At 37.5% G+C, this 144,179-nt stretch overlaps 1 protein-coding gene across 1 annotated transcript; it reads right to left on the bottom strand.

Annotated features, from left to right (window-relative positions):
* Positions 1-28,794: 28,794 nt before the first annotated feature.
* IRAK3 (interleukin 1 receptor associated kinase 3) lies at positions 28,795-136,852 on the bottom strand. The gene is made up of 12 exons (XM_056798412.1): positions 135,256-136,852; positions 114,988-115,170; positions 97,309-97,376; positions 95,264-95,318; positions 92,043-92,194; positions 86,548-86,612; positions 79,077-79,191; positions 70,072-70,190; positions 41,735-41,933; positions 41,210-41,272; positions 40,950-41,114; positions 28,795-39,392 (listed from the first exon to the last, which is right to left on the bottom strand). Exons 1-12 carry the CDS (start codon positions 135,407-135,409, stop codon positions 38,892-38,894), a joined length of 1,839 nt encoding a protein of 612 aa, XP_056654390.1. The 5' UTR covers positions 135,410-136,852; the 3' UTR covers positions 28,795-38,891.
* Between the last annotated feature and the right edge of the window lie 7,327 nt (positions 136,853-144,179).

The following is a 144,179-nucleotide window of genomic DNA, read 5'->3' as shown; positions in this document are numbered from 1 at the left end:
GCAGAAGTAGGAGCAATGGGTACAAGTTACCAAATAGAAGATTAGGCTCAAATTCATGGTGAACTTCCTAACAATTAGAGCTGTCCAAGAGTATAGTAGGCTGCCTTGGGAGGTGTTGGGTTCCTGCTCTTTTGAGGTCCTTGCTTAGAGGCTGGAACACCACTAATCTGGTATGTTCATTGTGAGGCTTCCTTTCATGGACTAGGTAATCACTAGATGACCCTTTCAACCCCTCAGGTTCTCTAATACTATTTGTAGGTAGGAAAAATTAAGATTGAAGGGACTAAACTGAATTCTAGGCTCTTACCACTAAACCTTATTTCCTGACATAATCAGCCTTTTGAATTCTGCTACTAGGGACACTGACTTGGAGGACATGAGGAAAAGGAATCTTGGGCCAGCAGGTAGATTCACTCCCTCGTAAGACTAAGTTCTGAACAATCTGTATTCCTAGAGAAAGTTTCCTCACCAGAAGTTCCTTATGTTAATGAAATCATAGACCTAGGCAAAAAAAAAAATTAATTAAAAACAGACATTTTTGGCATCCCAAAAGTCTTAGTGTAGTTTTTAGCTTTAATAATTTGAGAAAGTTTATAGTAGAGTGTAGGGCATGGAGTCAGGAAGACTCCTCTTAATGTGTTCAAATACAGCTTTGGACACTACTAGCTGTTTGATCTTGGACAAGTCTCTTAACTCTGACTCAGTTTCCTCATCTGTAAAATGAGCTGGAGAATGCAAGGGCAAACCACTTCAAAATCTTTGCTAAGAAAACCCCAAATCGAATCACAAAGAGTCAGACACAATTGAAATGACTCAATAACAAGAAGTTTGAGAAGTAAAAATGCTACAAACTTTAAAAAGACATCACTTGAAAGCTTATTTAAGCTTGTCTTATAGTAATTTCATTCTGTGATTTTTGAATTAAAAAATTTTAATTTTAACAAGATAGGGCACTATTCATTATAAATGCAACATTTTCTGAATCAATACTTTCTCAGACAAGTAGATTGTTGGAGATGAGAGCTTTTGGCCACCATGGTCACCTGATCTATCTCCATTAGATTTTTTTCCTTGTGGTGTCATATCAAAATTGACATGAATTTATCAAAATATCATTCTTTGGATAATCTTAAGGCTGGGATAAAAATACAATTCCTTCAGTCATTGAGCAGGAACTGGCAAATGTTTTTCTAAAATGTAAAAATCAACTTGAAAAGCACATAGCAAAAACAGTGGTTATATTGAATTTAAATAAGAAACCTACCAGAATTTTAGATTTTTAAGTCATTAACTTTTTGAATGTTGCTTTTCATAAGTTTGTAGCACCTATACTCCTAAAGTTATTAAAGCCTAAAACAGCTCTAAGACTTTTGGGATAGTATTGCACATATGTGTTCAATATATTTATGCATATGTATGTACACATGTATATGTATGTATTTCACACATGTTCTCTTTACTGATGAATCTTCATAGCAAATATATATTTATTTGAGTCATTTTGTTTAATAAAGTCTATGGCCTGACATTAGAATCATATCACTGGCAACCTTGATACAAGCAAACCAGCACTAGGTTTTCTTCATGACTCATGTACTTAGTAGTAAAAATTAGTACAAGAGAATCATATCTGGGGGGTAGTGGGAAAAGGAGATCAAGGAGGGGTGCTTTCTAAAGTCAGTATGACTGGCAAAAATTGTGTGCAGTCAAAATCACTCTGAAAATTCCTTTAAATCTCTTATGAAATGTGGAACAATAGAAAGAGAATAAGGTATTAAAATGTCTCTCAAGAAAGCAGCTGGAATTGAGATGGTTGCTACAGAAATAACTGAATGTAAATTTTATTTTTCACAATGTCAGAGTAATCTATTGATCAGGAAAGAGGCTAATACCTAGAATTATATTAAACAGATGAAAACAAAAATAGGTAAAGACTTAAAGACTTAGCTGGCAAAATCTGATGATTAAGGGGGAAATACTCTTAAAATTACTTCAAACCTAATTGTGATTACTCTGTGTTAGAGAGTGCTCATCAGTCAATCAATAATCACATATTAAGTGTCTACTTCTCTGGTATATATATATATAGGAGTATATATATATACTCCTTCATACTGTGCTAGGGCTAAAGTCATAAATACAAAAAAATTTAAAAGTCTCTGCTACATTCCATTCTTTTCTTCCTATAACCGTTTCTATAGATTCTAGAGTAGAAAAGTGCTTCCTAACTACCTAGTCCAACCTCTTCATTTTACCCAATAAGGAAACTGAGATTGAAAGATGTGAAGTGGTTTGCCTCATGACAGAAGATAATAAGCATCAAATGGGGGAGGAGGAGAAGGAAATCTATGCTCAGCTCTTCTGGAGCACACTAAAGAAGAAGGAAAGAGGGAAGAACATTTTTGGGAGAGAAATCAGAAAAGGAAAAGCATAGCAGTAACACTAAAACACCTGGGAGACACCAGACCCACCTTACTTTCAAATGCGTCAAAGTTCACCAATGGAAGTGTTCATGACATGTCCTTCTCTGTCATATTAAGAAATTGAATATCAATAGAGCTTATCAGATTGAATCCAGGCTTAAAGTCTAGACCCATGTTGGTGAATCTATGGCATGCAGGCCAGAAGGGACTGCTCCCTTCCCCCTTTCCACCATACCTGAAGACATTTTTTCCACATCGCCTGCTCTTCTGCTCAGCAGTCCAAAGGGAGCACTTCCTTCTCCCCTGTCTGGAGAAAGGTGTTGGCTCATATGCAGCATGAGGGTTTCAATTTGGGCACTTGGTCCCTAAAAGGTTTGTCATCACTGGTCTAGACTATTTCAGCCTGACCTCAGAAGGTCAATGAGCTTGGGGAAAATGAATGATTTCCCATACAAATATGATTAATAAACAATATAATTCAATATTAATTTTCTTCAATGTCATCATTGATACATAGATTTTTCTCAGCTACAGTGTTTCTAGATCTCAACACTTCTATTTCTGTTTCACTGAACAAGTTGATACATTGAAAGAAAGGAAGCTAGAGATGAAAGTAATAACTTTTAAAACATTCTAATATGTCTACATTTTCACTTTTATCCCCTTTTACTTTTGAAATATGTGCTCTTCTTTCATCTTCCATGGCAAAGATCATGAGAATTTCATGGATAGTGGAGAGCATAAGTAATGTAGTGAAGAAGTGTCCTTAAAAGGATCCTAGCAACCAACAGAGAAATTAGTGATATGGCATGAAAACCTCATGGTGGTTTTTATACATTACTTTATATAAAAAAAAGTAAAGAAAGGAAAAAGGGGAAATATATTGCTTAAGACTAAAAGGTAAGAGGATATCGTGGATCATAACATCATCATATTTTGTCTTTGATGGACCATCCAGTCCAATAACTTTGTTTTGCAGATGAGGGAGTAACCTGAATTCACAAACTATATACACAACTAGAGAATGCATCATTTTTTAAAAAGGAAAGTGCCCAGGAACTATATATATATACTTATTATAGTATCTAGAGCATCTATTCTCACCAATAGGCTCTCAGACAAGTGAAGTCAGGTTTGAAGCACTCTCACGTACCCACCAATTCATTTACCTCTACCAGTCATCCAAAGACCACATTAGATCAGAATAAAATACAATAATATTTGTTATTTGATTAAGTGTAAGAAAAGTTCTTTCTGAGGAAGTGATTTTTCAGTTTGGGAAGAAGGGAGGAAAAGATGTACATGTGTGGGGAAAACATGTGTTAAAGGAACATATATGAAGAGATATATAACAGATCCCATGTGTCCTAAGAGCACAGAAGGCAAACATAGAAGCAAGAGGTATAGGCAGGGTTTATATGGGAAAGGAAGGGAAAAGGAAAAATCATTTATATAGCACCTACTATGGGCCAGGCACTGTGCTAAGTGCTTTTAAATATTCTCTTATTTCATTTTTACAACAACCCTTCAAGGTAAGGGCTATATCCATTTTACAACTGAGGAAACTGGGGCAAATAGAGGCTAAGTGAATTGCCCAAGGTTGCACAGCTAGTAAATGTCTGTGGCTGTATTGAACTTAGGTCTTCCTGATTCCAGATCCATCAGCCTCTCCACTTAGTTTCCTTTAGTCAAGGTAACTTACAATTCCTACACGGTGATGTTAACACATTCTTTCCTCTAGTCATCATCTATTGGCTCTTTGTTGGATGTGAAAGCTTTGCTTTCTTATCATTTTCTTTTGCATATTTCCATTGTGTCAAGTCCCTTCTCTTTCCTCTTCTGGGTATCTTTGGTGGCTGAGCTGCTCTTACACACTATCTACAAAGCTTAAGATCTTCAGGGTCATCTAGTAGCTCTCTACTCCCATTTAGGCATGGTCAATAGAAGTCCTTTCCCTGAAAATTAGCATGCTGACAATTACTGAGTTGATGGCCAAGGCTTTAGGCTATCATACCTTGCTGAATGAAGCCACACAAAAACTTGCTTCAGGCTAAGATATAGTCTATTCATGTGAGGATCTATGTCCAATGTTGATTGGTCCAATATCTCAGACAACAATCGGAGTCAGGGTTAGAAACTCCTTATACCTTCTATTTAACTCCAAATGTTGATCCTGTGTTTTCATGATCTACCTGGGGTTGGGGTCCACCTAAAAAATTATAAAGGAACTATGGAGAGTCTAATATAAGGGAGTCAGATTTCCCTCCCAAATCTTCTTTGACAAACAAGTGAAGCTGAACAAGAACAAAGATTAAGAAGGAAAAAATATCATTGCTCTCCACTCTCCTGGCTTTCCTAGTTTCTGCCTTTATTATATATATGTCAATAACAGAAAAAAAAATCACTCCTGACTTTCTGACCATTGCAAAACCTCACCCAGTTCAAAACCTTTATGAATAATGGACATTCTTAAATGGAGGTAAGAAGGAAGAAGATTGAATCACAAATCACTGGTTTTTTCCCTCTCCAAAACCACCCCTTCAGCATCATTTTCTGTGCAAATGCAGATGCATTTCTGTGCAGATGCCAGCTGAAATAGTGCTTTGATTAAGTTTCTAAATTATTATGTTCCTGCCGGTGGAATTAATCCACCTCTCTTTAGAAAAAGAACATCTAGTTTGCCCCAAATGGAAGTTGTAATTCACATTAGAACTATTTAAAAAACAGTGACCCAGGTGAATTATTAAGTTCCCTGAATTTCCAGCATTGTGGGGCTTCCTTTATATCCTATTTTTGACAGGAAGTCCTCTTTGACCCCTCATAATTCTGGTGCCTTTCGGCTGTTAATTATTTCCCATTTGTCCTATATATAGCTTGTTTGTATATATTGGTTTGCTTGTTGTCTCCCATATTGGACTATAAGCATCTTGAGGATAGGAAGTGTCTTTTACCACTTTTGTTTCCCCAGTGTTTATTCCAGTGCCCAGTACACAGTAGGTACTTAATGTTTATTGATCAAAATATTGAACCTGAGAATGAGAGTCTAAGGAAACATGCTAGATGGCCAGTGAACAGTGTAAGGGAGTGGGTGGGAAGCACATAGACCCCCTTTCCCACTCTCTTACATTTGGCAGAATACTCGTGCTCTGTGTCTGGAATTCGAGACAGGAATCATACGACAGATGTATGTACAGCATAATACCTTGAATGCTGTTATGTGCTAGTGGAGATCTCATGAACACTTTACTAATATCAATTAAAAACAAAACTTTTCAGGAGGAATGTCCTCTACTTCCTTCTGTTAAGCCACACTATTTCAGAGTTTTTGCTAATTCCACAGAATACAGGATATTCTTAAAAGCTACTGAAGGGGAAAATTGCTTCCTTGTGCTGTTTTTGATAACATAGTTTATAGCTTTAGGGCGTCTTTTCACCATGCCAGCCCCATGTGACATAGCATTGCTTTCCTAAAAGCTGCTATGGGAGGTCATAGAATAATTGAAAAAGTAGAGATGTATTTGCTGCTAGCCAGAAAGAAGGAAAAAAACATAGTGAATCCACCATGAATGGCAAAATGGTATAATGGATAGGGACTTGCCTTGGAATCAGCAAGACCTGAGTTCAAGTCCTATCATTGATCTGTAGATGATAGATCTGTGATGAACAGTGTGGAAGGAGTTTGTGAGCTATCTAGAAAGGGCTGCCCCACCCTTCTTAAGCCAAGTCAGGATTTCTATCCAACTTCACTTCATCTCTAATTCCCTACTACCTTAGGTATTCTGCAGTTGGTGTCTCTAAAGAGAAGCTATAGCCAGGGACAAAATACTGATTTAGAGCTAGATGATGACATAAAGATCATTATACCCAACCTGCTCATTTCTTGGTTAAGGAAAGACTCCGAGAAATTAAGTGATTTTTCCAAAGTCAAAGAAAGGGATTAAGTGATGGAGGCTAGATTTCAACCTAAAACTCTAACTCCAAATCCAGCACCATTTCAAGTATAACACAAAAATATTCTGCTCTAATTAGACCCCTATTCCATAAGGTTTTAGTCCTTTAAAAAGTATAGGAGAAAACTGAAGAGTTCTTGGTCAGTTTGATTATATACTAATCATTTCAGATCTGCAACTCTGAAAGCCCTTCTTTATGTAAGTCGGGCTTCTTCTAGTCAAGGCTGGAGCTTTTTGCGTGAGATTCCTAATTGGTGGAAAGAGTACTGATATGTGCCTACATGAGGAATGGAGATGGTGTGGGAGCTTTGGCAAGGAGAGAGATTCTTCTTGATGTCTTTAAAAAGACACATTCTTTGGGACAGACTCCAGGGAAAAAGAGAAAGATTTTCTTACAGACATGTAAAGGGTAATTGGCTCTTCACACATCCCTGATTTCCATCTTATCTCCCTGAAGATTTTTTTAGAATTTTGCCAGATCCCAAGGCTCAGGCTCCCATGTGACCCTTGGTCACATGCTACTGTCAATCATCTTCTAAGGTTTGCATCTCTCAGTTTTTGCAAAAGTTTTTGCAAATTGCAAACCTTTTCACCCTTTATCACATTCCCCCCTTTTGCATGAACCAAAAATCGTGTTGGAAACACTATTTTTGAATTTGTGCACAATCTAAAATACTTACCAGTTACCTAAACTAAGAAATATACCCCAAATAACAAACAACCTACACTCAACTATCTTACTCTAACTAACATTAGCCTATTCTAGGGAATTGTAACAAGGAAAAAGGAAAAGGAAAATGAATTAAATAACAAACAAGTACAAAAGTCAAAGAGAAGCAAAATAAAAAACGCAAATAACATCAAACAAAAGATGAACATAACTTCCATGCAAACATCAAACTTAAAATATTCTTATCAGCTAATAGAGAACATCAGAACATTGTACTACTATTGCAGTACATTAACATTAAACTTAGAGAAAAAATTTTGAAAATTACAATAAACACAACATTGTATAAGTTTTACAATGAAAATCAAATCAAACATTAAACTCACTTATGCAAATACATGCAACAAAATTAGTACATCATTTACATATATAAACATATAGCACACACATATAATACATACATGTATGCTATACATATGCACATATATACACTTATGTACACTTTATATTTACACAGAATTTACATATATACATATAAATTACATATAAACATAAACTATAATACAATTAATTTACAATCCTATTATATACCCCATTTGCATATATTTACATATTTATTTACAATTTTGTTTGATATGTGATGTCATATGTTGTTTGTGTTGTATAATGTATGATGTAATACAAGTCAGTATCTAATTTGCTCATCTTACTTAGTTTTACCTAACTAATCTCTATCTTCAAAATACTTCTCCTAACTAAATTTCTATACCTAAACTAAATCTAAGTATGTATTTACATTTTGTTAGTAAATAACATATTTATAGCTAATCATAACACTTAGTATCCTAACTATACATTGTTTCACACATTTAAGTGATGATTCAATGTAACCTAACCATGTTTATATTTTATTTTGTTGCTACTTTTGCTACATCATGTTGTTTTGCTATTTAAATGTCAGTGTTACTGTTATGTAAGAGTTATGTTACTGTTGTATGCAACATACTTACCCCTACTTCGGATCTTTTTTACTCTTCTCACTTCTTCTTGAATATTTTTCTGCAATTCCATAGTAGTAAATATATTTGTGTTTGTATGTGAATAAACGCCATGTTATTATTTACATTACCCAAAGATTAAATACATTAGTCCATTTATCCTGTAATCCTCTTCATTGCAAATTTCATAAAGTCTTTTAAATTTATAAATCTTTTATCAATATCCATTAATTTCTGAATTCTCTTCATCGGCATTGTCCTCTTCTATCCTCTTCCTCAGGAATGGTCCTCTCCTTACTGATCTTTTTGACTGAAGACTCAATTTGACTGATGATTCCATCTTTCTGCAATCTCTTCTTTATTGTCTTCTTCAATGATTTGTACATTGTCATTATTTATACCATGTGCTAATTTTATATGTGAACAATGATACCAAGAATCTCTACCCCAAACTTTTACTGAAGATGGAGAAACCAAGGCAATAGTGTAAGGAACTAACCAACTTTTCTGTGTTGCTGATGTTTTAGCAAAATTTTTTACATATACCATATCTCCTGGTTCATTATTATGAAGAGAACAATCCAAAGGACCAGTTTGAATTAATATTGCCATTTCATGTAATTCTTTTAGTTTTTGTTGTAAAGCACTTAAGTAAGAAGCAAGTTGACAATCTCCTCCTAAGAGAGATGTATAGACTGTCTTAAAAGTTTTTTCTTGTAGTGGAGCATGTCCAAAGAGCATTTCATAGGATGATATATGCAAATCTGCTCTTGGCCTCATACTTAAGTAAAAAGTATGTAAAGTACAAAGTAAAAAGTAAAAAAAGCTATGGGAAGAATCTCTGGCCATTTGAAATGAGTTTAAGCACAGAGCTTCCCCACCATAGTCTTTATTTCCTTATTCACATGCTCCACTTGCCCTGAACTTTGTGTATGATACGGCACATGATATTTTGGTGTTAATCCTAGTTTTTCATAGACTCTTTTCAGGATGTCTTGAGTGAAATGTGATCCTTTATCAGAGGCTATTGTTAGTGGTTCTACAAATCTAGTTGTAAATTCCTTAATCAACACTTTCACCACAAAGTTAGCTGTATTTGTATTTGATGGAAAAGCTTCAGGGCATTTGGTTAATCTATCAACACTTACCAAGCAAAACTTATATCTTCCAGCTTTTGGCATGCTGATATAATGGCTGCAGACTCTCAAATGGACAATATGCTAAAGCTCTACCACCTAAACCTTTCTGTCTGAATGGTCCTTGATTGAATTTTTGGCAAACAGAGCAGCTTGAGCAGATTTTATTTGCTACAGTACTTATTCCAGGAGCAACCCATTGCCTCTTTATGGTGTTAATTACAGCTTGAGTACCAAAATGACCTTTTGTGTGACACAAATAGATATACAGGTCTTTTGATAACAGCAGCTTTCCTGTATCTGTTAACCATATACCATGTTCTTTTCTGGCTCCAAACTTCTCTTTCCATTTTTTTTTAATTTCTGAGTCTACATAAGCTTTTTCTAGATCATCAGATCCTATAGTTGATAAGTTCATAATATACACTGGGGCATTTCTGGCCGCAAATTTTGCAGTTATATAAGCTCTATGATTTCCTTTAGAAACTGAATCTCTTCTATTAGTATGACTCCTACAATGGATTACCGCTAGCTGTTTAGGCTTCTCGATAGCATCCAACTACTCAGTTATTATTTCTGCATGAGCAATTGGTTTTCCCAATGCAGTATTAAAACCTTGTTGTTTCCAGATCTTTTCTGTAGCATGACAAACAGAAAAAGCATAATGAGAGTCTGTGCAAATGTTTGCACTTTTACCAGCAGCCATGTAAGGGGTAAATTTAGGGATTTTTGACTGAATATATTATACTAATGGTTGCCAGGGATTCAATTAAATCCCAATAAAAATGCACAAGTCAGTTTTGGAATGTTATGGTGGTTTAATTAATATAGAAGGAAGGAATTAAGAAGAGAGAGGGAAAGGGGTATAAGAGATTTCTCTGGCCTAACCTAAGTCAAGTGAAGTTCAGAGAATTCATCCATGATGCCTCCTCAGAAGATTAGGGACTTCCTAAGAGGATAGTGTACTGGAAAGGTAAAGGAAAAAAATAAGAATCAACCTAAACTCACTTACCTAGTATGCTCACAACAAACTGCCAAGATGCCAAGATGCCAAATGCCAAAACGCCGCCCAGCACAAAGAGCCAGAGCCATGTCTCTGCCAAAAAAAGCCAGAGCTTAACGCCTCCACCACCAAAAAGAGCGGCAAGAGGAAGTGATGCAAATACATAGACTTTTTTTTTAACATCATTTCCTGCATTTCACATGTGCCAATGGTAGCTTAAGCTTGACTTAGGACAGCCCAGGGGGTCTGTCAGTTATTTCTTATTTGTCACTTGCTAGCACATGTCTGTCATAGGCCATCCTCCTCAACACTTAATCTTTAAGCAAGGGTTTTTACATTCCTGTTTGTTAGGATTTTTAAAACTAATCAGGGCATAGAAAATCTAAAATTCACAGCCAGAAGAAATGCTTACTTTAAAGCGATCAGCTCTGTACTTTGAGCACTAAGGTTACTAGGTAATGATCCATACCACAGTGTCTCAAGTTCTGTGACAACTGCAGCACCTGTACATCTAATTCCATTACAGAAATATGAAGATCCATCTGTGAATAAAACCAAATCTGGATTTTTGAATGGAGTGTCTTTTAAATCCATCCTTGGCATATCCACTAGATCTACTACTTCGAAACATTCATGTAATGGTTCACCGTTCTTTGGCAAATCAGGAAGAAGTGTAGCTGGATTTATTATACTACACCCCTTTAACTGGATGTTCTCACTAAAGTATAATTTAATACTTAGATATTTGTTGGCCTGAATATACTTGAGTATGAAATTTCCTCATTAGTGCTTGTATTTGATATGAACAAAATATTGTCAATGGACATCTCAAAACTAAGTCTGATGACTTTTTAACTAACACAGCTGCAGCAGCTACACCCCTTAAACAAGAAACTGTACCTGCAGCAACTGGATCTAGCTGAAAACTATAGTATCCAATTGGACAATAACTTTGTCCTAAAGTCTGTGTCAGTACACCAGATGGAATACCTTTGGTCTCATTCACAAATAATTGAAAAGGTTTAATATAGTCTGGGATTCCAAGAGCTAGTGCAGATAAAATTGCTTCCTTAAGCTTACTTGAGGCTTGTAGATGTTCAGGTTTGAGTTTCAGAGGCTCTATATTCCAAGTATCCATTGTCTACAAAAACCAGTTGTTCCAAGAACAGCTCTGTGTTGTTTATTGGTCTTAGGTGCACTCAGTTTCTGGATATCAGCTATTCTTTTCTTAGTGATACTTCTGGAACCCAATGACAACACAAAACCAAGATATTCAACATGAGGCAAAACCCACTGAAGTTTTGCTTTAGAGATTTTGTGTCCAAATTTATGTAATTCAATCAAAAGAATCTTGCTATATCTTAAACACTTTAGCAGATGGAGATGCTAGGAGGATATCATCTACAAAATGTACTATTTTACTTTCCTTGAATGTTATTGTTTTAAGGTCTCTGTTCAAAATTTGAGAGAATTGGCTTGGGCTATCACAGTAACCCTGTGGAAGATAAGTGAAAGTCCACTGGGCACTGTCCTATGTGAAAGCAAAGATCTTTTGAGAATCCTCGTGAATTGGTATCAAGAAAAACATTGAACATAAATCTATCATGGTGAAATATCTTGCTTGACTTGGAATGGATGAGATTATATATAGCAGCTGGACTTGGTACTATAGGATGAGTCTTTATTACATGATCATTTACAGCTCTCAAATCCAGTATGAATCTATAGACAATTCTGCCATCTTGATAGAGCTTTTGTTTCTTTATTGGCAGCATGGGAGTATTGTAATCCAAGAAACACAGTATTCTGATCCCTTATTGAATTAGGGACTCAATAATAGGTCTTATTCCATGTATGGCTTCTTTACTCAAAGGGTATTGAGGAACACAAGGAACTGGTCCTTCCTTGGTTCTCTCTATTACTGAATCAGCTGATTTCAATAGGCCTACATCTGTGGAAGACTTTGCCCATAAATCTTCTGGTATATTCTCAGGAATAGGATAGATGGAATTCAACTCATTCTCTGCACTGACTGAATCTAAGAACAGCAATGGAAAAGCTTTCAGAGATTTTTCTGGGAATTGTAATGATATTTCCCCAGTGTCAGTACATTGAATCATTGCTCGCAATTTACAAAGCAAGTCCCTCCTGAGAAGGGTCATTGGACATTCTGGCATACAAAGAAATACAGAATTGGAGGTCCTGAGTTCAAATCTGCCCTCAGATATTTCCTAGCTCTGTGACCCTATTTATCTAGCGCCTCCCCTTCTGTGTTAGAGTTGTTACTAAGACAGAAAGTATAGTTTAAAAAAAGAGAGAGATAGTGACCAAGAATGTTAATGGCTTTTTGTTCTGAATCAACCATGCCTCTAGAACAGCAATATTTGGGGAAGTAGATAACATAATTATAATCCAATGGTTCTTCTCTTAAAGGAAAAGAGAGTGGCCAGCTTGAGAGTACTTTCTCCTGTTCCATGCAGGGCAGGAATTGCAGACTCCCTTGGAAGTGAGTGAAGAAGATACCAGAAATATCTATCAAAACCTTCTCTCAAGCCACTTACTGTAGCAGTCCACCCCTAGCTATGGGCAAGGGGAACAGTTGGTATGTGCAGATTGCCTTAAAAGAGAGCATGCTCAGTCTTGAGCATGCTCAGTATTGCACATGGCTGGGAAGGCCTCTGACCCTTAACCTCAGCTTCCCCCAGGTTAGGCAGGAAAACAGGCTTCTTTGTTCTCACCTGGTTAAGAGAAACCACACCTATGCCTTGTCATTAACTAATGAGGATCATCCCTATGTACTGTGTATCAAAGGGTATAAGTAGCCCAGCAAGCTCAGCCTCTCTCTCTCTCTCTTTCAGGCTAGATGGCTGTCCTGGCAGGAGCTTGGCCTCTGGCCAAGCTCCATCTTTAAATCTTCTCTATCTCTCTTTCACCTCTCTGACCTGTGTGGTATTAAATATGGATCTCTGGACTGGTAAAAGCCTTCAGAAGGGTCCTTTGATCTTAACTTAGCTGTGGCTCATGGAAAATTAATAAAGACTCATTCTGGCCACCTCATATCTCTAATTTGACTCTGTCATCCCCCTCGTGGAATCTAAAACTTCTATCCTGTCTCTATCTTCCTACCTTAAAGCTTCTCTCCCCTCTGAGAGAGCTTCACTTACCTATGTATTCATATAACTTGTATGGATAAGCTCATCCTAAATGGGCAGCACATATATGCACTTATTTCCACTAAAAAGCAATATCATAATATCAATAGATAATAAGTTTATTTACTTGCTTCCACATAGCTTCCTAGTCAGGCAGGAGGGAGGCAGGTTTCTGGTTTTCTTCCCTCCTTTTCATGGCAATTAAACTTAAGAGAGGTTCTCTTAGATTTTCACTAGATTCAATTAATTCACACAGTGTGTGAATAGATTCACACAGATTCAATTAATCAACAAAGATTTATTCAGCATGTACTGTGTGAGAGGTACTATGCAGATGATGAGGATACACAGACATAAATGAAACACTCTACCCTCTAACTCTATATTTGAGCAGGGGAGAAAACGTGTGTGGACATATATCTAAAAGTCACAGTGTATGCAGAGCGAGAGGAGCAGAACCAGGAGAACATTGTACACAGAGACAAACACACTGTGGTATAATCGAATATAATGGACTTCTCCATTAGTGGTGGTGTAATGTCCCTGCACAATCTGCAGGGATCAAGGAGAAAAAAACACTATCCAAAAGCAGAGGACAAACTGAGGGAATAGAAACACCAAGGAAAAGCAACTGCCTGACTACAATGGCTGAGGGGACATGACAGAGGAAAGACTCTGAGCGAACACTCTGATGCAAATACTAACAACATGGCAATGGGTTCAAGTCAAGAACACATATGATACCAGTGGAATCACGCGTCGGCCACGGGGGGTGGGAGGGAGGAAAAGAAAATGATCTTTGTCTTTAATGAAAAATGCATGGAAATGAACAAATAAAATACTATAAAATTAAAAAAAAATAAAATCACAGTGTAGTTTTAAGCTATTAAAACCACAAAAAATATATCATGTACATTTTGTCTATGTATACATATTACATACCTTTATGAATACTATATACTCAGAAGAAATACAAAAGCATTATAAGGTAATTTCTCATGGATATGTATATTTTATAAATTCAATTTTATTTTCATTTCCAAATTTTCTCTGGCCCTTTCTCCTTTCCCATTCATTGAGAAGTCAAGAAAAACAAGACCCATTGTACTATATATAGTTCTGGAAAACAAAATTCAACATTAGCCATGTACACAAAAATAAAAGGAAAGGAAAGGAAAGAGAGAGAAAGAGACAGAGAAAGAAAAAGACAGAGAGGGAGAGATTCAATTTGTACTTTGAATCCATCAAATTTTTCTGTTCCCTCTGCCTTCTCTCCATGGCTGCTAGTGTCCTGCCTCCCAAAACTACCTTGTTAGCAAAGAATCAGAAGTTGAGCAGATGGCCATCATTTGGAGAATGACTAATAATGTAATTGAATACTACTGTGTTATAAGAAATGATGAAAAGAATGGTTTCAGAAAAGCCTGGGAAGACGTATATGAACTGATACAAAGTGAAGTGAGTAGAATCAATGGAACAATTTTTTTTACCAGTTGTTTAGAATATTTTTCCATAGTTACATGATTCATGATTTTCCCCACACCTCTTCCCTTCTCCTCCCAGAGCTGACCAGCAATTAGTGGAACAATTTTAAATAGTAATAGCACTATTGTGAAGATAATCAACTTTGAAAGATTTAGGGGAATAAATACAATTCTAGTCCAATGGCCTCTTTCTAATTTCTCCTGCTCCACTCAGGGAAGAAACTGCAGTCTCCCTTAGGGGCAGGTAGACAAGATCCCAGAGATATCAACCAATGGCTTCCTCTAAACCCCATATCTACATAGAGAGTCCTTGTAGGCTGAATATTCACTTAGAAAAAAAAATATTACTATTATCTGTTTTATTACACTTTTATTTGTTTTATTAACTATTTCCCAATTACATTTTAATGTGGTTCAGGTGACTCAGGAATATTGTGGGCTGCATGTGACCCAGCTGATCAGTGCCAGGTGGAGAGATGAAATAGGTGGGTAGAATAATAAGCACAAAACAAATAAATATAACTCACTGTTTATTTAAGCTAAGGTAAGGGAATCGGGACGATCTGAACTTGACCCCAAAGTCAGAGTACTAACCCCATTAACCAATGTTTTCTCTACCTATAATGTGCTCTCTAAACTACACTAATTAATCCGTAATTACTATATTAAAATTAGGGAAGGATTTGTAGGAGAGGAACAAGGGCCAAAGGAAGTCTCACAAACTGATGTCCTCTTGGGTCAAGCAGAAAGCCCAGTAGAAATCACAGCAGCTCACAGGAATCAGGAAGGGGAAGGATGGTTTAACAAACATAGTCCACCTGTATAGTGTCAACCACTCTCTGACCATTTCCTGGAAGATGTAAACTTGCTTGAAGGAAAGTCCCAGTCTCCTGGCAGCTTAACCATTTCCTCCTTCAGAGAGCAACTCCACCAACTCCCCTAACTCCCCTGTCTCCTCCAGAAGCAACTGTCTGCCAGAAATTGCCTTCTTCAGAACTCCAGAGTGTTGGCCCTGCTTTTGTCCTGTAGGATCCCCTGCTCCTGGTTTGTAGCAAAAAGCTAACCCTTACAACAGAGGATATCTAATGGGGAGAGCATCTTTGTAGGATCAAGTGCACCTATGAAAGATAGTTGCCAAGAAATACCTATTTTTCTCTTCAGAGTTTCTCAGATTTGAGACTTTGTCTTCATTTCCAAAGGACCAACACCAGTTCCAGGTTGCAGGTTCCAGGTTCCAGGTTCCATTTGCCTCCTATCTAAGGGAACAAATATTAATTTTTTTCTTTCTAAGACCCTTAGTTTCTTAGTATCAATTAATATCAATTCTAACTCTTAAAGAATTCTGACTCTTAAGGAGCTTATATTCTATTGGGGAAAAGTCAAAATATAGACATACCACTTTAACCTCGTTGAGTTCTCCACCTGCCATCTCTCTCCAATATGTAGACAACACAATTCTCATTAAATGGGTTTCCATAGTTATTTCCTTATTCAAGAGCCTCGTTCATTGTAGTTGACTACATCAACTCTACATTTTTTCAACATAATTCCTGTTAAATTGTGCATATTTGTGGCCTTGAACACTATCATGTCTCCTTTAGCCAACCTTTTACTTACTTCAAACAGTCTCAGGTGCCTCTGTTTTAGGTCACACTCCCATCTTCCTCCCTTCTTCCCTTCTTTCTTCCTTCCTTCCTTCCTTCCTTCCTCCCTTCTTCCCTTTTTCCCTTCTTCCTTCCTTCCTTCCTTCCTTCCCTTCTTCCTCCCTCCCTTCCTTCCTTCCTTCCTTCCTTCCTTCCTTCCTTCCTTCCTTCCTTCCTTCCTTCCTTCCTTCCTTCCTTCCTTCCTTCCTTCCTTCCTTCCTTCCTTCCTTCCTTCCTTCCTTCCTTCCTTCTTTCCTTCCTTCCATCTTGGATTCAATACTGTGTATTGGCTCCAAGGCAGAAGAGTGGTAAGGGTTAGGCAAGGGGGTTAAGTGACTTGCCCAGGATCACACAGCTGGGAACTGTCTGAGGCCAGATTTGAACCTAGGACCTGCAGTCTCTAGGTTTAGCTATCAATCCACTGAGCCACCCAGCTGCCCCCACCATCATTATTTCTTAATTCCTTTCAGATTCTTCCTGGGTCCCCTTCCTATCTCCTGAACCTCAACTTTCTTCTCTCTCCTGGCCTCCTTTTTCCTCTGCCCACAGTGCCAAGTACTGTCATTCACTGCAGAGTCCAAACTCCAAAATCACCTCTCATTTACCCCTTTCCCTTAGTCCATATAAAATTTTCCTTCTCTTAGCACCTTGAGAGTGAAGGACTGTCAACCAGTCTAGATGTGTTTACTCATTAACCCAAATCAGCAGAATGGGAGCAGTTTCTAGGACAAATATTTGAGCAATGGGATTTACCTTACCCCAAAGTTACCCCTGGGATAAATAGAATAACAAAGGATAATTAGGGCACAGAGTTCTTAGGCACCTTAGAATTCATCATCTCTAATCCCTTCATTTTACAGACTAGGAAACTGAGATTTAAGCTAGTTAAATGACTTGTCCAAAGTCAACCAGATAGGAGTGTCAGGATTCAAACTCAGGTCTTTGATTCCATATCCATCCCTTCTTCCACTTTGCTATGCTGTCTCTCCAAGTAGTATAACACTCTTGTAAAAGGATTATTGCTAGGAAGAGGAAGGGGAAAGGAGAGTTTTTACAATCCCTACTTGCCTACTAAAGGGAGAAGCTGGTTGCTTCTTTTTTTCCCTTTTTTTCACATCTGGAGCCTGAGGTTCTTGGTCTTTCCAATTTGATATCTCATTCACAAGGAAAGGGTACAATTTCTTATTTAACAGGGCAGCAGATGACCCAGTCTTAGCCTCATATTTCTTAGGAATCTAATAGTATCTGTCTTTGGTCCCCAAATCTGGCAGAGAGCACAACTGTCAGTCAAGATCTCCAGTAACATCAGAGCCATGGTTGCAGCTTATTACCTTGATCTTCTTATGAGCCTAGAGATCTTTAAAAGTGGGAATGAACACAATGTATACAGAAACTAGTCTGGTTAGGAACAAAGAGCAGTGTTGGGGAGCAGAAAGAGGATAAAGGAGAGTAATTGGAATGGATGGGGAAGAAAAGAAGGAAGGAAGGAAGGAAGGAAGGAAGGAAGGAAGGAAGGAAGGAAGGAAGGAAGGAAGGAAGGAAGGAAGGAAGGAAGGAAGGAAGGAAGGAAGGAGGCAAGGAAGCAAGGAAGGAAGCAAGGAAGCAAGGAAGGAAGGAAGGAAGGAAGGAAGGAAGGAAGGAAGGAGGCAAGGAAGCAAGGAAGGAAGGAAGGAGGCAAGGAAGCAAGGAAGGAAGGAAGGAAGGAAGGAAGGAAGGAAGGAAGGAAGGAAGGAGGCAAGGAAGCAAGGAAGGAAGGAAGGAAGCAAGGAAGCAAGGAAGCAAGGAAGCAAGGAAGCAAGGAAGGAAGGAAGGAAGGAAGGAAGGAAGAAAGGAAGGAAGGAAGCAAGGAAGCAAGGAAGGAAGGAAGCAAGGAAGCAAGGAAGGAAGGAGGCAAGGAAGCAAGGAAGGAAGGAAGCAAGGAAGGAAGGAAGGAAGCAAGGAAGGAAGCAAGGAAGGAAGGAAGGAAGGAAGGAAGCAAGGAAGCAAGGAAGGAAGCAAGGAAGCAAGGAAGCAAGGAAGGAAGGAAGGAAGGAAGCAAGGAAGGAAGGAAGGAAGGAAGGAAGGAGGCAAGGAAGCAAGGAAGGAAGGAAGGAAGGAAGGAAGGAAGGAAGGAAGGAAGCAAGTAAGCAAGGAAGGAAGGAAGGAAGGAAGCAAGTAAGCAAGGAAGGAAGGAAGGAAGGAAGGAAGGAGGCAAGGAAGCAAGAAAGGAAGCAAGGAAGCAAGGAAGGAAGGAAGGAAGGAAGGAAGGAAGGAGGCAAGGAAGCAAGAAAGGAAGCAAGGAAGCAAGGAAGGAAGGAAGGAAGAAAGGAAGGAAGGAAGGAAGGAAGGAAGCAAGTAAGCAAGCAAGGAAGGAAGGAAGGAAGGAGGCAAGGAAGCAAGAAAGGAAGCAAGGAAGCAAGGAAGCAAGGAAGGAAGAAAGGAAGGAAGGAAGCAAGTAAGCAAGGAAGGAAGGAAGGAAGGAAGCAAGTAAGCAAGGAAGGAAGGAAGGAAGGAAGGAGGCAAGGAAGCAAGAAAGGAAGCAAGGAAGCAAGGAAGGAAGGAAGAAAGGAAGGAAGGAAGGAAGGAAGCAAGGAAGGAAGGAAGGAAGGAAGGAAGGAAGGAAGGAAGGAAGGAAGGAAGGAAGGAGGCAAGGAAGCAAGAAAGGAAGCAAGGAAGGAAGGAAGGAAGAAAGGAAGGAAGGAAGGAAGCAAGGAAGGAAGGAAGGAAGGAAGGAAGGAAGGAAGGAAGGAAGGAAGGAAGCAAGGAAGCAAGGAAGCAAGGAAGGAAGGAAGGAAGGAAGCAAGTAAGCAAGGAAGGAAGGAAGGAAGGAAGGAAAGAAGGAAGGAAGGAAGCAAGTAAGCAAGGAAGGAAGGAAGGAAGGAAGGAAGGAAGGAGGCAAGGAAGCAAGGAAGGAAGCAAGGAAGCAAGGAAGGAAGGAAGGAAGAAAGGAAGGAAGGAAGCAAGGAAGGAAGGAAGCAAGAAAGGAAGGAAGGAAGGAAGGAAGGAAGGAAGGAAGGAAGCAAGGAAGGAAGCAAGGAAGGAAGCAAGGAAGGAAGCAAGGAAGCAAGGAAAGAATCACTTCTGTCAGGAATTCTCTCATGGTGGGGCGCATGGTTAGGTGGTTCAGTGAGCCAAGCCCAGGGATGAGAGGTCCTGGATTCAAATTTGACCTCAGATATTTCCTAATTGTGTGACCCTGGGCAACTCATTTAATTCCTATTGCCTATCCCTTATCACTCTTCTGCCTTAGAACTAATACACAGTATTGATTTTAAGATAAAAGGTAAGGGTTAGGGAAAAAAAAGAATTCCCACATTCTCTGATGAGGTTAGAAGTTGTAACATTTAGCTTTTAAGCCCGGCTTTCACATTGACTATAACTGTGGATAAGTAATTTACTTTCACTTGGCTTCAGATTCCTCATCTGTAAAATGTACACATTTTGTCTATGGAAACACCCAACTTTAAAATTCTGATTCTGTGAATCTTTCATGATACTCTTGCCATCTTTTTTGCTGGCTATTTCAATAAAATCTCTCTGTGCCTCTGTTTCTGTTTCTATATCCATATCTATATCTATATTATACCATATTAGAATATATGTGTAGTCTAATACAGTGCAATAAAATCTCTTAATACAGATCTAATAATGTATACATATGTATTATCTATATTATCTATCTATATTATATCTCTAGCCAACCCACTGACTTCCATAAAGATCGTGTATTTCATCCTCCATTTTAAGGTCCTTCACCACATCCCCTTGGCTTAATTTAACTCAATTACTCATTTATTTCTCCTTTGGCCATAATCTTTTTTCATAACAAGCCCTGATTCTCTTCTTCAGACTCCTTGCTTCTTTCCCACTATGTTTCTTTTTCACTACACAAAAACTCCCCCTTCTCTCTCTATCTACTGATGCCAGTCTCTTTCCTTCCCCTTTTGAGGGAGCTTTTAAAACCCAACTTCCTGTGCATAACATTTTCTGATTAAGTGGATGCAACTATTCCCAATATGCAAAGTGAAAACTGAAACTTAGTCACTTGCTTTTATTCATCATGCTGAGACACCCTTATTTTCCTTACCATTATTATTATTAATAATATGTGAATTTCATGAATGATGTGTGATCTCTTCAGTTTGGAAAATGCCTTCCACAAAGCAAATTATTTCCACAAATGACTTAATTAATAAATACTAGGGAGTTGCCTGAGGCACAAATAGATGCCTTGGCTTACCCAGAGTTCCCCAGCCAGCAATGACTGGATGTGTATGATTTGAATTCATATCATCTTGATCCTAAGTCCAGTACTCTATCCACTATGGCACCCTGACACTTATCAATCATAGTTCATAATTCAAAATAGCTCTTTAATATTTACAGAGTACTTTCCTTAGAATAATCTTATTTGGTAGATGGTGAAGGTGTACAGAAAATTGGTATTACTCAGTCATGTCAGATTCTTCATGACCCCATTTGGTGTTTTCTTAGCAAAGATAATGGAATAGTTTGCCATTTCCTTCTCCAGCTCATTTTACAGATGAGGAACTGTAAGATAATAAGGCTGAAGTGACTTGACCAGTGTCACATAGCTAATAAATGTCTGAGGCTGGATTTGAATTTAGGAAGATGTCATCCTGATCCCAAGTGATGTGCTCTAGCCGTCATCCCACCACTACCACAGTATATATCTATATATGTATGTATGTTTGTATATACATACACTACAACTACTACCTGTCTGTCTCCTTTGCCCATAAACCTAGGATCTATTCTCCCACAAATATAGAGTCCAGAGAAAGAGTGGGCTCAAATTTAGAGTACAGGAGTAGTGAGGCACAGGTAGAGGGTTTAAACGATAACTCACAACCACTGGCATTACAGTAGTCTCTAGTTTCTTTCATAACAGTCCTCAGGTAATTCTATTTTGGATTGCTTAACTAGATTTCCAAGGATTATTCCCTTACTTAGCTTTCAACTCTAAACTGTGAGGGCTGGTTCTCTCTTTAATCCAGACAACTCTCTTTTCTGCTGCAAAGGAACTCATTCCTCAGAGCTGCCTCCTTCTATAAGTAACTTCTTAAACCCGTGTCCATCTGGAATGTGCATTTCTGATCCCTCAAATGGTCCTTGAATGTTCTTTAACCTACAGACTGAACGTGCTAGATAGGATGTTGTTCTCCAAGAAACTTGCTGCTAGACAACATGGTCAATGGGAATTGGGCAAGGAGAAGGAAACCCCTTCAATCTGCTTTCAAGAGTATTCTCAGGGGCAGCTGGGTAGCTCAGTGGATTGAGAGCCAGGCCTAGAGATGGGAGATCCTAGGTTCAAATCTGGCCTCAGACACTTCCTAGCTGTGTGACCCTGGGCAAGTCACTTGACCCCCATTGCCTAGCCCTTACCACTCTTCTGCCTTGGAGCCAATACACAGTATTGACTCCAAGACAGAAGGTAAGGGTTTAAAAAAAAAAAGAGTATTCTCCATTCATCCTCATATTCACAAGTTGATTGTCCTTTAAGGTTTGGGGGAGCATGTTTATCTTCTATCAGCAAATGAGATTGTGCCTTAAGATTCACTCAGTTGAAGTTTTTCAGGATCCATAAAGAAATCCTGGAATATATCTATCACAATTAGCTCAATACCTTATTGACCCTGAGATTGTATTCTAGGCTTTCTGGGCTGAGAGCTGGTCGGAAATTAACTTCTCTAAACTACTTTTATTTTTAAACATTTTTAAAAATCGATATCCCCTGTTCTTTGACCACCAAAAATTTCCCCTGGTATTCCTCCCAACACACATAGAGAACCATCTCAAATAATAATCTTTTTTAAAGAAAAAAAAGAAGAGAAAAATAAGTAAAACCAACCAAAACATCTAAAAAAGTTTGAAAACATAAGCAATATAGCAAATCCAGGTACCACTCTCATTTCTAGAAGGAATGAGATGGAGATGTCTTCTCATACCTCTTCTTTGAAGCCATGTCTCTTCTTTATAATTTTGCAACATTTACTTTTTTCTGGGTTATATATGTATTATCATACAAAATATATTGCCATATTGTTCATTTTGGTAAGAGATAATCACATAAAACCAAAACCATAAGATAAAAGCCCCAATAAACTTAAATGAAACATTGCATGCTTGGATCTGCCTTCAGACTCCCACAGTTCTCCTCTGGAGGTAGACACCATTTTTTGTCATAAGTTCTTCAGAACTAGATCATTGCTTTGCAGAGAGTAGCTAAGTCTTTCACAATAGTATTCCCCAATATTGATGTTACTGTGCACAGTGTTCTCCTGGTTCTGCTTATTTTACTCTGTATCAGTTCCTACAGACCTTTCCAGCTTTTTCTGACATTCTCCAGTCCATCACTCCTCACAGCACAATAGTATTCCATCACCATCATATACCACAATTTGTTCAGCCATTCCCCAATGGATGGACATCCCTTCAATTTCCAATTCTTTGCCACCACAAAGAGAGCAGGTATGAATAGTTTTGTACCAGGAGGTCCTTCCCCATTGCAAAATTTACTTTTGATTGTTTTGCAGTTCTTTCCACTTACATTGTTATAGTTATTTGTATATTGCTTTCTCCCTACTTCACTCTACAACAGATTATAGCTTTCCACATTTCTCTGTAGTCATCATATTTGCTTTTTTTACAGCACAGTAATACACTATTACAATTATGGACCAGCATCTATCTAGTCACTTCGCAGTTAGTGGGAATGTACTTTTGTCATCACAAAAAAGTGCTGCTATAAATAACCTGTTGTATATAGAGACTTGACTTATCAACAGCTTCCTTGGAATATAATCCAAGTAGTGGAATCTCTGGGTCAAATGGTATGGATATTGTAGTCACTTTATTTGCAGAATTCTAAATTGCTTTCCAAGACTGTTGTCCTGCTTCACACTTCTACCAACAACACACTAGTGTGTCCATTTCCCCACAACTCTTCCAGTACTCACTCTTGCCACTTTTTGATATCTTTGCCAATTTCCTGGATGAAAGGTCAAATCATTAAGTTATTTTGATTTGTATTTCTCCGATTATTAGTGATTTGGAGAATTCAATTATGTGGTTGTTTTGTTGTTATTGTTCAATCATTCAACCATGTCTATCTACATGACCCTATCGACTTTTGTCCATGTGGTTTTCTTGGCAAAGATACTGGAGTGATTTGCCTTTTCCTTCTCCAATATGTCCCCATTTTATAGATTAGGAGCTGAGGCAAATAGGGGCTAAATAACCTACCTACAGTCACATGGCTAGAGAGTGTCTAAGACTGGATTTGAGTTCAGATCTCTGACTCCAAGCCCAGTGCTTGGCTGCCCCACATATAGTTGTTAATACCTTACAATGTTTCTGTTGAGAACTGTTCATATCCTTTGATCTCTTACATATTGAAGAAAATATTTAGAATATTAATGAAATAATGGGGGAAAATAAAGATGAAGGGAGAAGAGCACTTCTAAACTATATATTATATTTAGAATTTTGTTTGGGTCTTTGTCTTTTTTGTTAGAGCTCCCAGAACCAAATATCATTTTTATTGAATTATGTTCTGTAAAGGATATGTTTACTACTTTCTCTTTTTTACATTTATTTGTAATACTCTGCATGCTGATACATGAACAATTTTGATAAAGTTCTCTGTGGTGCTAGGAAAGACATCCAGGCAAAATGCTTTGCAAATATTCAAGCATTATACAATTCTACAGGTAACTAGGTGGTACAAAAGAATAGAGCTTTAGATACAGAACGAGAAAGACCTGAGTTCAATTCTGACAGCCAATTACTAGCTGCACAATCCTGGGCAAGTCATTTAACCATTGTCTGCCTCAGTTTCCCCATCAATAAAATGCATTAATAAATATCACCTACTTTCCAGTTCTATAATGGGGATTAAATAAGATAATATTTGTAAAGCACTTTGCAAACCTTAGTGTACTATATAAATGCTAGCTATTATTATTGTTGTTGTTGCTATGTTTGATTTGTCCTAAAAAACTGAATAGGAGATATAAAAGTCTATTATTATTATTTTCAAAATCTTCTTGAAATTCAGTTAGTTTTTCCCTTAATTAAAATGATAATGGATTTAGTACATGTAAGTTTAATATTGGTTTATTATCTATGCTTCCTTTTATTATAAGGTAGTTTCCTTGTTTTATCTGTTGATATGTTGTAAATATTTGTTTTTGCTTTGTCTGACAGTATAATTGCAACTCTCCTTTTAAAAATTCTTTCGTTTTAGTTTTAGGTATATTTCTTGTAAACAAAAAATTGGGAGGTTTGATTTTTCTTTTTGGTCCAATTTGTCACTCTCTTTCATTTTATTGGCTTTTTAAAATCCATTCACATTTTAAATTATGGAAGTTAGATATATTTTTTCCTTTATTTATGGATATTTTTTCTGAGTTAAGAATTTGGGGGTGAGGGTTCCTTCCTCTGTAACAAAAGTACTTTTTCTCTTAGTTTTTTTTCTAAAGCAACCCTTTCCCCACATAAAATCTTTTCCTAACCCACAAACTGTCTTTTTTTTTACACCTTCTCCCAGTTCTGAGGTTTTACTTACTAATTACATTTTCTTTTTTCCTTTCATTGAATTCTTCATCTCTTTTTTCCTTTGTTAAGTAAAGCCCTCTTCATCCTTTTAAATTCTTTCCTTTCTTGTAAAAAATTCATTATCTGTGCCTTTTCCTTTAAAAAGATTTCTCTCATGTTCTTCACTAATTTACTTCCTTCTTCTAGATTTTTATTGTTTTGATTCATTGTCTTTATGCATGTTAATTGCTTCTTTAGTCTTGGTATTTCTCATGGAATTAATACTTCTAGTTCACCCATTTTGAATTCCCTCTTCTAAACAGTTTCTTTGCTGATTTTTGCTTTGAAGATCTTTCCCTATTCACTCTTTTTTTCTGTTACTCTTCTTTTTTTTTTTAAACCCTTACCTTCCGTCTTGGAGTCAATACCATTTTTGGCTCCAAGGCAGAAGAGTGGTAAGGGTAGGCAATTGGGGTCAAGTGACTTGCCCAGGGTCACACAGCTGGGAAGTGTCTGAGGCCAGATTTGAACCTAGGACCTCCCATCTCTAGGCCTGGCTCTCAATCCACTGAGCTACACAGCTGCCCCCTGTTACTCTTCTAAGAATCAATTCCTACAAGATATAGAGAGAACAGAAGCATTGTTTCACAGTAGAAATTTAGCTGTATCTGTGGCTGTGTTATTCATTACTACCTTCTGGCCTTCTCATGATAATTATTTTTCCCACATTGGCCATGATATCTCATTACTGGAAGAAAAAAAATATAAGAAATCCCCCCACCCACTTTTCTCAATATTAGTTGCCCCCTAGAAGTTCTAATAACCTTTCTTCATAGTCCATAGACGTAAAATGTGTGTATGGAGGAACTCTTAAGAGTTCGTGATCCAAACACCCTTGCCACTACTAAATTAAGACTTCCTCCTTTGCCCATTTCAATCTTTCTTTTTGCAACCCTACCCATTCTCCAACGGCTCTTATTTCTGAGAATACAAGATTGATTGAGATAACATATATATGGTATTCTATAAGCAAAGCACTTTATAAATGCAAGTTAGAGTAATAATATTATTAGTAATAGTAATTTCCCTTCATTTTTATTGACTTGATTGTCTTTTTCTTCCTTTCTTCCAGATTATCCTTCATTTGCATTCCCAATTGAATTTTCATTCTCAATCCACTTTCTCTCATTTCTTAGGGAAAAATTCACCACAGTGGATTCAAATTTTTCTTTTCTGTCAATTATTTTTGTTGTTCAAGCCATACATTCTGCTCTTATGATTTTTTTTTCTCATTTGAAACTATAGGCATCCAAGTATGAACTAATCTTGAAATTATTTTTAAGGTATTAAAAACTGACTATCATAACCGTGTACTAAGGTTATATTTCTTGTGGTTTTATTTCTCAATATTGATTACTTAAGCATTGTAACAAAGTGTAACTCTGAGCTAATGGTATGCTGACCATTCCCTAAGCCTGCATTCCAAAGATGGATTGGACCTCTGGTGAGGGCACTGAGTCCTTAATTATCTTAGTCTATTCCTCTTTGATCTGGTGGTTGTCTACTGAGCCAATGTTAAATTCTCTGCCATGTCACATGTTCATTAACTACCTCCTATCACCCATTCTTTGATTCTTCAATAAAAGATTGGGGACACGTGTAGTTCTTTCTCTTTTCCACCATCAGGAGCATGCACACTGGAGCCCTTGTTGTTGAAATCTTTTTCCCTGAGTCTTTCTTTCTTTATTGTGTTCCCTCTCTCTCTCTCTCAAACCTCTTCACCCATTTTTCTCTCCGTTTCTAACTTCCCTTCTCAAGTGTTCACCCATGAATATCAATTTGTGGCTGCAGACAGCTACAGGAACATTTGGAAACACCCTATGTTCCCTGCTCTCTTGGGAATTCTTAGGGCTCCCAGCCTCATCAGATTGATTCCTTTTTATTTTTCTTGCAATACTTACTTGGAGATATTTGTATTCATTTAAATGTCCTAGATGCAATCTTCCTGTTTGTTATTCATGTCTTTCCTGTTGATTTTTCCACTTGGCTCAGGGTTTTAAATTGTTTTTTATGATAATAATGGCTAGCATTTATATATTATGTTGCATTTGCAATGCTCTTTACAAATATTAATTCATTCTTCTCTTAAAAGCTTTGGTCATTTTAATGTTTCTTCCTTATATTTCCTTTCTGACCACTTTCTGATTCCTTTTCTTGAGATCTAGAACTCAAAGTTGTTTCTGTCCCCTCCCATGCTGGGGAATTCACTTATCCCAGCCTCTGTTGGTGCTCCAAGTGATTCCTAGGGGTACAGGATTGGCTGGAGCTGAATGTCGATTCCCTTTCTTTCAGGCTGGTTGGAGAGTATACACATATGCTATCTCTTTGCTCTGGTTCCCTCTGTTCCTTAGTTCTGCTGCAAAGTGGCACAAGCACTATTATCTCCAACCAAAGCAGTCTTCTGTTTTCCTGTACTTTTATCTCCTCTATTCAGAGCAGGAGGGGCAAAACTGAGTTCTGGTGCTTGTTACCATAAAAGCAGAGTGAGGACAAGGCAGGATGTTGTGCTGGCAAAGAGGATCCCAGGACACAAGTAAGTCCTATTGTTTTTTTCTTTGTTTGGTTTTTAACATTGAAACTAGTTGGTGGAGGCCTTTATTTTTTATTTTTTAACCCTAACCTTGCAGCGTCAATTATCTATATCTATCTATCCATCTATCCATCCATCCATCTATCCATCCCTCTATCTATCTATCTATCTATCTATCTATCTATCTATCTATCTATCTATCTATCCATCCATCCATCTATCCATCCATCCATCCCTCTATCTATCTATCTATCTATCTATCTATCTATCTATCTATCTATCTATCTATCTATCTATCTATCCATCTCTCCATCTATCCATCCATCCATCTATCTAATCTCCTTACCTTCCATCTTAGAATTAGTTGTAAGGCAGAAGAGTGCTAAGGGCTAGGCAATGGAGGTTAAGTGACTTCCCAGGAGTTCCATAGCTAGGAAGTGTCTTGAGATCAGATTTGACCTTAAATCCTATTATACTGCTCAAACAAGGTGTGGGGATGGGGGCGGGGGAGACAGCTTGGTGGCTCAGTGGATTGAGAGCCAATCTCATAGATGGGAGGTCCTGGGTTTAAATCTGGGTGGTAGATATAGTTATATAGCTCAGTACTCCTCTTGGAGAAGAAAGAAGAGGAATGCCTAGGCTTTGTGATCCTGGACCTTGCTTATCCCTCTCCCCAGCCAAACATTTTACATGGCCAAGACTTCACATTGTATCAATCCTTGTCACCTGTGAACCATATGTGCACATGACATATGTGGCATATGACCTCAGATCACATCTATCCATGCCACTTGCAAGCCATTTCTGTACAAGCAGACAGACCCTCAAGCAGCGTTAGGGTTGTTATAGCAGACAGGGTAGAGCTTTTATCAGCTGGGGAAGTCACTCCTATGTGACTGACTGCAAGTGATCTGGTAGCAATGGTGGACTCCCTCCAATCTCTCATCATTTATTTTATCCCACTGGCCATTCAAAAGACACCTGAAAGTCCTTTGCATCAGTTAAATGCAGCTAGCAAGCTGGCCATGCCAAAGTACAGTTCCCAAGGACGATGATAGTGCCACCAGTCTTCTGTGCCTTTCTCTATGAAGGAGCAAGAGCCTCTTTTGCTTTCTATCACCAGATGTGCAAGGAAACTGTCTAGGTCCTAGGTTATTTCTCTGTAAAATGAGGGGATGGGGCCAGGTTACTTCCAAATTCCCAGTTCTAAATTAATGATATTATGATCTTATATTTCCCTACAATGTCACAGAAAGAGGAAAGCTGTTTAAAAATCATTATCCTTTTAATTAAAAAACAAACAAACAACTTATACTTTCTTAGTAACAACTCTAAGACAGAAGGACAAGGGCTAACCAACTTGGTTAAGTGACTTGCCTGGGGACATATAGCTAGGAGATTTCTTAGGCCAGATTTGACCCTAATCCTGACTCCAGGTCAGGAGTGCTACCTAGCATGGCCCTTATTCCTTTCATTTTTAACCAGAGTGGTTTTTTTTTTCTCCCTTGAACCACTTCCAGTTTAAAGGAAAATAAGAGACTCCATTGAAGAACATGTAGGGATAGGGACAGGATTTCTGATTTCACTGGTTTAGGAAACTCCTCTGGTGAAGAGACTCCAATCGATACAGGTAGAAGAAAACATCTGTGGTCCTTCTCTTCTTTATTAAGTTGCACATCACTTTTAAATAAAATCAAAACATCAACGCTCCAGTGTATTCAGGAGGGGGAATTTATGATAAGAAAAGAAATCCTTGTGCTTTGGTTTAAATGGTAAACTTTTTGCAGCTTGTTATTAATTTGTAAGGTGCCTTTCCTTCAAATATTAGTCTTAGAGAACTACCTGGAGAATTACAAAGAAATTAAGTGAGTTGTCCAGTATGTGTCAGAGGTGGCACTTGAACCCAGGTCTTCCTGTCAACATGTAGGATAATAGAATTTGTATCAGACTAAGTGAATTGTATTAGAGTGATTCTTTTGTACAATATTATGGGAGCCAACTCCATCTCTCTGGCCCCATTATTAAATGATTAAAGTAAACAGTGGATAGTAGAATTACATCACTGACATATCTAGGCGATTGTTTCTTCAAAATAACTCTGTAATGTGCTTTACTTAATATAGACAGCTAGAAAAATCAATATCCCTTACGTACTACGAGCAGTATTAAATTTTTAAAGTATTTATTCATTTTTTATATTTCCTTACTGAATGTACTACATACACAACACACGGATTTCATATGAGTACTTTAAGTGAAATATTTATAAATGACCAGTAATGCAATATTAATTTTGTAACTTTGACATTTTCTTTACTTTATTAAGTTGCACATAACTTTTCAACAAAATCAAAACATCAATGCTCCAGTGTATTCAGGAGGGGAATTTCTGGTAAGAAAAGAAATCCTTGTGCTTTGGTTTAAATGGTAAACTTTTGCAGTTTGTTATTCATTTGTGAGCAAAGTGTTTTAAAAACTTAAAGAGCTATGCAAATGTGTTATTATTTTATCTAAATTTATTATGACTAATTATTATGATTATTATTTTAAAATGCTAACAACCATTGAGGGTAGGGGGTCCTAACCTTTTTTTGTGTTATGGACCCCTCTAGAAGTCTGTTGAAATTTATGAATAACTTCTCAGAATAATGTTTTGAAATGCATAAAATAAAATACATAAGATTACAAAGAAACTAGCTATATTTGAAAAAGTTATTAAAATATTTTTAAAAATACATTCGTGGCAATTCCAAAGGACTCGTGATGAAAAATACTATCCACTTCCAGAAAGAAAACTAATAGAGTATAAATAGCTCAAAGGATACTCTTTTTCATATTTTTTCTTGGTGGGTTTTTTGTGGGGCATATGTGTCTTCTTCCACAGGACCAATATAAAAATATTTTGCACAATATTATCCTATGTCAAATGTATATACTTCTGTCAAATAACCCAAATTAAATATATAATCTATATCAAATTGCTTACTGTCTCAGGGAAGGAGGAGGGGAGGGAAAGAATTTGGAACTCAAAATTTTAGAAAACAAATTTTTAAAATTGTCTTTATGAGTAATTGGCAAAAATAAAATATTCCACAAAAATAGTAAGTTCATGGACCCCTTGAAATCTACCCATGAACCCCAAGTTATACCACTCCGTAGTCCATGTTAAATAAAAACAAAACCCTTGCTTTATTGGGAGGTAGTACTGATGGTTCTATCAGTTATTATAGATATTTCTATCTACTTGTCTCATTTTTCCCTTTAGGGAGTGGGGTACAATCTGCTCAGCCAAGATCAAAGCTGTTAGAATCAGTTTTATTAGATGTAATAATCACATACATATACCTGAATAATTCATTCATCACATTTTAATTTATTTACTGAGCATTAACAATTGTATAACTAGATGCTCATGAAGGTACTTAAAAAGTAGAGTTCCCTCTGCCCTTTAGGAGCTTATAAACTAGTTACACATCACCAAAAAATGTCCTAGTAACACTCTGCTGTAGCTAAGTAGACACAGTGGGATCATGGTACTGTTGCTACTTTAGCCGATAGTCAAGAAAAGGGCATTTAGTCAGGGGAACCAAAATGCCTAATGAGAAAACTAGCTTTGCTGAGTATAATTGTACCAGTGGCTATTCATTTTGAAAAATACACACTGTTTATTTGCCTTTCAGTTTCCTTTATTTATGTCTAAGCTCTATTTTGTCATACATGAGAGGTAGAAAAGGGAAGCAGAAAGAAAACTGGCACTGGCATCAAAGGATCCATTTTCATCTCTTTCCTTTGATGTATTATATATATATATATATAAATCATTTAACCTCTCCTGGCCTCCATTTCCTCCACTGTAAAATGAAGGGGTTGGATTAGATGACCTTTAAAGTTCTTTGTAACTCTACATCTGTGTTCCTATGACCTTCTTAAGTAAATCAATGACTTTCAAATTATATTTCATATAATATGTATAACAATTATACTAATAATATAAAACGATGCATATATATCGATATAATGCTCTATATAAATATTGACTATGTCCTTTGAGGATCCTTCCAACTCTCAATCTATGCTCCCATGATCTCCTTAAATAATCAATGGCTATCAAATAATATTTTATGTACTATGTATAATATAAACATATATAACATAAAATGATGTATATATATAGTATTTTGTATAAATGTTAACTATGTCCTTTGAGGATCCTTCCAACTCTCAATCTATGCTCCCATGACCTCCTTAAATAAATCAATGACTATGAAATAATATTTTATATACTATGTATAATATAAACACATATATAACATAAAATGATGTATATATAGTATTTTATATAAATGTTAACTATGTCCTTTGAGGATCCTTCCAACTCTCAATCTATGCTCCCATGACCTCCTTAAATAAATCAATGACTATGAAATAATATTTTATATACTATGTATAATATAAACACATATATAACATAAAATGATGTACATATATAGTATTTTATATAAATGTTAACTATGTCCTTTGAGGATCCTTCCAACTCTCATTCTATGCTCCCATGACCTCCTTAAATAAATCAATGGCTATCAAATATTATTTTATATACTATGTATAATATAAACACATATATAACATAAAATGATGTATACATATAATACTTTATATAAATGTTAACTATGTCCTTTGAGGACCCTTCCAACTCTCAATTATGCTCCCATGACCTCCTTAAATAAATCAATGACTATAAGATAAAATAATATGAGTAAAGCACCATATAAAAGTTAGCTATAATTAAAATAATGTGGATAGAATGTGTACTAGTTGCTAATGAGAAGTAGGAAGTGAAGATTTAGAATCACATACTCTTGAGAGTCTCTAAATATATTTGAAATGTGCTAATTAAATATTAACCTTATCTAAGACTCTAAGCCATCTAAATATAGAGCAACCTTTCATGTGAGTTCAGTGAGCTAAATTCTTAATGTGCAGAATTAAATGCCATGTTCAATTTCATTTTTTTTCTCCTTTTATGCAAACATGAATATTGCCATTATTCATAAAGCCAGAAAGATCTGGCAACAGTACAGGGCTTCCAGGCTTGTAAGACAGGGAGGAATTTCAGTTTGCATTAAATAAACAGAAAAATGACTTTTAAAAATTAAACACAATGCTGAATATTTCATGGAGAATCAATTTACTAAATGAGTTTGAACCATCTCACACTAGGACATAGGAAAAGCGACTCCTAGTGGAATTCTTGTAAAGCATTTCTCTAGAGTCCTGATTAAAATTTAAACACCCCATTTTAATATAAATGATATTGTTCCTTCTGTAGAAAGATGATACTAACGAGGCACCATTATTAGTAGGATATACCCAATGAGTTCTATGTCTTGGAGCAGTGACAGATTCATGATGAATCTATCAGCATTCCTTCACTGGTCTTCCTTCTGATTCATGACAAATATTTTGAGATAGCAAACTGGAAATGAAAAAAAATGAACCCCCAACCTTAATAATGAGTCTCCTGCCCTTAATAGGGCTAGATTTTGTTGTTAAGTCATTTTTCAGTTTTGTACAACTCTTCATGACTCCTTCTTTCTTGGCAAAGATACTCAAATGGTTTGCCATTTCCTTCTCTAGCTTATTTTAAAGAGGAAAAAACTGAGGCAAACAAGGTTAAGTGACTTGCTCAGTGACACCTAGTTAGTGTCTAAACCACATTTGAACTCAAGAAAATGATCTTCCTGACTCCAGGCCTGACCATTTTATCTACTGTGCCATGTAGCTGCCCATCAAAATAATAGGATCGAAGACTTAGAGCTAGAAAGGATTTTGGACACCATCTAGTTAATTTTACAGATGAGAAAACTGAGGTTCAGAAGGGTTTCATTACGACCACATTCCAAACTAATGGACATAACTATGTGTATAATATAGAAAGAAGTAATGTAGCACAATGCAAAGTGAAGATAATACCACTTGGAGTTCTGTCCTAAAGAAGGAGAGGGGTTTAGAAAGCTGACCTTAGATTCGGAAAGACCTAAGCTCAAGCTCTGCTTCTAATACAAGTGGTACCCTGGCCAAATCATTTAACTGCTTTGTGCCCCAAGCAATGCTCTAAGACCAAGTTGTAGAGCAGGTGCTGATGTGGATCAGTAAAGAGAGTTTCTACAAAATTAGAGATCCAGAACCAAAAAAAGTGAAATTGTTTCAGATATGAATTCAAATGTGCTTTGTAAAATTTAAAGTCATAAGTGTCAGCTATTATCATAATATCCTTCCTTAGGAGATCACTTCCTTCAATCTATATGTTTCTTTCTCTCCAAGAAAAACAAAGAAGGAACCAATTTTTATTTATATGGGAAATCACAAGGAGAGCTAACAAAGTTATATAGACATTTTATTTTTTGTTGTTCAGTCATGTGAGTAGTGTCTAAATCTTCATGACCCTATTTGGGGTTTTCTTGGCAAATATACTGGAGTGGCTTGGCATTTCCTTCTCCTGTTCATTTTACAAGTAAGGAAACTGAGGCAGACTACACCAGCTGACTGCCAATTAGTTTAAAATATACACTATCAAATAAGGTACAAAGGAAGGTCTTAACACAACCTCAATATATTAAAATATTTTAAGTAGAAAGATCATGGAACTTTGGGGTTCTGGCTATGGGACGCAAATCACTTAAGATTTTTGTGCCTCAGTTTCCTAATCTGTAAAAGAGGGAATTGGATTATGTAATCTCAAAGGCATATCCAGCTCTCTTATACTGTAGTTAAGCAGGTTGTTTTTTTTATCATATTCAAGATTGTGACGGCATGACAGATAACTTACAAAAACCTGGGAAAGGGCAGTGCCTTCTGAATGGACATGACTATAACATTCTCATTCCCAACATCCTCATTACTATTTGTTTTTAAGTATAGCATTGCACTCTGGGCCAACTATCCCAATTTACTCTTTTCATTGGTGGTTCCTCCTAAATCTTTAGTTTACTCTCTTCAGTAGTGTGGTTCTCCTTGTCAGTCGGAGAGCAGAAGACAATGTAAAGATGGATTTTAGAGTTGTGACTTAAATTTGGTCACCAGGGGAAATTCCAAATAAAATACCCAAGTCAGTCTGGTATTTTATGGTAATTTAATTAATATAAAGGGAAGGAATTAAGGAGAGGGAAGGAAGGGGATATAGGATTTCTCCTGCCTGGCTTGTGCCAGGGGGAATTTTAAAAATCCCTGCCTCTAGGTTTCTGAAGAAGATTAGATGCTTCTAAGAAGATAAAGTTGGAAAGAAAGAAGGAAAACTCAGCCAGAAACTCACCACTGAATCGGTCAATAGCTTGTAACAATGTTAAGATGCCAAAAGGCTCAGCATGCTCCTCTCAGCTAACTCTCTACCGCCAATAAGGGAAAGAGAGTATTTTCTGAGAGATGAAAAATCCCAAATATATAGACCTTTCACCCTTGTGTCTCCTCCTCTAAACTTTCACATCTACCAATCACATCAAATGCTTTCTCTAGGATTGCCCATACTTTTAGTTCTCACCTTCTTTGATTAGATTATTTCTTTTGAGTTCCTTAACACTTCTTTGTTAAGTTCACCTTTTGTTAGTTACTTGACCTTTTTGTGATTAATTTAACCTCTATAGTTACTTAACATCTTTTTTTTTTTTAAATAAACCCTTACCTTATGTCTTGGAGTCAATACTATGTATTGACTCCAAGGCAGAAGAGTGGTAAGGGCTAGGCAATGGGTGTCAAGTGACTTGCCCAGGGTCACACAGTTGGGAAGTGTCTGAGGCTAGATTTGAACCTAGGACCTCCAGTCTCTAGGCCTAGCTCTCAATCCACTGAGCTACCCATTAACATCTTTTTGTATTAAAATACTTGACCTTTTTGTGATTGATTTAACCTTTATAGTTACTTAACGGGGTGTATGGAGTGCTCAGGGAGTGGTAATATCTCTGGTATGGAGGGCTTGTCGTGCCCTTCTAGGGCAGCTCTCCAGCCACTGACCCTCACCTGACACCCAGCTCTCACTTGTGGTTCCTAGTAGCTGCTAGCATGTGGCAGTGGCCACACCCTGGGCAATGGCTCCGACAGGCCGGCCAAACCTTGTGAGGGTAGCCATCGGGTCGACGTCGACCCCTGGTGAACCAGGGCTTTGCTCACCCAGCATGTGAAGACTGCTTCGGCAGAACAGGCGGAAGAAACCAACAAGAAGGTTCAACGGCTGAGATGGCGATGCAGCAAGGCACTGTGGAGTGCTTAGGGCATGATGGTGCACAAAAGACAACACGGCCATCCATTGCAGCTGAGGAAGTCTCCAGGTGTAACAACTTTTTGTTCCAATGGACCCAGGCTTCCAACGCCGAGAGAGTGGGACTGTCTCTGTGCATCGACTTTTCCACTTAAATCTTCATGCACAAGTGTCTTTGTGCACAAAAACGCACAAAGACAATCGTCATCCTCGGTTCGAGAGACAACCAACAGTTACTTAACACCTTTTTGTATTAAGATCTAAAAATAGACTTAGCTTAACATTCTAGTTTCACTATAAGGTGAGAACTAAGTACCTTCATTGTTCAATCAGGAGATTACAACTTTATCTTCCCCTAAAGTAAGGTTTAAGTAGAGTGGAGTAATTTAAAGTTTACAAGAAGAAAAAAATTTTGTTATCAAAACTGTCTTTAGGGGCTGCTTGATGGCTCAGTGAATAGAAAGCCAGGTCTAGAGATGGGAGTTCCTGGGTTCAAATCTGGCATTTGGCACTTTCTAGTTGCGGGATCAATTATTTAACCCCAATTGCCTAACCCTTACCACTCCTTTGCCTTGAAACCAATACTTAATACTTATTCTAAGACTTAAAAAAAAAAAGACTGTCAACTTATTTTTTATGAAGAAACATTGTGAAAAGAATTTTACCATGAAAGTGCCTAGAAGGAAACTAGTAAGATTTAGAACTTGAGAGAAAAGAGATTATTTTCCTTTCATTTCTGGAGATAAGCTGTATAAAAGATTTCTTTTCTCTCTTCTTTCTTCTTTCTTCTTCTTCTTCTTCTTCTTCTTCTTCTTCTTCTTCTTCTTCTTCTTCTTCTTCTTCTTCTTTCTTTTATGGGATGTTTGCAGTGCCCTTTTACATGTGCAGAACTATAGTTCTACTATATATAGTACAATAAAATAATACAAATTTAATTTTAGGAAAAAAAAAGTATATAGCTGTTCATTTATTATTAAGCAGTAAAAGACACTGTATGGACACATATTTTATACATTTATTAGTTACTAAACTCTTAAAGATATCTCTACGTTTCTAGTCTTTGTGTGTCATCTACTGGCTTCCCAGTTCTTTTTACAAACTGACTTTTTTACTTATTTTAACTTTAAAAGAGAAATTGTGTGCACTTAATGGTATTAAAAGAAAAATATGTTGACATTATACAACACTCTACAAGTATTTTATGTATTTCTGAGTTTCTAAACTTATTCTGTGTCATCTGCTGGCCTTTGTGTGTTATCTGAAGCTTTCACAGAACTCTCAAAACTTCCCATTTAATTTCTCGTGCTGATCGGAGATTTATCGTAGCTGTGATAAGTCAAGTCTCAGTGTAGAAGGAATAACTGTATTTCGAACTCTTTTGCTAGGCAAAACCTTTTCCTGAGGGTTGTAGGGTAGAAGGAGGGAGAAGTCAAAAGAGCCCACAAGCAGCAATATGCACTAGCTACACAACTGATTAATTTTATTCTCCTTGTCTATCCTTCTCTGCATAGAAGTGCCAAGTGATCAATGAGATAACCTAGAGAAATGTGACCAGACTGATGGTCTGATGAAGATGAGACAGACAGAGATGGGTGGGATGGGAGGCAGAGGGGCAGCATGGCGCCTAGTAATAAGGGCACTGAATTTGGCTTTTTTTCTTTTTTTTGCAGTTACAAAGAAGTCTTTAATCAAGACAAGGGAGAAAGAGTTCATATGACCACCACAAAGAATCATAAACATACACCACAGGGAGTCAAATTTGGGGATTCTGGAAACGATGTCTGCAAAACCCCACCACCAATGGAAAGTTCCATCTTGGGAATTTCTGAGCTGAACTTGGCAATTTAAAGACCTAAATTCAAGTTTCAGATCTGCTGATTACTTACTGTATGACTATAGACAAGTCACTTAACTTTGGGACCTCAGCTTTCTCATCTGTAAAATGAGAGAGTTAAACTAAGACATCTGGAAGATTCCTTTCAGCTCTAAATCTTAGAACCCATGAACCAGTCCTTAGCAAAGCCCCCATTATTCAAACTATAATTAAGAAGGGACTTAAGGAGGGAAAAAAAAATTTACTTAAGACCCAGTGATTAGTCATTTACTCAAGAGGGAAATGAACTTGAATATGTTTGTTCAGAATATGTACTGAAGAAATTCTACTGAACAAAAAAACAGGTTTCTAAAATTTCATAAATTTAAATTAATAAAAATCTATCCATGCAAATGGGCTATCTAAGTGAAAATTTGTTATTGGTTTTGTCCAAACATAGAAAATTATTAAGGGACAATGAGTCCCATTAAGATGTATTCTCCTTTTAAAGGATTTTAGTTAGAAGAAGCATGACATAATGGACAGTTGTTGAATGTGAAAGTGAGGAAGACATCATTGGTTCAAATCCTACTTAAGATAATTTAAAGACTGTGTGACCCTAGACATGTCACAATTTCTCTCAGTTTTCTTATCTGTAAAATGAATGGGCTGGACTCAATCGCATACAACTTTAATCTAACCATTTAAGTGTGAAGTTACTTGTACTTGGGATTCATCAACATTTTAACAAATATATAAGAAATGATGAAACAGAAAGACAATGAGAGTTTGGGAGAACTTGGGCTTGACAATTCCAAGAGGAAGAGAAAAGAATCAGTTCCTGGCAGTTGGTTTGCTTATGATCTTTGTTTAAGACAGAGTTCCCCAATCTGAATGACTTTATACAGCCCTAATTATATCTATCTCTTCTTTTAACCTGATTCATTTTAAATACACAGATAAAATATCTAATATTTTATTATCTAATTTAATATCTAATAAAATATCTAAATAAAAGAAGTTAAGGCAATTTCCCATGTAACTAAGGTTTAAGCAACAAAACAAAACCCATAAACCCCACTGAAAGAGTAGCTTGAAAAATCCAGATTCTTGGTATAGGTAGTCCAAATTCACCAGATTCCATTTTTCTCTTGACCATAAGGTCAAGCTCTGTTGACAACACTCGTCCCTTCCAAAACAATGGTATACATAGAAGTCATTCTGTAATACTTGCCTCATTTTAAAAATCTGATTGTAAAATATTTTCAGAAGTCATCTTTTCCATCTCTTCATTTTTATTCCTATATGATTCTGAGGAAGAGCTAGGTTCCACCAGCTTGCTCAGAACAGGATTTCCAGACTCTGAGGAAAGGTACATATTCATAACACAAACACTTGAGTCCTGCGATGGATGTAGATGGTTCGATGAGAAGTTGTCTTCCCAGGAAGACACAGGCACTTCCGAAACAGGGGTCTTTCCTTTACCCAGAGCCTTTCTGTCCAAGCCCAGAAAGGTGACTTCAGACTGGCTACACTCTAATGGAGTTTTCTGGGCAAATCCATCTTTGTCCAAGTTTTCATTAGGAAGTGAGCAAAAATCCTGATTTTCATCATTTTCCATGGGAACACTGGGTAAATGATTGAGGAAAAGGGGAGAAGGAGACCTGAAGGACTTCAGTGATTTGGGAGGGTCTTCTGTAAAATGTAAGTTAGGGCAAGAACTTTCAAGAGCAACCAGGACCTAATTTTTTTAAAAAAGAAGAGTGTAAGAACAGTCATTCCTTTTTAAAACTAAAAATAGTTTTATTAAATTTCATATAATATACTTACTCAAAGAATTTTAGAGCTAGATGTCATACAAACTCTTAATTTCACAAAGAAAGAAACTAAAGCAGGGAAGCACTTTACCCAAGTTCACTCAGTAGTAAATGCTAATTTTTCTGACTCCTGGTTCTTCCATCCTCTGCCTTTTTTTTTTTAAGGTGCTAGATCTCTAGATTTCTCTATGTGTTTGCAGTGTTCCTTACTGCTGAAAAGCACTCTCACTCACCTCCAGACTACTTCTAGAAGCAGCTCAAGATTTGTCCAGTTGTTTTTCAGTCATGTCTAACTCTTCATGACCCCATTAGATTTTCCTTGGAAAAGATATTGGAGTGATTTGCCATTTCCTTCTCCAGCTCATTTTACAGATGAGGAAACTGAGGCAAATAGGGTTAAGTGATTTACCCAGGGTCAGACAGCTAGTAAATGTCTGAAATTAAATTTGAACTCAGGTCTTATGACTCTAAGCATTGAGCCACCTAGCTGCCTTACGTAAAAATTTTTCCTCTCCTCCCATTACCCTGTACTAATTTTGTATATGCTAATATATATATATATATACACACATATATATATACCCGTGTTGTCTCCCCCAATATAACATAACAGTGCCTGACTCATTAGAGATACTTAATTAATGATTGATTAGTACAATGTGATGAATAATTCTAGCTGGTGTGGCCTCAGGCAAGTTATCTATCCAATCTTGACTTCACTTTCATATATATAATGAAGTAAATGGAATGAGGTTATCTCCAAGATTCTTTCCAGTTCTACCAATGTCCAAATACCATATTAACTTTACAATGTTCATTTGGGCCTTCTATTGCCATTTGACAAATGGCAGCTACTATGATAAATTAATTAAATTAATATTAATTAATCAAATATATATTTATAATTTATATAAATAAATGAATAATTAATACAATTAATAATTTCTTGATGTGAAAAGGATAAATTTTCCTTTCCTAATGAACACTTTCTGTCTAAAAAATACTTAATTGCCTTCTCACTAATAAAAACTTCAATTGGATCCATATTTCCTCCATCTATGTTATTTTTTTAGGATGAGGTAATATGGTATAGTGAATTAGAAGCCCCCAGAGATTACCTTTTACATCCTCTGCATGTATCTTGTATGTATTATATATATATATATATATATATATATATGTATGTATGTATATACACATATATATAATTAAATTAAATTAGAATATGGGCTCCTCAAAGCAAGTTTTTTCCTTTCTTTGCCTACCCAGAGCTTAGCACAGTGCCTGGCATATAATAAATTCTTGTTGATTGTCTGAATTCCTCATCAATAAAAGTATTCAAATATGTGCTCTATCTAACGCAACAGGACTGTTGTGAGTACAATGCTTTGTAAATCTTAAATGTTATATTGATGTGAGTTACAGTTATTTTCAACAGTTCTGTGCTCTAGTTAGAACCAAAGCATCCAGAGAATACTCACTTCATCCATTGTTGGCCTCAACTTTGCCCGGGATGATGCACATTGGTTGGCTAAAGTAAATAATTTCCAGGAGAAATTCTGAGGACACGGACTTATTTTTTTATCTAATAAGGAGAGACATGACTCAAGACCTCTCTTCTCCATCAGTTCCACAAGGAGGTCCCTCTAGGGGTTGGGGAAAAAAGAACAAAAAAATCTTTTTTAGTACTCCTTTAGACATAGGACCAATAGAGAAACAACCATGCCATTGCGATTCTTACCAGTCGAACATATTTTGGACCTTCTAGAACCACTTGATAACCTGTCAGAACTTCCATTATCACCTGGGGGAAAACAGATTTAATTTAGATTAGGTTTGGGATCTTTTTTAAACCCTTACATTCTTAGAATTGATATTAAATGATTACTGAGTATTATTTAGATAAACGACAGAGGAGTGGTAAGGCTGGGCAATTTGGGTTCAGTGATTTGCCCAGTCACACAGGGAGGAAGTATCTAAGCCAGCTTTGACCCCAGAGTGGCTAGATTTGAATGCCTCCTGAATTATAATCTGTTTCTACAAACTATAGCAGTGAATCCAACCTTAATCAAGTATATTTTATTTGCATAAAACTTAGGCGCATTATTACACCAAACAATTAGCCTAAAGTGAAAGCCCTTTCTGTTTTTACCAAGAAATTGGAAAATGATTAATGATGTCTTTCTCCCTTTCCTATAAACAAACATAATGAAATATGATAACAAAATACAGTAGTTTACAGACTCCTATGAAGGTGGACACTCACAATTCCAAAGCTGTAGACATCAGTTTTAATGGATAGTCTCCTCTGCCTGATATACTCTTCTGGCATGTACAACAGGTACTTATTCCTACTGCTTTCCATATTTATCGTGGAACTCTGTTTTTCCAGATGAGGTCGGAGGTGGGCCGTGACAAAATTTGTTAGTTTGGGTTGAAACTGACTGTCCAAAAGTATGTTTGAACTGAAATGGTAATGAAGGCACAAATTAAGCCAAAGAATTCAGAAAAGGCTATTTAGTGACTCATAAAACAGTCAATCGCTCACCAAATGTGAGCAAAGCCAGGTTATTTATAGATAAAGTGGATAAATGCTCAGGAAAAAGGAACAAATAGTTTTAAATATATTTTTAAACTATAAATGGTCACCCCAAAATCTGTTCCATGTTGCTTATTGGAAGAGAAATGAAAGAAATCTGAGATTTCCTATTTTTTCATGCAAACTGGGAAAGGCAAAAAAAGATGGGAAGAGTTCCTGTAGGCACAGACAAGGACACTGAGGTAGCACAGTGGATAGAGAGCCAGGCATGGAGTCAGGAGGACCTGGACTCAAATTGGACCTCAGATACTTCTTAGCTATGTGACCCTGGGCAAGTCACTTAACCTCAATTGCCTAGCCCTTACCTCTGTTCTGTCCTAAAACTCAAATTCAGAATCAATTCTAAGAAGGAAGATAAGGGTTAAAAAACAACAACAACACGTGCATAGATGCACTTGCTGGTACTGCGAAATAATCAGACTATTCTGGATATAGTTTTCTAATTCTAATTTAAGTAACTTGACTCTAATAATAATATGTAGAATTTATATAGCACTTAAAGGTTTCTAAAGTACTTTTAATATTGATTACTCTACTACAAAAATGAATAATATGGAAATAGGTTTTCAGTGATAATATATGTATAACCCATGGAAATCCTTTGTCAACTTCAAAAGCAGGGAGAGAAGACAGAAGGGAGACAACAAGAAACATGTAACTATGAAAAAAATATTTAAAAATAAAAGAAAATTTAAAAGAAAGAAAACTGTTATCAACATGTAATTTGAAAAAATTTTAAATAATATAGTAAACCATTAAAAAATAAAATACTTTTAACATGTCTTCTCATTTGATCATTATAAACTACTCTGTAACCATTCTGGATGGCAATTTGGAACTATGCCCAAAGGACGATAAAAGAATGTCTGCCCTTTGATCCAGCCATAGCACTGCTGGGTTTGTACCCTTAAGAGATAATAAGGAAAAAGACTTGTATAAGAATATTCATAGCTGCGCTCTTTGTGGTGGCAAAAAATTGAAAAATGAGGGGATGCCCTTCAAATGGGGAATGGCTGAACAAATTGTGGTATATGTTGGTGATGGAATACTATTGTGCTGAAAGGAATGATGAACTGGAGGAATTCCATGGAGACTGGAACAACCTCCAGGAAGTGATGCAGAATGAAATGAGCAGAACTAGGAGAAGATTGTACAAATAAAGTGAAACATTGTGGAATAATACAATGTAATAGACTTTACTACTAGTAGCAATTCAATGATCCAGGACAATCCCAAGGGATTTATGAGAAAAAGGGCCATCTATATCCAGAGAAAAGAACTGTGGGAGTAGAAATGCATTAGAAAAACATATGATTTATCACTTGGTTATATGGGTCTAGGATTTGGGGTTTTGGTTTTAAAAAGATTATTTCATTTAAAAAATGAATAATATGGAAATAGTATCAAATGCTAACATTTGTATAACCCAGTAGAATTGCTTGTCAGCTCTGGGAGGGGGGGAGAAGAAAGGAAGGAAAGAAAATAAATTGTGTAAAGATGGGAAAATATTTTTTTTAAACTACTCTGTAAGATAAGTATCATCCTAACTGAAAATGAGAGAAGTTAAAGCTCAGGCTCATATAGCTAGTCTGAGGCAGGACTTGAACTCAGTTCTGCCTGACTCGAAGTCTAGCACTCTATTGCCCCTACCATCTTGCTATCAGTAACCTTTGAATCAGTAATCTCACTACTGAGAGTATAACCTAAGAAAGTTAAAGGTGGAGAGAAAAGACACCCTTTGAAGTAGCAAAAACCTTGAACGAAAAGTGAATACCCACCCATGAAGGAATGGCTGAACAAATCATGGCATATAAATGTAATAAGATTATTATGCAATAAAAATCAGGAATATGAGTTTCTTCATCTGCGAACTCTATATCAATGAAGTCATGGGTCTGGTATCTGTCATTTGAAAAATATTATGGTTCAAACATATAAGAATTTAAATAACTGGGAGAGAATATTCTTTCATCTAAGACTGGGGGGCATGCTCCAAATGCCCCATTGTGGTTAGGGTCTCCTAGGAAACTCTTCATTTTTTTTAATTGGTCAGTTCACAACCACAAAAAAGCCCTTTGGTCAAGGAAGCTTACAATTTCTCAACAGAAAGAAAGGGAAATTAGTCCAAGCAATTTTCCTTGACTGACCATTCCTTCATTTCTGTTTAATCCATTACCTTGAATTAATTTATAGAACTCCCATATGTGCTCAGAACTTAACTCTAGGACTTGATTTAATCAATGGATGCGGTTGGTCTCTATTTACTTGATGGGCATTGAGGAACCATTAACAAATGCTTGGGCAACAAAATGCCAAGCCACACCTGCCATTTCACATATTCCTTTGGATTGTCTTTAAAGTTATAACCATTAGAAAAGGTCAGCCTTAAACCATTCATAGCTGTCCCCCAAAAACCAATTTCTTGGCTTGCATTCATGTATATGAATGTATAGAGGCCTATTTACAGTGCCATCTTGTCATTTAAAATGACTGACTCCTGGACAAGTTCTAAAAATTCTTGATCCTGAAATAAGTCTTAAATGTTATGAAATCTTTAGAAGCTCTTACTATAGTCAATAAGCAATAGACTGAGCTTCTGAAGGCCATTAGAGTTGCTGTTACTTCTTTGAAATTTCAGTGGATCTAGGATGTACTCCTTCCAGCAGGACAACTCACATTCCACTCATGCCTTCACACTCTATGTGATGATTGTCCTTGTTCTATCAAAAATCCTTCATATGGAGGCAGTTAGTGGATTGAAAGCCAGGACTAGAGATGGGAGGTCCTGGATTCATATTTACAGACACTTCCTAGAGGGGTGACCCTGGACAAGTCACTTAATCCCCATTGCCTAGCCCTCACCACTCTTCTTCCATGGAACTAACACATACTATCAGTTCTAAGACAGAAAAGGGGTAAGAAAAAAATTCAAGTGGAGTCTCCTCACTGAGCTGGCTACTTCTGAATCTGAATCTGACATTGAATGGATACCAATGACTGAAGTGTCCTGCCCACTGTTTATATCTCAACTTTAGTCATATAACTACTTGATGAAGCCTTTACACTACTTCTTTTACATAATTCTTCACTGTCAACACACCTCCATTTCCCTTTGGGTGATCTGCATGGGGATACTTTGATATTCCATGGTTCTGGGCCATTTATTATCACAGGTATTGGTGTAAAAAAAAGTACCTTTGTTCCAGAGAGAATTTTGGGATCATTAAAAACACGATGATCATTAAAACAAGTGGGTACCAGTAAAAAATAGAGAGGTCAATGGAAAAAATAGGTATGTAACCCACAGAAGCAAATGAAGACAGCAGCATAGTGTTTGATAAATACAAAGACTCTTAACTGACAAAAAATGCTAGGAAACTAGAAAGCAGTATGGCAGAAATTAAGTATAGAGCAACTGATTCTGAATGGATTCACAACTTAGACATAATAATCAAATTAGAGGACAAGGAGAAAATTATATTTTGTATTTCTAGGAAGGAGACGGATTCATGGTCAAATAAGCAACACAGAGAATTACAAAGGATAGAGTGGCCAGTTTGATTCATAAAATTTTTAAATATTTGTGTAAAAACTAATGAAGTTACAAGAAAGTATGCTATCCACATCCAGAGAAAGAACTTTGGGAAGAAGAAGAAAAACAACTGCTTGATTACATGGGTCGATGGGGATATGATTGGGGATGTTGACTCTAAATGATCATCCTAGTACAAATATTAATAATATGGAACTAGGTCTTGATCAACGTCACATGTAAAACCCAGTGAAATTGTTTGTTGGCTATGCGAGGGGGGAGGGAGAAGGGGAGGGAAAGAACTTGAATCATGTAACTATAATATTCTAAAATAAATAAATCAACACATTGAAAAAAACCAGTGAAGTTGTAATTAGAAAGGACATAGATAATAAAAAAAGTCTTTGTTGCAGAAAGCTTCTTGGATAAGTGTCTCGTTTAAAAAAAAAACCTCGTATTACTCTAGTAATAGGTTTTTTAGAAAAATAGAATGTTTTCTGGGTTATAAATATGTAATAAATTATAATAAACATGTTTATGTAAGAGAAACAAATTCTCACTCTAGCTGGGTCCAAAAATCTTTGTCTTACCCTTTTTTTCCTCCTCTCTCCTACCCTTCCCTAAGAGGACCTCTCAAAGGTCTCTTATTTAAGATATATAAGGAACTGGTTGAAATTGATAAGCCTAAGATCTGGATCTCAATAGATAAATAGTCAAAGGACATAAAGAGGCAGTTTTTAAAGAATTAAATCCAGCTTATCAACAACCATATGAAACATGTTTTGAATCACCCAATAATTAAGGATATTTGAATTAAAGCCACTCTGAGATTCTATTTCACACCCATCAGATTGGCAAAGATGACAAAGGAAGAAAACGGCAAATGTTGGAGGGACTATGGGAAAACAGGCACAAAACAAGCACTGTTCAGAGAACTGTGAACTGGTCTATCCATCTGGAAAGAAATTTGGAATTATGCCCAAATTATTACTAAATAATGTATATACATACCCTTTGACCCAACCGTACCACTACCAAGTCTATACCTCAAAGAAGTCAAAGAGGAAAAGGACTCATATTGCAGATTTTTTGAAGTAACCCCAAATGAATGAAAATGAAAAATATAGTGAATGAAAATACAAACTATGTTATATAATTATTAAAAATATTATTCTGTGTAAGAAATGACAAAATGAACAGTTTCATATGAAATTGAGAACTCTAGGAACTGATACAGAAGAAAGTAAGCATAACCAGAGAGGAGGAACTGGGTTCAAATCTGGCCTCAGACACTTTCTGGCTGTGTGGTCCTGGGCAAGTCACTTAATCCCCATTGCCTAACCCTTGCCTTTCTTCTGTCTTAGAATTGATACTAAGACAGAAGGTAAGGGTTTAAGTAAATTAAAAAAAAAAAAACAGAGCTGCTGTCTTGGTTGTTTTTGCTAAATGTTTTTCCTTGTTATAAAAGAGGTTTTAATGCTGGGAAAAGGAGGGGGAGGTCTGCTATATGCAGAAATGACTGGTAATATAAAACAAAAAGCATCCATAAAAAATTATTTTAAAAAATAAATTTATAGAAAGCTTTCTAACAATTTGTGCATAATGTTCCTATAAACGAGTTTTTTGGTAGTGACTGTTACAAAATAGAGCAGACATAAACAACATTTTATGTAGTAAAACTCAGAGCAAACAGATCCTATGAAATACTACACTTAGAAATGTGGACTGAGATTCCAGAATTGTTCCAGGGCATTGTATTTCTACTTAGAAAGATGATGTTTGGTGGAAAAGATAAGTTGGCCGTAAGCGGACTGCACCAGAACAACATAAATTCTGGGTCTTGTGATTTATACTGTAATAAATAAGGGCCTTGGCATTTTAAGGAAGAAAGATGTTTCATTACAGCAATATGGGAATTGCAAAAGCCTTCTTAACCATAAATTCCACACCAATTTGTTCCTTGCTTAAAGCTTAACTAGTGTTCAAATGTGCGGTGCCCACAGCTTTCCATGAGCAGACGTAGGCTGACCATACAATTGATTAAATAAGTTTATCCTATAGGAAAAATGCACTGGAGAAATATAGACCATATATAATAAATAAATAGTAGACCCAAAGGAGACAAGTACTCCATGTCTCATTCCCCACCACCCTTTGATTCATCTACCATCCCTCAAATCATGCCTGTTATGGGCCAGTGATGAGCTTTCTGGCAAAATCCTCAGTACCGTATTTCCGTAGGATGTCTCCTACTGAACAGAGATGGAGATAGAAGCTCTTCCCAGAACCTACATTTGAGGATAGCGCCCAGTCTCCCATCATCCATCATCCTGATACCCTGATGCCTTCCCTCTCTGAATATCTTGGACCCCATCAGTAGTGACCCATGTAGATACTGCCTCTGGCTCCTACTTGCTGCTTATATTGTATGAACTTCTCTAGACCACTGATTGACCCATGTGCCTGCCTCAAGCTTTTGGCCATTCGCTGCCTGAAGTGTTAACTTTTGCGGTCTGCTAATCCCCAGACCTTGTTTGAAACAAAAATTGCTTGTTTTATCATGGAAATGTCTCGGCTTGAATCACTGAGTAGGACTGTCATATTTTAAGAGGATGAAAGAATGGTATAGATTTGCGAACAAGATGGTTCCCCTTCTCATATCTCTGATGGAGAAAAGGAATGGGATTTTGATCCCAATAACCAAACCCAACATGAGGCTGTGTAACAACAGAAGGTATATCGATTAACAGACCCAGGTGAAATCAACAGTGAATGGCAACATGTCTGAGATGTCCATGGACTAATTGATCCCAGTTCAAATATCCTCCAAATCCTAATTATTTGACTATAATATTTAAGAGGAAAAGGCAAGCTAGCCCATGCTCCTCTTTCATTTTAAGATAGCAAACTCAAACTATCCAAGGGTTTGGAGGACAAGAGACTGGAACAGAAAAAAAAAATAGATGGTATCTCTTTGGGGGGGTGGGGGTGATCAGAGTTGGTTCAAGAAGTCCCTGGACCCTAAACCCAAATAGTTCTTTATGTGCTCACCAAAGGCTCTCAGTATCTAGCAAGCCTCTATATGTTTATTTCTTTAAAATCTTTCCCAAGCACCTGATGGCACAATGGTTAGAATGCTGGGTCTAGAGTCAGAAAGACCTGAGTTTGAATCTGGTGTTAGCAATTATGAAGTATGTGGCCTCTGTTTGCTTCAGTTTCCTCAACTATAAAATGAGAATAATAATGGCACCTTTCTTGAAGGGTTGTGGTGTGAATCAAATTGGATAATATTTGTAAAATGCACATAGAAGGCACCATATAAATGATGCCATTATATATTGTGCCATTAATGGTGCTATTATATAAATTCCATTATACCATAAATTCCCTTAGGGAAGGGACTATCCGATTAACTCTTTTTGTGTTTCCAATGCTTTGCATTATAGCTGACACATAGTAGGTACATAATAAATGCATGATTTATTATCATATTGTGAACTAGAGATGTGACTTTAGATCTTATCCATAGTCTTTTTTATACTAAAAATGTATATTTATCTTATTTGTCCCATCTATAATGTAAATTTCTTGATAGGAGAGGGAGGTGGGTGGTACAGCCAGGAAGACTTGAGTTCAATTCTGTTCTAGACACTTAATAGCTGTAGGACCCTTGATAAGTCCTTTAACTTCTCTTTGCCTCCATTTTCTCATTTTTAAAATGAGAAATTTTAAAATGAGAAATAATAATAGTTCCTGCCTCCCAGGGTTATTATGAGGATAAAATTTGATCGCATGTACAACTCTTTGCAAGTCTTAAATTACTATATCAATGTTAGTTATTTATTCATTTGGTATTTGTTTATTCATTGAACAAATATTTAAGAAGCTGTTACAATAACCAAGGCACCTTATATGTAGTAATCACTCATATTTATGGAATAATGAATGAATTTGTAAAAAAGATGCTATTTTCCCCACAGGCATTCCCATCTCTAATCCTGACTGGTCCTGGATTTAGCAATGCAGTCCCCAATCAGGAGAAGGCCTGGGCTTAAGGGGTACAAATTGAGAGAACCCCAAAGCCTGGCAACAGTCATCAGTGATTGCTGCAGAGAGTTTCAATTTTGCTTAACAACCCAGCTGCATTTCACTGAGACTGACACTATATCAAACCCATAGCAAGTCATTAAGGACCAGCTGGCAGATATTGGTCTGTTTGCTTTCAAAGAACTAGGAAAAAAATCCCACCCCCAAAACAAATTCCATACACTTGTTCACTGTATCTCCCAAATCACTTCTCAGTTTCATTGTTATGAAATAGTTTGTTTCTCCCTTCCCTTACAGTGTGTATTTCTTCCTATAACATTCTCTCATTGTGTTCAGTAATTGACTATCAACATCCTCATTCACCCAGGAATAGAAAAAGTGCAATATTGGAAGGCTATGAAGAATGCTTAGTTCTTTATCTACTAACCTAGTCTTCCTACTCTGGGAAAACTATGAGAAAATGTATTCTTTTACAGAGGTATCCCTGCCTGAGATGTGCTATTTGAACTTTTTAGGGGATACCATCGGGAAGAACTAAACTTTCCTCATTTCAATTCAGCTCCCTAGTAGCAGATAGGTAGCTCAGTAGATAGAGAGCCAGACCTGGAATTGGGAGGACCTGGGTTCAAATCTGACCTCAGATGCTTCCTAGCTGTGTGACCCTGGACAAGTCCCTTGACCTCAGTTGCCTAGTCCTTACCACCTTACCTTCTGCCTTGGAACTGATACTTAGTATGGATCCTAAGACAGAAAGTAAGGGTTTTAAAAAACAATTATTCTTGCTATTTTGAGATTATTATCAGGAATTACAAAGATAGTATAAACGGTAATGAATTGAAAACTACTATTTAGCTTTGTCTAAAATTTCTGTAAACAAGATCTTAATTCAAAAGCAAATTTATTTTACAAATGTGGAAATGAGCTTTTAAAAGACAGAATAAAGTAAATCAGAGTTTTACAATTTTAGATGCATTTATGAGACCTTGTATTTCACAAATGTCTTAATTTTCCAAATTGTATTTATTGTTATTTATTTTTCATTTATTAAAAACCCTTACATACCAACTTAGAATCAATACTGTGTATTGGTTTCAAGACAGAAGAGCAGAAGAAGCTAGGCAATGGGGGTTAAATGACATCTAGGAAGTAAGTGAGGCTAGATTTGATCCCAGGACCTCTCATTTCTTGACCTCTCTATCCACTGAGCCATCTAGCTGCCCCCTCCAAATATATTTTAAAGAGTTTTTTTTTTATCAAAAATATGGATTACATATATAATGCTTTTTATGAAACCTTTTTCCTCCTCAAAGTCTATCATCTGGAATGAGCATTATTTTTATAGAATCTCTTTTAAGTCCTGAAGTATTTTTTTATTTGTTTGTTTTGCCAAAGAAACCATGAAATATCACTGACATTTCTTAAATGTTGGTTTCTTTTCCTCCTCTTGTTTCCTTACTGGGAGCATCTCTGCCCACTGCCAAGGTTCAATCTTTGACCCTCTGTTCTTTTTTATCTTCTCTCTCTCTCTCTCTCTCTCTCTCTCTCTCTCTCCCCCCTCCCTCACTTCCCTGTCTCTCGCTCTCTCTCCCTCTCCCCTCTCAGATTTCAATTTATTCTCATGACTCTATTTCCTAACTCTAAGCTGATGCTCTCCAAATTTATTTCTTGAATTTTCTCCTCTCATACATGTTCCAACCCTATCATTCAAACTTCTTCCTGCACAATTACATTTAGTTATCCTCTAAGTCAACATATCCAAATCAAAAATTCATTATGTTTTTCTTGTTCTCAGTTTTCCTCTCTCTGCCAATGATAATTCCCCCCATGGAAATTGTTTCTTCTTCAATGAGAATTCCCAGTCTGGAAAGTCTGGGAAATAAACATTCTTTCTGTCTTTCATCTCAGATAGAGTACAAAACCTGATTTTCTCCTTCTAATTTCTCTTTCAAAATGCCACATATCTATTTCTTTTTTTTTTTTTCAATATTTGTCACAACCCTAATCTAAACCTTCGATACATCACATCTGGATAACTACCACAGCATCCTGACCAGGCTCCCTGCCTCATCTCTTCCTAACTCTTATAAGTCACTGTGTGTAATGCCCAATATCTTCTGAGAACTACTTTTATCATTTTTTTTCTGCGTCAATGGCTCCCCTCTTTTATATAAAGTCTAAACTCCTAAATGATAGAATTGGATCCTGGTTTCCAAGATTCCATGTATCCTAGTCCCACCTTCCCATTCAACTTTATTTCGATTATTCTTTAATATATTCCAATACACTCGATTCTTCCCAATTCCCAAAATACTCATGTTATTTCCTTCGACTGGAATGCCTCTCCTTTCTGGGTGCCCAAATCCCCTGCCAACCAAGGCTGGCTCCACATCTATCTCTTCCATGAAAGCTTTCTCTCCTCTTCCAGCTCCATTGAGATCACTTAACTAAAATCTACAGCAAAGTCTGTACTATATAATTTAGCACCTAATTGCATACTGTCATGTAATTGCCTATTACCATTCGACGTGTATTATCTTTGTCTCCTCAACTAAACTGGGAGTTCTTATGAGCTAAAATCATCCACCAGTATATTGCTAAAAACCCATTGTAGCATCTGGTGCGGTGCTGAGCCCAAGAGAAGTCTATAAAAAAGATTTCTTCAATTTAAAAACTCTGATCAATTCAATGACTAGCAATGATTTCAGAACCCTGATGAAGCATACCACTCCCCTCTTACAGAGATGATAGGGTGCAGAAGAAGACACAGATTTTTGGAAATGACCAATGTAGAAATTTATTTTGTTTGATGATTGCAAAATATAATTGTTGTGAAAGTTTCTTTTACTTTCTTCTGTCTTTCCCCAACTGCACAGAGGAACATAGGATGGAGAGAAAACAAATGCTTATTCATTGAAAAAATTGAAAAATGAAAGATTTCTCCATTGATTAATAGAATGACACAAGTTTAGAGTAAGGGAGCATCTCAGAGATCACTCCATTCATTTAATAGATAAAGGGAAACATCCAAGGCTTCACCCCAATCCAGTGTTCTTTGTAATATACTATGCTTGAGTAATGGAATTATTGGAAGACCAAGAAACCAGTGTAAAGTTGGAACTAGATTAATCTTCCTCCCATTTTCTTTGAATCACTCAAAATGAAACTTTGCCTTTGGTGGAGTGTTCTCCCAATGGAACACTAGGTTGAGGGAGTAGGTATTCTTTTGTGTGGCCAGCAAAGGGCAGAAGAACCACTAGGGAAATCAGGAAGAATAGGCAGAGCTGGTCTTGCCAATCAACAGAATAGTCAACAGCCTATGTGATAAGATTCGAGGACTGTTGGGAAGGGTTGTGTCAACAAAAATCACTCTTACATATACCAGAAATTCTACCATCAGTAATTCATTCCTTCAGGTTCAGCATTGCCATTCTTTTGAAGATTTGAAGGATTGTAGACTTTTAAAATGTTAATTTTAAGGAAAATTGGGGAGAGAAGACACAGTCAATTGCTAACATCTTAATGTCACAATCCTATTTTCCTCAGTTTCCTCATCTGTAAAATCAGCTGTGGAAGAAACCAGGATCAAACAACTAGGAAGTTCCCAAGGTCACATTTGAACTCAGGACCTTCCAAATGGGTCAGATCTGACTGAAAAAACAAAACAGCAATCTGTCCCCCAAAACTTTTCCCCTCTGTGCTCAATATTCTTGACAGGAAAAATAGGCAGATTAAGTATTTCCCAAGGTACTGGGAGGGAAGGGGAGACATACAGAGATATCTAAGAGAGGAGCAAAATGAATTGCTTCAAATGGATTCAGAAGGCTACTCTAGGTTCAGTCAAGTCTGTGTTTAGTGGCCTGAACAAAATAAGGTGGTCTCGTTCCAGTACCCAGTGTCACAGCTGATGCTAATTAGCAAGCTCTCTGGCCAGGAGTTGAACGGGACATAAGGGGGAATTGTCACTGTCTGGAACAGGGGTACTCCACACTGCCAGCAAACTGGACAGGGAAACGGTGACCTCTGCTTTAGGGGTTGGTGGCCGAAATAATGATGCGCTTCGAAAGCAACTTTGATCCATGCCTGCCTGCGTGGCTTTCTGACCGACTATGGGTAGCACACTTGTTTTTGGAATCTTCCCTTCTTGGAAAATGAAATGGGGGCAGCCCAATGCAGTGAGTGGCACATGTCTGTAGTCTTTGCCAACAAGGAGGCTGAGGCTACTCCATGGCTTGAGTTTGGAAATTCTGAGCTGACATGGGACTAAAGGATGATTGGGAATCTACACTAAATCCAGTAGCAATAATGATGAGCCCTCAGGAACAGGAGTGAAGAAAGGATCAGGGGATTATCTAAGGAGTGGCTAAGTGGCTGGAGGTCCAGAGTTCAATTCTGACCTTCCATAGCTCCTAGCTGTGTGACCCTGGGCAAGTCACTTAACCCCATTGCCTAGCCCTTACCACTCTTCTGTCTTGCAATCAATAATCAGTATAGATTCTAAGATGGAAGGTACAAGTTTAATTTTTTTTTTAATTTTAAAAGGAGAGGCAATCTAACTCATGTCAAAAATGGAACCCTTCAAAGTCTGACCAGTTGGCTGGGGGAGAAAGAGAGATTAGGAGATTGGGGGGCAAGGGGAGAAGGGGAAAGGGAAGAACTAGAGACTGGAGAACAATGAATAGCAATTCCTTCCTTCCATAAAAATTAAAATGCTGAATATCAGCAGCCAACTCCTACCTCTTTGAAGAAGCATTTCTGTGAAGTGCCTGGGAGACATACATACATCTCCATGCCCTGTGGCTGGATGACAAAGTTATGGGTTCCAGCTTCCTCCATTTGAGGAGAGAGCCTAGAAAGCTCTTCTCTCTATCTCTCACCAGTGATGCTGCTTTTGGACTTCTTTGGACTTGTCCATCGTGTCCCTGTACCAGATAGTTCTCCCATATCCCCAGATTTTCAGTTTCTTTTTGTGGACTGTCTTCCTCCATTAGGACATAAGCTCCTTGAAGACAGAGACTGAGGCCTGGAACATTTTTGGTTCAGTCATTTTCAAGCATGTCTAATTCTTTAGGACTTTATTTGGAGTTTTCTTGGCAAAGATACAAGGACAGTTTACTATTTCCTTTCTGTGACTCGTTTTACAGATAAGAAAACTAAGGCAGACAGGATTAAGTGGCTTGTCCAGAGTTACATAGCTAAGAAATTTCAGGCTGGATTTGAACTCAGGTCTTTCTGACTCTAGGTCCAGCTCTATCCACTCTACCACCCAGCCTGGCACATAGTAGGTGATTAATATGTGTTTATTGACTGTTCATTGATCACCTCTCCCCCAAGCACTCTCCTTTAGAAAGAGAAACTTACAACATAAGTGAGTGTGGCTGGGCTCATGATTCAGCTGAGTTGAACCCAACAGAATCTGACCCGATAGGTTTCCTCATTCTTCATCCAATATCGATATATATCAAAGAGAGAAAAGGTACACCAGAATCATAAGTCTTCCCTTCTGTGCTTACTGAATGCACAATGAACATATAAGAGAAAAATATGTAAGAGAAGCAATATGGTGCCCAAGGCTCACAAGCTCTGCTCTTATTCTGTGTCCTCACATGTCATCTGGAAAAGGAGTTGCAGAAGGAAATGGTAAACCACTCTCGTACCTTTACCAAGAAAACACCAAATGGGGTCATAAAGAGTTGGACACAACTGAACAACAATAGGGCAGAAGTTTTGAAACAGAATTGAATTTCAATATCACTGGTTTCCCTTGTAATCCCACGGCTTTTACATGATGCCTTTAAAATCATTCTTCTGAGACAGCATCCATGTCTAGACGTCGCCAGATATGACATACTTCACAATAGCCCAAAGTTTCAGTTTAAGAAGCCCTCGCTTCTATAGTAAATTGATTGACTATGAATGAGAGGGGAGGGGAGAGACGGGGGAGAGGATTTGGAACATGAAATTTTAGTAATGAATGGGGAAAATTGTTTTCCCCAAGTAACTGGAAAAATAAATAAAAATTATCACATACAATAGAATAAAAAATTCAAAAGGACCTGGTTTAAAGGGAATTTCATGTTCTCTGTGGTAACCACATCCCCCAGAAGACTGTGTGAACTCATCAGGTGACCCTATCTTGACCTGATTGTGTGGTTTTTTGGTATGCTGGGCATACAAATGCCAATGGAGGCTTCATGAGTTAAAAAAAAAAAGGAGGATGACCAGGGAAGGAGAAAGGAGAGGCTTTCTCCCCTCCATTTTCTCCGAGTAGCTAGAATCTCATTGGTGTTCTGTTCTTGACCCAAAATGTATCACCTTCATGACACTGAGACTCTGCCTGCTTGGTAAATCTTTAATTGCCCTTTTTCCCCTCTGGCTTGGAGGACCTTGATTAGAAGCCACAGCAGGGAGAAGGTATGAAAGGGAGAAAGGAAGAGCTGCTTCTGAGGGTAAAACTCGGTAAAAGATCTGTCCATGCGTGAACATACCTCACACACATAGGCATAGGAATAGTGGATAAAGACTAGACCTACAGAATCTAGTTTCTGAGAATATGTTAGAGGTAGCTTTGGGTAATGAATACTAAGAGTGATGGCTGATTTAATTCCTTATTATTTAACTTTGATAATTTTAAAAAACCTTATCTTCTGTCTTAGAAGGCAAAAGAATGGGTAAGGGCTAGATAAGGTAAGGGTAAGTGACTTGCCCAGGGTCACACAGATAGAAAGTCTTGAGGTCAGATTTGAACCCAGCATTTCCCATCTCTAAGCCTGGCTTTCTATCCACTGAGCCACTTAGTTGCCCCATTAATTTTTTTATTATTTTATTTTAAAATTTTATATTTTATTTTTTATTATAATATATAATATAATAATAAAATATATTATATTTTAAAATAACAGTTACCTAATGCCTGCTGCTGTGATAGAATAATTGAGTTCTTCAATCCTCCCTTCTAAGCCTATGAAGGTACATTGCATAGATCTCCCATCAGTCAGGGCACTACTTTCATCACCACTGGACAGCCCAGTCATTGACATCTGAAACATGGCTTCAGGTAGGCTTTGCTCATCCATGCCCCTCAACCGCTAAAGATGGAAAAGGAATCTTCCTTTGTAAGCAGCAGTCTGTCCTGTCGTGTCCCAGTTTCCCGGTACTTGTTCCATCTTCTCCAGCTCCCACTGATTTACCCCTCCTCTGACCTCTGGCTGTGCTAATTAACAACCTTGGAATCATGGAACACGAAACAGAAACTCAAAACTGGAAAGGATCAAAGAAATCACGTGGTTCAGCTCTCCTTTGAAAAAAGAATCTCCTTGAAAATATAATGGACAAGTGGCCATTCAACCTTTCCCTTAAGAATTCCAATAAGAAGGATCCTAATAACCCTCTGAGCACCCCTTCACTCATGCCCGTCATATGTGTATCGTATTACTGTAAGTAAAATCACAAACTTAGAATAACAACGTAGGAAGGATGCTCAGTGACCACCTAGTCCAATAAGCACTTGAAAGACCAAAGCATCATGGATTTAGAGCTAAGTGCAGATTATAGAAGGAGTAACAGTAGAGGCCATTCAATCGAAAGCCCTTCATTTTAGTGTATTGATGAGGAAATTAAGGCATAGTCAGGCTAGCTAAATAAGTGGCCCAAGGTCACGCAAGTCACAAACAAATCAGAGGTGGGATTTAAACCTGGTTCTTCTTAACTTTATATTCAGTACTTTGTCTGCTATACCAGAGGCATCAAACTCTTAGCAGATTAAGATGTTGTTGGAAAATGTTTAAATAAATAAAAAAAATATAACACAACACAAATAATGTTGATTTGTTATTTTATAAGTCAATAGGCTGTCTGTCACTTTTGTTTTGAGTTTGACTCTGCACACCTTCTACTCTGATGCTGCTGAGCTTATGGGATTGACTTCTGCCTAGCACGGTTCCAATCTCCTCACAGATGTTCAATAATTATTTGTTAAACTGAAGTGTAAAATCCTATTTCATGGGTTAACGATGGGACAAGACCCACATGTAATAAAATATTCTTTGCAGCATTATTCATGACAACAACGAAATAGAAAAATGGATATGTACTTCCCCAATTGGGAGAGAGCTAAACAAAGTACGGCAATGCAAATATAACAGAATATTGCAAATGCTGGGTAATTGACTAGGAAACACCTGATCAATTGATTTTCCCCAAAACCAGTTCCTGAAATCACAGAAGGGGCAGGTCAATAGAGACAAGGCATTAATGCATTCAATGAAATGCGAAAATGGTGGTGCCATTTGGGAAATGTGAAGAAGTTCTCTTTGATGGAATTAGAGAACCACCAGCTATTGATTGAGCATGGATAGGTCATGCCCCTGGAGGCCTTTAATTAAAAAGAGAAGAATGTGCTCTCCTGAGAGAAACAGTTGAAGCAAAAGACCTTAGGCTCAGCATAGTATGATTCCCTGACAAGATTCCCTGAGAAAGGACTCAGAGGGGAGAGAAGAATGCTCTGCCTTCTCCTCTGAGGTACTTGCTTTGCAAGAGGCCAAGGTCTATGTTAAGAGGGATGGAAGAGAAAATCATCTTCACTGCCCTCTGATAGAGACCCAAGGAAAAAGGCAAATAGCAGTTGGTGAACTACAATTTTAGGATCTTGGATTCGGATTACTTCCAATAAAGGGGTAGTAGTCATACACATATCCCAACCCAATCTGTGAGGGCCAAGTCAAAGAGAGAGCCCAGAGTAGGTTCTATAATCAAGTCATGAGGAACAACAAATATGAAAATTTTAAGGTAACATGGGAAGACTTCAAGAATTTCAGGAAGAAAGCAGACTAGAGATAGGAGGTCCTGGGCTCAAACCTGGCCTCAGACACTTACTAGCTGTGTGACCCTGGGCAAGTCACTTAACCACCATTACCCAGTCCTTACTGCTCTTCTGCCATGGAACCAATATGTGGTATTGATTCTAAGACAGATGATAAGGGTTAAAAATATATATATATACATATATATATATAAACTACAAAGGTTAAGAAATGCAAACTTCCCCTATCAGAACTAGATAAATGTAACTAAAAAGTATAAAAGAAAGAAAGGATTATTCACTTACAAAAATGAATAATATGGAAATATGTTTTGCATGATAATACATGTATAAACTAGATTGAATTGTTTGTTAGCTCTGGGAGTGGGGAGGGAAGAACGGAGGGAGACAATATCTATCATATAACTTCAGGAAACCTATGTAGAAACTTGTTATTAAAATTTTTAAATAAATAAAAATAAAAAGGGTAAAACAAAAAAAGGAAATAATTCATACTATTAGTCACAATCACACTCAGGTAGATTTGCTCAATTTTTTTTCCTTCAAAATACTTTCTTGAGGTGGTGGGATAGTATAGGTGTTTTCTTTCTTTTTTTTTTAAAATATATTTTATTTGATCATTTCCAAGCATTTGTATAGGTGTTTTCTAAGAATGCCTATTGAAATAAAATATGATATATTCCCTCTCCCTACATTTTAAAATAAATTCTACCTAGCATATATTTTTTAAATGTTGTTTTAAATGCATAATTTTTTTTATCCATTTATATTGAGAAATTGTTCTCCCTTAAGTTTCTGGGACCAGTTAACAGTCTTTGTTGTCTCCCTCTTCCAATTTATCCAATAAAATCACAGAATCCCAGAGTTAAAAGGAACTGCAGAGAGCATTTAGTCCAACCCTTCCCTGATCAAGAATCCTTTGTACCTCATCACTGACCAGGGATTATTCTGCTTTTCCTTGAAAATTTCAAGTGAGGGGGAATCCATTGACTTCCCAATGAGTGCATTCTACTTTTAGAGAGCTCTACTGGTTGGGATGGGATGGTTTCCTTACATTTCACTCAGTTCTACCTTTCTGTAATGTTCACCACTACTCATATGTAATACTTACTTCACAATAATGTAGGTAGATACTATATTTGTATCTCACATAATATACATAAATATTACATGCTACCTAGTATATGTGATCATATATACTCTAAAGTATACATAGTACATACATAGTATTCATGTATAGTATATCCAGCATATGGACTACCTATCTATACACATACAATATATAATCATGGGTGTATGTTCCTCAAACACCATTTTCTATCAGATTTCAGCCTTCCCAGGTCCCCCACTAAAAAGTTCAAGGAGTTTCCTATTGGCTATAGAAGAGAATTTGAATCACTCAGTTTAGCATCCCATTGTCTTGGCAGGATGCTTGAGGAGAACTGGATTGTCTTTGGGGTGTGTTTCACCATTGACTTGTTTGTGTGGACTTTGCCAGCAAGCAGATGGGACTTTGGGAGCACTGTTAGTTTTCAAGTGGCACTGGCTACATTAAGATTAGACCTTGGTCATCCATAAAACAACAGTGACAGCAACAACAACCACCCTTTATCACTCATATATACTCCAAACTCCTCTCTTCATATGCTCCCATTCCTCCTCTCTAATAAATCAGTTCCTCCTGCTGTCTTCTCAATTGTTTTGCCAAATTCTCTTTTCTGTTCTCTGGTGCTTATTAAAATGACTTTACTTCTCTTTTCTTCTCCTTTTTTTTTTAAACCGTTACTTTCCATCTTAGGATCTATTGGTTCCCAGGCAGAAAAGTGGTAAGATTAGGCAAAAGGAGTTAAATGATTTGCCCAGGGTCACACAGCTAAGAAGTGTCTATGGCCAGATTTCAGCCCAGGAATTCTCATCCCTAAGCCTGGCTCTCAGTCCTCTGAGCCATCTAGTTACCCTCTTTGGCTCTCTTTTCAAACAATCCGTTGTCTGACCTTCTTTAAGACCTGGATCAAATTCTGACTCCTCCAGGACGATTTCCCAGACTAAGTTCCACCCTTGACTCTAATAACTTTTTCATAATGATAATAACTAACATTTTTACAGAACTTTTAAGGTTTGGAAAGTACCTTATATTTTTTTCCCTCTTATTTGGTATTCACGACACCCTGTGAAGTAGAGTATTATTCTCATTTTACGGACCAAGGAACTGAGGCTGAAAGGGATGAAGCAATTTTCCCAGGGTTGTATAACTAGTAAGAGTATGATGGCATGATTCAGATTCAGGTTTTCCTGTCTCTAATGTCAGCTCTCTATCCACTTATTACCTATTTGCCTCCTGTATTTCCCTCAACATATTTTAATCAATAGTCTAGAAGTGTGATGTGATGAATAGATATTTCCCCCATTGGCCTACGGAAGCCCAGAAGTGCACAGAAGATTGGGGCTTCCCTTTTTTTGATGTTGCTTCATAGAGCCTCTCTAACATTCTTTACACAATAGGAATTCAGTAATTCCCATTAATAAGAAGAATAATCTTTCTCACAATTGGGCTTTGTGTTTTATATTGTCTCCCATAAGACTCTAAAACCAGCTTAGAATTGTATGAATAATTTAAAAATCTAAGTCAAACACAAACATATAGGAGTTGGAACCCCTCCATGCTCTTTTGCCATCTTTTTAAGAGGTAAGTAAACCCTCATTTTTATGTAATACCATATTAACACAAATTCCTCCTTTACAAGAAGGGAAGTAACTGATAAAGATCTGCTTATGAGATTCTGGTTCAATTTTGATCAATTCTGATATATCCATTAGTCCTTTGTTAACTGGAATATCAAAACAGTTTGTTTCAAATCATTATGTAAATGCAGTAGAATTTTATTTCCAAAAAAAAAAAAACCAGTTACATTGTGGTTTATATTTTCCAAGAACATTATTTCTTATTTTATTTTTTTTTAAACCCTTACCTTCCATCTTGGATTCAATATTGTGGATTGGTTCCAAGGCAGAAGAGTGGTAAGGACTAGGCAATGGGGGTTAAGTGACTTGCCCAGGTTGACACAGCTGGGAAGTGTCTGAGGCCAGATTTAAATCCAGGACCTCCCATCTCTAGATCTGGTTCTCAATCCACTGAGCTACCCAGCTGCCCCCTCTTTCTTAAAATAAGAGCAAATTTGGTTCCAATTCACTTACTAAAAATCAAGTAAAAACTATATTTTAAAATAAACTGCATTTAGAATGATTTCCTTCCTTCCTTCCTTCCTTCCTTCCTTCCTTCCTTCCTTCCTTCCTTCCTTCCTTCCTTCCTTCCTTCCTTCCTTCCTTCCTTCCTTCCTTCCTTCCTTCCTTCCTTCCCCCAGGCTTTCTTTTTCCATTTCTTCCTTGCCTTCCCTTTTAGAATATTAAGTATTGATTCTAAGACAGAAGAGCATTAATGGCTAGGCAATTAGGGCTAAGTAACTTGCCCAGGGTCACATAGTTAGGAAATGTCTGAGACCAGAGTTGAACCCAAGTGACCTCCCTTCTCCAGGTTTGGCTCTCTATCTCTATCTAGCTGCCCCAGTAGGTATCTTTTCAAACCTAATTCTATGGTACAGATGGCATAAGAGTTAACAATCAGTAGATTATAACTCACTCAGTCCTTGGCCTGTGACCACTTCCAAATACTCAACCTTGATTACTAACAGGAGAGCTGAAAGGATGTGTTAAAATAATCCCAGAGATACCCCTGAAAGACTTATGGGAAAGAATGCTATCCACATTGAGAGAAAGAACTATGGGAGTAGAAATGCAAAAGAAAAACATACGACATCACTTATCACATGTATATATGGGGATGGGATTGGGGATTTAGGCTTTAAAAGATCACTCTACAGCAAAAATGAATAATATGGAAATGGGTATCAACTGATAACATTTGTACAACCCAGTGGAATTGCTTGTGAGGAGGGAAAGAAAACGAATCATGAAAACATGGGAAAACATTTCAAAATAAATTAAAAAAACAAACAAACAAAAACTCTTGGAAAAAACAATCCCAGAGCCTTAATACAGAATTCCCTCCCTCATAATTTTTAGCTGAAATGGGCAGGAATACGCTTTTAAACTCAAGTTAATGGTTGAAACAGGCAGCGAAAGGCAGGAAAATTGGCATTTCCATGCATCTTCTCAGGGCTGACTTCTTTCTTCAGCTGGATGTCTGCTTGTGTGGAAGCTGCCTGGGAATAACTTCTCCCAGAATTTGTCCTGACTTGATTTTCCAAGTAGAATATGCTCTGCTTCTAGGCATGGTTAGTTAGTTAGTTAGTTAGTTTTTTCCCCTTCAAATTCCCTAGCCTACCAGAGCACTATATATAGTGCATAGTAGGAACTTAACAAAAGTTTACTGAATTGATATGAAATAGATCATGGCAAGCTAGAGGCTAGGGCATTCTGGGAGGCCTAAAATGCCAAAATTATATGCCTATCATTAGAATCTACCTTGACAGAATTGTTAGGACAAACCTTTGCCGTAACCTTTCTCATACCCCCATAAAAACCTCTTTTCAATCACTCTATTACAAAAATGAATAATATGGAAATGAGTATTGGATGATAATGCCTATATAACCCAGTGAAATTGCTTTTTGGGACACTGGAGCCAAAAAGAGCTAGTAGAATTTAATAAATAGGTGAGGAAGGAGAAAGAGTGAGTAGGGAAGGATGACATCAAAGTTGCGAGCCTGAGGGACTGGGAAGATGATGGCATTGTCTTCTTCAGTAACAGGGGAGATAGAAGGAAGCAGGGAGGAGAGATTTAGGGGGGAGATGATCAGGTCATTTTGTACATATCCAGTTTAAAATGTTTCTTGGACATCCAGTTAAAGGCATCTGAAAATTGGAGATGAGAGAATGGAGTTTGGTCAGCAGAGAGATTGGAGCAGAAAAGATAGATTTGAGAATCATCAGCCCAGAGATGGTAATTAAATCCATGAGAGCCGAAAAGATCACCAAGTGAAACAGTAGAGAAGAAGAGGAGGAACATTTACCTGGAGGAAGATCCAGGAAAGGAGAGGAGTAATCAGAGAGGTACAAGGAGAATCAGGAGAGGTGTCCCCAAAAGCCAGAGACAAGGGACTATCAAGGAGGAGTGACCAATAGTGACAAAGGCTATAGAGAGGTCAAGGAGAATGAAGAAGGAGAAAAGACCATTGAATTTAGCAACTAAGAGATCATTAGTAAATTTTAAAAGAGCAGTTTCAGTGGAACGATAAAGTCATATTTAAGCCAGATTGTAAGAAGTCTAAAAGAGAGTCACAAGAGAGAAAGATGGAGGCACCTTTTATAGACAGTCTTTTCAAGCTTATTTACAAAGGGCAGAAGCCATATAGAATAAGTTAAAAGGGAGGAAGGATCAAGAGATATCAGAAATGGGGAGACATGGGCATCTATGTAGGCAGTAGAGAAGGAGCCAGTAGAGAGGGAGAGACTGAAAACAAGAGAAAGAATGGGGAGGAGAGGGTGATTTGTTGGAGGAGATGGGATGGAATGGGATCACTTGGTAAGGAGTAAGGTCACTTCATCATGTGAAACAAGGAGGAAGGAGGAAGAAATGGAAGAAGGTAACTCTTGAGGTGATATGGAAGATAAGGAAGAGGGGGAAAGAGGAAGCTCATGGTGAATGGCTCATGGTGAATGGTTTTTCTGTAAAATATGAGACAAGAGCATTAACTTAGAGAGTAGGAGGAGCAGAACCATGGGAGGATTGAGGATGGAAGAAAAGGTTTGGAAGAGCCACTGTGGAGAGTAAGAGCTGATATGTATAACAATAGTGAGAATTCAGTTGAGATTGTGTAACATAAATTTGTAGTGGGCCCAGGCAGAACAGTGTGTGCTTTTTCTCTACCCTCATTCAGCAGCTGCACATCTGTCGGTGAGAGTGATCCAGGGATGAGGCTTGGCTGGGTGTAATTGGTGATATACAGGAAGTAGGAATTTGGGAGAAGAGGTCAGTGTACCAGGGAGTCAGGAAAGGGAAAAGAGAGCATGGCTACTGGCTGAGAGAGAATTGAAAGGTCCAAGGATGGGAAGTCATAAAGAGTATGAAGAGGAGCTTTTGGTAAGGGAAGGGCGAGAGGTGAAAAAACAATAGATTTTGGTCAGATAAGGAGATTTCAGAATTTTTAAACAAGGAGGTAGTACATTTGTTGGAGATGGCAAAATTAAGGAAATGACTATTTAATATGTGTGGCTAGAAACATGGCATCCACCTCCTGATGGAAGTTGGATTCAGAGGGCAGAATAAGTCAGATAGTTTTGAGGTGGTTGTTTTTTAACATGGCCAATGAAGGCATTGGATATTATTATATGGAATTTCTTGTTTTTTTTTCCAATGGGGTGAGGAAGAAAATAGATTTCTGTTAATTAAAAAATAATAATGTAACAGGCCAAAGAAAGAATATGGATATTGTAATGTCTTGATTTCTGGAATGAGCTCGCTGGATAGGGAAGTTTTATTTTGTAGGGAGGAGGAAAGCTCAGTGTCCTAGCCACCTAGGCAATATCACATTGCCACTCAGACTTTTTTTGAAAGCATATCATGTAGGCAACTGCCTACTTAGAGTATCCTCCCTAATTATGCTGCAGTCACATGTTCAGAGCAGTCATCCTTCCCTTAGCATTTCTACCTAGTTGTTATGAATCAAAGGCTTAACTCCAAAGAGATCAAAGCAAAAGGAAAAGGACCAGGGGTGTACAGTTAAATATTTAACAATCAGTTGGGGAATGAAGGGGGGGGGGTGTATAGTAGGCACCCAAATTTAATCTGCAATTTTCACATTTTCTTCATCACTTCCTTAAGCCTAAAAAATCTAGTACCATAAATCAAGCCCTGATTTGTAGCATTTGTGGATTTCTGAGATATAAATGCTCACACAAAATATTTATAGCAATTCTTTTTGTCTTAGCAAAAAACTAGAAACTTTTCCAGGAGGGAGGAGGGAATGACTAAACAATATATAAACATAATCAAATATTATTGTGCCTGAGAAGACTTGTAGGAACTAATGGAGATGAAAATGAGCAGAACCAGGAAAACAAATCCAGTAACAACAATATTATTGAGAAAAATAAATGTTTAAGACTTGAGAATTGTGATGTATACAACGATTGATCACAATTCCAGAGGGCTGATGAAGCATGCTGCCTTACAACCAACAGAGAGGTGCTGGACTGAAGATACAGAATAAGATATACATGTTCAGCATAGCCAATGTAGGAATTTGTTTTGATTGAAGATGCATATTTTTTACAAGAATTTTCTTTTTTCTAATCATCAATGGATATAAAGTGGGGGGAAGAGGTAGAATAAGTGTAATCAAATAAAAAAAGAGGGATATTAAAGCATCTTTTTTTATGGACAGAAGAAAACCTCAAAACAATCACAAATGCATAGGATGGCTTTCAAATAGAGGCAGTGGGGTAGCTAGGTGGGACAGTAGATCGAATACCAGGCTTGGAGTTGGGAAGATCTAAGTTCAAATCAAGTCTCAATCACTGCCTAGTTGTATGACTCTGGACAGGTCACTTAGCCCTTGCCCTTCTGTCTTAGAGTTGTTACTGGGACAAAAGGTAAGGGTTTAGAAGCAAAAAAGTAGACAACTAGGTGTCACAATAGAATACTGGGCCTTGACTCTGGAAGATAACTTCAACAATGATACACATAAAACTCAGTGGAATTGCTCATCGGCTCTGGGAGGGAGGAGGGAAAGAAAATTAATCATGGAAACATGGAAAAATATTCTAAATTAATTAAAATTTTAAAATAAGGAAAGATGAGTTCAAATCCTATTTCAGACATGTTAGCCTTATGACCCTGGGCAAGCTACTTGACTTGAAGTTTTGAGTTCAAATCCTGCTTCAAACACATAGTGGCCATGTAACCATGGGCAAATCACTTAAGCTCTGTCTGCCTCTGAGAGTGGTTATGAGGATAATATGAAATAATATTTGTAAACTGATCAGCACAGTAGTAGGAACTTTGTTTTTTTTTCTTTCCCCTCCTTTCTTTGAAAGTTACATGTTGAATTTATTATAATTTTATTTAAAATTTTTAAAATTTATTTTAAAATATTTTTCCATGTCTCCATGCTTCATTTTCTCTCCCTCCCCCCTCCCAGAGCTGACAAGCAATTCCACTGGGTTGTACAAATGTTATCACTTGATACCTATTTCCATGTTTGAATTTATTATAATTTTAAAAGGAAAGTAAGTTGTAAATAAGAGGGGTCTTTAGTTTCATGTAAAATATTTTTTTCCCTGTTCTACATGAAAATGTCTGTTTTATTGGTGGGATTCGAGTTAGGAATTTTAAAAAAACAACAACAAAATGAACAAAAAAGAAAATCAAAGGCTTACCACTGCCACCATGTGACCAGATACCATGTGGATGCTTTCCAGGACTAAGTGGGATTCTGTTGTATTTTTTTTTTAATCACTAGCTGGAGCAAACAAAAGCTTCAGTCCTTAAGTCAAAAAATACAGCCAAAGACTTTCACAAAGAAGTCCCTGGGGAGACTTCTCAAAAGAAGCTGGAACCTTTCCTCCAGTCTTCCCTACTGCTCATCAAAGGCACAGTTACCAGCTGGGGGACTCATAAAAGATTCACTAGCAGGAGAGGGTTCATTCACTTGCTACAGACTTCCCATGGCAAAGGAACCATCTACCTGAATGCACATGGCAAGAGAAGAATGGAGGGCCTTTCCAGCTCCCCTTTTGCTATCTCTCTAAATGAGCTGCCAGAGATGCTGTGAGGTTTGTATAGCTTAATGTGAAAATTCTCCCAGCAGCATGTTCCCTGGGATCAGCAAGAGGCTGCAGACACAGGGGCTATGAAGTTTCATTCCATCTTTCCTTCTGTCTGGCTGTGATGCCCTGGGGTTAATCACTTAACCTTTTCTTAATCCTCAGCCAAAGAAAAAAAGGAGAAATGAATTTCTTTTTTATTTCATAGGACTGCTGTCCAGTCCAACTAACACAATGCTTTTAAAATGACGTCTGTTTGTTAAAATTGCGTAATTGTGAATTTGAACGTGAGTGACATAGCCAGGCTCCCCAGCTAGAGGAGATTGAATTCCTGGGGAAGAACGTCAATTTCTGGGTTTTCTGTAAACATGGGCTGTGCCCCAGAGCACCAGGGTGGGCTTTCTAGGGACAGAAAATGCTTAACTGGGAGAAGAAGGGAGCGATTATCTTCTTTACGTCTACCACTGTCAGTCCTAACTGATGAGGCTTTATGGTGGTATTAAGGTGCTAAACTACTATAAAATTTCAACTACATCTGGGTGATCCCTTTATGAAGTATGAACTCTTTTCTCTGATGGAATTAAAGGAAGCGACTTCATTAGACATAAAATTTGGACATGGCTTTGGAGAGCCTTAAGTAGCTAAACTTTGGAAAAGGTTGGAGAGTCAGCACATCTATGGAAGAGACCCTTGTGCTTACAGAAGAGGGCAACATGACCATGTGGCTTTGAAATAGGACTGCTCAGAACCAAGAGAACATTGTACACAGAAAAGGAAACATTGTGGAACAATCCAATGTAATGAACTTTGCTACTACAAGACAATACCAAAAGACTTATGAGAATGAATACTATCCACCTTGAGAGAAAGAACTGTGGGAGTAGAAACACAGAAGAAAAGCATATGACATCATTTGTTTATATGGGAGTTTTGGTTTTAAAAGATTTTTTATTGCAAAAATGAATAATATGGAAATAGGTGTAAGTGATAACATTTGTATAACCCAGTGGAAGGGCTTATTGGCTCCAAGAGTGGGGAGGGAAAAAGGGAGGGAAAGAAAATGAATTATGTAAACATGGAAATGAAAGAAAGAGAAAGAAAGAAAGAAAGAAAGAAAGAAAGAAGAAAGAAAGAAAGAAAGAAAGAAAGAAAGAGAAAGAAAGAAAGAAAGAAAGAAAGAAAGAAAGAAAGAAAGAAAGAAAGAAAGAAAGAAGGAAGGAAGGAAGGAAGGAAGGAAGGAAGGAAGGAAGGAAGGAAGGAAGGAAAGAAAGAAAGAAAGAAAGAAAGAAAGAAAGAAAGAAGAAAGAAAGAAAGAAAGAAAGAAAGAAAGAAAGAAAGAAAGAAAGAAAGAAAGAAAGAAAGAAAGAAAGAAAGAAAGAAAGAAAGAAAGAAAAAGAGAAAGAAAAAGAGAAAGAAAGAAAGAAAGAAAGAAAGAAAGAAAGAAAGAAAGAAAGAAAGAAAGAAAGAAAGAAAGAAAGAAAGAAAGAAAGGAGGGAAGGAGGGAAGGAAGGAAGGAAGGAAGGAAGGAAGGAAGGAAGGAAGGAAGGAAGGAAGGAAGGAAGGAAGGAAGGAAGGAAGGAAGGAAGGAAGGAAGGAAGGAAGGAAGGAAGGAAGGAAGGAAGGAAGGAAGGAAGGAGGGAAGGAAGGAGGGAAGGAAGGAAGGAAGGAAGGAAAAAAGAAAGCGAAAAAGAAATAGGGCTGCTCAATCAGCTGGAGACACCCCATCCAAAACTTTGAAAATTTATCATTTCTAGAGAGGACAGATAAAGTCTTGTGGAATCTAACTGGCAAGGGAGAGAAGATCCCCATTCCTGACAGAAACAAAGTTATTTCAGGAAGGGATCAGCTTTAAGTACCTAGATTCCTGGGTAAAGATACTACATTCAAAAGTAGCCCTATATGGATTCTCTGGAGAAATAACTTCTAGGCAAAACAATACCAACAATTATAATTTGTTTTCTCCATACTGTATCTTAAATATGTGCCTTGCTACTATTATATTCTGCATCCAAGCCCACTTTTCTTATAGAAAGGTATGGATTTGTGGGAGTATGTCCTAGATTTATGGGATGAAAGATTTATAGATATGATCATTGTTATTACTATTATTTACCATGCCATCTTAGTAAATATCTTTTCTGAGAGCAAATTATGTCACTTGGCTGATTATTAACAAAAAGAAAACATTGGTAGGGGCTCATAATGTGTAATAGCTACAGTAGTATCAGTACAGCTGTCTTCTGGGGACCAAATCTGGGAGTATGTGGGTGATTTTAAGGGTGACCCAGGGAAGGATTTCACTTGTAGAATAAATAGAAAAAGTTCTTATCAAAATACTAAAAGAGAGCAATAAAATTTTCCTTAGGTAACATCATGCAAGGTAGTGACTCTTATGGGAAAGAAGCATTTTAGCCTGGAAATGGTATAGAGTAGATTTCAATTTGCTCATAGGTTAGGAGCTAGAAAGGACCTTAGAAGTTGGGTCTTCATTCTATAGATGAGGAAACTCAAGTGGTTGCAAAGATAGTAAGTAGAAGACTATAGAACTGACCCCAGGTATTCTGATCCTCAATCCAACACTCTTTTCCTAAACCAAACAGCCTTAAGTCACACTAGACTATTTGTTTTTGTCATATATGCCAAGGAAACTTCTTTGATATTTTTGTGGACTGGGGATCCCACTGGTATAAGTTCTCCCTCCAGGGATGCAAATTGCCATCCATACATATTCCTTTCATTAAATATGTCATTGATAATGAAAGGAGGGGGGGGATTTCTGTACTCTGGAAGGGATAATTGGCCAAGGATGAGTGTGAAATTTACCTTGTTATGTTGCCACAGATGACAGAGCATGGTTCAACATGGTGCAAATATTGAATGGCTTTGGCTGCCCCGATCAATATACTGAGTCGAAGTTGCCAAGAAAGTGGAAAAGTATTATCCTAAAAAGAGAACTATGGTTAGTTTGGTTGAATTTCAGTGTTGAAGGCAGCATCTAGTATATAAGGCACTAAAATGAGTTTGAAAGGTTCAAATCTGACCTCAGACACTTCCCAGCTGTGTGACCCTGGGCAAGTCACTTAACCCCCATTGCCTAGCCCTTACCACTCCTCTGCCTTGGAAGCAATACTTAGTACTGATTCTAAGACAGAAGGCAAGGGCTTAAAATGAATAAATAAATAAAAATAAAGGCAACATCTAGTATATAAGGCACTAAAATGAGACTATCATCATGAGAACAAACTGGAAAGAAAAAACCCTGCAGTCATATCTCAATTATCAGTGTTTTTCCCACATATAATTATTAAAATTCCTTATTTCTCATCTATCACGTTCAAGGGTCTTATGCCAGCCAGACTACAATTTGTTCAAGAAATGACTAATAGTTTTAATATAGTTTATGTAAAATCTAATAAGAAGGGCAGCTGGGTGGCTCAGTGGATTGAGAATCAGGTCTAGAGATTGTCTCTGGTCCTGGGTTCAAATGTGACCTTAGACCTTCCTACCCATGTGACCCTGGGCAAGTCATTTGACTCCATTTGCCAACCTTTTATTGCTTATATGCCTTGGAATCAATTCTTATTATTAATTCCCAGATGGAAGGTAAGGGTTTTAAAATAAACACATAAAACCAAAACCAGATGAGATAAATTTTGCTGCTGAATATATGTGTGTGCAATTTTCAATGATCTATTCCAAACTCACATAGATATTTGAAATTTGACTATTTGTCTTTACCATATCAGGCCATCAGAATCACAGAACTTAAAATAGTTGGGAGGGATCTCAATGTTCATCATTCTGGTTTGATCCATATCTAAAAGGAACTCCTACTATATGTGCAGGTGGAAAACTTACCACACCTGAGTAAAAATGAATAAATACTCCTAGTACTTAAAAATATGTAGGATTTTAATAATAATCAAAAGAGAGGGAAAAGAAAAAGGATTCTTTCAGTCAAGTGAGCAGAGCAAAGAGAGCCAAAGACTCATACCTGCAGCAATTTACCAAAAGCACAAGCTCCCCCCAAAAAAGAGCCCCGCAGCCCCTCAGCCAAATTTATCTTCTGAGCCTCCTTACGTAAAATGAGAATGTAACTTAAAAGGATTCTGGAAATGTGGTTCAGGTGTGGCAAATTTTCCATCTGCACATATATTATATCTGACAAATAACCCTTCAGCTGCTGCTTAAGGATCTTTAAAGAATGGGAAGCTCCTAGCATATTAAATCACCTAATAAATACTTGCTAAATTAATTAATCTAAGGTAGCCCATTCCATTTTTTTGTTGTTGTTCAGTCGTTTTTTTTGTTTGTTTGTTTTAATTTCTTTTTTTTTAACATTATTTTATTTGGTCATTTCCAAACATTATTCATTGGAAACAAAGATCATTTTCTTTTACTCCCCCCCTCCCACCACCTCTCCCATAGCCGACCCATGATTCCACTGGGTATCACATGTGTTCTTGATTCGAACCCATTTCCGTGTTGTTGGTATTTGCATTAGAGTGTTCATTTAGAGTCTCTCCTCAGTCTTATCCATTGTTCAGTCGTGTTTAAGTCATGTCCAACTCTTTGTGACCTCATTTGGAGCTTCCCTGGCAAAGATATTACAGTGATTTACCATTTCTTTCTCCAGATGAGGAAACTAAGGCAAACAGAGTTGAGTGACTTGTACAGGGTCACACAGCTAGTAAGGGTCCGAGGCTAGAGATGAGTCCATTCACTACACCCCTTAGATGTTCACTTTTGGTCATCTTTAATCGTGAGGAAGTTTTCCTGCTATCAAGTCTAATTTCACCTCTTTATGAAATCCTCCTATCACTCCTAGTTCTTCCAGATCTCTCTTCTACATGCTTATATGCCTTCTATAGACTTTTGAGTACATAAAGAGAGCTATCATGTACTCCCTGGGTTGCCTGTCTACTTTCATACAACATGGACTCAAGGCTCTTTACTGCTCTGGTAGACTCTCTCCAAGTGATCAGTGTCCTTCTTAAACGGTGGCGCCTAAAGCTGGAAATATTCCAGAAAAGTTCTACTACATTTATGTAACTCAAGATCATATTCACTTTTTTTTTTGGCTACCACATGACATTATTGGCTCCTTTTGAGGCTGCAGGTAATTAATAGGTTCATTTTTCTCCCTCAGATAAATTGCTGCCTATCTATGCCTCTCTGATTCTAAATTTATGAAGCCAATTTTTTAACCCAGTGGTTAAGACTTTATATTAACAGGATCAGAGATTTAGAGCTGAAAGAGACCATAGAAGGCATCAAGTCTGACCCACTCATTTTATTTATTTAAAAAAAAATTTTTTTAATTTAAGTTAATTTATTTACAAGAATTATATTATTTCCCTCTCTCCCCTCCACCCACTCTTCCTACAGCTGATGCTCAATTGCATTTGTCATTACATGTGTTCTTGATTAAAACCTATTTCCATATTGTTGGTGTTTGCACTAGGATGTTCATTTAGAGTCTACATCCCCAGCCATATCCCCTTGACCCATGTATTCAAGCAGTTGTTTTTCATCTGTGTTTCTACTCCCACAGTTTTTCCTCTGAATGTGGATAGTGTTTTTTCTCGTAGATTCCTCCAAGTTGTTCAGGATCACTGCATTGCTGCTAGTAGAGAAGTCCATTATGTTCAATTGTACCACACTGTATCAATTTCTGTATACAATGTCCTCCTGGTTCTGTTACTTTCACTACATCAACTCCTGGAGGTCATTCCAGTTCCCATGGAATTCCTCCACTTTATTATTCCTTTGAGCACAATAGTATTCCATCACCAACATATACCACAATTTGTTCAGCCATCCCCCAATTGAAGGGCATTACCTCATTTTCCAATTTTTTTTGCCACCACAAAGAGTGCAGCTATGAATATTCTTGTAACTGTCTTTTTTCTTATTATCTCTTTGGGGTATAAACTCAGCAGTCTATGGCTGGATCAAAGGACAGATAGTCATTTAGTGCCCTTTGGACATAGTTCCAAATTGCCCTCCAGAATGGTTAGATCAATTCACAAGTCCACCAGCAATGCATTAATGTCCCTACTTTGCCACATCCCCTCCAGCATTCATTACTTTCCTTTGCTGTCATGTTAACCAATCTGCTAGGTGTAAGGTAATACCTCATAGTTGTTTTGATTTGCATTTCTCTGATTATAAGAGATTTAGAACACTTTTTCATGTGCTTATTAATAGTTTTGATTTCTTTAACTAAAAATTGCCTATTCATGTCCCTTGCCCATTTATCAATTGGAGAACGGCTTGATTTTTTGTACAATTGATTTAGCTCTTTATACATTTGAGTAATTAGACCTCTGTCTGAGGTTTTTGTTAAGAAGATTATTTCCCAATTGGTTGCTTCCCTTCTAATTTTGGTTGCATTGATTTTGTTTGTACAAAACCTTTTTAATTTGATGTAATCAAAATTATTGATTTTACATTTTGTGATTTTTTTTCTAGCTCTTGTTTGGTTTTAAAGTCTTTCCTTTCCCAAAGATCTGACAAGTATACTATTCTGTGTTCACCTAATTTGCTTATAGTTTCCTTCTTTATATTCAAGTCATTCACCCATTCTGAGTTTATCTTGGTGTAGCATGTGAGATATTGATCCAAACCTAATCCCATGCTGTCTTCCAATTTTCCCACCAGTTTTTTTTTATTAAAGTGGATTTTGGTCCCAAAAGCTGGGATCTTTGGGCTTATCATAGACTGTCTGGTTGAGGTCACTTACCCCAAGTCTAATCCAGTGGTTCTCCTCTCTGTCTCTTAGCCAGTACCAAATTTATTTGATAACCACTGCTTTATAGTATAGTTTGAAATATGGGACTACAAAGCCACCTTCTTTCGCATTTTTCCTCATGATTTCCCTGGATATCCTTGATCTTTTGCTCCTCCAAATTGTAAAAAATAGACTCAAATCCAGAACTTCAATTCCCAGAAGCCCTTGCTCCACTTCCCCAAAATGCTTTGTAATTTCACTGAATTCTCACATGGGCCGAGATTGAGAAGGTATTTAACCTGATTGGAAAGGCCCTTTTGGTCTCTTTACTTCCTGTCTCCGCTTGCAAACAGATGCGTCTCATGATGTGAGTGAAATTCTGGGTGGGCCTCATGGCCCACCTGGCACGTGCCTTTTCTTACTTGTATATACTTAAATTCTCTACCTTTAATAAACCTCTAAAATATGATACTCCTTGCAGAGAAACTAATTTCTACCTGCCTCAGTTTCCCCATATTTCTAATTTTTAACTGTTACAAAATGAACTTTGTTATGGTTTTTTTCTAATTCAGTAAAAAAGTTTTTTGGTAGTTCAATGGGTATTTCACTGAATAAGTAAATTAGTTTGGGTAGCATTGTCATTTTTATTATGTTAGCTCATCCTACCCATGAGCAATCAATGTTTTTCCAATTGTTTAGATCTAGTTTTAATTGTGTGGAGAGTGTTTTGTAGTTGTGTTCATATAGTTCCTGTACTTGTTTCAGCAGATAGATTCTTAAGTATTTTATATTGTCTAAGGTGATTTTAAATGGAATTTCTCTTTCTAATTCTTGCCTCTGAGCTGTGTTGGAAATATATAGAAATGCTGATGATTTATGTGGGTTTATTTTGTATCTTGCAACTTTGCTAAAGTTGTTGATTATTTCAACTAGATTTTTGGTTGATTCTCTAGGACTCTTTAAGTAGACCATCATTTCATCTGCAAATAGAGATAGCTTGGTCTCCTCATTGCCTATTTTAATACCTTCAATTTCATTTTCTTCTCTAATCACTACAGCTAGTGTCTCTAGTACAATGTTAAATAATGGAGGGGATAGTGGGCATCCTTGTTTCACTCCTGATCTTATTGGGAAGGCTTCTAGTTTATCCCCATTGCAGATGATGTTTGCTGATGGTTTTAGATATATACTGTTTATTACTTTTTAGGAAAGACCATTCTATTCCAATACTTTCTAGTGTTTTCAATAGGAATGGGTGTTGTATTTTATCAAAGGCTTTTTCTGCATCTATTGAGATAATCATGTGATTTGTCAGTTTCCTCGTTAATATGGTTAATTATGTGGATGGTCTTCCTAATATCGAACCATCCTTGCATTCCTGGTATGAATCCTACCTGGTCATAGTGAATAACCCTTGTGATGACTTGCTGGAGTCTTTTTGCTAGTATCCTATTTAAGATTTTGGCATCTATATTCATTAGGGAGATTGGTCTATACTTTTCTTTCTCTGTTTTTGACCTGCCTAGCTTTGGAATCAGTACCATATTTGTGACATAAAAGGAATTTGGTAGAACTCCTTTTTTGCTTATTATGTCAAATAGTTTGTATATTATAGGGATTAGTTGTTCTTTGAATGTTTGATAGAATTCACTTGTGAATCCATCAGGCCCTGGGGATTTTTTCTTAGGGAGTCCTTTGATGGCTTCTTCAATTTCTTTTTCAGATATGGGATTATTTAAGAATTCTATTTCTTCTTCTGCTAATCTAGGTAAGTTATATTTTTGTAAATATTCATCCATATCACCTCGACTGCCATATATAGGGCAAATAGTTTTTAATGATTGCCTTAATTTCCTCTTCATTGGAGGTGAGGTCTCTCTTTTCATCTATGATACTGTTGATTTGGTTTTCTTCTTTCCTAATTCCCAGCCTTATTTTGCTTCCCTTTCTACTCCCTCCCTTCTTATTCCCCCCTTATTTTCTTTATAGTCCTTTTAAATTACCCCCACCCTCTCCCTCCCTTACACTGCTTCCCTCCCCACCAGTCCTTTTGTTACCCTTCTACTTCCCTATAGGGCACAAATCAACCCTCTCCCCTAATGTATTGAATTGTTCTTCACTCTTTGGGTCAATTTCAATTCAAGTAAGAGTTGAGTATTTCCTATCTCCAACCTCTTTACCCTTCCAGTATATTGATGTTCTCCCCTCTCCCACCATGTCCTTCTTTGTGACAAACCCCTTCAGTTTCTTTTCCCATTTCTTTTAGTATTAATCTCTTTTTTTAGCTCTAGTTTACATATTTATGTCTTGTAGTTTCATCCTATACATTTTGTCACTGTTCCTCTAAGTGTACTTCTTCTAGCTGCCCAGGTGATAATAACAATTTTTAAGAGTTACCAATGACCTCTTTTCTTATAGGGATACATATCATTTTAACTTATTGTGTCTCTTTAAAACAGGTTTGGTTTTTTTTATTTTTGTTTTGTTTTGCTTTTCTTCTTTCCCTCTTTTTTAATTACCTTTTGATGATTCTCTTGAGTTCTGTACTTGGGCATCAAATTTTCTGTTCAGGTCTGGTCTTTTCTTTACAAATGCTTGGAATTTTTCTATTTAGTTAAGTGATCATACTTTCCCCTGTAAGAATATAGTCAGTTTTGTTGGGTAGTTGATTCTTGGCTGTAGACCTAGTTCCCTTGCTTTCTGGAATATCATATTCCCTGCCTTTCAGTCCTTCAGTGTAGATGCAGCCAGATGCTGTGTTATCCTCACTGTGGTTCCATGGTATCTGAATGACTTCTTCTTAGCAGCTTGTAATATTTTTTCCTTTCTCTGATAGTTCTTGAATTTGGCTATAACATTCCTGGGTGTTGTCAGTTGGGGATTAAGTACAGGAGGTGATCTGTGGATTCTTTCAATCTCCAGTTTTCCCTCTTGTTCTAGAATATTGGGGCAGTTTTCTTGGATAATTTCCTGTAATATGATGTTCAGGCTTTTCCTTTTGTCATGGTCTTCTGGTAGACCAATTATTCTTAAGTTGTCTCTCCTGGAACAATTTTCTATATCTTCTGTTTTGTGAATGAGATGCTTCACATTTTCCTCAATTTTTTCATTTTTTAGATTTTGTTTTATAGTGTCCTGCTGCCATGTGAAGTCACTTGATTCTAGTTGTTGTATTCTGGTTCTTAAAGCCTGGATTTCATCTCTGGATTTTTGGTCATCCTTCTCCTTCTGGTCTGATTTTCTTTGGAGGCCATCTTTCATCTCTTTTGCCTCATCTTTCATCTTCTTTGCCTCATCTTCCATCTCCTTTGCGTCATTTTCAAGCTGGTTGAATTTGGTTTTCAAGAGACTATTTTCTTGTTTAAGTTCAAGTGCCTCTGTTTCCAGATGACTTATCTTAGTTTTTAAGTTCTTTTCCCAATTGTCTTCAGCCTCTCTTAATTGGGTTTTGAATTGTATTTTGAATTCTTCCAAAGTCTGTATCCAATTTGCTGGGGTTTCTGTTTTATTGCTTGGTGTTCCCTCCTCCTTCTCTGTTCCATTTGCTCTTCGATTATAATTTCTTTTTTCTTTTTCTGTTTTTTGCTCATATTTACCCCTTCTTTACTGCAGTTGTCTGTACTCTTGCTCCTCTACTATTTGTTGTTGTTGTTGTTGTTTTGGGCTTCTCTTTCAGTCTTCCCTCAGAGTTTTGTCAGTAAATCTCTCAGTGCAGTCTGTGGGGGAGGGGTGTTGGAGCTTTTGCTTCCCTGTCCTCTGGATGCTTTGATTGGATTAAAGTCCAGAAGTCTGTGGGGGAGGGGTGTTGGAGCTTGAGCTTCCAGGCCCTCTGAAGACTTTTGATGGGATTAAGTCTAGCTGGGTTGGGCTGGATGTGCCCTGAGGCCAAAACCTCCTGGAAGGAGGGAACAATATGGAGGGTCTCTGCTGCTGCAAGGAGGCTGCCCGCTTTGTATTCCTTCTCTAACTCCTTCCCCACCACCTGAGTTTGATGCTCTGAGCCTGGCTCAGCTTTTCCCCCAAGGTACTCCCTCCACACCAGTGCCTTTTCCTGCCCAGAGGTTCCAGCTATTGCTGGAGGCTTAGCACTCTAGGTGGGGGAGGTGTCCTGGGACCTTCTCCCTTCCCCTTAAACCCGAGTGTTCTTGAATTCCAGCTTTTGGGGGGCAATCCTTTTAAATTTAGTCCAGCAGGAGGCTTCTTTGGCTCTGTCTTGTTAGGTTTGATTTTCAGATCCCAGGAGCATTTAGTTTGTAATTTGTAAGGAAGGGTTTTTAGAGGTCTGAACTTTTGCTGCCTCTATGCCGCCATCTTGACTCCACCTCCCCCCTCATTTTATAAATTAGAAAACTGAAGTTGGGGTTGAAAGTGAGTATGTTAGGCAACTAGAAGTTAAGTGACTTGCCCAATTTAACTCAACTTATAAATGTCTGAGGCTGCATTTGAACTCTTGATTTTCTGATTCTAGTTCTAACAATGTGCACAACTTATTTGAATTAATTGAATTGATCATAGTAGGTGTTGTTTGTTAACACTTAGGTCTGGTATATGGTTCTTATTTGTCCAGTTACAGTTATTTGTCCTATGTTCTTATTTATATGTATAGTTATCTCCTCTATAAGAATGTGAGGGACCTTGTTTTTTTTTTTACTTCCTTTGTACCCTCTGGACATAGCATAGTGCTTGGCACATAGTAGGCATTTAATAAAGGTCCATTGACTGGCTGATCAGAGAGACATGAATGGAGAATTTCTCTGCTTCTATCCAGAGTATCTTCTCATGTTAACCTAGAAAGGGCTTTTTACTTGTCTTAGAAGTATTACACCAGGGAACAGCTAGGTGGCTCAGTGGATTGAGAACCAGGCTTAGAGAAGGAAGATCTTAGGTTCAAATTTGACCTCAGAAACTTTCTAGCTGTTTGACCCTGGGTAATTCACTTAACCACTATTGTAAGCATTCCTTACCACTCGTCTGCCTTAGAATTGATACACAATATTGATGCTAAGATGGAAGGTAAGGGTTAAAAACAAAACAAAACCACAGCTTCTTGAAATAGTGTGTCAGAAAACTGAGCAGAAAAATGAAAAGGACTTACTACACATTGCAACCTGTCAAAGAGTGATCCATTTCTCATGTATGGATAAACAAGGCAGAACCTGTCAGGCTCCATAAAATATGCAACCAGTTCCAAGATGTTTGGATGATTAACCCTAGAAAGAAAAGAGATGTAAACCTATAGAATTATTCAATCCACATAAAATATGATTTTTGAGGAAATAAATAGTACTTTAATCTCTAAGATAAAAAGTCATAAAGCAAGAAATTAATGGGAAAGAAGCCTGATAACAGTGGAGAGAGTGCAGGAGGACCAGAAGGAGGAGAGAAAAGCAGAGGACCAGGGTTATAATTCTGGCTTCATTCTATTTGTGAGATTAATTTAATCTCCTAGTCTTCTTAGTCTACTCATTCTTCACATACAATTCTCCATTCCCCATGTCTGTGCCTTTGGATCAACTGTTCACCAGGCTTGAAAAGCTCTCCCTCTTGACTTGCAATTTTTAAAATCTTGGGCTTCCTTTAGGATTCAGCTCAAATGGCACTTCCTTAAGGGCATCTTTCAGGAACCCTCTACCCGTTATTGCCCTCCTTTCTAAGGTTGGTTTCCATATACTCACCATTTAAAAGTTTTGATTTCTATATATTATCTCCTCCATTAAAATGTAAGCTCCATGAGGGTAGAGAGTATTTTGGTTTTGTTTTTTTCTATGTATCTCTGGGCTTAGTAGCATTGCCTGACACACCATTAGTAATGAATAAATGTTTGTTTACTGGTTGTTTTGGTTAATTAATTTTTGCGTTCCTTCCAGTTCTAAATGTATGACCAAATGAAAACAGGTTGAAGCACAACTTTTCATTTTATTTTCTTGGTTAGATATTTTTATATGTCTTTTCCCATAATAGAACCAATATAAAAATATTTAAGTCAACATTATACATGTACAACTCAAATCAAATTGCTTATCATTTCAGGGAGAGGAAAGAGGAGGGAGAAAGGGAGAGAATTTGGAACTCAAAATTTTAGAAAACTAATATTTAAATTGGTTTCACATGTTTTAGGGGGGAAATTGATGGACAAAAAATATTTATGGTCTATAATGCTAAAGGAAGTAATTTCAGTGGATTTGAATATGGATTACCATATGCATGTAGTAATGGCATTGTTTTGTTTTTCAAATTAGATTGAAAGTAGTTCTCCAGGATATAAGTTTATCTAATGTATAATGGGTGGGGCAATTAGGTGATGCTAAAGATAGAGCACTGGGACTAGAATCAGGAAGATCAGAGTTCGAATCTGGTCTTAAACATTAGCTATGTAACCCTGGACAAATCATTTAATCTCTATTTGGTTCAGTTCCTCATCTATAAAATGAGATGATGTAGTAGAAAAGAAACTGGTCTAGGACCACTAGATTTTGTTACTTACTTCCCATATGACCTTGGAAAAGGCACTTCAACATTATGTTACTCAATTTCTTTACTTGTAAAATATAGACAATAATATGTGGACTAATTATGGTACTAGTTTGTCATGAGGAATAATTCTGTCCAGAAGAAAACGAAAGAAATGGTGAGGAGGTACTGAATGTAAATGGCTTTCTCATTGAGTTTTGCTGAAAAAGGAAGAAAAGATTTGATGATGACAAAGGATGACAGGATCTAGTGAAAGTTTTTTTTTTTTTTAAGATAGGGGAGACTAGATACTTTATAAGTAGTAGGGAAGGAACCAGTAAATAAGAAATTGAAGATGTCAGTGGGGCCAGAGTGAGAAAAGAATCACAATTATAGAGGTAATTTGATAGAGGTAGTGGGAACAATGGATTAAAATCAAATATTTAGGGTCACAGGGTTTACAATTAGTATAACTCTATTTTTTACATATTAAAAAACTGAAGCATCCAGGATTACACAGTAAAATTATAGAAGCAGATTTCAAACATAGTTTCTCTAACTCTAAATCCCGTGGTCTTTATTTTTCAATAAAATTTTATTGATTTTTAAAATGTCATTTATATTTTCCTTAGGAAACTTTCCTCATAACAAATAACAAAAGGGGGGAAGGGGGGGGGACTCAGTTCAGCAAAACTAACCAAAATATCACTGTTCTAAACCCATAGGTTTCCATCTCTGCAACGAGTGTAAAGAAATATCTTCTTATATCTTTTTTTGAGGCCAAACTTGGTCATTATAATTTAACTACATTCATTTAAAAATTATTTTGTCATGTTATATCTGTGCATATTGCTTTAGGTATCGGGTATGTTTTCCTGGTTCTGCTTACTTCACACTGTACCAGTTTATATGTCTTCCCATTATTCTGTGTATTAATCACTTTCGAAAACATTGTAATATTTAATGATATTGATGGTTCAGAATTCATTTAGCCATAGATATGTAAACTTTTAGTCACTTTTCTTTCCATATATCCAAATTACTTTTCAACTGATGGTTGTACCAGTTCATAGTTTCACCAACAATGTATTAGTGTTTCTATCTTGTGCAATCCCTCCAACATGAATTATTTCCAGCTTTTGTCATCTTTGTCAATTTTAGGATGTATCATGATACCTCAAAGTTGGTTTGATTTGTTTTTCTCTTATTTTTTTTAAACCCTTACCTTCCATGTTGGAATCAATACTGTGAATTGGTTCTAAGGCAGAAGAGTGGTAAAGGTTAGGCATTGGGGGTTAAGTGACTTGCCCAGGGTCACACAACTGGGGCTGTGTGAAGTGTCTGGGGCCAGATTTGAACCCAGGACCTCCCATCTCTAGGCCTGGCTCTCAATCCACTGAGCTACCCAGCTTCCCCCTTTTTCTCTTATTAATAGTTATCTAAATATTCTCTCCTATAGTTTCAATCCTCTTATAGAACTATGATCATATATTTTAACCACTTAGCTATTGGAGAATGACCTGGCATTCTTTCTTAATAAAGCACTTATTATGCTGCTAATAGTATGTGTGGTATTACACTCAAATATATTTATGAAAACAGTACACATTTATTGAGCAGACTACCTCTATAAAATACAGACTGCAGCAACCTTCCATCAAATGTTATAGATTCAGTTGGAAGATTTCTGATTATTATAATGGTAGACATTTTTCAAGTAAATAAGATACTCTAAATGTAAAAGACAATTTAAGAAATTATAGTTTTGTCAAGTTTATGATACTCTCTAGAGAACTTTTTATGAATCAGCGAGCAGATTCTACATCTTTCTCTTAGTAGTTTGGGATACAATATAACCATATTGTGAATTCTCTTTATATAAGACATAATTCAAAGATAATGCAGTTTAAATCAGCATACTTCTCTTCTTAATTTCATTTGAGTGGTTCAGAACTCCACATGTGAGAAGATTTATCAAACTGGAGGAATATTGAAAATATGAGAGAATACGCACATGACCGGTAAAGTTTGATGCTCTTAAAAAGAGGTTTCTATTGCCATAAATCGCAGAGTTAATGTTGCTATCCTGCATAGATTATATTTTCTAGTATCTTGTCCTTGGGCCTGCTCAGAAAGGTAATAACCCAGGTTCCCGAGAAACTTTTAGAAAAAGATATGAGGAATAATATTAAAGTATGAATAAATAAATACAATAAAGTATGAAGTATCACCAGCTGCCTATTTCTAGAGAGGTAACAGGGTGTGCTGGAAAGAGCCCTGTATTTTGGGTCAAAGGATGTACATTGAAGTTCATGGGTTATCTGTAAAAGGAAAAGGGTTGGACTAATGATGATACCTAAGGCTTCTTTTACCTCCATATCCTATAATTCTGTATATAAAATAATAAATAGCTATAAAAAATAGGACTAGCTTGGTATTTGCAAAATCAGTTGGAGCTGTGGTCCACTATAGCAAGGGCAGCATCTTTACCTTAAAGACTTTTTTTGGACATCTTTTGTTACTGTTGGTCAGTGATTTCTGTTGTGTTCAAACTCCCCATGACTCCAGTTAGGAGGTTTTCTTGACAAAATACCGGAATGGTTTGCCATTTCCATCTCGAGCTCATTTTACAGTTGAGCAGTTAAGGCAAACAGGCTTAAGTGATTTGTTCAGGGTCACACAGCTAGTAAGTGTCTGAGGTCAGATTTGAACTCAGAAAGATGAATATTCCTGATTCCATGCCCCATGCACTATCCATCTGTCACCCTATCTGCTTTTTTATAACATCACCTACATTTTCTAATTTCTTATAGACTCATTCCATATAACAAAGATTAAAAATAAGGAAAAAATAAATCTCAGAAAAACAACCAATACATTAAAAATATCTAAGATTATGGGCAATTTTCCATACTTGGAGTCTCTCACCTGTGCAAAAAAAAAAGGCAGAGAGAAGTATCTCTATCCTTCTTATCTCTAGAATAAAACAGGAAATACAGTTTTGTCATTCAAAGATGTCCATAATCAATTAATCTTTCCCATCTAATCATATATTACTTCCCTTCTTGCACTCTATGGTTCAGCTATGGCCTTCTTGATGTTCCTCCCACAAGACTAAGTTCAAACACCATCTTCTACATCACGTTTTTCAGTATAGAAAATCCTCTCCAGTCCCAAACTACCTTGTATTTATTGTGAAGTTACTCTGTATATACTTTTGTAAATATTGTGTCCCCTGATAGAATGTGTTCCTAAGGGAAAAGATGCTTTTATTTATCCTGGTATAAGTTACTTTGCTTTTCTAGACCAGTTTTCCCATATTAGCAAGCAGTAGACACTTAATAAATACTTGTCAATTAATTGGTTGGACTTCATGACCTATTTGGATTGGATGAGGATGATCTGTTACCATATTTATGGGTTTGGAAGTAGATGGGACCATATTTTATTTTAAAACAAAATGGTGTAATCCCTTCACTTTATAGATGAGGAAATAGGTCTAGAACGGTAAAGTAACTTATTCAAGGTCACACATATACAAAGTGGCACAGCCAGGATTTGAACCCATGATGTTGAACTTGAGATTTAGTGCTTTCCCCACTGTGACATGTTATATCCTATATGTGAGCATATGCTAATATATGTAGATATATGTAAATATATGTGTGTATATCTACACACATGCATATTGTAGACATTGTAATTCAAAAGTTAACAGCGAAAAACAGAAAAGAAAAAGTGTCTGGTTTATATTTTTACTATGAAGAATATCAATTTCTTGGTTGAGGCAACCGTAGCATTCACAAATGTCATTTCCTGGAAGTACTAGTAGTACCTCCATCTTTACTAAGCAAGATTCATAAAACTCATATATACCTGCTTTGTGAAGCTTAAGCATCTTTTCATTCACTGAGAGCCACGAATACCTTTACTGAAGACAGGGCATCATACTTAGAAATAAATGATTACAGTAAGGGATGAGCCATAAAGTAGTTCAAAATAATGAACTTGCTAATTATTTTCCCCTAAGCAGAAAGATGTGATTTTGCAATTTAATTATTCAAAGAAGAATATGATCTTGAGAGAGTGGCAATGCCATCCTACATTAGCTGTCATGTCTGGAGAGACTGAGGTGCAAAGATAACAAGGGTGAGAACTTCTTTCCTAAGAAAACTGTTTTGTGCCTTATCTGGTAAAGGATGCTGTAAGGAGAATTCCTTTATAAAAAAGAATTATTTAAAAATACTTTTCCATGTTTACATATTTCATTTTCTTTCCCTCTCTTCTTCCCTCCCTCCTTCCAGAGTCAATAAGCACTTCCACTGGGCTATACAAATGCTATCATTTATACTTTCCCCTATATTATTTATTTTTTCAGTAATCTTTTGAAACCAAAACTTCAAATCATACATCCATATAAACAAGTGATAAAGTGTCAGTTTTCCTTCTGTGTTTCTACTCCCACAGTTCTTTCTCTCGATGTGGATAGTGTTCTTTCTCATGAGTCCTTTGGGATTGTTTGACTTTGACTTTCATTGAGAAAACTGAGCAACAAAACTGTGCTTCCAGAATTGAGGAGCAGAAAGCAATAGCAAGTAGAGAGAAGGATAACCATCCCATCTAAGCTTTCTGTGAAGGGACAAATGAATTAATACACGAAGAACGAGGACTCCAGATAGATTTTGAGGGACATGTGAGATTTGTGGAGGCAATTGGAAAAGAGAGCAGAAAGAAGGAACTGAAATATGATAATATGCTATGTTTCTGAAAACAGCATTTAAAAAGTCATTAAAATGGATGCTGTGGTCCTAGAGATCAGATAATAAAACATTCTTTCCTTTTAATCACAAAAAAGCAGAATACAAGTAGGACATGAGGTTATATACATTGTCAGATGTGGTCACTACTGTGAATTTTTTTTTAATTATTATTACAAGGGAAAGAGTCATAGTGGTCAGGGATAGGGTTTTTCCCTCTTAAAAAAAATGCTGTAATGTAATGACAAAAGGCAACAATAAAGCTTTTTTTTTATTATTTTAAACCCTCACCTTCCATCTTAGAATCAATACTATGTATTGGTTCCAAGACAGAAGAGCAGTGAGGAATAGGCAATGGGGGTTAAGTGACTTGCCTAGGGTCACTCAGCTAGGAAGTGTCTGAGGTCAGATTTAAACCTAGGCCTGGCTCTCAATCCACTGAGCCACTCAGCTGCCCCCAATAAAACTTTTTTTTTTTAATGATAATTAGATTTTCTTTCTCCCTTCTTATACCATACACATGAATCTTTAATGGTGAACTCTTAATATTTTTATTGTTTGTCATGGAGCTAAAACTTGAAGATTTATTCCTACTACTTGGTTTTGAAAACATCTAAAAACAAGTCTCTCTATATAAAGGGTGATGAGTGGACTTTCTGAGGGTCCTTTTTCAAAGCAGGCTACACAAGTACTTTTATCTAAAAATGAAGTCACTGGAATTTGTCTTTAAGGACATCCAGACTCAGTAATGAATTTCCAGAAAATAATTTATGTTTCAATAACATTTGATCCTTTGGTCTACAATTCAATTTTTAAAGTAAAGCTGGGGTTGAAAGAATATATGTAATAGTTTTTCATACTGTCATGCCTCTAAGGAAGAAGAAAAAGAAACCCCATTGCTATTTGAAGTACATTACAATATAGTATCCTGTAAAATATTTCACATTCTCCAATAATAATAGCTAACATTTATATAGCACTTACATTATGCTGCTTGACTATTATCTCATTTGAATCTCATAACAACACAGAGAGGTAGTGCTATTATTCCCATTTTATAGGTGGGGAAACTGAGGTATAGAAAGGTTAAATGACTTGCCCAAGGTAACACAACTAGTAAGTATCTGAGGCTTGATTTGAACTCAGGTCTTCCTGACTTCAGGTTCAGTGCTCTGTGTGCCTGCCTTATGGTGGAGATTCAGTGTCCTGGTTAAATATATATTTGTATTAGTAATGTATGTCATCTATTTTTAAAATTTAGTTATGGGGCAAACTACATCAAATAACAACCAATATTTCAGATATTATAGCAACAAACGAATAGAAATTGGAGAAATTAAAGAGAGAAAATGTACTCACAAATTCAAGACTTCAAGTTCTGAGAAAAACATCTTCCAATTTTTCTTATTCTGTATAGTTGTCTCCTAAATATATGAAGAGCAAGAAAAAGAATTGATATAATTATAAAGAAAAAGTTCAGATCTGAAAATGTGTGTCATTAACCCACTGGTAAATTTAACATTCATATGGCTCCATTATGCCAATTAGAATTCGACTTCAAATGTCGAAAATCACACCCTGGCCAGAACAAATCACTAGTTGATTTCAGGTGTAACAACAAACTCTTCTGGGTCTCTCCTTGGTGGGTTGCATGTCATGTGAGCTTGGGTTTCAGTGGCTTGTGGCAATGATCTCTATTGGTTGGGCTTGCTGGATTGGAAGATTTCACTGATTGAGATTATTAATGTGAGTAAAAACAATATGATACACATTCAAGGGAATAATTGAGCATCCTGTTCTGAGCTCTCTGGAATTTGGAATTTAACCATCAAAATAATCCTGGAGAACTTGTTCTTGGCTGAGCAAAAATCAAGAAATTGAATTCATCTCTCCCACAGTGATCTGTACAAGATATGTGTGTGTTGTGGTTATAAGTATTTAATTTTTTAAAGTTTATTTAATTAATTAATTTAGAATATTTTTCCATAGTTACATGATTCATGTTCTTTCCCTCCCCTTTTTCCTCCCCCCTCCCGTAGCCAATGAGCAATTCCATTGGGTTTAACATGTGCTATTGATCAAGACCTATTTCCATATCAATAAGTAATTATTAAATGCCTACTATGTTCCTGCTAGATATAGGAGATGCAAATAAAAGAATTAATTCCTACTTGTAAGGAATTCACATTCTAAGGAGAGAGACAGCAAAAACATAAATATATGAAAATGAAATATAAAGAGAATAAATACAAAGTGCATCATGGTGGATATGTCCCCCCAAAAGTATTTGTTTAATGCATAAAGGAAAAGAAAAAAATGCAGAGAAAAAGAGCATTACTTTTCTGTTGCTACCTTGCTAAATTTAACATATATCTATAACATTTATTATGTAGTTGACATTAATACATATAATGCTATATATACTTATACATAAAATATAACTATATTTATTATATCATCTATAAATTATATGTAAATAAAATATTAAATATTAAAATATGTATTTAATGGGGGCAACTAGTGAATAGAGTGCCAGACCTAAAGTCTTGAGGTCCTGGGTTCAAATGTGACCTCAGACACTTCCTAGCTGTGTGACTCTGGGGCAAGTCACTTAATCTCAGTTGCCTAACCTTTGCTGCTCTTCTGTTTTAGCATTAACATTAAGACAATTAACAATTAATTGACAAAGCAGAATACAACTAGGACACAGGGTTACATACATTGTCAAATGTGGTTACTGCATCATATGATTCTGTTTAATTATTTTTCTATGTATTATAAGGGATGGGGTCAATGTGGGCAGGGAGCTGGTATTTTTGCTCTCCAGAATAACTGTGATGTAATAACAAGAGGTATCAACAAAGTTGATTTTTAAAAGATGCTGAAATCCTCACCCTGCTCCCCCTTATTATGACATGATTTCTTGATGTTTTGGGTTATTGATATATAATAATATATAAATAGACACTCATATACGTATACATATATATTCTATCTATCTACTTACTTCCCAGGAAGCAGAGGAAATATGTGTGTGTGTGTCTGTGTGTCTAGTCCAGGGCTCAAGAGGTCTGGAAGAAACTTTTCAGGTGCCTTGGACTTAGATGACTTTAAGTGGTTTAACATGAAAAGGTTCAAGACAGAGAAGTGTGTCCTCCTTGGAGTCTGAGGAGCTAGGTTTGAATTCTCCCTCTGGCAAGTCACTTGCCTGGTCTCAGTTTCCTCATTTGTAAAATAAAGAGGTTGGACTAGACAGTCATCTGAGATGACTTCCATTTCTAGGGCTCTGACCTACGTATAAACAAACTGAAATTAAATTTCACAACTTAGCACATCCTCTGAAAAGACTGTCAGCTCCTTGAGGGCAGGGGCTTTTGCCCTGGGATCATCCTCAGTATCTAGCACTGGATCTTGTATGTAGCAGGGGGTTAATAAATGCTTATTGATTTAGGACAGATTATAATTAAACAACTCACACAAACATAACTGTGGACTGGAGTGGACAGAGCCAGAGGCTTGGAGTCAGGAAGCCTGGGTAGAAATTCTTCCTTGAAATATTAGCTCTATGGCCAACCATGAGTCTCAACCTCCTTGTGACCAGGCAATTCTCTAAGATAGTAAGTTGCTGACCTGTTGTTGGTCTGCACTGGTGGAGGAATTTCCTACACAAAGAATTCCTGATATCTATGAAATGATCTTTCTGGAACAAAACATAAGCACGTGGCTCAAGACCTGTCCTGAGCTGCAGAATCCAATATGGTCATCCGTTTGCCAGAGTTTTCACTGGCTTTTGTGAAAAATAGGAGTTTTAAAGCCATGATTTGTGGACTTAAGTTTCTTAAAAAATATTTTAAAAATTGGGGGCTGCTAGGTGACTCAATGGATAGAGAACCAAGCCTAAAGATAAGAGATCATGAGTTCAAATCTGGCATCAGACATTCCTTGCTATGTGACCCTGGTGAAGTCCTTGTCCTTGCTGCTCTTCTACTTTGGAACTGATACTTGAGTGTTAGACATATATAATATTATTATTAATATTGATTTTAATTATGTTTATCTAGTATTGATAACTATTAATATTATATTGTTATTATGTTAACATATTACATATATATTGACACAATAATGGTTATAATTATATTAATTAATATATATTTAAAACAATGTTTCCTTATAAATGATTTCCTTTGTAATATTTTGCATTTTATTTTATGCTTTTAAAAATGTTATTCTGTGATGGGTCTATAGTTTTCACCAGCCTGACAAAGGAGTCCAAGACACACAAAAAAAGATAAGAACTCTCTGAATAATAGAAGGAAATAAGTATTTATTAAAAGCTTATGAAGCAGCTTGATGGTTCAAAGGACAGAGAGCCAGGTCTGGAGAGACAATGGGTCCTAGGTTCAAATCTGATCACAGATACTTCCTAGATGTGTGACGCTGGGCAAGTCACTTAACCCCAATCTCCTAGCCCTTACCTCTCTTCTGTCTTGGAACCAATACACAGTATTGATTCTAAGACAGAAAGTAAGATTTTTTTTTAAAAGTTCATTATATGCCAGGAACCGTGGACTTGACAAATATTATCTCATTTAATTCAACAACAACTCTAGGTCAGTAGTATTTTTTGAACTCTTACCACTGTCTAGCCTGGGGCTGAATTTGAACTCAGGTCTTCTTGACACCAGATCCAGGGTTTTATCCCCTGAACTGATTAACATACTCTAAGAAAAAGATTTTTTTTATTATTTCCTTAAACTGTTTTTCTCAAAAAGCTTGGAATGACAGCTTCCTGAACCCAATTTATCTGTATAAACCTGGCTAAAATTCTATGTGGGTAATGAGTTTTATACACAATAAACAAGGTAGTTAGTTGTCTTGGCACCTCTACCTTAATATCTCTCACTAGTTTCTGGACTTTGATTCCCCTGTTTCTGAGACATGACTACAATTTATGGAGCTCCTTCCCTACTTAGGTGTCATCTAGTACTATTGTCTTTTGTTCTCTGACTTCTGGCTCCTTTTTATTTAATTTAATTTAATTTAATTTATTATTATTTTATTTTATTTTATTCATGAAAAGGGGACAGATAGCCTTTATTTTACCTTCAAGGAAAGGAAGATGTCAAAGATTTACACGAGCTGATGAATAGATACATAAAACATTCACAATAATTTCCCTCAAAAGGAACTGCAGTTTGGGTTGCCATCTAGATATCACAGCAATATTCTGGTGAAATGTCTAGCTTTCCCTACAGGATCCTACAAAGTCCCTTTACAGGGGGGCGGTCAGGTGCCCTCTAGTTTGTATTCCCCCCCCCGCAGAAGGCAAAGACACTTGGAGGTTATTAAACCGGCAACTCCTTTCCTATCAGATCTACATTGTCTGAATAATTCTCTATAATAGGAAGTGATGCCTGTCCTACCTCCCACCTCCACGTCATGCCTCTGTTCTCTGGCTGCAGGTTCACATGCATTGTTGTGGGAGAGCTTAATATTATTTGGTTCAGGAGGCTACACACTCTTTAAAGAATTGCCAGACTCCAATGGGAAAAAAAAAAGGAATTTACTGACACAACAAGGGGATCTTCTTTCTCCATTTGCACATCATTCCTGAAATCTTCCTCTTTCTGGGCTTAATACATGAACACTCCAACTGGGAATGACCTATTGGTCACCTCCAGGTTTGGCTCAGCCCAGGAAAATCTGCCTTTTCTTACTAGATGGCTAGATGTTAAATATCACCTAGGAAACAGAAATTCCCTTCCTCTCTATAGGAAGTTAGTGTTTGAGATTATTGACTACCAATTCTGAATGGAGATGCTCGTTTCTGTTTCTATCATGGAGTTCTATCAGAACTCAATCTTTTACCTGGCTTCTGACATCTCTTGGGCTTGTAATTCACTATCAGACCTCCTGACCTGGATTCAGAAAGTCATGGAAGAACATATTAACTCCTGCTTCCTGCCTTGAAGTCATCATAAGGGTAGTTCCTGGAGGGAACACTCTATAAAATTCTCTTCTCTTTCTTCCTTTCCAGAACACAGGTCTGCTCTGCTCTCTTCTGGTCTGTCCAGTGAATAGGCAAAAGGCAAAAAGGGGTACCTGTTCCTTCTTCACCCTTCCTCTTTCTCCTTCCTAAGATCCTAAAGCCATCTATTGGATCCACCCTACCATTCAAAATGAAATTGATGCTAATAAAAACTTTCTATATAATTTACCCGAGAAAGTACAACATTGTCCTTTGAGACAACTCCTTGAAAACCAGTACTTATCAAACCTCGGAACTCAATAATAATAAGTATAATAATAATAATAGGTAACAACAAGTAAAATTGTCAAAGAAAGGATTCCAAAAGTCTTGCTGTGGTTAAATAGTGAAGAAAGTCTTTGCCAAGATAGTTGGGTGACGCAAATGAGATAAAATATCCTCCTAAACTTGGTAAATCATAAAGCACCATAAAAATATCAACTATCATTGTCATTAGTATTATTATTATAAGTTGTGCAGATTTAAGCAATACTAAAGCGATTGAAATCATCTTGTGTTCCTGCCAACTAGACATCCAATTCCCAATTCTTTCTCTACCTTCACCAAAGATCTCATAAGACCCTACTCAATTTAAGCCTCCTAAATAATGGGGGAGAAATGAAATATAGAAAATCTAGAAATACTTTTGGCATATTCATATATAAGGGAGAGGATCAGTCTAGACAATCACCCCCACCCAATTTAAATTGAATGTCAAGATACTACTGATGCACAAGAAAAATGAGACGTTGTAGCATGAACCAATTTTATGCCATAATAATTATAAAAGCTATGTGTTTCTAATGATAACTATATTCCATACCTGTTTAAATAACTTAACAGCATATGTTCCATTTTGAAGTTCCACTCTGAATACTTTGAAGAATTCCCCTTCTCCAATTAGCAAGTCTTTATGGAAGTTTTTGGTTCCTTCTATGATGCTTTTAAAGTTGAAGGAAGGTTTCAGCCTTATTTCTTAAGATGGAAAGAGGGAAAGATTAGTCACTTTTTCTCGATGTGAGGATTGATACCATTATTACAATCTACATTAATATATTAAGTAAGAACCCAAGTCAGGAAAGTAATACATGGAAGGCAAAATCTGCATATGTATTCTCTACATACATAATGGGTATTTGGTTCCCAATATGCCATAAAGCAAAAGAAGGATTCTATTAATTATAGTAAGTGAAATTATGATATCCTCTCCATTCCAAATAAATCAACTAATTGTTAGGGAAGGAGCTCTTTATATGACAAAACTTCTAGGAAAAGTGAAAAGATTTGTTGTTGGGTTTTTTTAAAAATAGATTTTAAAATAATATCATCAAGCACAATGAATTCCAAATGAATAAACAATTAAAATATGAGGGTCATACCGTAAAAAAGGTGAGAAATACATGGAAGATTATTGATGATGATTATAGAAAGCAGAAGAATTTGCAACCAAGGTACAAGATAAAAGATCACAAAAAGATAATTTTGATTATAAAAAAATTAAAAGATTTTTTGTACAAAGTTAACACAGCTACAATAAGGAGAAAAGATATTAAGTGGGGGAACTTTTTCATTAAGAAACACTAATGGGGGCAGCTGGGTAGCTCAGTGGATATTGAGCTAGCCCTAGAGACGGGATGTCCTAGGTTCAAATCTGGCCTCAGACACTTCCCAGCTGTGTGACCCTGGGCAAGTCACTTGACCCCCATTGCTTTAAAAAAAAAAAAGAAACACTAATAAAAGTCCAACATCTAAAAATTCATAAGGATTCATACAAATCAATATAATCAAGCTATTTCCCAGTAAATAAATGGTCAAAGAACATAAACAGTTTTCAAAAGAAGAAATATAAATTATTAATAACTACCTAATAATTAAAAAATAATTGACCAGAGCAAATTAAGTAACCCTGATGGATCACCTCACCCCCACTAGGCTAGTAAAAATATAAACTATGAGAAAAATTAGGGGAGAAACTGTGGAAACACAAGAATGCTAATCCATTGCCAAAAGGGCTGGAATCAATTTGACTGCTCTTGAAAATAATTTGGAATTTTGCAAAAGAAAATTTGTGGAATCATTCATACCCTTTGGACTAGAGATTTCTTTACTGAAACTATACATCCTAAGTAAGTGATTGACAGCAAGAAAAGGCTCCAATCTATAAAAATACTTATAGCAGCATTATTTGTGATAAGAAAAAGCTGGGAACAAATATGTGCCCAATATTTGGAGAATGGGTAAACAAATTCCAGTATATGAATTTAATGGGATATTATTGCATCATAGGGATGACAAATATAAAGAATTCAGGGCTGAATGAGGATGAAATCATATTGGAGGGGGAGCAAAATCTAAAGAACAATGTTACCACAGTTGTAGCTGCTCAAATAATGCTAAAATGGTAAAATAACAAAACTGATCAAAACAGCAGCTTTCATATGGATTTAAGCTCATATTGTTAAAGCTAAAGGGTATTCAGAGACTTTTAAAAATGGAGAAACTGGTTTTTGAGGAACCTACTTGTAGGAGATTTTGTTTGGACGTTTGCTAAGATGTGTCTCTTAGGTTTTAATATATGTGTGTATGTATGTATAATTTTTCAAAAGAAAGAAATTGATCAGTTTTACCAAAGGAAATTTACAAAGATCTTAAGTTGAGATTAATCAATTTCTATTTTCTTGACATTGAAACCTATTTATTTGCTGATACAAAAATAGTATAAAATTAATACTGAAATTAAACATTAAAATATGTAAACAGAAATCTTGGAAAATCCAAATAAAACTCTCTGAACCAACTAACTAAAAAACTATCTATCTTCCATGTAATTGGTTAAATTCTTCAAAGCCAAACTATTATCACTACAATTAAAAGAAAAGTCTTTTAGTCTTTGGCTAAAAACACTTACTATATGAATTAGAGCTCACTGATAAAAATACAGGATTTTTTTCTCTAATCATTTTTTTTATTAAGCTTTAAATGAAGTAAAAAGCAAGAGTGAAATCAACAGGCTAAAAGAGGAGAGGTATTATATGAGACTTCAAAAATCTTTTAAGGTCATTCATATTTGACATTTCAACAGTGTTGAAAGTTTGAAAATATTTTATAAACATTTTTCATAGGTGTTCATAATGAATAAGTAGCGTGATTGTCTACATTCTGCAAATGAGGAAACTGAGGTTAGAGAGGCTAGATTCCTCACCTACCATCTCCCAGTTGGCACCTACCATCTATATAAGGTAAGATTTGAACACAGATCTTACTCAGCTCCAAATCCAATGCTCCCTCCATTATACCATGCAATGGATTGATTCTATGTGGTACTAAATTATTTTTTTTAATATATTTTATTTGATCATTTCCAAGCATTATTCGTTAAAGACATAGATCATTTTCTTTTCCTCCCCCCACCCCCCATAGCCGATGCGTAAATCCACTGGGCATTAGATGTTTTCTTGATTTGAACCCATTGCTTTGTTGATAGTATTTGCATTAGAGTGTTCATTTAGAGTCTCTCCTCTGTCATGTCCCCTCAACCTCTGTATTCAGGCAGTTGCTTTTTCTTGGTGGGTACTAAATTATTAATGAAATTGTAAAATGAAAACTGATATGGAGAATAAGTAGATATACACGTTGGACCCAAACCTAATCTATAATCATCCAAGGGAGCCATGAGAATAAAAAATATGAAATAATACCCAAGTGTTATTTTCAAGTGTTTCTCCACTATACAAAAAAAAAAAATAGCAAATTTCAAAATAAAAAAATAACAGAAAATCCTACATCAAAAGCTTATATTTGGATTTTGCAAAAGCCAGTGAGATATTCATATTAGCTGAATAATTTCTTATCATCAGGTGAAGCAAAATTTCAAGTACCTTACCTTGTCTTCCCTGAAATGACTATGGACACAAAGAATTAGCATGCTAATGAACTTATTATAGAAATATGCTGTGCTAATTAAATTTTAAAAAAGGAAGATTTTGTCCTCTTCCCAAGCCCTTTAAAAAAGGTAGAAGCACCCTTTTTAAAGTTCCTTTTCACCTTTCCGATATTCAGGCATCTCTCCTTGTTTATCAATAGTACTGTCAGTTGGTACCTGAAAGAAAAAGATATTACAATAATTCAGTCTTCTGACTCTGGGGAGAAAACCTCAGTATGAATGTCAGAAGTCCCACTAAGAGAGAACATAGAAGAATACCTTCAGAAGGTGGCTACTATCTCAGGCCAGGTTCCCCCCTTTTGCTCTAGGAACAGTCATGGAAACTCCTCTCTTATTCCACTCCTCACCCCTGTGATTCTCCAGACCTCAACACCCATCCCTCACCACCTCTATATGCTGTGAAAATAAAAGCTCCCTGAGCTACTTGTGGATTTCTATCCCCAAAGCCTAGCATAGTGCTTGGCATACAGTAGGCTGCTTAATAAATGGGTTTTTGCATTCAAAGACTGCACATGAGGGTCATTGCAGGGAAGGGGACGGTCCTATTTTTTTACTCTAAAAGAAGCTAGTACCCAGAATTGAAATACCTGCTAAGAAGATTAGAAGCCTTGATGGCAAAGAAGGAACAAGGTAGGTGAGTGAGGCTTTTTGCCAACCCAGAGCAAGAATTTTCTTCTTTTTCTAAAAAAATCTGGGGAAAGCCTAAAGGCTTGAATTTTTTTTTAAACCCTCGCCTTCCATCTTGGAGTCAATACTGTGTATTGGCTCCAAGGCAGTAGAGAGATAAGGGCTAGGCAATGGGGGTTAAAGTGACTTGCCCAGGGTCACACAGCTAGGAAGTATCTGAGGTCATATTTGAACCCAGGACCTCCCATCTCTCAGCCTGGCTCTCCATCCACTGAGCTACCCAGCTGCCCCCAAAGGCTTGAATTTTTTAAAGCATGGAAGCTCCCATTCTTCTCTGAAGAAGAGATAGCCAAGGATTTTAGCTGAGCCAAAAGCTAGAAGTGGTAGAGACCATAGCCAAGGATATTTAGCAGAGACTACAGATTGGAGGATGACCCTAGGAGGTACAATCAAAAGAAAAAATAGCATGGGAATACTCAGAGAAAAATGGAAATTTCATGGTGCCTTTAATAACTGCAAGTCCCAAATCTGAAAGATTGTACCTAATACATGCTTCGTGCCTTCTTACCTTTGGGAGGTCTTTGCCTACCTGGTTCCTAACACCTGGAATACTGGTCTTCTGACCCCATTTCTTCATACTCCCAATTTTCACTTTTTAAAATCCTTCTCAGCTTTCAAGACACAGCTCAAATGATTCTTCCTCTATATGGACTTGCCTGGTGCTCCGATCAGAAATTATCTCTTTTTTTCACCCCCAGACCTCATATAATATGTTGGACCTCTCTAATGAATTTGTTGTGTTCCATTTTCTGTTTCTGTATGTATCATATCCTGTATGTGTCACTCCTAGGCTACTGTTATGATTAAGACATCTTACACCTATCTGTCTCCCCAGTGTTTGTTTAAAAACATTCTTTTTACCCTTACTTTCAGTCTTAGTAACAACTCAAAAACAGAAAGAAAATGGGGTCAAGAGACTTTCCCAGAGACACACAGCTAGGAAGTATCTGAGTCCAGATTTGAACCCAAGTCCATTAGATTCTAGACTTAGTGCTCTATTCACCATGCTGCCTAGCTAATCCTTCCCCTTGGTGTTTGACACAATGCTCTGAGTCACTTTGTGTCAAAGGCACAGCTTGAACCCAGGCCTTCTTGACTGCAAAGCCTGTTCTTCCATCCCTAGTGCCATATTGCCTTTTATGAATTCAAAACTCCATAATAGTACTGATTAATCTTAAGGTCAGTGGTGTTAATGACCACAGATACTTAATAAATTTCAGGCAAATTAAATTAAATTATCAAGAGGAAGAAGTTCTAAAGAGGAAGAATTCTAGTGTCCTCTCCCCCCAAATTTGAGATTCTCCAAATGCTTATGTTCTCATCTGGAAATGAAACAAGATTCAATGTAAGATTTTCCTCTTACAAGCAAAAAAAAAAAATCATAGCAAGCCAACATGTTTCTTTTCTGACATCTACTGAGCAGTTCTGTTCTTTGTGCTTAGGGCATCCTATACCCTACCTGAGGAGGGATATTTGGAAATCCAGCTGACTGCTGACTCTGTTTAGTTGAGGCACTTATGGTCCTTCCTGGAACAGAAAGAAGGGAGGCCAAATATGAGAAACAGAGATTGTCACAAATAAGCAATTTGGGAGACGTGATCATTGTTGGCTTTTGGGGGGGGGGTGTTCAGGGAAGGGAACTCCCCAGGAAGCACCTATTCTGCAACTTCTTTTTTACAAAAACCAAACACCTTTTATATTGTCTTGTTTTAGTTCTAAGAGAGAAGGGCAGTAAGGCTAGGCAATCAGGGCTAATGCCTAGCCCAGGGTCACATATGAACGCAAGTCCTCCTGACACCAGTCCTGGTACTCCATCCACGGAATAGTTGGCCCTATTCTGCAACTTCTCCCAAAGCTTATCTGCTATTGTTCTACACATTTCAGTTTCGGGGCAGTGATTGAGACCCTGTGACTTTAAGGGTCTCAAAGCAAGTATGTATCAAAGGTGAGATTTTGAAACCCAGGTCTTCCTGGCCAGTTCTCTACCCATAATGCCATACTGCCTTTTATGAGTTAAAAATTCCATAGTGGTAGTATTTAATCAAAAGACCAGTGGTGTTAATACCTACAGAATTGTTGCTGGTTTACAAGATAAGTATATGTCTGAAAATAATTGCCAAAGTTATCATTGATTAGGCTAAAGAAGAAACTAGAAAACCAAGGAAGAAAGGAATCAACTCTTCCATTGGGTACTTATACTTACATTTTGATATTTAGCAAATTTTGGACTAAATCTCTCCCAAGTAGTATTGAGCAGTTACAGATACTCCCAACATGACCCATGATCACGCAAGCCTGGTAACTGCCCACCTCACCCCCTAAAATGTCAGGTTTGTTTTCTAGGTGAGCTCATAGTCTGAGCAGTAGCCTTTAAAGGGGAGATAGAAAGCGTCCTGCATTAACTCACTTTTGTCATTTTAATTCACCATGAGTTAAAAAACCATTAACCTTTTTACCTTGTAATTTACCTTCCTTTCTCTCACTAACTAATTATCAAACAGGTTAATAAGGAACACTCAATGGGGGATGGGATGGAGGGGGGAAGAGAGATGGCCCCAATGAGTCATTTTCATGCATTACTAGATTGAAAGTTTAGGATTTTAGCCAATTTCTGGTTATGTGAGCCTTGGGATTTGCTTTGGGTTCAGTAGAGGCAGGTATACTGGGGAGAGGAAATGCAGAGGAAGGAACTTACAAGAAGTAGGCTCCAGTTAGATTCTGAAGGAGAGAGGAGAGGAGGCCAGTAGTAAAGAATGACCAAGGTAATAAAGGAGAAGAAATTAAGATCTGCAGAAGCCTATACAGACTTTGAGGTCATAATGTTGAAAGAATATAATGAGAGAAAGAGAATCAGGGGGGGGAATACTGGAACCATGCTGGACTAAAAGGCTATAAGGATTTGATAATACCACAAGATAATAAAGGGGAATATAAGGAGAAGCAGGTCACAAACTAAGCTCGCAGGACAAAGGTGAAGTCCAAAGACACTCTCTGCTTATTGGTGGTGAAAGTCCTATATATAGAAATCAACACATAACATTTCTTTAACAGAAGAAAAATAAAAATGTTTTGCAAAATCATCATGAAAAATTTTTCTCCATGAAAGTCAAGTATATAGATATAGATATAGATATAGATATAGTTATAGATATAGATATAGATATAGATATAGATATAGATATAGATATAGATATAGATATAGATATAGATATAGATATAGATATAGATATATCAGTGCTGGAGGAAATAGAATTATGAGAGTGCTAAGAGCCCAACAAACAATACCAACTGCCAATCTGCTGCCACCAATGGACAAGTTAGCAATGCCCCACCAGCTTTGCTTCTAGCTTAGTTGCTGTAAACCCTTGTCTGATGGAGTAAACCCTGCAGAGAAGGGGCCTGATATGCTCCTCACCTAACCACTACCCCTAACCAGGAACTAGAACCCCAAAGCCTTAGGAATAGCAATGGCTACCGAGACCACCAATCCTGCTTCCAGTCCCATCTACACAATTGGAGAGATGAATGCTTGGTCATCCATATTCAGGAAAGGAACAAAGCAGGTGAGGCTACCAAAGTCCAAGGTTCAAGCTTACCTGATTGGACTCCTCTACTCTAGCTTCTATGTGGAAGTAGCAGCCATACAGATAGGGTTGGGGAAGGATGATTCCTCCCTGTACCCCTCATGGGAAATTAATTTGCCAGAATTTGAAGAAATGAAGATTTCATTGAGCTGGAAGTTATCTCTCCTTTTGAATGAATATAACACCCTGTATAGCACTACTGTCAATTGTTTGTGTAAAAATAATAGGTGAACTGTAAAAATAATAGAGCAATGAATTGATTATTGGTTATAAACTGATTTTGATATTCTGCTTGCTATGCTTATATCAGTTTATATCAGTGAAGTGAAGCTCATAAGTAAACTTTTCAGGGCCAGACACATGGATGCTAAAGAGACTCTTGTTATAAAAATAAAGTATTTATCAAAAACATAAGGATAAAAAAGGATTTCTAACTCTAAGGAATTCTAACTCCACCCAAATAAAACTCCCTGGTTCCACAAGGAACCACTTCTCCTGTGTGTCCACATGCTACACTAATCCTTCCTAATCTGACTAACCCAAAAATTTACTATTCTAAATAAACTAACACTATTGTCCTTATAATTCTTAGCTTTGTCTCCAGATTATAAAAATAACAAAGGCTAGCTGGCTGAGTCTCAGCAAGAACCAAGTTAGGACTCTGAGAGAGAGAAACTCCCAGCTCCCTCCAAGTAACAGCCACACCCAGAGAGAATAACTGCTACAGAAAAACCGTTAAACTGTCAACATTTGAAACTGACATTCTGTCTCAGCTCTGCTTAAAACTCCAATTCTTTCTCAAGCCAACATCTCTACTTCTTATCTCTAAACTAATATAATAAGACTTAATTTCTCATATCATCCTTATAGTTGGTTATGATCCTTCATATTCAAAGAGGACCAAAATGGCATCACTATGTCGAGGTGGAAGTACAGTGTACAACTGTGGCCAATCAGACCAATTGGAGCTCAAGAGGCTCTACCACAAGATAGGCACACATGTAAACACTTGGGATGGAGATGCCTCTAAATTTGCATCTCTCATGTTTTGAGCTACTACAATCTGCTTTGCTCATAGAGCACAATGCCTTCTTTGATGAGGGCATGCCATGTTGGTCAGGCTGTGCCAGTTTTTCATGTCTCCCCAATGATACCATATTTTTTCAGAGAGACCTTAAGAGCATCCTTATATCAGTTCTTCTGACATCCATGTAAGTGCTTGTCTTGTGTGAATTCTCCTTAAGTCTTTTAGGTAACCATATGTTTGGCATTTGAATAACCATCGATGGCCAGTCCATCAGAGTTGCTCACTTTTCAATAGTTTGACTACTTGGCATGAAAAAGGCCCTCAGTGTCTGGTACCTTATTTTGCCAGATAATCTACAGAATCAAGGAATCACTTAAAATTTGCTGCCTCTTATCAAAGTGCTAAATTTTTTTGGCCACATGTGCGTGGCTCAAGAAAGACAGGGCATGCACTATCCCTCAATGGCATGGGACCTGGGGTTTCTCCTAAACACCCCCAAAGACCCAGAGGTATCCCAGGTTAAAGAGTACATAAAGAAGGTGACATCCTTGCAGTGCTGACCAAAGGAAGGTGATTTTGAGTATCATATGGTAAGAAGGGAGTTTTTGAGAAAGACACTCCCTTTAGCCTCTTGATGAGCACATATGTTCCTCCCAGTTCTATTCTGCTAAGCATCAGGTTGTGTCTAAGATCTCTAATCAACCCCCAAACTACACAGGTCACCCCTTCTGTCTTCAGGACATAAAACATTACCCCATCCCTGGTTACATAATAAAATTACCCCATCAGCCCATCTCTGGTCATGTAATCTCTGTTCTCAAGGGGGTTTAAGAATCCCAACCCCCATCTCCTTGGGAGTCAGTATTCCACCTGCGCCTGCCTCCTGGCCATTCACCTCAATAATTCAACTTGCATTCAACTTAATAAATTTCTCTACTTTTAAACTAACCATTGGAACTTGTCATTCTTGAAGAAAGCATCCTTTCCAGGCCCAGAGTTTTGATCTCTAGCTCTCTCACAACATCAATACATATTTGATTCTGTAGAATAAAAATCCACCTTGTAGGCTATTTTACAAAGTGTCTTCCACTTGTATATCAACATCATTTAGTATTCCTTGGAAGATATAACAAATTATCCTTTTCAATGCACTGATAATATACATCAAAGTATAAAACAGGGAGTTGTGTATTTGCCAAAGGCATTTGTCAATAAGAGGTAGATCCAATGCAGAATTCAGATAGAAGAGAGATTACTTATGCTCCTTTTGGTGATACTGTACTATAGTATGCCAACTTCCTGTAGCCTTGGCTGCAAATGGGGAAGTAAAATATGCTCCATTCTGTCCTACAGACTTGTGGGATTAGAAATTACTTAACTGGACCCTAATACAGGGGCCTGTAAAAAAATTTTTTTTATTCTTGCTTTCTCAAATTTTGTATACATAGATTTTTTGATTTTTTTGATACTAATTTTGAATTCTTCTTTAATATAAACATGCATATATAAAGGGTCTATATTTTTCCCTTAATTTTTCCCTTTTTCTTCTTTTGATTTTGTTTTTTATTTTATTTTCATTTTGTTTTGTTTTCCTTTTGGATTAACTCACACACCCCCACAACTAAAACTTGAATCCTCAGCTGGACTCAGTGTTTTTTTTTTTCAACACTTTCTTCAGGGGGAATTGTATTTCATCAAATCCAAGATTTAAATTTTGTTCGAGATAAATCTTCAGAGAAGCTTGCTAACTAACTGAATCCAGAGAATGAACTGTTTGCAGAAATATATCTAAACCTTTTCACTACAGGAAGATCCAGAATGAACCTTGGGGTGTGGTTGATTGAACATTTTTTTAATGTACACTCTTATGCCAAAGGGGACTGCCCCCTAATTGGTTTTTGTCAATGCGCCCAGCAAAACATTGGTTTTCTGTCTTTCTCTCTCCTCTATTTCCCCATATTTACAACTATTATAATTTTCCTCTTAGTGGGTAAAAAATTTTTGTATACACTTACAGTTAGAAATTTTTGGGGTATAGTATGCTTATGTTTAGTGATCAGTTGGGGAGACTAGTCCCCTAATCATCATCAGGGGGGATTGCGAATTTTAAAAGTCTCCATCTTGGTATAGCACCCAAAAATTGTGCACACCCACACTACACGGGCATGTGCTAGTCAATGACAAATCAGAAATAACTAACTGCCCACCTGGGCTGTCCTAAGCCAAGCTAGAGCCAACCATTGGCACTTGTGAGACCCAGGAAGTGAGGTAGGGAACAGCCTCTGGAATTCGCTCACTTCCTGTGGAGAGAGCTAGACGCCAGTTCGTGTTAGAAGCTTGGACAGGGAGGATGCCCGCAGACAGCTTTCCTTCAGATCGGTCATGTGAGTTAAGGACTGATTCTTTCCACCTTGACCCTTTGGGCCTAAAACTCCCTCTGCCTTGGTCAGAGGTGGAGTAGCCCCTTTCCCTTTTCTCTTCTCTCCTTCTCTCCCTCTCCTTTCCCTACTCCCATTGTGATTAAACCTCCATAAACTCCATTCTGACTTGAGTGCTTCATTTTAGGAATTTCATAAGTAAATTCCTTGGCGGCCATTGTTCAATTTACAACAATCTTAAAAAGGTGAAATTTTCACCATTACAGTATCAATTCTAAATTCAGCACAACATTTACTATGCTATGCTGCCTTTCGTTTGGTAAATCTGACCATGATATTAACCAAGTTCCTTCTTACACTTGGTTAACCAGTTCTTACGCCTAATGATATATAGCCAGTCACGTACAACAGTCATCCAGCAGACTATCCTTTTCTTCCCAGTGAATCAAGTCTCTGTTACTAGTGAACTCTGTGTTCAAATAGATCTAATTTTGCAATATAAAAGACATTCCAATGGTTGCAGTTAAACAATTCAATCTTCCTTAATGAAAGATGCAGATTCAAAATCTCTATTCCCTTCTATCTCATGCTTTATTTTTCACCTTGCATTAGGCACATAAATGAATAAAGGGGACTTAAATGAAATCACTAACAAGGGAAATTGTTTTTCTTTTTTAAAAAATTGTTGTACACTGAGCCGTGTGCTGCATAATAATGGAGCCAAGTGATAGCATCGAATTTATGCCCTCTTCTAAGCCAAATCGGCCCCTTCTGCATTGACAAAATAGCCCAGAGGGCAAAAAGCTATGCCAAGATCTGTTTAAGGAAAGCAAGGCATAAAACATACCACTGTGTCCAATCAAATCTCTGTGTGTTTATATCATGAACAGCAAGCCATATGGGAGGCTTTAGAGGGTTCCAATAATGAAAAGGCATTGCGTTTACAATTCCAGGGGACCCACAGAATTTGACTTGATCAGTCAACTTCCCAGCACGACATTCTGCTGGCTAAGCAAAGAGATAGGGGTGGGAAGAGCATAGGTCTGATGAATGCAGATGATATCATGGCAGAAACCTCATGGAAATGAAGTCTTATATCCCATTAAGGGAATAACCTACAACAACCAAAGTCATTCAGAGGCAGTTCTTTCCAGGTTCATTTCTCGAGGTCTAAATCTTTGTATTCTTTGGGTGACAAGCTGGAATTGTTCATACGTTCCATTTCATCATGGTAGCATGCTGCTGCTAAGCAGAGATAGAAGAAGTACATGCAGATGAAAAGAGGAAGAGAGAGAAATACAAACAGAGAAAAGATGCTGGATTTGAAGGGCTGTTAACCCAAGAGTACTACCAGGGAGCATGCAAGATGACAAGGCTGTTTTCCCCTCCATGAAGGAGGAACAAATGGAATATGTTTAAAATTGGCATGGAGTACCACATTGCTACCCCCTAATCATCTGGACCCCAAGTCATTTCTGGAAAGAGTATAGATAGATTATGGTTCTATGCTGAAGTGCTTAAAGTTTGGAATGAATTAGCAACTCCTTATTGGTCCTCTTGGGTTGGTACTTTGGGACTACGAAGCAATATCCTGATTTACTTTGCTCCCCATTATAGGAATGAGGTGTCACTACAACAGAGAGCCAGGAAGGATGGACCCCTCAGTAAACTTTAAAAGGAATGACTCCACCCTCATGCTCAGTTTCTTTTCTTGTCTGTTAAGTATATCAAGTTTCTTGGAATGTCCTCCTTGTACTTCTATCAAGGAGCCAGAGAGACTTTTCTTTCTTCACCCCAGCAGCTAGGGTGGTTATTCACACATGATTATGAAAACATGTGCCATATAGGCAAGCCTAACTAACATTGGACCTCAAATTGCTGGCTGTCTCTTCTGCTTTGTGATTCTTTTCCTAATCAAAGCTGATCCAATTCCTTCTGAGATGGACATTTTCTACCTTTGGTGATATCCTCCTGGGTCTATGATGTCAGGAGACTCCTGGCTCCAGGTCCTGGATGCCTAGTAGGAAAAGTCCTCAGAAACAACTTCTTAAAGGAGATGGCCAGTGCCAGGAAGAGGCAAAGCCATGCACACTTGGCTTGAGTAGACTGATTGATACTGTAGAATTGTGGTTACAATGAAATGTCTGTTCAGCAGTTCCACAAAATGTTTCATGTTCTGGTGTTTTAAATTTCAAGCTCTTTGGAGAATAGGAATAATTTTTCAGTAATTTGTCAATACATATTTATGAGGTTTATGTTTTAATGTTTGAAATATTTCTTTTTTATGGAAGCAATCAGTAACTGGTTTGCTTTATACAGAATACTTTTTTAAAAATATTTTATTATAAACTTGACAAATATCAACAAAATGAACAGCTTCATATACAGAGAGAATAGAGGATTATAAAAGAAACTGTGAATCTCTGTTACCTACAGCTTGTTTTTTTAAAAAACATACTAATTGCTTAAAAATTATTTATTTTAACACTCTTTTCTTTTTAAATTTTGAGTTTCAAATTCTCTGCTTCCTTCCATTACTCTCCCACAGCTGCTGAGAAGGCAGGCAATATAATATTAATTATATGTTTGTGAAATTGTGCAAAATAAATTCCTATGTTAGCTATATTTCAAAAAAAATGCAAGGAAAATGAGAAAATTGCACTTCAAATTATAGTCAGAGTGTACCAATTCTCTCTTTGGAGAAGAATAGCATTTTTTCATTGAGTTAGTTGGATTTGTTTTTTATCTTTGTATTGATCAGTGTAGTCAAGTCTTTCACAGTCAATCATTGTTATGATATTGCTGTTGTTATGTATAATAATTTCCCAATTCTTCTCACTTCATTTTGCATCAGTTCATAAAAGTCTTGCCAAGTTCTTCTGAAACCACATCCTTCCTCATTTCTCACAAGACAATAATACTCTATCACTATCATAAGACCACAACTTGTTCAATCATTCCTCAATTGATGAGTATACCTTTGATTTTCAGTTCTTTGCCACCCTCAAAAAAGATCTACTATAATATTTTTGTACATGTGTGTGCTTTTCCTTTCTTTTTGATCTCTATGGGACATAGACTTAGTAGTGGTATCGCTGGACCAAAAGCTACGCACAGTTTCATAGTTCTTTTAAGCTAGTTCCAAATTGTTCTCCAGAATGGTTGGACCAGTTTGTTAATGCTCTTATTATTCCCTCACCCCCTCCAACATTTGTCCATTCAGATGAGTCTTCAGATTTGTTTTAATTTGCCTTTTTCTAACCAATAGTAGTTTAGAGCATTTTTTTCATATTAGAAAGCTTTGATTTTTTCTTCTGAAATCTACCTGTTTATATCCTTTGACCATTTATCAATTGTTGAATAGTTCTTATTTTTTAAAAGTTGACTTAGTTCTATAAGCAATATATAGTTGAGAAATGAAGCATTTATCAAAGAGACTTGTTTTAAAGGTTTTTTATATTACTTCATTATCTATGGTGCCTTTTAGTGAAATGTAGTTTTCCTGATTATCCCTTTTAGTTTGGTCTATTTTTCCTTCTGCTTTGTCTGAGATCATGAATGGCTACCCTTGCCTTATTTTTTTTTTTTAAGTTCAGTTGAAGCATATTAGATTCTGCTCCAGTCCTGTATTTTAACTCCACATGTATTTTTGTTTCAAATGTGTCTCTTGTAGATAACATATTTTTAGTTTCTGGTTTCTAATTCATTTTGTTATCTATATCCATTTACAGGTGAGTTCATCCCATTCCCATTCGTGATTCTAGTTACTGAGTTTATACCTTCATCTCATTTTCTTCTCTTTCTTTTTCTCTTTCTTTTTATGCATTCCCTTCTCAAAAGTCTAATTTTACTTCTAACCACTGCCTCTTTTAATCTTTCCTCTCTTTTATCACCACCTTCCCTCTATTGTATCCTCTTCTCCTCCTATTTCTCTATTGGGTAAGTTTCATTTCTATATATTGCTGAACGTGTAAATATATTCTTCCTTTTTTGAACCAATTTGGATGACAGTGAGATTCATGCATTGCTCATAATGTCCCCATTTCCCCCTCTATTGTAAATGCTCTTCCTTGTATGCTTTTTTTAGGTGAAATTTTATGGGAACATTTTCTCCATTCTACCTCTCCCTTTCCTCTTGCCCCAAGGTATCCTTCTTTTTCACTTTTTCATTTTTTAGAGATCATTGCAACATAATTAATTCACATCCATGCCTCTGTTTATGTAAACTCCTTCTAACTGCCTTAATAATTATAAAGTTTTTAGAGGTTATATATATGTATATGTATACATATATATATATATATATATATATATATATATATATTATCTTCCCCATTGGGAATATAAAGAGTTTACTTTTATTAGACCCTTTTGATTACTCTTTCTTGTTTACCTTTCTATGATTCTCTTGCGACTTGTGTTTGAATGTCATATTTTCTATTCAGTTCTAGTATTTTCATCAAGATTGCTTGAAAGACCTCTATTTCATTAAATATCCCATTTTTGCCTTGAAGAATTATAGTCAGTTTTTCTGGGTAAATAATTCTCAGTTGTAATCCTAGTTTCTTTGCCTTCTGGAATATCATATTCCAAGCCCTCCACTCATTTAACGTGGAAACAACTAAATAATGGGTAATTCTGACTATGGCTCCATAATCTTTGAATTATTACTTTCTGGCTGCTTCATATAATATTCTTGAGTGTTTCATTTTGGGATCTCTTTTAAGAGGTGATTGGTAGATCCTTTCAATTTCTATTTTATTTTCTGGATGTAAGATATCAGGGTTGTTTTCCCTGAAAATTTCTTGAAATGTGATGTATAAGTTCCTTCTCTTATCAGGCCTTTCAGGTAATCTGATGATTATTAAGTTTTCTCTCTTTAATCTGTTTTTCAATGTAGATTGTTTTTCTGATGAGAGAGCTCACATTTTCTTCTATTTTTTCATCCTTTTGACTTTGTTTTATTGGGTTTTTTTATGGAGTCTCATAGAGTCATTACCTTCCACTTGCCTAATTCTATTTTAAGAAATTTTTTTCTTCAGTGACAGGTTATACTTCTTTTTCAATTTGGTCGATTCTATTAAGTTCTTTTTTCTTAAGTGGATTTGGGTACTTCCTTTTATATTTGGCCAAGTCTGATTTTCAATGAGTTCTTTTCTTAAATGAATTTTGTGCTTCTCTTTATTAGGCTAATCCAATCATTTAGAATGTATTTTTCTGTGTGTGTGTGTGTGTGTGTGTGTGTGTGTGTGTGTGTGTACCTCTTTTACCAAGCTGATAATTATTTTTTTATTTTTTCTTATTTATTTATTTTTATTAATAGACTTTATGTCCAAGTATCTTAGCCTCTCCTCCTCCCTCTACATCAGAGAAAGCAATATCTGGCAATTCTCTTTTCATAATTTTCTTACAACATTCATTTTCTCCCTCAATATTTTTCTCTGGGGTATATGGGGTGCTCAGGGAGGGGTAATATCTCTGGTATGGAGGGCTTGTCATGCCCTTCTAGGGCAGCTCTCCAGCCTCAGACCCTCACCTGACACCCAGCTCTCACTTGTGGCTCTCAGTAGCTGCTAGCATGCGGCAGTGGTCACACCCCGGGCAACGGCTTCGACAGGCCGTCTAAACCTTGTGAGGGTAGCCATCGGTTCGACGTCGACCCCTGGTGAACTAGAGCTTTGCTCACCCAGCATGTGAAGACTGCTTCGGCGGAACAGGCGGAAGAAACCAACAAGAAGGTTCAACAGCTGAGATGGTGTTGCAACAAGGCACTGTGGAGTGCTTAGGGTGTGTTGGAGCACAAAAGACAACATGGCTATCCATTGCAGCTGAGGAAGTCTCCAGGTGTAACGACTTTTCTTGCCAATGGACCCAGGCTTCCAACCCTGAGAGAGTGGGACTGTCTCTGTGCATCGACTTTTCCACTTAAATATTCAAGCACAGGTGTCTTTGTGCACAAAAATGCACAAAGACAATCGTCTTCCTTGGTTCAAGAGACAACCAACCAATTTTTCTCCACCACCTCTTCAAGAAATTTTTATTAGACTTGGGTCCAAGTAGCATTTTCCTTTGAGGCTTTATTTCTCTAACTATTTTTACAGTGTTTTCTTCTTCTAAGTTTACATCTTGGTCTTCCACTGTAGTAACTATTTAAGGAGAAATTCTTTTTTTATTTGAGCTTTTTTGTAAAACTTGGGTTCTGCTTCCCTGAAGGTGGGACACTCTCCCAGGATTTTTCCACCCTACTCTTTTTACAGCTAATTCTAAGGTTCAGTTTTTGGTGCTTCCAAGGTGGTATGATCTTGGGTAATGTGTGGTCACTGCTCTCCTGGTCTACAATCTGGTTCTTACCCAGGAAGAGCTCCTGGTTCCCTGCAACCATAAAAATAAGCACTCTCTTTGCCTTAGAACTTCAACTAGAGCCCCCTTTCCCTTATGATAAAACCCTCACCCCCCAGTGCTCTTCTCTTCCTTGGAACTGAAACCAAGAACTATATTTGGGCAATAGGGTCACCTGTCAGTGTTGGATGTGTCCACTACCAACAAATATTTCCCTGCAGTCTCTTTCTAACCAGTTGTCTGACCCCTTTATTTTTTCTGGGCTAAGGGATCTCAAAGCTACTGCTGCTACAGTGGCCTCTGTTGCTGTTACCATATGTGGGTTTCAGGCAAGCCTCCATCAGGGTGCCACAAACTTCTTCTAACCTCCTAAGTTTTCTTAGTCTGGAAAAATGTTTTGCTGTGGCATTTTGTTGGCTCTGATGCTGCAAAATTTGATTTGAGACATTATTTTAAAGTTTGGAGGGAAACATCAAGAGTTATCTCTAATCTGCCATCTACATGGGTTTAGTATTATGTCCATATTAAATATGAAATATCAGTACCAATACTGCTCTGCTTATTGACTTACCCTTCTGAGCTTTGGCTCTCTTCTGTGTATTTTATAAATAATTTTATTTTCTCTTTTCTTCTTTATTTTGGCATCATTATCACTACCTGCCTTGTTTTGTTTGACAACTCATTCCCCTTATATACATGCACGTGCAAAAAAATTAATTCTTCCCTTGTAACAAATAAGTATAGTCAAGGAAAAGGAATTTATATTTTATTGGTATTTGAAAATGTATTCCTCATTCTGTCCCTCTCTGTCAAAAAATGTAAAGTGTGATTCATTATTCACTTTCTAGAGTCTTAATGGGTCTTTATACTGTTCAGAGTCTTCAAGGCTTTCAAAATTCTTTTCCTTTGCAATACTGAAATCATTATCTTCTCTTCTCCTGCTTCAATCATTCTTCTTTCATCTAATCCAGTCCCCAAAACACTAGTTCTTAATACTGTCATTTTTCTTTGTATTTCAATCACCAATGCAGCTCTGTGATTTTTTTATTATATACTTAATAAACTTCAATGAGCACATTCAAGTGTGTACATAAAAATGAAAAAGAGGATTGTTTATGAAACTATAAACCTCTGATGGCACCTAAGTGGTGCATTGGATAGTGCTAGATCTGGAGTCTCTAAGATTCATCTTCCTGGGTTAAATTCTTCTCTCAGATACTTATGAGTTGTGTGAACCCTGGGCAAGTCACTTAACCCTGTTTGTGTCAGCCTTTATCTAAAAAATTAACTGAAGAAGGTAATGACAAACCATTCCAGCATCTTTGCAAAGAAAACTTCAAATGGACAATAATGCATTGTTGGTGGAATTGTGAATTGATCCAATAATTCTGGGGAGCAATTTGGAACTATCCCCAAAGGTCTATAAAGCTGCATACCCTTTGAACTAGCAACATCACTACTAGCTCTGTATTTCAAAGAGATTACAAAAAAAGGGAAAGGACCTATGTGTACAAAAATATTAATAACAGCTCTTTTTGTGATGGCAAAGAACTGGAAATTGAGGGGATGTCCATCTATTGAGGAATGGCTAAACAAAATGCAGTATATGTTGGTGATGGAATACTATTGTGCTATGAGAAATGATGAGTAGGAGACTTCCAGAAAGACCTAGAAAATCTTGCATGAACTGGTGCAAAGTAAAATGAGCAGAATCAGAACACTATACATAGTAACAGTAATATTGTATAATGCTCAACTTAGAATGACAGCCATTCTCAGCAATACAAAGAGCCAAGACAATTTTGAAGGATGTATAATAAAAAATGCTATCCACCTCCAGAGAAAGAACTGATGAAAACTGAATGCCTGTTGAAGCATACTATTTTTTACTTTATTTTGGAGTGAGGTTGGAATTTGTGTTTTCTTTCACAATATGACTTACTGAAATGTGTTTTGCTTGATTGCACATACATAACATATATCAAGTTGCTTGCCTTCTCAATGAGGGTGGAGAAGAGAGAGGGAGGAAGAGAATACAGAATCCAAAACGTTAAAAAAAAGTTTTTAAATTCTTTTTACCTGTAAATTGGAAAAAAAGTAAAATACAAATAAAAAAAAAGAAACCCCAAAATGGGGTCACTGAAACTGATTGAACAGCAATAAAGGTTTGTTGTTTTTGCAGTTTGTTACATATTCCTGGCTCTTCTCTCTCCATGGTTCTGAAGGTCTTTTCTCCACCACTATCAACTTGAGCCCCCCACTAGCTAAGTTCCCTGATTGTTAGGAGAGAGTAACTAGTGCCTTAGCCCCATTTAACTATTTGACAATCATTAGCATTTTTTTTTTTACAAAGGGATATTTACTTTAAAGATATAGCAAGAAGAAATGCATAAATATTGTTTCCCTTAACATCTCAAGGGTCACACTCTCCCCTACACCAATCCAGAATTTTGGAGAGGAGGCTTACAACTTAGTTCAGTTTCTCAGAGAATTGGCTTCACCAAATTCATATACAAAGGTGGAATTTCTGCCAAATGAGTCTTCATCTTAACATGCCCAAGTCAAGAAGGTTGCTTCTTCCTCCTTAGAGCATCCATGCTGGGCAGGTTGCAAAACCCAACCTAGAATTTAGGATTCTCAAGCCACCTCCAGACTCCATCAACTTACAAGGTCTTGAAGGCTCATTCCCTTCACCTAAAATGGCTTGAGAGAAGAGGATGCTCTAAACTTTCTTCCCTTATGTCCTCATCTCTTATTGGATACCTTGAATAAAAGTGTCACTGAATTCGGCCCAAGAAACTGAAGCAAAAGAGGTCATTGCTGATGCTGGCAGGTGTAAACCTTAAAATTCCTTAGACTTATAAATGTTGGAAATTTCACCATTGGGAAATTTAGGAATTTCCATTTAGGAATTACATAGCTGAATTCCTTGGCGACCTTAAATTAATATATATATATCAGTCTTTTAAAGTGATTTCCTTGTCACACAGGTCACTGTGAAATCATTCAAAGTCCGTTAGAGAGCTTTCCATGACCACTTGATTAGCTGATCAGAACCAATTATAGAATTTCTATGTTCTATAATCTCCCTGAGATACTTTTCTTACAGGTCATCATGATTCTCCTGGAAACAAGCTCCCCTCACCTCCTCCACATGGAGAAGTTGGACCAGCCAAGTAAATTGATAGGGTCTGTGCATGTGCCAGGCCCCCATTAAACTACAATTAATCCCCTACCATTCCTTAAATCCACCCCACCCCACAAAGAAAAGCTCTGTCTGAAAGCAAATAAATATACACTTGTAAAACAAATTCACATATTATCTGTCTGAAAATGCTTAATAATAGTGGCTAACATTTATAAAGAACCTACTATGTGTGAGCATTGTTCTATGCTCTTTTCAAATATTATCTCATTTGATTCCAACCCTGGAAGATAGTTGCTATTCATTATTATTATCCCCATATTATTTTTCCAAGCAACAGAGGAGGAAACTAAGGCAAACAGGCTAAGTGACTTGACTAAGATCACACACCTAATAAGTATCTATGGGTAGATTCGAACTCAGATGTTCCCGATTCCAGACCCATCATGCCATCCATTGCACCATCCCAACTAGCTCTATAGGTTTCATTCTCTGCCTCCAGGTCCTCATCCCTATGCCAAGGGAGGGATGTATCAGTCTTCTGGAATAGCAATTGGCCATCGCTCAGTGACTAATAAGAGCCTATTTTTTGTCTCCTGCTCCTACTCCAACAGGTCCCTCTTACCAGTTCTCACTCTGGCTTCCACATCACTTGGCATGCATCTGATCAAAGCACTTACTGACTTTGGCAGCATTTCCCATGCCAGTGCCTGCTCAGAGCACTTTGCATGTTGAAGCAGTTTCCTGGAGTTCATTCTTATTTCTGCTTTCTCTGTAGCATTCCTGTCAAAGTACCCAGAGGCTTCTGGCCATCTTCTGGAGAAGTTCATTGCTGTTTCTCTGGTCTTCTTCATCCCCTTTTTGAGATAGTTACTAAAATGCCCCTGGGGGAGTTTTTTCTCTCTCTGACTTATCAAGTCAACTTTCTTTACCAGAAGTGCTCTTCTGGAAGAGCCCTTTGGAAGAGACCCTGGACATGAACTAAACCCAAGCTTTAAATTTTTCCCCTCAGCTCTTAGGTGGGGGTGCAACAAACCAAAGGACGCAAGAAGGTCTCCTCTCTTTGGAATCGCGTTCCCCCAGCACCTAAATCAAACTAGAATGAGTCCAAAGCTGGTAACCCTTAGTGATAAAGGCCATTTTGGTGGGTCATGGACTTTGGAGGGTTTGGTTTTGATAAGAAAGAAACTGAAGTAATATCATGTGAATATATTATCAGATCATTCCAGATTATATGCTATCAGAAGCAAATAAGAAAGAGGAAATAATTTAAAAGAAGCCTAACAAAATGACTGCTGGGGAGAAAGGTAGAGTTGAGGGGAGAGCAGAATCAAAAGAGTAAAGATAAAAGCAAAAATCAGTGAATTGTTCCAGCAGTCTCATATGGATTCGGGAAGAAATCTCATTACATTTCTAACATTTAATTATATGATAAATCATGGCATAAAATTATCTAGAAGTTAACAAGTTATTTCATTCCATCTTAGGTCTAGTCCTCAAAAGTATTCTTGGGTGCTTATTAGACAGATAACTGAATTGTTTTGCGAAAAATCAGATTTGTATTATGTGGATTCGAGAGAAAGGGAAGCCAGAAAAAGGACAGAGACAATGTCATTGTGGACTGAAGGAGGAGGAATATGATAAAAGAAGACACTTTGTGTCCTGTCTGAATAGAATCACTGAGTGAGGAATAGGCTGACACAGAAGAACAATTCAATGTCATTTAAGGAAATGGTAAATTGTTCCAAAAGAAAAATGGAATAATTTTCTTTTTGGCCTTGACTATCATTTCATATGGGTATAAAACTCCCCAGGTAGACTAGAAATAACAACAACAACATCGACTAGCATTTATATGGTGCTTTACAAAAAAAGTGCTTAAAAATTATCACTATTTTAGAGATAAAAAAGTTGAGGCTGCTCAAGGGATTTATCCAAGGTCACATAGACAAGTGTCTGATGTGGGATTCATACTCAGGTCCTTCTTGACTTTTTATCTTCACAACTACTCTGGAACTACCTAGGTATTATTATCACCCTCATTTTAGAGATGAAGAACCTGAGGCAAATAAAGGTTAAGTGACTTGCCCAGGGTCACTCAGGTAATGAGTATCTGAAGGCAGATTTGAACAGAAGTCTTAAAGATTCCAAGCCCTGTGTTCTATGCTTGCAGATAGACAACCCATCAGTAACTTATTGTCTGGAGGCACTGAGAGTTTAAGCGATTTACCCAGTGACACAGCACTTAAATCTAGATCTTCCTGACATCAAGACTACCCTCCACTATGCTATACTACCTTCTTCAATTGGTCAGAAATGGTACAATACTCAAAGAAATTAATTCAGACTATTCCCTGCAATGTCAAATATTGAAGCTGAAGATTAACTATTTTGGCCACATAATGAAAAGACAGGACTCACTGGAAAAGCCCCTGATACTGGGAAGGGTTCAAGGCAAAAGGAGAAGGGAATGGCAGAGGCTGAGATGGATAGATAGGGTCTTGGAAACAATGAACATGAGCTTGGACAGACTTTGGGAGATAGTAGAAGATAGAAGGTCTTGGTGTACAATGGCCCCTGGAGTCCTAAAGGGTTATGACACAACTGAACAACAATGGCGACATTTCACATCAATGACATCAAAAAAATGAGAATAAGGGCTTACCATGATTCACAATTAAATTAATTGCTCGCTCATGGCCCATTTCCTGTAGAATCTGCAAAAGGTCACCGATAGTCTTGTTTTTCTGCGCCCAAGACCACAGTAATTCCCTGGTTCCACTTTTACCTTGCTCCATGTATTTTTCAATGTGTCGAACTTCTAGCCAACTACTGGAAATGCGTTCAGCTGTGGAATTGGGGGAGGGAAGAGAGAATAAAGAGAAGATAACTTACTTCACTTTCACATCAGATCAAAAGTTAGTCACTGAGTGGCTGTCCTTGAAAACATTTAAGAAATTGAAAGTTAATATCAAAGAGAGAGGAGGGAAATGTTCAACTGACTTACATAGTATAGTATCTGTACAAATATCTGATGCAAAAGTTTTTTTTTTCCCTTTTCTTTTAACTTGGGGAAAGGAGATTTGGAGGAAGCAAAGAAGAGGGAGACTACCAAAATAGAAAAAAAAATTAAGGAAAGAAAATTATAACACTTACAAAAATAGGGAAAAAAGAAAAGAGATTTAAGAACATAGAAAAAAATTTAAGCTACCAAAATAGACAGAATTAAGAAAACATTACTACCACAACAGAAAAAATAGAAAAATTTAAGAATTTAGAAAAATTTTAAACTACCAAAATAGAAAAAATTAAGAACCCAGAAAAAATTTAACTACTAAAATAGAAAACAATTAAGGAAACTAAGAAAATAATTAAAACTTTTTTTAAATGCACAGAAAAGAACAGAAGGAAAGCCAGTGGGAAACAAGGACAAGCAAGACAGCTTTTAAAATAGTATCCTGACTTTTATTATATACTTAAAAATAAAAACATACTCTAAGTAACAGATTCACAGCTTTATGAATACTCTTTATGTTCTATTTTGCCTATGGAAATGCTCATCTTATTTGGTATTGTCAAGTTCAGAAAAAGACCACAGATGGAGAAATAAAAAGCAACAAAAACAATATTCAAATCCTTTGAGGTATGATGTTACTGTTATCACTATTTTAGAGATGAAGAAATGGAGGATGCTAAAGGGATTTATCCAGGGTCAAACAGCCAAGTGTCTGAAGTGGGATTCACACTCAGGTCCTTCTTGACTCAAGTGCAGCTTGCTCTCTATTCCACTTCCTAGATACCATGATATCTTAAAGCTTTTCAGCATGATTTTCAAATCTTAAGTGTATTTTAAAAAATAACTCTTGCCTTCTGGTTTAGCATTTATACAGGTATCTATTCCAAGGCAGAAGCATGGTAAGGATTAGGCAATTGGGATTAAGTGACTTGCTCAGGGTCACATAGTTAGGAAGTATCTGAGTTCAGATTTGAATTCAGGTCTCCCCAACTCTTGACCTGGCTCTCTATCCTCTGAGTCACTTAGTTGCTTCTTTAAGTGTATTTTCAAAGGAGAAAAGGGGTGACAAAGAAGACAACTAAATCCTTAAATATGTTCGTGGAATTTGACATGATAGTAAAAGATTTAAGCCATCCTTGCTCTTCTATCTACCTACTACAGTTAATCCTGTGCTTTGTATCAAAATTATAAGAGTGTTGATAAATCCAAAAAATAAGAGGTAAGCTCTATGTTTAGGTGCTGAAACCAATCTCAGTTTGAAAAAAAAAAATTATTCTCTACCCTTTTCAAAATTGCTCTATTCTCCAACTCACACCCAGGACATCCCTAGAGATTACCACTGTCAGAAGTCATAGTGAGAGGTAGGAAATTCCCACATTTTATAATTCTTGGTGGTAGGATTCATGATTAAAAGTGGGAGATTCTTGTCCTTGGCAAAATGAGACTGGCTTTGGGAAACTCTCTCATGGTAGTCATTGGCAGCCGCCAAAGCAATTAATCAATAAGTATTTTTAAAAAACTCTTTCCTTCTATTTTAAAATTGATACTAAGTATGGATTCCAAGGCAAAAGAGTAGTAAGGACTAAGTGGTAGTAGGACTTAAGTGACTTGACTGGGGTCACATAGCTAGAAGGTATCTGAAGTCAAATTTGAACCCAGGATCTCCTGTCTCCAGGCTTGGCACTCTAAACATTGAACCACCTAGTTGTCCCATCAATAAATATTTATTAAGTCCTTACTCTATGCCAGGCACTGTGCAAAGCCCTGGGAAAACAAATACAAGGAGAAACAAAGACTTTGAGCTTATATTCTAGTGGGGGAAGATAACAAAGGAAGTTGAAAAGGAGTGAGAAAAATGGGGCAATGGGAAAGGCACTGGCCTGGAGTAATGCCCAGAGAGAACAAGATATGGCTGGCCTGGGAGTCTTCCTTAAATAGTGGTCCTGGGAGAAGTCATCCAAACAAAGGTTATTGTGGCAGATTGAACTTCTTGTGTAAATTCCAGGACTTGAGTGAGTTTCCAGGGTGGAGATTTCTGGAGTATGATAGACAAAATCTAGAGAGGACTGAAGATCATTTTCCCCCTTTATCTCTTGTGGGTTCCCAGATTTCTCTGCACCTATTTCATCTCTATGAATTCCACAATCATGAGTTCGTAGGCAGAGGTCTGAGTCTTCAGTTTTATTTGTTTCTAGATATATGTCTGAACTTAGCTTAACAGACTGCCTGGCACATAGTAGGTACTTAATAAATGTTTATTATATGGATCAATTAAATATTCTATTTGAAACGAGATGACCTGGGAAAAGCACAATATGTAGCTTCAGTTGACCCTGAATACATGTTCATAGAATTAAGTGAAATTGGGGGCAGCCAGGTAGCACAGTGGATAGATCACCAAGCCTGGAATTAGGAGGGCCTGGGTTAAAATCTGGCCTCAAATACTTCCTAGCTGTGTGATCCTGGGCAAGTCACTTAATTCCAGTTGCCTAGCCTTTGTGGTTCACAGAAGGTAAGGGTTAAACAAACAAACAAAAACAGAATTGAATGAAATTGAATAAGTGTTGCATCTTCACATTATTAATTCTAGTTGTGAATAATTTGATTTGCTTAAACTCCAAGCTAGCTATACAAGACTACAATAGGCAAGTTCCCTGACTTTAAAGTAATTTTCAATTACAAAACAGTCCTGGCCTGCTTTTCCTCAAAACTGAAAAACATTATGGTTTACATGTTTTCGTTGTGATTGGTGCCAAGTCCTGCACAAACAAAATTGAAAGGTGGAAATGAAAAACGTAGTCATGCAGAAGGGGGTGCTGGGCAGAAAAAAATTGGGAACCAATGACTAATCTACCCTTGAATGGCAGCTCTTTTTATTAAAAGTGAAACATATACACACATTAAGTGAGGATGATAGATTCAATTCAAATGCATGGATAGGCTGCAAAAGAACAGCTACAACTAAGGATTTCACATCAGGGAATTGGAATGTCTCTGCCCTTCTCTGGTTTTTCAAAACAGATAAAGAAGTAGTCCCTCTCCTTGCCAGTTCTTCTATCCAGATTCCTGATCCCATTACCTCTGGCCATCTCTAGCAAATTTCCCCCAGTATAGTTCCCTATTTTTTCTATTCTTCAATCTTTCCTTATCTACTGGTTGATGCCTGCAAGCATCCCCCAATCTCCCCTATCCTAAAAAACAAACATTTTTCTAGATTCTACCATCTCTGCTAACAACAGACCTATATTTCTCCTCCCTTTTTCAACTAGTCAAATACACTCAAGTGTTTTCACTTCCTTCCCATTCATGCCCTTCCAGAATTGGTTTCGGATTTTATCAATCAATTTCATTATTCTTTCCAAAACTGGAAATAATCTCTTCAATTTTTTTCTTAGTGCTTATCCTTACCCTCTCTGCAGCATTTGACATTGTTGACCAACTTCTCTTGAAAACCCTTTGTGGGGCGGCTCTCAAGGTTTTCCTCCTACTTGCTTGACTACCCCTCCCCAGGGTCTTGCTTTATTTTTACCTATGTCGCCCACAGTAGTTTTTTTTTTTACCTCAAGGCACTACTCTGGGTCCTTTTTTCTTTTCTTTCTATATACTCACCTAGTGATCTCAGAGGCTCCTTTGGGTCCAGTCATTATCTCTATGCAGATTCCATACATACATATACATACATACATGTATGCATATCCAGAGTCTCTTGATAATCCTAAACTGAGGTCAACTATCTAAACCCCCCAGATCTAAATATCTCTTCACAGAGATTTCTTCAGAGTGAATCTCCTACTCTAATCTTCCCTCACTGCCTAAAATCCCCGTCCCTGATCTTAACTAAAGCTACAACTAAACTCCACTTTGTTGGATTTAAGGAAAGGGCTTGTGTAAGCTTTTGATAAGGTCCAGCAAAGGTCCTAGATCCAAAAGGATCCAGGCCTGGTCTCACAATCCCTGCAGATGGTTCAGGATCACCAGGAACTGCCTCAATGAAATATAGCAACCAAGACAGCAAGCAGGACAGGATAGAAGCAGCCACTAAGGAAATGCAGCCACCACCTTAAGATATTCTCCAGAGAGAGCAAGCTAACAGCCTCAGTTCCAGTCTAACCCTTCCTTCAAAGTTCCATAATCTTCCTTCTGGTCTCATGCCACTTCTCTCTGAAAACTTACACACTTTCCTACAGAATTGAATTTTTCCTTATAACAAAGGTCACCCTCCATTCCTAACTTTCACTCACTCCAACTAGCTAATCAGTTGCTAATCTTGTTTTTTTTTTAATCTCTACATTATCTCTTGTATACATTGTTTTCTCTCTACCCAGAACTCCTCCCCTAATTCAGACCCTCTTCTCCTGTTACCTGGATTACTACAAAATCCTAGTTGATCTTGTCTCAAATTCCTTCCAATTCTTCAAATAGCTAAAGTGAAGATCTGGCTATCATAATCCCTCTAAAAAATCAATCTCTCTCTCTCTCTCTCTCTCTCTCTCTCTCTCTCTCTCTCTCTCTCTCTCTCTCTCTCTCTCTCTCTCTTTTTCTCTCTCTCTCTCTCTCTCTCTCTCTCTCTCTCTCTCTCTCTCTCTCTCTCTCTCTCTCTCTCTCTCTCTCTCTCTCTCTCTGCCTGTCTCTGTCTGTCTCTGTCTCTGTCTCTCTGTCTTTGTCTCTGTCTCTGTCTCTGTCTCTGTCTGTCTCTCTGTCTCTGTCTCTCTCCCTCCTCTCTCTCTCTCTCTCTCTCTCTCTCTCTCTCTCTCTCTCTCTCTCTCTCTCTCTCTCTCTCTCTCTCTCTTCCTATTTGTTACCTCTAGAATCATTCAGCATGTAAAGGGCCCTTCACAAGTTGGTCACTTCTATCGTTCTTATATTCTTATACATTAGTCTCCTTCCCACACTCAACAGATCAAGAATACTGACCTACTTTCTGTGCCTCATAGACAATATTCCCCCTCCGGTCTAAGTATCTTAGAACTGACTATCCTCCCTGCCTGGAATACTCTCCCTTGTCTGCCCCTTAGAATCTCTGCTTCCTTTCCAACTCAGTCATCTTTTGCAGTAAGCTTTCCCCTTTAAAGTTACCTTATATCTATTTTCTATGCATCTTGTATTTATGTTGAAGCGGGAGAATACCAGAATGGAAACTCATTGAGGGCAGGGATTGTTTTTCTCCTCCCCTCCTTCTCTTCTAGTTTACCTAATAGTAAACACATAATAAGTGCTCATTCACTGATTGTAAAGATGTATGCTTTCATCAGAGAAGAATGTATATTTTCTTTTATCTCCCTAAATATCTTTGGTTTCATTTACTGTTTCAACCTACAAGGCAGGAGGCAAGGCAAATCAGGCATCTGAGGATTTTTAGAAGATCTACCAATACTCCTGCTTTCTAACCTCCTTCTGGCCAGGAACTGAGCCTTAATTCTTGAAGACTGAACTGCTGGAGCCTTAACTTTGCCAATGAAGAAAAGCTTTTTGTGCACCAAATTATCCACATGGCCACATTTTTTTTTTGTCTGAAAGAACATCAGGAAACTTTCTAAGTCCTAAGGAAATGATGTCCTCAGTTGGAGGCCCCCACCTATAAAACCACACATCACTGATGAATATCTATCTACATGATACATTTCTTTGTGCATCAAACAAATGGCATTTAAAGCGAACAGGGTTAGAGGTATAGTTACCATGTGGTTCATCTTCCAGAACTACTTCTTTCTGACTCATTGACTGGCCTGGTTGGTTGAAGTTCATCTCTAAAGCGACATTAACCACCTGGCTAATGCCTTTCTGTCTGTGGATGAGGCTAACATCGCAAGAGACAGACAGTTTGGGGACACAAACCCTCCCACACAGAAGGTAGTAATAAGGGTCTGCTCTGTGAACTCACTGGTATAGGGAATTCCCAGGAAAGGGAACCCCCTCTACCAATGCACATCAGCAACTATAGAGTCTTGTAGAGTTTCCCAGAACCTTTTGAGGTTGTCACACAAGATTTGTCAAAGCAGGAATTTGAACAAAGAGCTTCACAGCTCCAAAGTCTATCCACACTGTCTCTAGTGCATGAAAAGAGATTCAGTGAAAAGTCTTAGTTTGAGAAAAAAGAAACATGCAGTAAATAATTAACCCTTAGAGGTAGCACAGTGGTTAGAGGGGCAGGTCTGAAATCAGGAGATCCTGGGTTCAAATCTGATCTCAGAAATTTCCTAGCTGTGTGATCCTAGGCAAGCCACTTAACCCCATTGTCTAGCTCTTACTGCTCTTCTATCTAAGAGTAAATACTTAGCATGCATTCTAAGGCAGAAGGTAAAAGTTTAAAAAAAATAACAATAATTAGCCTTATACCATATCATTGTCTTTTTTTTTCTGCTACTTGTCCAACAGGAAAAAAGTAGACATATACACTGTCAATTTTAAACATTTGAGGCATAATCCATTATACTTTCCATCCTACTAGCTCCTACATTAAAACTCAACATTGTTGATCCAAATAATCTTGAGAAAACTTAATGAGAAGAAAAGTAAAAGAAATTAAAGATGTACTAGAGAAGATTTGTGTATATACATACAACAATATTATTATACCCATTTTATAGATGAGGAAACTGAGGCAACAGAAGTTGTGATTTTCCCAGAGTTAGTAAATGTCTGGGGCTGGATTTGAACTTAGCTCCTCATGATTCCAGTTCTAGCACTTAATCCATTGCCCCACCTAATTACCTAATGTTCCATAAGGTTCTACCTCATTGTTTAGGTCATTTAATAAACATTTACTGGATGCTTATTATCTGCCAGCTAAATATATATATGTATATGTATATATTACTGTTCTGAATTTATTTCACAAAAGTCAGAAGCTCTGTATTGGACTAATTTGAAAAGAGAGACTGTGAGAAAAACAGTAGTATCAGAAAATCCTGACTGCTACTTATGAGCTCTGAGACCTCAGACAAGTCATTTAATCTCTCTATACTTCAATTTCCTTAATTGCAAAGTGAGATAGTTGGACTAGATGGTCTCGAAGCACCATTCATTGTTAATCTCTCCTGACCTCAGTTTCCTTTACTAGGGGAAGGGGGTGTAGATAACCCCAAAGGTCCCTTTCATCTTTAATCTATGATCCTACAAAATAAATTCAACTTGAAGGCATCACTGTAGAACTAAGATTTTGTGTTCCTTTTCTCTAGCTGATGACAATCCTGCCAGTTTTCTGACTGGTTTCCCCTTTTTCATGCCCCAAGTGGTAAAAGACTCTCAGAGACACAATTAATATCTAGAAAGTGGCCGATTCACTTAGAATGAGAGTCTAAAGGGGCTTAGAGGCCATCTAGTCCAACTGTGTGATTTTACAATGAAGAAAACTGAGGCTTGGAGAGGTTAAGTTGTGCAGTCACAAAATAAGTTAAAAGTAAAACAGAGCTAGAATCCAGGTCCCTTGATTCTTCGGCGGATGCTTTTTAAATTTGGTATTATGATGTCACATTGTTCCCCCCAAAATTCAATATTGGAAATAAACCATTCAAGATGGTGATTTATGCTACAACCTTTGACTAAGCTAACTCTGAAGGTATGTTCTTTGGCATTTATGGCTTTCTCTGATGCTTCTCTACTAGTGGTTCAGCCTGGGCTGGCCCATGACTAAATACAAAATGGACCCAAATAAATTATAAAGTTCAGAATTAACATTTGGAATCAAAATAAGGAGAACAAGATGTTGAAAAGACAAATTAAGGACATCCTGCCTCCAGGGAAAACTGAACATAACTCTTGGGGGTGGGATTTCTCTAGATAGCATTCATTGCATTTCCTGGAAGGAGAAGAGAGTTTGGTGAAAATACAAGCTTATTTATCCCCTCTCCACCAGCTCTGAACCTGAATTAGAGCTAACTGAGAAACATTTCATCTAATGATCCTGAATGGTTCAAAAATCATTCGATGTTCAGGAAGGAAATCAAAATTAGAATACTTTACTGCACATTTTCCTAGGTAGTGTTAACTACTGGGGACTTAAGTTCAACAAATCACATGCCCAAATATGCAAATATGTGTCTGAAGGGGTTTTTTAGAATAATGCAATACAACTGTATTTGGTATGCGTGTTTTTGCATACAACCCCAGGCAAAATTTCCTGCAAAGTTAAGATATTTTTGCAATTTGTCTTAGAATAGACTAATGAAGTCTCTTTTTTTTCTCCACAGCCTATAATGGAGGAAAAAATCCCAAACCAACAACCCAACCTTCCCAATTAAAGTTTGTAATTGTAGCAAAAGCAGAATCCAAAATCATTCACTTTATTTACCTCAAGCAATAACACTGAAACCAAATGACAATCTTTTTATTCTATTTAAATAATACATAAGTATACTCTACTTCAGAGACTTCCCCAACTTTCCCTCCCACTTGAGTGTTAAGTTCCTGTAGGTTGTATCCTTTATTGAACTCTAGAGGTAATCCATGAGGCAGGACTTCTACCACCATAATTTCTAAGCCCCCACCAATATGTTTTCCATTAACAATCAGTCAGTAGATTTAATTAGCTCTTAGCAAAGGTATTTACTCGACTGACACAAGAAAGTAATTTTTATATTTATATATATGTAAGTATACATATTTGTAATTGTTCCACAAATATCAAGAGTATCTTTAGAAAAAGTGGTTCAAACTTCGAGTGCAATGGCAGCAAGGTACAATTGTAGGAAAGACAAATGGCAAAGTAATTCTCAACTCCTATTACTACAGAATGACAGCTATTCTCATACAGCCTGGAAATCCTTTCTCTCCCTAGGTTACATGCCTAGCCTCTGTTGGGCTCACAGGTTGGGTCCTTTCTTGAGTCCATTGTTGACCCCACTCTCAACCAGAAAAGGTCATGCTCTTCCCTTTGGGGGACTGTGTGTTTCTATTTTTTAGTACAAGTCTCTACTCCTGGTGGTATGCACTGATTAAATTGGAAAAGGTGGGCTGAAATATAAAGTTCCCAGGGTCTTCCACAAAGCACACCTGAGCCTAGACTTCCCAAATGCTGAATGATTTGTTGTTTTTATATAGAAGCCTAAAGAGTGTAAGTGATTCTCTTTAAGTATTTGCTAATTCTTTAAGATATTTTCTCTGGTGTCAGTTGCCTTTATCAAATGATCAAGGTTCTAATGGGTAGGTAGATGCTGAAGTGGTTTAGAGTGTTGAGCCTGGAGTCAGTAAGATTCCACTCCTTGAATTCAAATCCAGCCTCTGACACTTGTCAGCTGGGTGACCCTGGGCAAGTCTCTTAAACCCTATTTTACCTCAGTTTTCTCATTTATAAAATGAGCTAGAGAAGGAAATGGCAAACCATTTGAGTAACTTTGCCAAGAAAACTCCAAATAGGGTAATGAAGAATTGGACACACCTAAAAAACAACTCAAGGACCAAACTTTATAATCCACTCAAGTGGATTAACTACTTATTCTCACATTATTGTAGGGCTATAGGAAAACTCCTTAACAACTCCCTAATACATTTTGATTATTGGGAAGCTATGGAGCACAGTGGATAGAGTGCCAGGCATGGAATATGAAGGATCTGGATTCAAATCTAACCTCAGATACTTCCTAGCTGTGCGACCCTGGGCAAGTCACTTAACCCCAATTGCCTAAGTGCTTGCTGCTCTTCTGCCTTGGAATCAATACTTGGTATTGAATATTGAATCCAAGCAAAAGATAAGAATTTTTAAAGAATATATATTGGAATGACTTTCATTGTCTCTGTGACCACATCGACTGTGATGGGGAGGGATTATTTCCCTTATACATAGGTCAAAGTATTCAAGAAAACTCTTTTCTCCTTAGCTTTATGGGTAACTGAAGTAGAAATTCTTAAGTGGGGTGGGGGGGCAGAGGAGGAAATATTTATTAAGTATGCCAGCACTCCTAAATGCTTTACAAATGGTATCTCACTGCTCTTCATAGCCACCTTGCAAGGTAGGTGCTATTATTATAATCCTCATTTTACAGAAGCAGAAAATGGGGTTAAATTACTTGTCTAAGAACACAAAGCTAATCAATGTCAAAGGTTAGATTTCATAGTACTGATGAAATCGCTTAACAATCGCTCTATATTGAAGAAGAAACTTAAATTACATCTCTAATTTTCTTATTTGTAGTTTCCAATTTCACCAGAGTTGCCACCAAAAGGATACCTTTTGTCATTTCCTCTGGGTAAAGGACTATTTCACAAGACTGATTAGAGGGTTCACTTTTGTACATTGCTTTGAAGATGATAGGATCATAGATTACAAGCCGGAAGGTACCTTTGAAGTCATTTAGCGTAGTAAAATTCAAATAGAAATGGAGTCCACTAAATTGGACATAAGGAACTGTGAGCTATCCTGAGCGGGCTGCGTATTGACTTAGAAAAACACATCCTAATATTCTCTATGTTTGATTGTACTTTTGTTATTTTCTTAAATCTATTTTAATCTGGTTTGGGTCACACATGGGAGTGCCTCCTGCGGGCTTCTTGTTTGACACTTGAGATCTAGTCTGTCTTCATTTTTCAGATAAGGAAACTAATTCCCAAGGAAGTTAAACTATTTGCCCAAGATCACACAGGTAGTACCAAAAGAGGAGTTTGAAACTAGATTATCGGACTCTTTTTGTTGTTGTTCAGTTGTATCTGACTCTAATGACCCCATTTGGGGTGTTCTTGGCAAAGATACCAGAGAGATTTGCTATTTCCTTCTCCAGCTCTTTTTACAGATGATGTAAGTGAAACAAACAGGGTTAAGTGACTTACCCACAGTTGTATAGCTGATAAGTGTCAGAGGCCAGATTTGAACTCATGAAGAAGAGTCTTGACTCTAGACCACATAACTGCCATAACAACAGAGTGTGATGAAGACTTGAGAGATGGTGTAACATGAGGGTCTGCCTTAGAGCCAGGAACATGTGTGTTCGAATCTTGCCTCTGACATTTATTATGGGATCATTGTGCCCAAATCGCTTAGCCTCTAAATTCACCAAGGCAATTCCTTAAGACCATATGTTACAGACAATTCAGCAATCCCCTTGGGTAGAAGGATTTTCCAATCCAATAGTTCCTTATGTTGATTAAATCATAAATCTAGCATACCTCCACACTAGCACCCCCAAAAAGCAGTAAAGGACTTTTAAAACCAAATGCTATTACGGATAAATAGGATTTGGCATCCAAATGACAATTCAAAGGTCTAGAGAAAGACTTCCTCTGTATAGTTTACTTCTGTGAACACTGTCTTGGTATATCCATCATCCAAAATGCAAAAGATCAGCTTTATTTCAATTATGATTGTATTTTCCTCTAATAATGTCTTCATTCTCCCCTCAGGTCCTAAACCCTCCTGAGTATTAAGGGTCAGCGAACCTCATGCATATTTTTCTCCTTAAACTCCCAGACTCCTCTCCACCTTTTCCCCTCCTGGCCAAGTTTGATTTTCCTGGAATGCCAGCTTCTCTCCTTCCCCTTCTCTCTTTAGGAGAGGCAGGTATGAAAGAATGTAGGGGCCCTTGATCTTGGCTTCTACTGGCAGATGCAGAATAGCTGAAAAAGAGGACTTGCTACTGAATCAAGGTAGGTTATCTTACTTTCTTATGGGGCTACCAAACAGTGGAGCAAGCTGTCAGGAGAGGGAAGCCAGGGGCAAATTGTGTTGGTTCCAGGAATAGGGAACTAGAAGGGATCTCTGAATGCTGGGAACAAAAGTCTGAAAACGTGACCTATGGCATCATGATTACTGTAAACTGTAAAACAGCTCCCATGGAAAAATTCAGATAACTGCCCTTATGACCATGGACCATCTCTTGGGACTAAGCCTTTCCTGTTTTGTTTCTATGTAATATCTGGTCTGACCTAAGTGTGGGGCAAGGATCCACCATTTTGTCCTGATGCCACCCAAGAATGCCTCATGAGTAGTCTCTCCCCAGTAAAACCTATTTATAGTTATGCTGGCTTGAACTGCCCCTCTTTCTTTGGTATCTCAGTATCCTCTCAGAGGTGGGACTATCCCTCTGTATGGTCTGCCCCTTACAATCTCAAAGATTATCTTGTGCAATAAGGTAGATAAAGAGGAACCTCTCTACTACATTCCCCCAAAGTAATCATCCAACCTCTATTTATTTATTTATTTGTTTGTTTATTTTTTTTTAAAACCCTTACCTTCCATATTGGAATCAATACTGTGTATTCTTCCAAGGCAGAAGAATGCTTAGGGCTAGTGTGAATTTCAAAACTACTCTTCCCTATCAAAATAGAATTCTAGTTCCTTTCCTTCTTATAATATGACAACTTCCTGTAGTCTTGGCTGCAAATGAGTAAGTGAAATATTACTGCATTCTGTCCTACAGACTTGTGGGATAGAAATTACTTTAAATTGGACCTTTACAAGGGTCCATTATGAAGTTATTCTTGTTTACTCAATATTTTATACATAGATTTTGCTATTTTGATTCTGATTTTGAAATGTTTTTCTTCCCTTTCTCCCAAAAGTTTAACTTTCTTCCATATTTTTCCCTTTATATATTTTTGTTTTGTTTTTGAATTCTTTTAATAACTGAGTCATACAACCCCATAACTCAACAATGCATCCTGAGCTGAACTGGATTTTTTTAACACCCACTTCAGGGGGGATTGTATTTTAATAAAAATCCAAGATTTTGAAAAGTTTTTTTTGTTTGTTTGAGAAAGATTTTCAAGGAAGAAGCTTGCTAACACCTAAATCCAGAGAATGAACTGTTGCAAAAAGATGCCAGAAAACCTACATTACATCAAGATCAAGAATGAAACTTGGGGTGTGGTTGCTTGAACTGAAGGTTGATTGAATTTGTTTTGAATGTACACTCTTCTGCCAAAGGGGACTGCCCCCTAATTGGCTTTTGTCAATGTGCCCAGCAAAACATTGGTTTTGCTGTCTCTCTCTCTCTATCTCTCCTATTTTTCCCTTATCTCTAACTATTATAATTTCATAGCTGGTATGTTTACAAGACCCTTTGGAGAGATTAGTTTTCCTTGGGCCTCAGGGGGGATTGTGAATTTCAAAACTACTCAAGCCTATTCAGACCATTCTTTAGAAGATCAGATTTAGCTATTTCCTGATCAATAACAATAGAGATATTTGGAATAACAGAATCAGGTCTTGGAAACTACAATCTCCACCCTACTCAGGGTAACAAGATTAGGAAGGGCTGCAGCAAAACTCAAGATTTAATTATTTGAAAATATGGCCTTCAACAGACATGTGCAAAAAGGACAGACCTCTGGGCAGTCCTAGTTCAAGCTAGAGCCACCATTGGCACATGTGAGACACAGGAAGTGAGGTAGAGGACAGCTCAGGAGTTCTCGTGACTTCCTGTGTGGAGGGAAAAAGGTTGTTGGAGCCTAGTGCTTGGCGTGGAGGAGCCCACAGACTGTTTCTCCATTTTGGTCACGTGAGTGATAGGGACTGATCTCTTTTCTTTGCCTCGGCTATCCAGGGCCTTGGGCCTTTGACTCAGCCTAAGCAGAGTGGGTATTTAAGCCCTATTTCCTTTTCTCCCTTTCTCTCTCTCTCTCTCTCTCTCTCTCTCTCTCTCTCTCTCTCTCTCTCTCTCTCTCTCTCTCTCTCTCTCTCTCTCTCTCTCTCTCTCTCTCTCTCTCTCTCTCTCTCTCCCCCTCTCCCTCTAATACTTTTCTTCCTCCTGTTTGTAATTGAAATACCATAAAAAAGGTTGACAGCTGACTTGAGTTTTCATTTAGGAATTACATAGCTGAATTCCTTGGCGACCTTAATTTAATATATATCAGTCTTTTAAAGTGATTTCCATATCACACTAGGCAATGGGGATTAAGTGACTTGCTCAGGGTCACACAGCTGGGAAGTGTCTGAGGCCAGATTTGAACCTAGGACCTCCCATTTCTAGACCTGTCTCTCAATCCACTGAGCTACTCAGCTGCCCCTTCCAACCTCTATTTAAATATTTTTAGTGATGGCATTCCAGTTGGTTATTTACATTTAGGAACTGAAAAAGGCTTTTCACAAAATGGCCAGACAGACCAATAACATACAAAGCAATAGCCCGTTCTTCCTGCATTCATTCATACACTCAAAGTGAGGTTCAAAGACTTAGTGGTGAATGGGAATGGAGATGGGGGTAATAATACAAAGAAGGATCTTTGTAGGATACCTAGGCAGGTATTCTGACCCTAACTCATGAGGGTGTTTGGTATGAGGGAATCAGCAACATTCTTGTGATAGGCTGCCCTCAGACCTGGCACACACAGCTCTATGCTCTTCTGTCTTCTTTTAACCAATGTATAGGGTGTCTGGGAGCTTTCTTGCTTCTGAGACAAGGAAATCATTGAGGTAGGCAAGACCATGTGTTTTATTAAGAGAGGGCTGATTCTTGCTCAAGAACTTGTTATTAGTTTCCCATTACTGATATCCTAGGTAATGAAACTCTAGGAAATGGTAGTCAAGGTTCTGTCTGTACAAGCATGAGACACAGAATTTCCAGAATGAGATATGCTTGTTTCCAGAAAAGGGAAAGGGGTTCAGAGAGGATCCATACCCCACGAGCCAGAGAGATTTTGTTACTATCATACTTTAATCCTAAGGAAGTTGACCCCAATTAGAAATGTGGTACACTTTGAACTGTCACAGAAAAAGAACTTGCATTCTTCAGAGACAACCCTTAGCATTTTTTGTGAAAATTTTTTCATAATGTTAAGAGAAATTCTGTCTCTCCAACCTCTACCAATTTCTTTCCAGTGGAGCAAAGCACAAAGCCTAGTTCCTCTTTTTTGTGTGACAATGCTCCCAAAATTTGAAGACAACAATAGGACATAATCAAAACTTGACTGGATTTGGAGTAGAAAAATTCAAATTAAAATCCCTTTTCTACTACTTGCTACTTTGGGACCTTAGGCAGATCACTGGAGTTCTCTTGTCTTCAATTTTTTTTTTGTCTGTAAAATGAGGGGCTTCAACTTAACATACCTCTTAGGTCTCCATACAAGATAGCCACTAAAACAGAAACTCATCAGGCTATTTAGCAGGACATATTTTTCAACTTATCTTTGAAATGCATTATCTCTAACCTCCTCTATCTACACAAAATTGCACAATTGTCAAGGTAGAGGGACCTCAGAAGTTATCTATCTGATCCTACCCAAAACTTGATAGGAAGAAGCTTTGCAACATTTCCAGGAAATTCCAGGAAATGGTCATTTATGTTTTGCTAGAACTCTGGGAGTGGTTATAATAAAAATACTACTCGTTTTTTTTTTTTATTTTAGATAATATTTGGGAACTAAAAGAAGTTTTTCACAAAATGGCCAGAAAGACCAGTAGTACACAGCAATAACCATTTCTTTTTGCATTCATTAGTACACTCAAGGAGATGTACCAAGGGAAGGGAGGAAGATGGGGGTCATAATAATTCAAAATAAATAATAAATAAAAATTAAATTATATTTTTTAAAAATTAACTTAAACACAGATGTGCTTTTGACTTTCAGAAATATGCCTTCAAGGCACTGGGTCCCAAGGATATTAGAGCCCAAGTCTCACAGTCTACCTCTTCTCTGCTATGAATTAGATGGAGTTGGGCAGAGTGCAGAATCACAGAATGTCAAAGTTGGAAGAATACTCAGAAGTCCAACCTATAACTGAACAAAAATATCTTCTTATGCTAAACAAGAGGTTATTCAATTATTGTTTAAAGACCTCCATTGAGGCTGATTTCACCATATCCTTAGGAAATTCATTCTACTTCTTAGGAAAAGTACCTTCTCATTAAGCCCCAACTTACCTATTTGCAACTTCCCCTTATTGGTCCAAGTTAGACCATTTAGGGTCAAGTAGAACAAAACTAATTCTTCTTCAGTTACTGGAAAGCATATCTTTCCAGTGCTTCAACCACCAAAACCAAGAGAATTAATTCAAATGTATGAAATGAATCATTCAACTAACTTATTCTCCTGAGGAAAATGGAATCAATCAACTGACTCTCCCCCCCCCCCCCCCCAGGCCAGTTGATGAAATCACAGAACGTCAAGGAGAGTCAAAGAGATTTTAAAATTATAAATGAAATATGAAGTTGCTCAGGTAAGTTCGATGGAATTAGTCAGTAAACATATTCTTAGTGTCTACAATTTGCCAAAGGACTTTGTAAAATGCTGGGGATATAAAGAGAAGCAAAAGACAATCTCAGTCTTCAAGGAGCTCATAATCTAAAAGGAGAGACAAGAAAAAAATATAAATACAAATAAGAATAAATTATGCATAAGGTAAATAGGAAATGAGAGAGAAAGGGCACTGAAACCAAGAGGGGTTGGGAAAAGCTTCTTATAAAAGAAAGATTTTAATTGGGATTTAATGGAAACCAGGGAAGGCAGTAAGAGGTAATAAGGAGGGAATTACAAGGCAGCTACTTGCTGGTTGGCCAAAGGCTCAGCCACTCTTAGTGGTCCTTTAAAAACTTAAAACAAATTTATTAGGAAAAGAATAAGGAAAAGAAAATCATTCCTTACTCACAGGAGGGCTGATTCCCACCTCTACACTCAGTAGCAAAAAAAACAACCAAAAAACCCAGCATTGTGGATTCAAGAATGAATTAGGAAAAAAAAATTAAAGAATAAAAAAACTTGTAAAAGAATAAATTAGCCCTGGCAGTTAGGAGTAGAACTAGAGAAAGGTGCAGACCCATGAAGTCAGCCAAGTAAACTTTCCAGCAGTATTGCTGTGTCCATGGAAAGTAATGTGAAGAAACCACAAGAAAAGAAAGGATCCTGAGATGACTTGAGTTTCCTTGACTATATGATAATGGAAGTACATTTCTACTCTTCTTGCTGACTCCATGTGTAGTTGTGGGAGAGTACACTCTAGGCTTTTAGGAGAATTACTATTTGTCATTATGTGTCATTATTCTTCTTCTGATGCCAACTCAGTGAATGCCTCTGCTAATGCCTTTGCTTTGAGCTATTGTCTGGCTTTTGGAGGTTAAGTACACTGATGGGGGTTCATGAACAATAGTTTCAAGAGTACAGATCCACAGAATACCTTGAGGATAGTTTGCTCCCTTGGGGACCCAATCACCAAATGTACATGGGAGAGTCATTCCAAAAGGAATGCTACATATTAAACTGCTCATTAAGATAAAAGATGTTTATATCTAAGAAAGGGAGGATAGTGAATGGGGATAGAGCAGAGAATATAAAACAAAGAATAGTGAAGCCTGAGGATTAGTCCTAGTTTGCTGCCAGCTAACTAGCCACTTTACTTCTAAGGCTGTCAGTTTCTTTGTCTGCAAAATTGAGCTACACAATCTCTACAATTTTTTTTGCTGCTCTTAAACCCTGTAATTTTATAAGCTCTCTGCTTCTCAGAGCTCAAAAGTATGTTGATAAATGTTTGACAACTGGCTTTTCAAAGGAAAAAATAAATGCATGATACACTTTAAAACTTAATCTGCATTATTTTCTCCATCACTTTAAGTCTAGACAATCAATAAAACAATAAGTCAAGAAGTCCAGATTTGTAAGTTTATTGATTCCTGAAATGTAAATGTTCATGCTGGAAATTTAACAATAGTCTCTTATCTTAAGAGCTGATATAAGCTAGTTCCAGGATATCCCTATAGAAGTTCTCCTCCGATACTTCATGGTGGCATAATGGTGATACTAGAGAAGTATAAGTTTTGATACATCCCACTAAACTGAAAAGACTTTGAATACAGGTCAGGATGTGTTATCTGAGGACTAGACTGGTCAAGTTCAGAGATGTTCATTACTGAAAATTTGGCCACAAAGAGAAAAATAAATTTGGACACATCAACCCACAAAGATCACTTGTTAAAGTATGGTGGGGACCAACTTCAACCTGTATTTATACTGGCATTCTTCCTAAAGGTGAAAGCACAAATCCTCTGAAGTGTTCATAAATGAATCCTTAGGTAGAAATATTGTTTAAGCCACTCTGCACTATAGGAAGAAGGTATAAACCAAGAAAGAAAAGAAAATTCCCCATTCCACTGGAAATGTCTCTGCTTTGGAAAAAAACAAAAGAGCTTTGTCTGAGATTTTTACTAGGGAACCCAAAATTTATGTTTCTTTTAACAACAAGGCACCTTTTCCTATGACTCCTCTGTATATAATTTTTTAGGTATTATTTTAGATAATTCAAATGTATACATCTTTACATACATTTACTTTTAAACTATATAAACTGGAGACACAATGACTATCTACATAAAGAAGGGACATTTGTAGAGGGGAAAATGCTATTAAGGGAAAAAATATTTTTTTCACCTATATTATCCACATTAACAAATCTACACATTCAGGTAATTATTCAACTTTCCACATTCTTTTCAAAGGCAAAGAATAAAAAGATAAATTAATAAGACTGAAAAGCTATAGTCTGAAGCCTTCATTCTAACCTGAGATCATAGGTTCCAAGGCTAAAGACATCTGAGAGTTGTGGTGGTGAACCTATGGCATGTGTGCCAGAGCCCTTTGTGAGTGCTGTTGCACCAGCACAGTGTTTGCCAGAGTTAAGGGAAAGCCAGAGGGACTTAGGGCCAGGCTGTTCCCCTCTGCCTCTCTACAGATTCCTGAGAACATTTCTCACATCACCTGGCCCTCTAAAAGGTTCAGTTCACCATCACTGCTTTAGAGGCTATCTAGTTCAGCCCCTTCCTCTTCCAGATGAGGAAACTAAGACGTAGAGAGCTTTAATTATTTGACCAGTCATATAACTAATAAGCAGCAGAGTAGGTCTTTGAACCTCTGTCCCCTAATTGCAAGCCCCGTGCTCTTTTTCCTATATCAAGGCAAATTAAACATTTAGTAGCTGAGGAAAATAAATTTAAGAATGTTGAAAGCCTACATACATTATGATTAGAAGGCATATTCAAATATACAATTACAATGTACATTATAAAACACACACTATCAATTAAACAACTCTTGGTCCTTGGAAGAAAAGCCACGGCACATCTGGAGAGCCCACTAAAAAGCAAAGGCATCATCCTGCCAACAAAGGTCCAGTCAGTGCTTAGACTCTCAGGAAAGCTCAGCGCTTTTCCGTTGCATGCTGGAGAAGACTTTTGCGAGTTCCCCTTGGCCAGCAAGGAGATCAAAGCAATCAAGACTTCGGGAAATAAATTCAGACCATTCTCTGGAAGGTCAAATACTGAAGCTGAAGCTTAAATACTCTGACCAGATAATGAGGAGACAGGACTCATTAGGAAAAACCCGATGTTGGGAAAGATTGAAGGCAAAGGGAGGAGACGGCAGAGGATGAGATGGATCCTTGGGGTCACGGAAACAACGAATCTGAACTTGGACAGACTTGGAGAGAGAGTGGAAAATAGAAAAGCCTCATGTGTTGTGGTCCAGGGGGTCACAGAGGGTCTGACACGACTGAAAAGCAATATGGATTCCATATATACACAAACATACAATTATAAAGTTGAACATATTTGAAATCGCTAAAGAAATTTAACTTGGACGAGTTGGGTAACACTGGAAACTTTAAAGGGCAAAGTAAAGAAATGCAAATGAGTAACTGTGGACCCACGAATGCTAGTAAATGGAAAATAACATTTTGAGGACATCGTCTCTTCCGATTTAAAATGTCATTCCCTTTTTTTTGACGGGGTAAGACAAGGCAAGAGAGCTAGAAAGTGCGCCTTCCACCAAAGGGAAAGTGTTAATTCTCCTTGGAAGTACTTAGACGTCTTTCAAAGCGCAAGAGGAGGGTGTGCTTTTGGTAACAGCCCTCCCCATCACTTGCACTTTCTTCTGAGCCCGTGGCGCAGACTGGAGAGAGAGCTCAGCCTCCGCCAAGCCACTTACTTCCCCTCAAAAGCCGTGGAGACGCCCCTGCTTCCCCCGCTGGCCCCAGCTCCCCACTAGCGGGAGCGCAGCAGCACTCACCTAGTCCGCGCCAGCCCAGCACTCCGTCGCAGCTGTCCAGAATAGAACAGAAGGCTCCCAGAAGGGAAGGGGGTAGGTCAAACAGAGGCAGACTCGCGGGGAAGGCTGCGGGCTCCCAGGGGCTGCTCCTGCCGTCCACCGGCGCCCAAGCCATGGCCCCGAAGCGCCTGGGAACCCCTATTCCCTCACTGCTGCTTACTGGTACTGGGCTGACTAAGGGAAAGAAGGGTGGGTGGGGAGACCAGGGCTTTATCTCCACCCTCTCCTATCCCTAAGCGCCCTCTTTCACAACTGCGGAAATCCGACCCATTCAGCCAGCACTCGGGTCTGATGAGCGCGGTTCCTGGGCCAAGTCCCGCATCTGGCCGGGCTTCGACTCCATGACTCAAACTGCAATTATTGCTCTAACCCAGAAGAGATTCCCAGCCCGAGGAACCAGCCCCGCCTCCGAACTTTGGAGGGCGAGACAACTCTTCCCTCCCACCCCTACCCTGACTGTCTTTCATTCATCTCGGGCTTCTCCAGTGCTGATGTTAGTAGTGCTTCTAGCTAACATTTTTGGTGGAGCCACAGAGAGGAAAAAGCAGAAAAGGCTTAGCAAAAACTGGACTCCCCAAACAATTAGAGTGATGCAATACGCTGTAGATTCGACCTCCCTGCAAACAGAGGGCGTTGGGCATGCCCCTTGAATTCAAGAAAAGTCACAGATCTCAACAGAATCTAGCACAGAAGGGACCCTGAGGGATTACCAAGGCCCACACTGTTATGACTACCTCAGTTCTGACTGAGATGGGTTTAAATCCCTTTGGGGGGAGGCGTTGAAGAGGAGAGAGAAATTTCTGGCCAACAAAAAAAAACTTCAAAACAAGGATTCATTCAGAAATTAGTTGGGTCAGATAACCTCTCTGGTTCTAAATCTTACCATCTTTTCATTCTCTCTGTATTATTTAGCAACTATTCCACTTCCCTACTTGTTTTGCTCCTTCCTCAAAAATGGTAATCTCCCATACAGATTATTGGTCAAACAATTTGATAGGAACAATTGGAGAAGAAATGAAGATGATTAACAACAATATCCAAATGCTCCAAATCAGCCCTATGGGAAACCACTCTAAGGATTCACCTCGATCCAAGGAAAATGTCAAAGACAAATCAGCAATGCCAAGAAGGGAAGAGAAGACAGGTGTATTAATATATTGTTGGTGGAGCTGCTAACTGGTCCAGCTATTCTAGAAATATGTGAGTATGAGTCACTAAAATACTTCTACCCTTTAACCAAGTGATACCACTAAAGAGTATTTATCCCAAAGAGATCAAAGACAGAGAAAAAAAAAATCCTTGATATATTTCTAGCAGCCTTTTCTGCAGTAGCAAAATACTAAAAACAAAATGGATGCCACGGATTGGAGAAGGGTTGAAAAAACTGTAGTATTTTAATGTGATGCGTTTTCATGCAGTAAGAAATGAAAAGCATGAGGAATTGGGAGACTCAAAGAAATCTTGATAGCAAGAGGCTCTGACAAAGGTCTCATTTCTTAGATATAGAGAGAACTGACTCAAATTTATAAGAATATAAGCCAATCCCAACTGATAAATGATCAAAGTTGGTAGTTCTCAGATGAAGAAATAAGAACTGTTATAGTCATATGAAAAAATGCTCCAAATCACAATTTATTAAAGAAATGAAAATTTAAAAAACTCTGAGATACCACATCACACCTATTAGATGGACTAATATGACCAACCAAAAGGAAAATGACATGTCAGAGAGGATATGGGAAATTTGGAACACTAATACATTATTGGTGGAGCTGTGAACTAATACAATCATACTGGAGAACAATGTGGAACTGTGCCTAAAGGGCCATCAAATGATGCTTTGCCTTTCACCCAGCAATAGCACTACTAGGTCTGTATGCCAGAAATCAAAGAAAAAAGAAAAGGGCATGTATGTACAAAAATATTTATAGCATATCTCTTTTTATAGTGACAAAAATTTTGAAACTGAGGAGATGTCTATCAGTTGAAGAATGGGTGAACAAATTGTGGTATCTGATTGAAATAGAATATTATTATACCATAAGAAATAATGAACAGGATGATTTCAGAAAAACCTGGAAAGACTTCTATAAACTGATGCAAAGTAAAGTGAGCAGAACCAGGAGAACAATGTATATGGTAAAAGAAATATTGTATGATGAACAACTGTGAAGGACTAAACTATGATCAGAAGCACAAGGATCTAAGACAACTCCAAGCAACTCATGATGAAAAATGTTATTCACTTTTTCTTGATTGTGTGATATATGCCTTCTTTAGTGACATGGGAAATATGGAAATATGTATTATATGACAGTACTGGTATAAACTCTATCAGATTATTTACCACCTGGAAAGTGGGGAGGGGAAAGAGGAAGAGAATTTGGACTGCAAAATTTCAGAAAGCAATGGTTGAAAATTGTTTCTCTGTGAAATTGAAAAAAAAAGCAATAACAACATTAAAAAACAGAGAAGTATGTTGATCCCTTGAGCTGGTGGACTGACTTAGTCTTCCAATTGGTTTTTCCTTGCTACAAGACATTTAGCAGAGTGCCTGGCTCATAGCAGGCACTTCAAAAATGCATTTTGGAGGGGCAGTTAGGTGGCTCTGTGGATTAAAAGCCACACCTGGAGATGGGAGGTCCTAAATTCAAGTCTGACTTCAGACTTTTCCTAGTGACCCTGGGCAAGTCACTTAACCCCAATAGCCTTGCCCTTACTCCTTTTCTGGCTTGGACATGATACTTAGTAGTGATTCTAAGACAGAAGGTAAGGGTTTAAAAAAATGCATATTACTAGAGATCAAAGGAGAGAAGGGAGCTGGCCTGAGATGAGCAGGGAGTACAGTATAAACACATACTTATACACACATATTTTAAAATTCAAACCTTTTTTGAAAAGAATTTGGCTTTAACACCCCCCAAAATCCTACAGAATTATGTCAACACTCACTTTAAAAAACCACAAACACTCAAACTAATTTTTAAAGTAAATAGTTAATTTTCTACAGTGATGTTTGTTAAGAAATTTGAATCTGAGGTGGAGAAATTTCTCTTACCGGAAAAATGTGGCTCACTTTGTTTGCCAACAGTTCCTCAGTCAAGGACCTGTTTTGTTTCAGGAAATGTTGGTCACTATCACTTGGTTCCTATTGTTGACTCGGTCTGGCAGGAGTTCTGGGTTCAATGATGTTTTAAAAATATTCACTTTTCTTCTTCCATAGGAACTCAAAAAATCTTTTGGCAGGATATAAGCAAAATCTTTTTATTAAAAACAACCCTCAGCTTTCTTCTTCCCATGGATTTGGAAATTATTTCCCCTGCAAGTGGATAAATCCCCCCAATGAACCATTGCTTCAAGATATGAATAAGGTCAGAGAGGCCTCAGAAAGTAGACTTGTCACATTACACAGTACAAGTGTACATGTATACAAAACTGTTAGCAATTATTTAGTAAATAGCTATATGTGGTAGTTTCCGGGTGTGGTGGGTTTTTCTTTGTGGAGAAAGGATTAGAATCTGGATATCTTCATTTCTTTTTTAAATTTTACCTCCTGTATTAGAATCAATACTAAGTATCAGGTCCCAGCCAAGTAAGTGGTAAGGGCAAAACAATTGGGATTAAGTGACTTGCCCAGGGTCACCGGAAGTATCTAAGGTCAAATTTGAATCCAGGACCTCTTATCTACAGACCTGGCTCTCTCTATCCACTAGCTATCTAGCTATTCTTTGGATATCCTTGTTGACTTGTTTTCTTAAAATGATTCTGAATCTCTGTCTGTCTGTCTGTCTGTCTCTCTCTTCCTCCCCTCCCCTTCTCTCTTTCTCTCTGTCTCTTTACACTGTCCTCTATTGTTTCTTCTCACAAGATACTCCATTCCAGATCCAGTGATTCTGTGCATTTTAACTTGCATTTTCCTGTCCAGAAATTCCTCCCACCATATTAACTTCTCCTCCTTCTGGCTTCCCTGACTTCCTTTCAGTCTCAGCTAAAACTACACCTTTGCAAGAAGCTTTCCCTCATCCTCCTGAATGCTAGTCTTTGGCTCTGAGATTATCTCCAGTTTATCCTGTATATTTCTTGTTTTCTTGTTTGTGCATAGTTGTTTATTTGCCATGTCCTCTATTAGAAACTAAATTCTTTGTCTGTTTTGTTTTTTTTTTGACGGGGACTTAATACAGAGCAGACACTTAATACATTGTTGATTTGACCTTGGGTTCTACATAGTGAACAACAAAAATCCTGTGAGAAAAAAAGTTGCTTTTTTTTAAAAACTTACCTTCCGTCTTAGAATCAATACTCTCTATTGGTTCCAAGGCAGAAGAGTGGCAAGGGCTAGGCAATGGGGGTTAAGGGACTTGTGGGACAGAGGCTGGCACATAAGAAAAGTGCCAGGCTGAAGAGTGTGTGGATCTGATCACCTCCACCGGGGAGGGGCCCCAGGACTTTGGAATCTTGAGGAGCAGTTGGTCTCTCTTAGTTTGGAGAAGCTGAAGAGGGAGGGGTGAATACTTTCTCCTCAGGGTTACCCACTTTTTCCTGCTTGTGACTGGAAATCCTTTCCCCCTAACACTTCCCTCCCAATTGAAGAGACTCACTGAAGAGAAAACCCGAGAAAAGGCATTTTGAATCTCTGTCAGACTTTACCTCAGCTCCTGTTGCCCTGGGTCTGAACTGTGGCCAAGGGGCCAAACGCAGGGGGAGTCAACCTGACTATCTCTCAGGGAGCTCAGGCTGCCAAGGCCTGAGTTCCCCCCAAACTGGAGGGGGGAGGGAAAAGGGAAAAGGTTTTGGCTAGAGAAAGGGACTCCCTTCCCCCACTTTCCTTTCCCATTCTTCTCCCTGCCAGTTATTCATTACCCTGATTGAGTTAATTGACATTAAAGTAGTTATCTTTTCCCCAAGCTGTGAATCAAGTGTGAGTGAACATATTAAGTTCTCTCCCAAGAACTTCCCAAGAAGAATCCATTTTGGTCTCCAGTAGTGGAGGGGGGACAAGAGGAACAAGAGCAAATCTGGGAAAGCAAGGAGGGAAGGCAGAAGGGGCAAAATCTTCAAACCCCCTCTCCTCTCTCTGAGCCAACCCTAAACATCAGCTGTCTCTCCTAGATCCTGTTCCCTTTACCATTCCCAAACCTTTTCTCCATTACACTTGCCCAGTCACATAGCTGGGAAGTGTCTGAGGTCACATTTGAACACAGGACCTCCCCTCTCTAAGCCTGGCTCTAATCCATTGAGTTACCCAGCTGCCCTTGTTTTTTTAATGAAGGAAATAATCTATTAACAAACAAACAAACCACAGAATCAACAAAGCAGTTATAATAGAAAATGTCTTTAATCGGAACAAGGGAGACAAAGCTCTCATAGGCACCAAACAGAGTCACTACTCTGGACTGGGGGAACTCTGGCTCCTGGAAAGACACCATAAATGAGAATTTTCAATGAGGAACTAAAGAACTTGGGGTTATATTTCTACCTTAGGGAGTATAACCAAGGAGGAAGTAACTATTGACTGGTTAATGTAGCCAGAGGCTAGAATAACTGGAAGCAGCAAGATACAAGAGAAATTAAGACCAAAAAAAATTTTAAAAAAGAGAAATTAAGACAAAAAAGTCCTTAAGATTTGACTATCTCCACTCCTATCCAGTTGTTCCAGGGTTCTTGATGGTTTATTGTCCAATCTGGGACAAGGGTGTGGGTCAGGGATTTTTCTTGAAGGCAAGTTCCCATGGGACACAGGTAAATTTGGGGTTTCATAAAACAAGGGTGTCAACTTGGGGCAGCTGGGTGGCTCAGTGGATTTGAGAACCCAGGAGTAGAGATGGGAGGTCCTAGGTTCAAATCTATCCTCAGATTCTTCCTAGCTGTATGACCCTGGGCAAGTCACTTAACCCCCAATGCCTAGCCCATACCACTTTATTGAATTGGAACTAATACACAGTTGATTCTAAGACAGAAGGCGAGGTTTAAAAAAAAAAAAACCAAATTGTCAAATCTAATTGTAAAACCTAATATACTGTTTCCTTCCTTCAGTCTCTTTACTGTAACATCTGACATCATGATTGTCCCTTTCTCCTTGAAATTCTCCTCTGTCTCAACCTCTGTTGACAATGCATTTTTCTGACTTTTACCCAATATTCTTGTTCCTTTCCTGGATCTTCTTCATGTAGCCCAATAACTGTGGCACTGTCTAAGACCTCCCTGGGAGAATTTCATATGCTTTCTTTAATTATTATTTTTAAAAAAACTTTCTTTCTGACTTAGTAACAACTCTAAGACAAAAGGGCAAGGGCTAGGCAAATAGGGTTTAAGTGACCTGTTCAGGGTCACACAGCTAGGAAGTGTCTGAAGTCATATTTGAGCCCTAATTCTCCCATTTTCAGATATGGTACTCTATCCACTGTGCCACCTAGTTGCCCTGAATTTTATGTACTTTCATGGTTCTATCTATTATCTCTACTTGGATGATCCCTAAATTCATATTTCAGTTCTGGCATCTCCCTGCCAACTGAAGTCATATATCTCCATCTACTCGTGTGTATGGGTGTATGGGGTGCTCAGGGAGGGGTAGTATCTCTGGTATGGAGGGCTTGTCGTGCCCTCCTAGGGCAGCTCTCCAGCCTCTGACCCTCACTTGACACCCAGCTCTCACTTGTGGCTCCCAGTAGCTGCTAGCATGTGGCAGTGGCCACACCCCAGGCAAGGGCTTCGACAGGCCAGCTAAACCTTGTGAGGGTAGCCATCGGGTCATAGACCCCTGGTGAACCAGAGCTTTGCTCACCCAGCATGTGAAGACTGCTTCGGCAGAACAGGCGGAAGAAACCAACAAGAAGGTTCAACGGCTGAGATGGCGATGCAGCAAAGCACTGTGGAGTGCTCAGGGCGTGTTGGAGCACAAAAGACAACACGGCCATCCAATGCAGCTGAGGAAGTCTCCAGGTGTAACGACTTTTTGTGCCACTGGACCCAGGCTTCCAATGCTGAGAGAGTGGGACTGTCTCTGTGCATCGACTTTTCCAGTTAAATCTCATGCACAGGTGTCTTTGTGCACAAAAATGCACAAAGTCAATCATCATCCTCGGTTACCGAGAGACTATGACAAAAAAAAAAACTCATGTGTATTGCTTCTACCTCTATAAGTGGGTGAGATCATCCCTAATTCACTATTTCAATGAATGATACCTTAATTTCCTCAATTACATAGGCTGATGACCAATTCTTTGACTCCCTATGCTGGGAGCAAATGTTTTATATATATATATATATATATATATATATATATATATATATATATATATATATATATATACATATATATATATATATTGGTATCCTCTGTCAGCTCTGTGGCACAGTGGATAGCACAATCTTTCTGGAAGTAGGAGGTCTCATCTGGCCTCAGACAATTACTAGCTGTGTAACCTTGGGCAAGTCACAACTATATTTGCCTCAGTTTCCTCATCTGTAAACTCAGTTGGAGAAGGAATTGGCAAACCACTCTAGTATCTTTGCTAAGAAAATCCCAAACAGGGTCTAGAAGAGTTAAACATGACTGGATAACACAACAATAACAACAAATCTAAGCAAAACTGGGCCCTCCATTTTATCCAATTTATGGTAGTAGCATGGAAGTGTCAGTGTGAATTCTAGAAGTCCCAAGTTTGCCCATTTCCCTTGGGAACTTACTTTAAGTGAAGTCCCAAAGTGACTTTTGTCTTAGACTGAATAAAGGATCTCCCAGCACCCATTAAGTATCCTGAAATCATCTTGAATGGTGATTCTCCCAGAGATCTTGTCCCCAGAGCCCCAGGGTTCCAACCCTGTGTAGTATTTGGCACTTGGATCTTCGTAGTGGCTGGCATGGGCATTGGACCCCCTAAACCCAGGCAAACTGTAAACAGGGAAGTTCCTTTGTTCCCTTCTATCCTTGTGACTCCTAACCCAAAACATCTGATGACTCCTATAAGACTCTGAGAGGATGATCCTCCTTGGTTTGCCCTTTTGATGGACAGAGAGATGCACCTCCAGGCTATGCCTTGATACCATCAGGTTGTATCTAAGATCTACCTGTCATGTCCCCTAAACTATGATGGTCTTCAGGAAGACCCTGGTCAGATGACCAACCTCCCCTCCCCCCACTGAATGCCTGAGTGTTTACCACTCTAGAATCACCTCCTCACCATGACACAGTATCACGTTTCCACTGTTGTGAAGAGTAAAAAAATTCTCAGAATTGATGGCATCTGGTGGACAGCTTTTCCATCCATGCTGTCCTCCTAAGGAGCAGCCTTTTATCTTTCTGTTCCACCTATACTCCTCCTGGTCATTCTCAACATTAGTTTCTAAATTAACAAATTTCTCCTTTTATTTTTAAGCTAAGTTTTGGAGTCTTGCATTCTTGCAAAAGGTATCCTTCCCGAACCCCAGGGGGTTCAACTTTAGTACCCCACAACAGTAGCCAATTATTATGGACCTCTCCCTTCCCTGATTAAAGATTTGCTTTTGCTGACTACTTTAGTGGTTCTGTATTTTTCCAGGGTGACATAAAATCCAAAAATGAAAATCCCTACCTTCAAGGAACTTATAGTCTCAGGGTCGCCATGTAAATAAATACATACTGAGGAAGCTGTACAGAATAAATAGGAAGTAATAAAGAAAAGAAAGATACTCAATTAACTGGGGATAGGGTAAGCTTGCAGTGAAAGGCAGTCAGGGTAGCTAGGTGGTACAGTGGATAGAATGCCAAGATTAGAGTCAGGAAGACACAACTTTGCTAGTTCAAATCTGGCCTTAAACATTTACCAGCTGGATGAGCCTGAGCAAGTCATTTAACCTTATTTGCCTCAGTTTCCTCATCTGTAAAATGAGCTGGAGAAGGAAATGGC

Source organism: Monodelphis domestica, chromosome 5 (assembly GCF_027887165.1).
Source record: "Monodelphis domestica isolate mMonDom1 chromosome 5, mMonDom1.pri, whole genome shotgun sequence".
In the NCBI taxonomy this organism is placed as follows: domain Eukaryota; kingdom Metazoa; phylum Chordata; class Mammalia; order Didelphimorphia; family Didelphidae; genus Monodelphis; species Monodelphis domestica.
The sequence above is the reverse complement of the archived record's forward strand: the minus strand, read 5'-3'. Positions and strand labels throughout refer to the sequence as shown.

Excerpts from the sequence above, each read along its gene's own strand:
- IRAK3 (XM_056798412.1), bottom strand. The coding sequence starts at position 135,409 with ATGGCTTGGGCGCCGGTGGACGGCAGGAGCAGCCCCTGGGAGCCCGCA. Across the intron at positions 70,191-79,076 it reads TTGACAGGTTGCAATGTGTA|GATAATACTTTTCCACTTTC; the intron begins GTAAGTCCTTTT and ends TTCTCTTTTTAG. Across the intron at positions 41,273-41,734 it reads ATGTCTACAGCTTTGGAATT|GTGATAATGGAAGTTCTGAC; the intron begins GTGAGTGTCCAC and ends GTTTTCCCCCAG.